Source organism: Sceloporus occidentalis, unplaced genomic scaffold (genome assembly GCF_023333645.1).
Source record: "Sceloporus occidentalis isolate IW3139 unplaced genomic scaffold, rSceOcc1.0.p SCAF_108, whole genome shotgun sequence".
Classification (NCBI taxonomy): Eukaryota; Metazoa; Chordata; class Lepidosauria; order Squamata; family Phrynosomatidae; genus Sceloporus; species Sceloporus occidentalis.
The window spans coordinates 276,297-420,475 of NW_028317088.1; the positions used below are offsets into that span (position 1 = coordinate 276,297).

A 144,179-nucleotide genomic window follows, 5' to 3' on the forward strand; every position below is an offset into this window, starting at 1 on the left:
TACAGATTTACACTATAACAAAGGGGAGGTAGAATAAGGTCAGTCGTATAATAAGTACAGTAGTCAAGAAGTACAATATACATTACCCCACAGAAGCAAGGGGAGCTTGAACTAACTCTAAGCCACATCCTAGACAAAGTATGTGATGGGAAATTTAGCAAAGGTGCAATTTTATAAAATGATCTTGATTCATCGTATCTAAGTGTTCCTGTTATCCTGGATGCCCATAGAAATGCTTCTATTACCTTTCAAAACTTTCATGGTCAAATTTACCTTCATTAAAGTCTTTCATAGTTCATAACATAGTTGCATAGTTCATAAGGTTGAAAAAAGACCCATCAAGTTCAACCTATATACATATTGTGTCCCTAATGTGTTGATCCAGAGGAAGGCAAAAAACCCTTATGAAGCAGATGCCAATTGCCCCATACCAGGGGGAAAATTCCTTCCCGACTCTAAATATGGCAATCAGAATAAATCCCTGGATCAACGTTCTGTCCCTATTATTAATCTAATATCCATAACTTGTAATATTATTGCTTTCAAGAAACACGTCCAGGCTCCTTTTGAACTCTTTTATTGAGTTTACCATTACCACTTCCTCTGGCAGAGAGTTCCATAATCTCACCGCTCTTACTGTAAAGAACCCACGTCTGTGCTCCAGCCGTAGAGGATGTCCCCTTGTTATAGATACAGTCCTGGGAGTTATCTCTGTACTGCCCCCTTATATATTTATACATAGTTATTAAGTCCCCCCTAAGCCGTCTTTTTTCCAAACTAAATAACCCCAATTCTGATAATCTTTCTGGGTACTGTAGTCCTCCCATTCCCCTTATTACTCTGGTTGCCCGTCTTTGAACCCTCTCCAGCTCCACTATATCTTTCTTGTACACTGGTGCCCAGTACTGTACACAGTATTCCATGTGTGGTCTGACTAGTGACTTGTACAGTGGTAGAATTATTTCCTTGTCGTGGGCATCTATGCCCCTTTTGATGCACCCCATGATTTTATTTGCCTTAGCAGCAGCTGCCTGACACTGGTCGCTACAGGTAAATTTACTGTTAACTAAAACTCCTAAGTCCTTTTCCATGTCAGTCGTCCCCAGTGTTTTCCCATTTAATACATATTCCCAGCCTGGATTTTTCTTCCCCATGTGCATAACCTTACATTTATCTGTGTTGAACCTCATCTGCCACATCCCAGCCCAAGCCTCCAACCTATGCAGATCCATTTGTAATCGTGCGCTGTCCTCTATTGTGTTAACCACGTTACAGAGCTTGGTATCGTCTGCAAAGATTGATACTTTACTACACAATCCCTCTACAAGGTCATTAATAAATATATTAAAAAGAATAGGACCCAAAAGTGACCCCTGTGGTACCCCACTAGCAACAGTCACCCACTCAGAGTATGTATCATTAATAACCACCCTCTGTTTCCTATCCCTGAGCCAGTTACTTACCCGCATACACACATTCTCCCCCAGCCCAAGCATTCTCATTTTATGTACCAGCCTTTTATGTGGCACCGTATCAAATGCTTTGGAAAAATCAAGATATACGACATCCAGCGATTCACCCCGATCCAGTCTTGAGCTCACCTCCTCATAAAAGCTGATCAGGTTAGTTTGGCAGGACCGATCCCTTGTAAACCCAATGCTGATATGGAGTCATACATTTATTTTCATTGCTCTAAAATAGCATCTCTTAGGAAACCCTCAAACAGTTTACACACAACAGAAGTTAAACTAACAGGCCTATAATACCCCGGGTCACTTTTTGAATATTGGCACAACATTTGCTATGCGCCAGTCCTGGGGAACAGACCCTGTCACTATAGAGTCCTTGAATATTAGAAATAGGGGTCTGTCTATTACATTACTTAACTCCCTTAGAACGCGGGGGTGAATGCCATCTGGACCTGGTGATTTGTCTATTTTGATTTTTTTTAGGCGGCACTGCACTTCTTCCTGGGTTAGACAGGCGACATGTACTGGGGCAGTTATCTCATCCTGCTGTATATTACCTGGCATTTCATTTTCCTCTGTGAATACAGCAGAGAAGAATATATTTAATAGATTAGCTTTTTCCTGATCCCCGTCTATAACTTCTCCCTCATTACTTTTTAAGGGGCCAACGCTTTCATTTTTAACCTTTTTACTATTTATATAGGTGAAGAACATTTTGGGGTTTGTTTTACTCTCTTTGGCAATGAGTCTTTCTGTCTCCAATTTTGCTGCTTTTATCTGATTTTTACATATTTTTTTTTTTCCCGATAGCTTTTTAGTGCTTCCTCACTGCCTTCCTGTTTTAGTAGCTTAAATGCCTTTTTTGCCATTTATTGCCCCCTTTACATTTTTATTTATCCACATTGGTTTTCTCTTGTTCCTGACTCTTTTATTCCCATACGGTATGTACCTTTCACAGTGAGAATTGAAGATATTCTTAAAAATCTCCCATTGAGTGTCTGTACTCTTGTTTTTGAGGACATTTTCCCAATTTACAGTGTTAAGGGCTTCTCTTAGTTGATCAAACTTTGCCTTCCTAAAGTTCATAGTTCTTGTGGCTCCTCTAAGAGTTCCCTTATTGAAGGACAAGTTATAATGTATCATATTGTGATCACTATTTCCTAGATGTCCCCTGACCTGCACATTAGTTACTCTGTCAGATCTGTTGGTTAATATTAATTCCAGTAGGGCGCCCCCTCTGGTCGGGTCCTGTACCATTTGGGACAGATAATTATCCTTACTTATAGTCAGAAACCGGTTTCCTTTATGAGATTCACAGGTCTCGGTTTCCCAGTTTGTCGGGATAGTTAAAGTCCCCCATAATAACCACCTCATTGTGATTAGCTGCCTTGTTTATTTGCTTTAATAATTGATCTTCTGCTGCTTCCATTATATTTGGTGGCTTATAGCAAACCCCGATCAGTATTTTATTCTTTTTCTTTCCATATATTTCTACCCATAATGACTCCACATTATCATTTCCCTCACATATATTCTCCCGCAGTGTGGCCTTTAGGCTGGGCTTTACATAAAGGCAAACTCCTCCCCCTTTTCGTTTTTTTCGATCCTTCCTGAATAGACTATACCCCTGTATGTTAACCGCCCAGTCATAGCTATCATCCAACCATGTCTCTGTTATACCCACTATGTCATACTTTTCTTCAGACATTATTAACTCCGGTGCGTCAGTTTTATTGGTCAGACTTCTGGCATTAGTAAGCATACAATTTAGAGGTGTATGTTTTTTTTCCCCATGAAGCCTATCCCTATTAACTATTCTAACCCCTCCCTCCGCTCCACCCCCAGGTACATTTATAAGCCCCAGCTCTCTATTGTGAATGCTCAATAACTTTGAGACACAGATTCTTCCCAAAAGAGTTGAATAAGCAGATTTTATTGCTCGTGCACACGAGGGAGTGTCATCAGCCAGACTACTCTCTCCTCAATGAAAACAACACATGTCTTATATACCTTTTACAAACAAGACAGCTACGTGCTAAAATCTGTCTACGTGGCAAATAATCAGTGTCCTGAAATATACACACAGAAAGATACAGAAAACCATTCATCCTATTATGGTCAGTTTATGGCAAAGACCATGTTTGCAGCTGAGATAATCAATCACTTCTGACCCCCCTCATTGTGGTCCTTGAATAGACTTGGTCAGTTTCTTTTAGCTTACTTGGAGCAAGAAATAGCCAACCACCTGTCCACTCTTAACCTTTCATTGCACATAGAGTCACACAGAAAAGGACACTCAGGGTTAACATAAAAATATCTGCTGAGAAGCTGAAGGCACATATTCAATATTCACACTATCTACACTATCTTCCCCTTCTATATTGTAGTTTCCCTCCCCCCCTTTCCCTAGTTTAAACACTCCTCCACCCTTCTGGCCATCTTCTCCCCTAGCACAGCTGCACCCTCCCCATTGAGGTGCAGCCCGTGCCTACCGTAGAGCCTGTATCCGACCGAGAAGTCGGCCCAGTTCTCCATGAACCCAAACCCCTCCTTCCTACACCAGCTTCTGAGCCACTTGTTTAGCTCCCTAATCTCCCGCTGCCTCTCTGGTGTGGCACGTGGTACAGGTAATATTTCAGAAAATACTAACTTGGAGGTCCTTGCCTTAAGCTTGCTACCTAAGTCCCTGAAATCATTTTTAAGGACACTCCGCCTACCTCTCACTTTGTCATTGGTGCCAATGTGCACCATGAATGCTGGATCTTCCCCAGCCCCTCCCGGTAATCTGTCAGATGACCTAGTTTCTTTAACTTCAGTCTTTGCAATCACCGCTCAGCGCATAAATTCGATGAACTGGGGAGTCAAGTTGCCATTTTTGCCCAGTCCGAGAGCTATTATTTGGTGTTAAATGTCTTCCGAGTTGCTTAGTGTGATGGAAGCCTCCATCACTGGGACCACTGGAGAGGCCTGACCGCCAGCCTCCTCCCTATTGACTATGGGCCCTGGGTTTGTAAAGGCTTCTGTGGCTACCCCCAGCAGTATCATCTCATCACTGGCTGAGGGGATTATCTCCAGCAGACAGCCAGGATCTGCCACCAGGGAGTGACCACCATTGTTTCAGTTTAATGTTGTATAAATCATTCCCCCCCCCCCATTGTATTGTTAATCTCGTTACTGCCCTTGTTATCTCTGGCAGGCAGATTAAGGGGGGGCGGTTTGTGTCCCAATATCTTGTTTTTATGTTAATGTGTGTTTTACTGGATATATCCAGCTCTGTGTGTCCAAAATAAATCAGTCTTCGTTTTGTTTTACCCTATACTGAGTTTCGGCTAGTGACTGGGGAACCAGGGAAAGTGTGTTGTCCCAGGCTAAGGGAGCACAAGACAGCGGAGGTAGTCGGTTGGACTAGCCAGCTCCGTGACATTGGTGGCAAGCGGCGGGATTTCCACCTTCGGTCGCCTTGACGAGGACATGGATGTGGTATCAGAATTCCAGGGGCTACTGCGGGTCATCCTCTCCTGCTACACCACTACCCTGCCTACAGAATAATACCAGAATCTGAGGCAAGTGGTTCGACGGTCACTATGGCAGAGGGCTGTTATATGCCGGGGTCAGTGTCTTCCAAGCTCCGAACAAAAGATTAGAGACCAGCGGGAACTACGGATGTCATTCCTGGGACAGCAACCCCAGGAGCAATGGGTATCCGAATTGGACAAGCTGGTCCAACAGGAGGTAGAGCTGGAAGATCACTATAGGGCTCTGCAGTGGTATACAGAGCAAGCATATTGGGGAACTGCGAAAGAATGTTCTCCAGAGGGCTATGACTTTGGTGGCCCCGGATTATTATGGGATAGTCTTCAGGAGGATCCGGACTTTGGAAGTACAGTGGAGTGGCGGATTGAGGACATCCGGGATTTCAGGGAGTGGGACCTCCCAGATGCACTAGGACTTAAAGGTGATTTAGACTTTTTAATTACACAGGAGTGGGAACTGGAGAAGGTGTATAAAAAACTGTTTGACCGCGTTCAACAGAATGCCCCAGTGTCCAGGGATTTTGTGTATGTTATTGAGTGGTCATCTGAGGATGTTGATCCAGGCGGTGTGGATGGGACTGCGGTCTCCACCCCTGAGTCACAGGGATACTGGGCAGCTAATCCAGATCCGATACCAGAGCTATGTGACTTTACACCACAACCGGACCCAGAGATTGTGGATCTAATTGATTTTACATCTGAGGATGTTGGTCCGGGAGGGCTTGCAATTGGCTTCTCTTCCCAGGGAAAGGAAGAAAGTTTTCTGGGGGTAGTGGATGGGACTGCGGTCTCCACAAGCACCCACCCAGCTGAAGAGCTGGCAACAGGGCAGAGCACTGCTGGCTTCTGCCCCACACCTTCAATGGCTACAGGGATCCAGGGAGATGCGGCAGCCGGCCCATCTCCCCAGTGGCAGCTCACATGTCCGGGAGCGGAGGAACCGGTCCTCCCTCCCCAGCGGCAGGCCGACCCACAAGATTCCCTAACCCCAGCTGAAGCGCTGGCAACCGGACAGAGCATCGCTGGCCTCTGCCCAGCACCTACCAAAGCGGCAGGAATTCAGGGAGGAATGCGGCGGCCGACCCGCCTCCCCGGCAGAAGCAGGGAGGTGGAACAGCCGGTCCATCTCCCCAGCGGCAGAACCTAATTCCGGGACCGGATCAACCTGACCTCCCTCCTCAACGGCAGCAGGAGCACCAGGGAGGGGATGCAGGAGGCATCCCTCCCCAGCAGCAGCAGGAGCACCAATTTTGGGAGGTAATTGATGGGCCAAATAAACTGACTGACTACGGAGTCAACCCGTTTGGGGTCTCATCCTGTGTCAGTCCAATTCGAAGGGGGGAGAATTGTGACGGAAGCCTCCATCACTGGGACCACTGGAGAAGCCTGACTGCCAGCCTCCTCCCTATTGACTATGGGCCCTGGGTTTGTAAAGGCTTCTATGGCTACCGCCAGCAGTATCATCTCATCACTGGCTGAGGGGATTATCTCCAGCAGACAGCCAGGATCTGGCACCAGGGAGTGACCACCATTCTTTCAGTTTAATGCATAAATCAGTCTCCCCCCTATTGTATTGTTAATCTCGTTACTGCCCCTGTTGTCTCTGGGAGGCAGATTAAGGGGGCGGTTTGTGTCCCAATATCTTGTTTTATGTTAATGTGCATTTAGCTGGATATATCCAGCTCTGTGTGTGAGAAATAAATCAGTCTTCGTTTGGTTTTACCCTACACTGAGTCTCGGCGAGTGACTGGGGAACCGGGGAAAGTGTGTTGTCCCAGGCTAAGGGAGCACAAGTCAGCGGAGGTAGTCGGTCAGACTAGCCAGCTCTGTGACACTTAGCATTAGGCATTGTTTTTCTTTCAGATCCATGGCAGGTGGAAATATGGATTGTCCCTTGACGAAAACATGAAAACTCACCCTCTGCTGCGACCCTGTCTGAAAAGGCAGGTAGAGATCCTTAGACCACCCGATCTACATTAAACAATAGAAATTGTTTTATCTTTGAATATTTAATAAACGTTATTGCACCACATGTGAGTTGGGCTCATCCCAGCAAAGAGTATAATGTATAAAATGCTAGATCAGTAACATCCAGCACACCGGAGAGAAAACACAAATAATATATAACAAAAAAAGGGAAAGTGATCCAAGCAGCTGCGATCTAAGGCTGCACACAAAAATAACAAACCTCTGGCAGCGGCAGGATTGTCTTGGTTTGGTCGGTGGGGAAATTCCCGAATTAGAAGCATCTAGGAAGCATCTATTGTTAGTGTATCAATAGGCAGTGGAAATTGGGTAAAGGAAGCTTGTATTACAGGCCAAGCACTCTGCTTAACCCTCTAAGGGCTGGAATACAATGCAATCCAATAGGAAGAGAGGCGGTAGAGGAAGACACCGATCAACACACGGACACAGAAATGGTAAAAGTCACTTGAATCAGACAGGTGTAATTTATCTTCATGCGCGAGGCTCCGTACTTGCGTTTCTTGGAAATGTTAGCTCAGGGGCAAGCTTGGCTGTGAGCAGATGGTTTGCGAAGGCTGCGCGGCCGCATGCTTAGATCCGATCACGATGAGATGTGACAGGTCTTTAGGTTTGGAGAGCGTTTTTAATGCAACTCGGCACTTTCACCAAAGCACTGCACTTGTATGCCTCTCAGGTACAAACTTATATATTTCACCCAGGCAAATTCAGATCAATATACCATGCAGCCGTTATACTATATTTTATCTGATGTTTCCATTCTTCTACAGCAGTAATGTTATCCCTTGCTATATGAATGTTCTCTTTTAATTCTTCGGAAATGTGTTATTGTAGTGTTGACGTAAGTGCATTATGAATGGGCAAGCCCCAGAGAACTGCTTGTGTAAGATAATGTGACTTTCTGCCTAGCCAAGAGTAATGTGTAATGTTGTAATAAACGTCTGGATAGCCATACCTCAGGAAGAGATTCATCATCTAGTCAGGGCAACTAGAAACAACTGATACGTAATGTGTAGCCCAGCATCTTCTAACTGGAAAACAGCAGCATAGTTAGTATTGTGGAATTGGTGTGTGTGGTGGCGTTAACTTTATAGAACGGGAAGTTCCAGTAGAGAGAGCGAGAGAGAGAGAGACTACGAGATGGGCAAGAGAGAGACACTACGAGATGGACAAGAGGCAAAAGAGAGACACTACGAGATGGACAAGAGGTAAAAGAGAGACACTACGAGATGGACAAGAGGTAAAAGAGAGACACTACGAGATGGACAAGAGGCAAAAGAGAGACACTACGAGATGGACAAGAGGCAAAAGAGAGACACTACGAGATGGACAAGAGGTAAAAGAGAGACACTACGAGATGGACAAGAGGTAAAAGAGACACTACGAGATGGACAAGAGGCAAAAGAGAGACACTACGAGATGGACAAGAGGCAAAAGAGAGACACTACGAGATGGACAAGAGGCAAAAGAGAGACACTACGAGATGGACAAGAGGCAAAAGAGAGACACTACGAGATGGACAAGAGGCAAAAGAGAGACACTACGAGATGGACAAGAGGCAAAAGAGAGACACTACGAGATGGACAAGAGGCAAAAGAGAGACACTACGAGATGGACAAGAGGCAAAAGAGAGACACTACGAGATGGACAAGAGGCAAAAGAGAGACACTACGAGATGGACAAGCGGTAAAAGAGAGACACTACGAGATGGACAAGAGGTAAAAGAGAGACACTACGAGATGGACAAGAGGTAAAAGAGAGACACTACGAGATGGACAAGAGGCAAAAGAGAGACACTACGAGATGGACAAGAGGTAAAAGAGAGACACTACGAGATGGACAAGAGGCAAAAGAGAGACACTACGAGATGGACAAGAGGCAAAAGAGAGACACTACGAGATGGACAAGAGGCAAAAGAGAGACACTACGAGATGGACAAGAGGTAAAAGAGAGACACTACGAGATGGACAAGAGGCAAAAGAGAGACACTACGAGATGGACAAGAGGCAAAAGAGAGACACTACGAGATGGACAAGAGGCAAAAGAGAGACACTACGAGATGGACAAGCGGTAAAAGAGAGACAAAAAGGCAAAGCGCGTGTCGTGCTATGAAGTCTTCTTTCCTTCTTTGGACCTCCCCAGTGCATGGTAGGAGTTCTGCGAGAGGTAACTGCATGATACTGCAGGCGGACAGTATGAGCGCAGCATAGAGCCAAGAGAATAACCCCTGAAAAGCAGTATTTACAGTGAGAAGCGTGGCAGAGACGGGAGGAACCTGGACAAACACCAAAAAGAACCCGCAGGCTGAGACATCCGCGGCCCGCAGCTTAATATGACTGGGTTTGTTCTGTGTATAAAGAAGGAGTCATTTATATGATAATCCAGGGCCTGACAAATTGGTTTTAAATCTAGGAGCCAGCTAAAAAAGTTAGGAGCCAGGATGTTGTTTTGCCCTACACTCACACTTTGCCCCAGCACCCACGGTCTCACACTTTACCCCAGCCCTTACTTTGCCCCAGCACTCAGTCTCACACTTTTGCCCAGCACTCAGTCTCACACTTTTGCCCTGCACTCAGTCTCACACTTTTGCCCTGCACTCAGTCTCACACTTTTGCCCTGCACTCAGTCTCACACTTTTGCCCAGCACTCAGTCTCACACTTTTGCCCAGCACTCAGTCTCACACTTTTGCCCTGCACTCAGTCTCACACTTTTGCCCTGCACTCAGTCTCACACTTTTTCCCCAGCACTCACACTTTGCCCCAGCACTCAGTCTCACACTTTTGCCCTGCACTCAGTCTCACACTTTGCCCCAGCACTCAGCAATCACAGTCCTGCCCAGACATACCCAGGTTCCAGCATGTACTGGCTGACTTGGCATGATAGGAGTACATGCTGAAACCTGGCTTGCTCATTCATATACTCATTCATGCACCCTCCTTCACCCCCCTACCTGCACTGCAGATCTCTCACACGCAAACCTCCATAGGGGCCCCGCCGCTTCTCTCTCTGTCTCTCTGCACGAATTTCTCTTGTCCCGCCCACTGGGAGGAGGAATGGAGCAGTCATGTGACGTGAGATGAATTCATGTGACTCCTCTGGCTTCCTGCTTCCTGTGGCCGGCACAAGAGACCCTGCTTGCACAGTAAGACGCACAGTTAAGCAGCGCGGCCCCTGCGGGGATGATTTTCGGCCGTTTTGTAGTCTTATTTCGGCATTTTGCCGAAGATGTGTTTCGCCACCGGTTTGGCTCACCAACACCTAGGCGCCAGGACAAAATTATCAGTCGCCATGGCGACCTGCGCCTGTATAAATAATAAATGCCTTCCTGAGTATTGTAAAGTTAATTTGAGATGTTGTGCAGGGCAGCTAAACCCCTTCACCTGTAATAATACCAACATAGCCGTCTCTACGACAGACTGATGTATCAGCGGCTGGGGTTCGGTGCTGAATGTATGGAGACGTGTGCCGTCTCTGTGTTTGCTCCGCCGGGTAACGTAGCTTTTTGTTACACGGGTACCTTAACCGCAGAGCAAACACTTTCCTGACAGACATGTCTGTGAGCGCATCTTATTCCCAGCCACCGAAATGCGCGTCTCGTTTGTTTCCATGGCGCGAAGAAGCTAATATAATTCTGGGAATAGAGAGAATATTAAACCAAGTGCAGCGATAAGATTAGCCGCGAGGTAACAACGTAACAGCAACCTCGGCCAAATCGCACCATTCTGTGGGGCTTAACAGCAGGGACAGCAGAAGCGCGTTTAACAGGTTCAGGTTAGGGGTTCCTGGGGGTCAGGCGTATAAAAGTCATTGTCACGTAGTATGAAATGTAGCGATGTCACCTCGTGACGGTCGCTTTCTGTGAATCATTAATGTACTCGGGAATGGCAGGGAAGTCGGTCTGCCCCGGGTGCCACTCTCTCTCCTTACCTTCTCCGCCGGCCGCTTCCATGCAGCTCCCCTTCTTCTCTTGCCTCTTCTGTCTTCTTTCGCTTCTCTGCGTTATCGCCTGCGCTGACCAGGTCTCCAGGAGTACTACTGCAAAAGGGTGCACACCGTGTGGACAGCCTGTGAGTGAGAGTGTATGAGTGTGAGTGAGAGTGAGCGAGGGTGCCAAACACTGTAGGTGCGCCTGTTAGTTGAATGGTTATGTTTGGAGAGAATATGGGTGTCACAAATGTGCTGTTATTTGTAGAAAATACCCCTAAGAAGATAAAAAAGCCACATTGTCTACATGAGATAAAGGGAAATGTGGGGCTGTAAATGGTAATATTAATCATTTATTACCAGCAAAACCAATTAAAATATCACCCCTGCTATTATGATAGGTTTCACTAATGTCAACTACGTTCTAGACAGTACTAGAGTGGAATAGAATGCTAATCAACTAGATAAACACTTTCTCTAGCGAATAAAATAAGACCGCAAATAAATGCAATGTTTACGCCTTGTAATGTTTGTCGTTTGTGATTAACAAATGCAGGGAAAACTGGTAAAAAGCTGTAGGGAATGCAGAGCCCGGGAGGGAGATGCCAGCGGAGCATTAGGTGAGTGACAGTAAGAGCAGATAAAGAAGCCTCCGTGACCGACACGGGAGAGAGCGGCTCTGGAAGACTTCCATGAGTGGAACGCGAGAGCGCGCATCATGCCCACAACCGACATGAACTTTCATATAGAGCAGGGGTGGGCAATTAATTTTCCCATGGGGCCACATGAGAAATTGGAATGGTTTTAGAGGGCCAGACCTCTACAAACTACAAACTCCGAAGCCTTGTCCATTTTGTTAACTTATGTGCTGTTTAATAAAGTTATTCAAGCCTACGTCATTGGTAGAGGTGCTTGAATAAGTAAGGCCTGAATAACTATTAGCACAGCACAGAAGTGAACAAAATGAACAAGGCTTCGGAGTGCATACCGTATTTTTCGCTCTATAAGACGCACCTGCTGATAAGACGCACCTAGATTTTAGAGGAGAAAAAAAAGGAAAAAATATTTTGAGCTAAAAAATGGGCTAAAATATTTATTACAATAACTGAATAAGCTATGAACACAGTAAGACACACGCAGTAAGACACACACAGACACAGTAAGACACACACAGACACAGTAAGACACACACAGACACAGTAAGACACACACAGACACAGTGAGACACACACAGACACAGTAAGACACACACAGACACAGTGAGACACACACAGACACAGTGAGATACACACAGACACAGTGAGACACACACAGACACAGTGAGACACACACAGACACAGTAAGACACACACAGACACAGTAAGACACACACAGACACAGTGAGACACACACAGACACAGTAAGACACACACAGACACAGTGAGACACACACAGACACAGTAAGACACACACAGACACAGTAAGACACACACAGACACAGTGAGACACACACAGACACAGTAAGATACACACACACACAGTAAGACACACACACACACACACACAGTAAGACCTCCCTCCCTAACCCCCCCTTCTCAGTATCTCCCCTCTAACTCCCTAACCCCCCCTTCTCAGGATCTCCCCCCCCCGCCCCGGTCACTTACCTTAAACTCCTGTGTTGGAAGCGTGAGGCGTTTGTCTCGGGTGCCGGCGCTTCACTGCTGATCGCCGGCGTCTGACGTCATATGCCGGCGCCCAGCGTAAAGCGCCGGCACCCGAGACAAACGCTTCCAACACAGGAGTTTAAGGTAAGTGACCGGGGCGGGGGGGGACACCGGACTCATTGGTGAGTCACCAGGACACTCTTTGCGGGCCGGTCCGAGCTATTCAGCGGGCCGGATGTGGCCCGCGGGCCGTGCTTTGCCCAGGTCTGATATAGAGAGTCACGCTACAGCTGCCAGTCACACGTCAGACTTTCACAATCTTCAAATGAGTGACAAAAACATATATATATATATACTGTATATATTATTATTATTATATAGCACTGCAGAACGAAAGTATCCAGATAAATCGCAATGGAGACAGAAATTGCATTGGGGCCTGCCCTTTATTAGCTTACGTTTGACAGATGCCTTTGCTTTTGTGTACGCTATATACACTTGTATACACTGTAATGTACTATATCATCCAAAATACAAGACATCACAATGATTGCTAGGCTGTAAAAGGGCATCCTTTCTCCTGGTACATAGGGGATCAAGCGATTATTAACAAATCCGCAGAGCAAAGCTGGCCTGCGTTACAGAAATAATAAAATATATAATATAATATTTTAAATTTTTTTTTTTAGAAAACATGTATTTATCTATTTGTGCTTTTGGCATTGCAGTAAAATATTTAGTCACGTTTGTAAAGTATAACCACAGAGATCTTCACCTGAAGACTTCATTTCCTACAAATTCATGCTCCGTTCCTATACATCGGCCCTCCATCTCTCTAAACAAACACATTTCATTTCATTAATCGCCTCTTTCCCATAACCCTAAACGTCTATTCTCCACATTTAACCCTCTTCTCAGGCCCACAGCACCTCCCTTGCCCTCCAACTGCACTTTACGTTATATGCCGTGTGCACTTATATTGTTGTTAGCTCCTGGTTAGGGGCTGTAATATGATTGCTTACTACAAACGAATGTGATGTTGGAGCTCTAGGACACGCGTGTTTGAGTGAAATGACATGGTTACTCTCGTTTTATCCTGTAAACTCTGTTTGTAATGGCCTCATTGCTCACGCCAACGATCAGAATTGAACTGTGACATTTCGTAGCCGCGACCTTCCAAAAAGCCCAGTTTCATTCAGCGGATATTTCTAGAACCGGCGCAGAGTAGAAGCGTCTAACGACTCTAAAGACCCGCTGGTCATTTATCTCTGTCTTTCAATAGGAGAAGGAGATTTATCGGCGGCCTGTCAGGGAGTCGGCGACAGGCTGGAGCGTGGAACGTACGAAGGAAGGAGAAGCCCTGGCACCGCACAGGGAAAATGAGAAGCTGCGCAGCATGTCCCAGGCCAGCCAGGTATACGAGCGATCAGATGTATGTTACAAGCAGAATCATATCCCAGGTTACACTCAGGGTGGCCGAGTCACAGGTACGCCTTCTAACTGGACTCCACATTCTCCATCAGTGACTAACCAATGGTGTGCTTATATATATATATTAAAGGGGGCTGGCTTGGGTGGAATTTAAGAAGTAGGCATATTGGTTTTTAGCCTACATAATCTCAGATTTCACATTTCAATTGCAGTAATTACATGCAGACAGGGCTACAAGCCAATTCTAAATTCTGTTTTATGGGTGGTAACGGGTATCTTAGCCACAGCCTGCAAGATTAGACTTGTAACGGACTGGGCTTGTATAGATCAAACCAAAGATCACTAGCCAACGGTGAATGTAATAACTGAGGAGAAAGTGAATGCATTCATCTGAAAACTGGAGATGTACTATGTAGGTCTCGCGCAGTCCATCGAGTTGACCTGTGCTTTGATTGTTTATGATTGGAACATTCTGTCTGATCTATGTTTTGCAGGGAAATGGTTACACTCCTGTCCCAGTCGATCTGAGCAATGTTGTCCTTTCCAGAGAGCTCCAGGTTTGTGTCCCCGTTATAGTTTATTTCTTTTCTCCAAAGCGATGTTGCCCATCTGATGTGGCCATTACTCCCTGCTGAACTCTGTATTCAGGATGGCCGTATGCCTATCCCAGGGGTAGGCAATCTTTGGCTCTCCAGATGTTGTGAACTACATTTCCCTTGATGCTTTGCCAGCATTATGACTGTAAGAGCATTATGGGAGATGTAGTCCACAACATCAGGAGAGCCAAAGATTGCCTACCCCTACCGCACTGGCCAGAAAGTTGTTCCAGTCATCTACCACCCTCTTAGTGAAATCCGGTTACTTAGTGAATGAGGTTGAAAAAAAGTAATCTGCTGATAAAAGGTAACGTCTATGGCGGAACAGATTTCATTGGCATTGCCGTAAATAATCAACTCAGTGCGGTGATCGGGGAAAGTCACCCAAAATATCACATGACGGACAATAATGGCCGCCTCCAGGTCTGCAGATGAAGGTTCCAAAGTTTAATGGAACAAAACCAGATGAAACGTTTGTTTTTGTGTTAATGGCGACCGCCATCACGGTGTATGCTGGATTTTATATTGCCATTGTGAAAATCAGACTAAACATTTCATCACATCTAACCATCCTCTAGCTTTAGACTATGGCCTCCGTCTGCCACTACTCTTCTTCAGAGCTATACATGTTGAGATCCATTTTCGTAGAATTCCTAGACAAATCAGAGTTGATGTCAGAACATGTTTCGGGGCTTCACAATATATGTATGTATGATTAATTGTCAAATATATATTTGGATGTATGGATGATAGCCCCCAAAAAACCAATTGGATTTGATGCAGGATGACTTGGGTTTGGGAGAACACTGTGGCCAGTGACCTCTAATAAGGCGGCGCTTCTCGTTATGTTTGAAAACTGAGATTAAATCTTCATGATTGGAATGTTTTCCTCCGTGAAGGTTATTTGTCAAAGTTATCTGACATCAAAAGTGAGACAAAATGATTGTACATAAAGAGATTTCTGTATCTTGGAGCCTTACTGGATGTTTCCCAAAATGATTAAGGAAAGCGGTCGTTCGCTCTGCACAATGTTTTTTTTAAGGCTGTACTGGCCTGTTTTTTGATCTATGCAGCAATTAAAAGAAATATTTAGCTTTGGTCGGTTGTCTCTGCTTCCACCGCTTTTGCAGGGAATGGTTGAGGTGACGGCTGAAAATGATCATAAGATTTGGGCCAAAAAGAAGAAACTAGAATTGGAGAGCAAAGGTAAGATATACGTTTGTTTAAATGGTGCCTGGTTTTCAGAATAAGGGAGCAATCGTGTCCTCCGTTCTAACAGTACTTAATGTGAAACGTAACTACTCTTTATTGAAGGCTCCGCTTTGCGTTTATTAGTGAATGTGGCTTTGCTGTACACATAGGAGCACCCAATACCGAAAATGATCATTTACAGAAAGGGAAAACCAATGCAAATAATCGGTTGGATGAATGAATTGTTGGTTGTCGGTGTGCAGGCGGAGGGAGCCGTCCATTACTTGTGCCGTACGACACCCTAACAGCCAAAGAGAAGTCTCGAGATCGGGAGAAAGCTCAATTCCTGCAATAATATCCAGGTCCAGATGCCGCATTTAGCGTTCTGTAACATCGCGACTTTTCTGTTCATATATTCATTTTATTATTATGCATGAAATAAGATGCACATATTATTATCTTTGCTTAATACATCTTTTTATAATATTGGTTGCAGGGGATTAAAGGACCTGAAGAAGGTTCTGCATTATGTTGACTCTGCACAGGGGTTCATTGCTCACTTAGGTAAGATGTGCCTAGTTGACCTGGTTTGGCATGGTTTGGCATGGTGTCCGCCGTGTATATTGAGTGAAAGCATTGGGCAGGGATTTTAGATCTGATATCTGAAATACAGTAATAATGCTTTTATTACATTATGTTCATTTCAATCATACGGCTCTTCTTAGGTCCTGTACCGAGGACTTACAATAAATATTATTGTCTAACATTTCTATTTAAAATGTACCGTAACAGCGGAAAAAGCCAAAAATCTCCCCACGAGCAAGAAATCACGGTTTTGAAACATTCATAAATGTTTTCCCCTTGTTACGGTTGTTTGGAACGATACATGAGATATTAATAACGATATATTGACCCTTGCTGCTTGAACTTTCACTGCCTATGGGCTTGAATACATCTGGAATGGTCATACCATATTTTGTAACAGAGGCTCAAAAATTGTTCACATCATTTATGAAATGGTTCATACCGTAGCCCTCCTTGTTTACATCCTTGGTTATCGATAGAGTGAAGATGGATGAAACTCTGTTTTCCTTTCGTTTGCTCATACCAGGCGATGTTTGTCAGCATCCAGGTAAATCCAGCGTCCTCTTTTTTCCCGTTCTAGGTTCTCCTTCCTCTCGTTGACCAGAACTTCAAGAATCACTGTCTGTACTTCCTCCCCGACCAAAACCCTGAGCAGCAGCGGCTATGCATCCAACAAAGAAGAAGAGATGGTGGCGAGGTAGGTGGCAATCATGTGGTTTCTAGATGTATAAAAAGGGAAACCATCATCTCTTTTAAGGTTTTTAAACATAATTCGTAAGAGAAATAAGCAGAATAAACCTGATAGAAGAGTAGTTAGAAGGTTAAAGTCCCAACAGAGATGTTGCTTTCCCATGGCCTTTATTATAGCTCAGCGTGTTCTATAACACAAAGGAATCTATCACATCATGGTGATCAGTGGCGGAACTACCGGGGTCGCAGGGGTCGCCACTGCGACCGGGGCCTGGAGTTCTGCCAGTCAGGGGGGCCCAAGGGGTGCCGAGCGGTTGCTGAAAACGACTGCTCGGCAACTCTTGGGCCCCCTTGACTGACAGAAATCCAGGATGCCTCTGCTCCCCGCCGCCGCCTGCCTCAGCGCTGCCCAGAGTGCAGTGTTGGGAGCGTGAGGCGTTTGTCTCGGGTGCCGGTGCTCAGCAGTGAAGCGCCGGCACCCGAGACAAACGCCTCACGCTCCCAACACAGGAGTTGACGGTAAGTGACCTACAAAGGGGGGGTAGTGAGGGAGAGGGTAGATCGTGAGAAGGGGGGGTAGGGAGGGAGAGGGTAGATTGTGAGAAAGGGGGGGGGGTAGATTGTGAGAAGGGGGGTTAGGGAGGGAGAGGGTAGATTGTGAGGGGGGGGAGGGAGAGGGTAGATTGTGAGAAAGGGGGGGGAGGGAGAGGGTAGATTGTGAGAAAGGGGGGGTATCGAGGGAGAGGGTAGATTGTGAGAAGGGGGGTAGGGAGGGAGAGGGGAGATTGTGAGAAGGGGGGGTAGGGAGGGACAGGGGAGATAGTGAGAAAGGGATAGATGGGTTGGGGGGGGCCCTTAACAGAGTCTCGCACCGGGGGCCTGAGGTTTCTAGTTACGCCCCTGATGGTGATGTCACCTAAATTAGCTGTGATGGGTTTCTGGATCGTGTACTTGGAATGTAAAAATGATTTGAATGGTCAGGCCAGATGAGCTGAATGGTACTTCGCTGCCATCAAGTTCTGTGTTTCTATCTTAATTGTCAACCTCTGAGTGCTAGGAAGTGACAGGAGAGTAAGCCAGTTTACATGTATGTCAAATAATGTCACCAAATCGATATGTATCGCACGTGCCGCGTTAGTATGCCACCGAGAACAGCCGTTTAAACTGATTGAGTGTTGTGATTATTCTCTCCGTGAAGTCACTTCTTCGCTTGGATGGTAAGCAGTGTGGCGCACAAGGACCTGTGTAGACAGCATAAAGCTGCTCAGCACCATGTGTGTTGGAAAGCTGGACATGACTGTTCTTTTACGTTCTGTTTCTCGTCGCTTCTTGACTGTTAACTAATCATTTAATGTTGATCTTTTTTTTTAGTTGCATTTAATGATTTGTATGTAAAGAAAGTATTGCTTTGCTGAGAAGGTGGTGGATGAGTGGAATTACCTTCCTGCCAGAAACATACAGGCTCGCCTCTTGATTTCAGATCCTGTAGGGTCATAACAATAAACTCCTGGGCCCAGCTGGTGAGACCCCCTGGTTTTGTAAATGCTTCCCTACTGCCCCCCCCCCATACACCTCGTTATAAGCAGCTGGGAGCCCTTCTTGTATATTCGCACAGAGAGTGCCGTTTGTTGGAGTCAGCGCTGGGTCTGGCTGGCTTGAGTACCGGCGCACGGCTGAGCAGGGGATGCTTTCGATGAGTTGCCTCTCCAGCGTGGCAATAGCTGGGTGGGTAACTAAAAAGAGCAAAAATATAAGTGAGGATTTTGGTGAATCCCTCAATGCAGATAAAATGTAAAACATTAGGCGACACTCAGCTGTGGGACGCATTACATACGTTGGCCGTCACCCGAGCACTGTTTGACATAGATGGCTATTTGTTATGTCTCAACATGCAGTATTGTTAATGTCGCTAAATGTCACGCTTCGGGTTGGCTTATTGTCTAAAACTATAAAAAGGAGCTGGGAAGGACAGCTGCTTCCAGATTTCCCATTATAGGGAAGGTCCATTATATCCAAGCGATGGCCTTTGTTAGCAGAAAACCTTTAGATGATGAGACTGCTTTTGATGATCAGAGGTATAAAGCTATTGAAGAGAATATCCGGTTTGTTGCTGAGACTCTATAATAAAACCGAAGAACCTTTGTAGCAGAGACTTTTACAATGGAAGCTATAATCATACTTTTTCTTAAGAGAACCCGTTGGAGTCGGAGGGCTTCTTCTGATTTTCTTTTTCTTCTGTCGGAGAAATAAGTCTCAGTTGTATCGAAATTGTCAGGATCTCCGGAGAACAAATGTCCCAAATAGAAAGTCACCGTGAAGCCAGGCTCTGCGAGAAAAGCCGAGGGTCCCACCTTTAGTCCCTCTGGTATTCTGATATTGGAAGAGTTGGAGGAAACAACACCCAAGCATTACAGGGCATGGGGGGGGGGCTTCTGGGAATCGAAGCACAGCGTTTAATTAAAATATCGTAAAACTGTGTCCCTTCAGGACAGAGCCGTACATAACTGTCGGGGGGTGGGGGTATTTAACGGCCTGATGGATTCATCTACCAGGTATACACGGGGGGGCTTAACATGGCTTGTAAAGCAGTCTATAACCCACTGCATATCAAAGAATTTTAGGTTCTTCTAGCAAAAACCATTTATTTTTGATAGAAATCTCCTTATTTTCCTTTCCTAACCTGCAGCCTTTTGTTCTCTTTCCTTTTTTCCCGCTCTCTTTTTTTCCTTCTTTACTCCGGCCTGTTCTGCACACTGGCAGCCCTTGTCAGACATAAGATCGACGTAAAAGAAGGTCAGGAGAGAGTCTGTAACGCTGGAGTCTGCGGTAGTAAAGCAAACGCGGTGACATTCATGCGCATTGTTCTGTGTGGTGATGACGAATGAGGAGCATATTATCTGTGGCCCCCGCTGATCAGAATTTCATTGAGTCTTTTGTGGATCGCATGTTATGAGACCCAAGCGCGCGTTGCTTCGGCGGACTCGTTCTGTCCTTTTAAATCCTCTGCGAAGCCGGAAACAAAGTCGTTAAACGATTAAACCTCTTACAGACTGCAATGCGGGATGGTGTGTGCCGCGTTCTCAGCAACACCTGACCTCTACAGTATACATCATTGCGTGGCCAGCTATTAGAATATTATATATATTGTGCTCTTAAATAAAAATGTATTAAATATTTGGCATCCAACAAGGTCAAAGCCATTAGTTCACGTTTTATGACTTACTGTCACCTGCATGAAACTCTGAGAAATCTCACCAACTACTATATTTCATGAATGTCTACACCTTGTTTGAATTTGTTTATTTGTAGCGTTTTGTGGGTTTTTTTTAATGTTGCTGTTCCACTTAGACAAGACATTTTAGCAAATGCAGATATGTCATTTCCATGTTTTTCATGTTTCCTATGTTTTTTCCATTTGAAAGTTTCATCCTATAAAAGAAGAAACTTTGAAGAAACCTTTTTCAGTGGCAGGAACCTATCAGTGCCTGTTTTTGTGTCACATGACAAGAGTTTCCAACAAACTGTATAAATGAGGTCACATTTGACATATTATTTCCGTGGCAGGTTTGGACACTATTACCAATGACGTCTGTAATGCTGCTTGTAGCTAAACACGTCAGCCGGTGGAACAGCACCTTTAGTGTTTTAGCGTACAATATTTGGTGCAATTTTAAAAGAACCTTCCGCTGCTTGCAATATGGCGATAAGGCCGTTTTTACACCAGAATGACTCTTTATAAATAACCCCCATTATGATATCGGTGAATCAAATCAATTGTGACAACCCAACAAGTCAATCAGTGAGGTATCCGACTATATTTATTTGAGCATCAGCGTTGATTGTTGGGGAAAGGTTGCTTTGAACCGTTTCAGGACAGCATGTACTCGTGTGACGTTGTTTTCAGGCGGCCGTGATATAACCGTGAAATTCCATGATAAGATTTCTTTCTTCTCTTCTTTTTGTTCACTATAGGCAGTGACTCTTCCACCATGGTGAGCGGTGTGCACATTCTCGCTCAGACGCTCGACACACGGTATGCTTTTAGGAGGAAAAAAACCATTTCCCCTTTTTCTTGTTTGTTTGTTACTCTCTTTGCGTCACATTATGAAACTCTACTTGATACAGGTTTCTACTCTGAAACACCAGGTGGTACCTCATCCAGCAATAGATATTTCTTATTAAATTGTTCAGGACAGTTGCATTTTTAGTTTTTGAGACAGCTCTTGGATATCCAACTAGTTTTCTCTTAATTTCTTATGTATGCTGGATAACCCCCCCCCCCCCCCCCCCCACAGGCTACTATATTTGAATGTAGTCTGTGGTTGAATTTAGCAAGCTACAATTCATTCTTGTATACAATACATTCTCGCTTGAGTATGTGTGTGTCTGTATAATAATCTTTTCATGTAGTTTATCGTAAATCTGAAATTGTTTGGTTAAAATGAAACGGAATCCAAATCCCGTATTGGTGATGCGGTGGGTTTCCAGGGGGTAGATATATACTGTTTTGGAGATGTCACACGGTTCCGTTGAGTGTTTCGTTTCTCTTATGTAATTAGCGCAGTGATGAGGTCCGGCTCGGAGTCGGTGCGTTCTTTGAGAATGCCGCTGAAGACTTGGGGAAAACGTTGGAGAATCTGAAGCTGGTGAAATTCAGCCACTCCAGGACACAAATGAAAGGCCTTTCCCAGAATATTAACTACACCGCCGTGGCTCTCCTGCCAGTCCTGGCTTCCATCTTTGAGCACGTGGCTCGCCATCGGTTTGGGGAGGATTTACTCTGTACGTCCACTTTCTATTATTTGTCACCATCACTAAATATACATTGACCGTATTCCCCTATTTCATGGTGGTTGTGAGGTTGTAAGACGTCTGAACCTCGCTACACATTATTAAAAATTCTATCGATGGTTCCCAAGCCGCATAGGTTTGACTTAATACCTGAAAGGAAGTGTTCTTTTTTTCCCCCTGACATGACTGCCCCTCACGTACTAAACCCCATGTTTCCAAAGCCTCCTTTTGCCCTAAGGAGACAACCTGTCTAGCCTGGCTAGCTGGACAACAGCACGGACCGGTTGGTGCTGGGTTCGTACGCTCAATGGCGCCGGTGCATTAATATACAGATCCATATTTCGTACTGATGTATCGGCTATTTATTCTCTCTCTACCCTTCCTACTTCTAGTGGACGACGGGCAAGTTTCCTGCTACAGAATCCTGCGCAGCCTTTACTCCCTCGGGAGCGGAAAGAACATCTATGTTGAAAGGTACTTCCCCAAAAATACCGTGCATCCATGATTCATTGCGCGATGGGTACAACAGCGATGGGTACGTGCCGCTGCCGGGAGAAACTATCCGGGCCGTGTGCCAAGACAGAAGCCAAATGGTCGATTCACTTGCCCCATATCTTTTACCCTAAGCATTCTGCTCTTTTGGTCTGATCTGATGTTAGCGTATGTGGGTTCAAAGTCTTTTAGACAAAGGATTGAAACAGAGAGAGGTCAGGCGGATGGAGACAAAAGGCAGAGGAGAGTTCATGGATTCCTGCATGTGCGCAGGTTGAGTTAACAATAAGTACCGGAATCCAGCGCGTCATCGATGAAGGGGGCTATACTTGGGCTAAAGAGTATACAGCGCCTGCGCGCGTGTTTATGTGTAGGGCAAAGTTTAAACTGTACTTTAGGATTAAAAAGCCTTGGGAGGGCCGTTTTGAGATATCGGCCCTCTGGAGCCTCCCGTGAGCGGTGCGATTTTATTCTGAGATTCAGAACTCTAAGCCACAAACACCCTTTAACAATGTTTGAATGTGACTGTAATGTGTGTTTGGGACCCGGCAGCTACGAGCCATCTGTGTTCTTTCTCCCCACAGGCAACGTCCAGCCCTGGGAGAGTGTGTGGCCGCGCAGGCTGGGGCTATACCCGGAGCTTTCCACAACGACTCGCTGTCTGTTTACAGCACCGAGACCCCCCGGGAGAGAGCGAGTGCGTATCTGTGCTGCTGCGATGCCTTTCCTTCCCGGCTTCCGGTGTTTTGAGGACATTTGTTACACAACTCTGGTATTACTAATAAAGTCCCGTTGGCAGGCCCTTAAAGCAGTGCATTTTAATATTGAAGCAGTGATATGAGATACTGGACGTTGATCAGGAAGGCTTTAAGAAGAACAATCGGGCTCTCTTGGCACCCAAAGTATCCTCACGTAGGGTTAGCGCTCACATTTGAGAGGGTCTACAGGTCCAGAGGCCTAATACAGCCAGCCATGGATTCATTAGCAATCTTCGGATCCAGGTTTGCGTATTGATGAAGCGATGCCACTAGACATGGCCATGTCAAAAACATGCAAAGAAACAACACTGCACAACTTATACAATATCCACTCAACAATATCCAACCAATTCATTTCCCACAGAGAATGGCAGGCCCAGTCTGTATTCCGTGTTTAGTATTTGTTTTCTGATGAGGATCGGTCTAATTCGCCGTTCTGTAGTTCTAGGAATGCCAGATACAGCGGAGGAGATGTGTCGGGAAATGCCACACTTGGAGGGACCGATGAAAGAGATTAACGATCTGGCAGAGGTACACCGAGATGCCCCGTGTCACTGAGGTTATACTCCCCGCGCTGTGCAATTATTTGTCCTACTGGGGGGAGCGGGGAACAGAAAACGTGCCAGAGAACGGCCGGCCTTGCTGTACGCACGTGACATCAGGACACCGGAGCGTGATCCTCGGCAACATCCTTAAGATCATTAACAACAACCTGGGAATCGCTGAGGCATCGTGGAGGAAAGAATTGCGGGTGAGCCTGCGCACAACTTTCTTTCTGTTTGCAATTAGTTAAACATCTTAAACTAGAACATGAGTTTGCGAGGTTTCATAGAGAGACAAATCCCGTAGCCGACATGGTTGAGATGCATCATATCACTGATTATCTATCTTGGCATATTCACATTACATCCAGTAACGTTATAGTCCAAGAGATTGTGCCATTGGAATCATGTCATGGCTTTACCGATCCAAGCACTGGCTTTCCAAGGTTTTAGGCTTTGATGTGGCTCAGTGCTTGACACCATCGGTGGTCCTCTGATCCCCTCTTACAGTGAAGACAATGAGGAATAGTTTTCAAAGAAACAGTTACTCAAGTGAACGTTGGGGGGGACATATCACCGTTTTTATAAAGTACCAGTGTTAATTCCTCCATTAGCACCCCGATAAGTATGTGAGCATATGCCTTGTCCCCCTTAGACGAACTTGTGCCTTGGATTGAAGCTCTTCATGTGCAGAATAGAAATCCTGGAACCATTTCGAAAAATGTTCCCCCATTCTTCCAGATCATGTGACTCTCATCATCATGTGATCATGTGACTAATCTTTAATGTCGGTGCACTCGTTCGCAGTCTATGCCCAGCCGATTATCAGCAAGGCTCGGCCCATTTCATTCCAACCCTGGAGAAACTGAAGAAGAAAGCAATCAAGATTGGACAGGAGGAGCAACAACTGAAAGCAGACAGCAAGTCCGACACTCGGGAGGCACAACTGCTGATTGTGGACGCAGGGATCTGTATGCCTTCTACCCAACGCTTACCCGATATGTGGCAATAACGGGTGCGTGGAGGGGCTCTCCTCGATGCGACACAAATACTTTATGCGCTGAAGATCTTTTCTTATTACAGTTCTCTGTCTTCTATAACTCAGGTCCAACTGGCTGAAAAAGCCAGATCCAGATCCAGAGGAGCTCCTCCGGACGGTGGCCGAAGCGTTCGTTCTGTGGTGCCAGTCGCGTGTAAGGAATCTTTGATTACGTTTGTCTTACACGGACAGTGGGCTGGGCGAGCTCATATATATATATGTAAATGCGCTTTTCAACATGACTGCAGCACAGATTGAAGGTTTGAGGGTAGCATTACATGGCCATGCTTAACCACTTTTTATTAGAACTTCAAGAGAGAAGAACAGAATTTTGTGATTCAGAACGAAATCAATAACAGGGAACAAGAGCGAGATGTCAAAGGAAAATTTGTTTGAGGTGCTCTATAGATGTGTATAATATGACGTGTCTGCGCAGGGTATTGGTCATGTACATGTGCATACATTACATCTGACGTATATAAGCCTCCCAGTTCCCTTTCATATACATTTTATATATAAATATATATATGGATTCTTCAAAGAGCCTTTTATTCAAACTAAAATGTTGCACGGATGAGTAGATTACATTTGAATTATTATCATTTTGTCATTTTCATTAAATGCCAGAATTAGCCTAAAATACAAATACCCAAGGGCGATGCCCTATGCCAAACAGTTATAAGCTGCCGTTGAGCCGGATACAATGCACGGTATTAGTATAATGGGACTGAATGAATACAACTTGAATAGCCATTTGTGTTCCATACTCGGTATGACACATGTTGGTACATGCACAAAATCTTTCATCACCAAGACATTTTATTACAAAGGATACTGACGAGGATCTTGCTACTGAATGCAGAAACATCGCACTTTATGTCTGAACTTTAGCTAAACAAATCCAGTAAGCGTTGGCCAACGTCAAAGGGCAAGCCCTAAGTAGGACATCTAGCTCATGGTTTAGAAGATTTGGAAACGGGGAACCAAGTATGTATTGTGAATAGTCCAGCTACCCAGCTAACAAGCCAAAGGACACAGGTGTAACAGACCATGGTCACCGTAGGTCCTCTTTACTGTTGCTGTTCACTTGGCTTCAAAGCACCTCACAAAAGACTAAGGCGTAAATGGTTCGTTTTCCGTCTGTTTACTTACTGTCTCCTGCATTTTCTTTCACGCAGCCCATGCAAGTGAAGGTACAGCATGTGTGACCTGTGTGTAATAGCTGGCCTGGCTCATCCATTCCTATGTTCCATCAGTCCTAGCAGCGGCGTCACCAAGGGTCCATTGCAATTTCCGCAGATGCGGTTATTATTGAATATCCATGGACTTTCTCTTTAGAAAATGAAAAAACTCACAACAGGAGCCATCTTTGGGCCTAGCAAACTTTTTGGGAGCAATTTCCATTTCTACCAGCCGAGCCCTAGTGCTAACTGCACACCATCTAGCCTTAGGGTTCTTCTAGTTCTTCTCTAGAATTACCATGTTTTTATGCAAGAACCTTTTTTTATAAAGCAAGTGTTACAGGATGATATTTAAGTGTTTTTTGTAATTCATTTTAGAAATTTGTTTTGCATGCGTTCAGAATCAATTCTATATCCGGATCAACCAGAGGAAGCAATGTGATCTTTAGTGCTGCGTCATGTCATTGCGCTATGAATGTTATTTCCGAACCTTATGCTGTTCATTACAACTTGTGGGATTGGCACTGGACGAAGGGACGTTATTTCATTGTTCTGCTGTCCTTATACGCCAGGAAGGTGTTTTGGTCCATTCAAAAACCAAAAAGCCCTTGTGACGCCACTGATGTAGCGGTACCGTGTCGCACAATCGTAGACCGATTCATGGATTGCTGTTGTAGAAATTTGTTGAAGGCGCTACTGTAAGCAAAGCTTTGATGCCCAACGAGCCTAATTCTATACCAGCTGGCGGTTTTCATGGATAAGTATTATACAAGGTTAATCAGAGAGGTATCTCCAACCATGTAAGTGGATGTTCTTTAGTCTGTATGCAGCTCCGTCCTCTCCTATAGTATTGCTCATGGCTGTGTTAAACCTATAGCCACCTTTACCGTGTCCAACACCCTACTGAGTTCTTATTGTACTCATCATTGCTATATGTAAACCAGCTGTATAGAGATTCAGCCCTGCCTAAAACATATGAGAACAGACCATTAGATGTCCGGAGCGGCCCTAACAGAAAAGATCCCACCGAGGGGCCGTCAGTGCCATCTGCAGCCTATTAACACCTGACTATGCTGGGATTACCCCAAGGCTCGTCCTAAAACGATGATCGCTGATAACGTGGATTGCAGGGTCTCGGCTGCTTCACCTGCAGACGCGATGTCCGTGACAGACGAGGGCTTCCCCCAAGCCGTGCGTGTGTCGCTCAGAGCTGTGACTTGCTGTCTTAAAGCAACAGTCCCTCTGCGTTTTACATTTGAGTCTCTAGGCCTTTTGCTTGTGATTTTTGTCTCCGCCGTGTAGGACCGTAGCTTGTCTTGGCCATTAATTTATTAAAAATATCTATAATTGTCTGTGTCACAGCCAAAGCCAGTCTGCATATTGTGTGCTTTCAGGGAACGCACAGCCTTTTCCATGAGTACTTCCAGCGTGATATGTTCAGTATGTAATATGTTTCACCCGGTGTCAAATCCGTAGCTCCATCGAGTCTCCGGTCTCTATTGTGTATCGTCACGTTTGTATTGAGAGCGCTGATGTGATTGCAGGCTGTATTTTCTGTAAAAAAACGTGGGTTACGCAGAAAATTCTATAAATGTCCATATGATTGATCCAAAATGATTGCCCAGGACAGAGATCTTTTTCTTAGGGATGTTGTTAGTGTCATAAGTAAAATGTTTGTAGTGTTTAAGCGCGGTGGGTTGTTTGGGATGAGGAGGCTCGGTTTGACGTTCGCAGGTTTGCCGCCACGTCTGCGTAACGGTGAGTGATTGATCCACGCGGTCAGTGATGTCCTGCAGATGTCATCAGCTACACCAAGTGTTCTCTCTACACTAAATAGTCATGCCAAGGAGCAGCTTCGGCCTTTTAAATGCCACGGCTGCTGTAAGGCACATTTTAGAACGTCTATCGGTGCCTTGCTATGCGTTTTTTACATCCGTGCTGAGAAGTTAAGTTGGGTGTTATGGTTGAAGGAGGGATAAATGACTTTGTGACAGAAGAGCGTGGCGAGGAAGTAGAATTAAATGCGGGAGTTATTTCAGGTTTACCAAAACCTTTTTGTCGGCGTCTGATGTCGTTCTTCTCGTCCGCGTGTCACTTGACGCTAACCACCCTTTAATGATGTCACTCTTCCAGTCTGGAGGTCAAGACCAGGAGCGGAAAAGAACAAAGCGTCGCGGTGACCTTTACTCTATACAGACCTCGCTAATCGCGGCAGCCCTGAAGAAGATGCTGCCGATTGGTTTGAATGTGGGCACGCCAGGGGACCAGGAGCTCATCTCATTGGCCAAGAGCAGATACAGCCTTGTAAGCCGGCCACACAGACAGATCGGATTCTCTTTAGTCATAGCCGTGCTAATAATGTATATCCTAAAAATGCACACGAGCTCTGCTTTCCCAGCGTGTATCGTCCTAAAACGTGAACTGAGTAATAATGAGGCGCTCTAAATAAATAATTTAAACCATGAAGAAAATCCATCTCTTCATCTTTAATTAGGTCCCCTCGAGGTTCAGAAGTTTCCAAGCGATCTGAATTTGTACATTGGATTTAGTCCCTACGCTTGTGCGCCATATTTAACCAGCAGTATTACGGCGTATGGGAGGTATTTAAGTAAAGGCAGTGAAACCAAGTGATTTGTCGCCTGTCGCCGATCCTGTTAAATGCTCCTGAAATGTCATTAGCCTGTTTGATGCGTTCAAAGATTGTTTTACAAGTATATATATTTTTACAGAAAGACACGGATGAAGAAGTGAAGGAACATCTTCACCTACGGGAAAAGGTAAAGTCTCTAGAGTAAAGTCAATTGGTGATTCTGTATGGGGAAGATTTATAAGATTTTAAATCTGTGTTCCTAAACATTTACGCACCCTCCTCAACCCACATGTTCCCGCGTTCACAGCGAGCTTCCTATTCCTACTAGGAACTTTCCTTGCTAGGTAACCTAAGGCTTCTCAAGATTAGCTTAAGATGTACGGAGGTTAGTTAGTTCAAACTAATGAAGTATGGCAATTATTTTGGCCAGTAAAACTGACTTCTGAGGGAGTTTGCTTATTCCCGTCGTAAGACATGAGGATAGCGCTCCAGAGAACTTGTGAGAAGCCTCACAGTAGCCTCACTCCCATGTGACGGCCCCGTCCCTTCACTCCGCGTCCCTTCACTCCGCGTCCCCCCATTGTCAGCACTTCTTTAGTGGCGTATGAGGAACCTCTTGCTGAGACTGTATTTGTAGGGTTGGCTCTTTGGCTGCCAAGCCGTGTTCAGATTAACTTCTCTGTCCAGCTTCATGTACTCCCTGCTGCTCACACGCTCTTTTGGCCGATGCCTGCCGCTCCTGTAAGTTTGTGGTCATTGTTTCTGGGTTTCATTTCCCGTTTTGCCCTTGTTTCTTTGGCATCTCTACCAGATCACGTTTGTAGCGTTAGACGATTGGACGTTAGTCTGGGTTATCGCGCCTGGCAATGTTCATTATGAATCTGCAGCAATGATTAAACCCTTTCTAATCATTTATTACATAATCTCCTTATTAAGCAGGGATTGGAGCCCGAGCTGCATGGTATTGGAGCACTTCTCTCTTTGCCAGCTCAGCTTTCCTTTTTTTAGCGCACATCTGGGTCCAATTAATTTACTGTTCCTTGTTCTGATGTACCGTATATTCCAGCGTATAAGACGACCCCCAACTTTTCCACTTAAAAAACTCCCTCGAACGAACCGTGCCAACAGCCATCGTTATTTTAGGCATTTAATCCATTCCTCCAATTCACTCCTCATAAAAAAAAAAGTGTCGCTGTCCAGCTGGTAGCCCCCGGAGGTGTTTGTAAGACTACGATCCTGTCCAAAAGCCCAATATGTTTAGTGGTATTATTACATGGGTAACTAATAACCCCCAGCCAGTGACTCCCCTTCTGGACAGCGGACACGCGGCACTGATCTGGAGCACCGGCGTGCTGGCTGAGGGGCACGTCCAAAACCCACGTGACTGTATTATGGGCGCGTGCCGCGATCAGTCTCCGCACCCGACGCATTTCGCTTGGCCGATAGTGTGGCGCGCGCGTCTCCTACCTCATGTTTTTGCCATCCGCAGGCCTAGGGGGATGTGGGATCTGGGTTACTGAGACGTGCGAAAAGTCATGTAGGATTTTCAGACCTGAGCCCTTTAGTAAATATCCCTGTCGATATCGTTTCCGGTTTGCCCGTCAGCTTTATCGCCGCGGAAAAACGATTAGCGCTTTGTCGCTTTTCTGTGCCCTTTCACATTGTGATCCGAGCGTTCCATCCACTGGCTTAAGTGACCATGGATATGAAGTCTCGGGGAAGAGATGTGAAGTAAGTCCCAGCTGAGCGCCAGCTGAATTTACTGTACCGAAGCGTCTGTCAATTAAACAACCCCCAAATAACAACCTTCCGTCGTAGAGGGAGAATAGAAACGCCGATACGTTCCTGGGGAACGGCCCAGTGGGGGGGGATGCTTTCACTGATGTGTCTGTGATCGTGCGCATGCGCTCGCCTCTTCCTCCCTTTTGGTTCCTTTGATCTGCCAAATGTAATTGTTGTCTGCCTGTGATAATGTATTGCGGGACTTTACATCCGCACAGTGATTTGGGTCACATTGTGCCGCGATAATCACTTAGAGAATGTGTTGTTCGAACAAATGCTTTAAGTACCAAACGTCATGTTCCTCTGGGAGGGGGAGGGGAGGCAAGTAACGTCACCCACCCCAGTCTCCTTCTACGTTTAGTTTGTCGCGGGCAGCGTCTCTCTCCGTTTATCTGTTATACATCAAACAGCGCATCAAAGTGCGGTGTTGTTATTCCAAACGATTTACCCGTTAAATGGAATTCTGCAACGAAAGCTTATCGGTAACGCTGCCGCCCAGCATCGGCAACATTATTAACAATGCCAGACTTTATGGAAATCAATAGGGGAATGAAGAATCCATCTAAGTGGGGATTCCAGGTCAGTGAAACTCTTAGAAGCACGCATTTACATAGTAAAGAGTTATCCTCGTTTATGTATCATTGTTATATGTAACATTTATGACATAACTGACCCGTTGTGATACATTATTGCAGCGCGTGGTATTCAACCGCTCGTGTTTCCAGGGCCCGACTGCCCGACCTGGATATCGGGAAACTTCCCAGTAGGCCGGCGGTGCCTCATATATATATAACAACGACAACAACAACTATACGGTGTCTTTGTCAGCGCACGCTGTGCGAATGAAACTAATGAGCATCTGAATAATAAATGGCGGTGTTATGTAACATGCGAGGTTTCTGCTTACGCGGACATTTGTCTTATGTAAAGTGTTAGAGTAGGTGCATATGAATCTATGTGAGTCAGGAGCAGGCAGGCTTCATATATCCATGGGGAGGCAGAGTCTCTAGCGGTGAGATAATCTACAGAGCATACAAAGATCACATCGCCGTGACTCCTGTATCGTGTGTAAGTAAGTATGCAGTGTTGCAGTTGTGTGTGTGTGTGTGTGTGTGTGTCTGTGTCTATATATACACACACACACACACACACACACACATATGTATGTATAGTAGTAGTACATGGTGCTGCACATCGTTCTGAGCAGGAGGGCCGGGATGTGACATTATAAGCTGGCGTTGGTCACGGAGGACAGCACAGTCCATTACTGACACCAGCCAAGGACAACCTGTTTCCCGAGTTTCCAAGTTGTTTACAAAGGCGACAGTAGTAAATCTGCCGAGATATAGCCAATGTTTCCTCGAACCCCCTAAGCTGCTCCCCTTCAAATTCTCTCCTGTTTATGGGCGATATAGTTCCATCCCTAGCAAACCATAACGGTGATCCATTCCAAATCTGATGTGTTCACCTTAAGCGTAAGAAAAATAATGTGTTTTAATATTTTTGTTAGAATATAACTGATATCTTAAATATAAGGTTGCTGGCAGTTGTGCACCCCCAAACTCGTCAGGACATTGGCTCCAGGGATATGTGGCAAACATCATGGTTACTGTGGACCTTCACAGTAGGCCTTTTGAATATTCGCAGCCGGCTCCCGCTAATGTGGACCTTCACAACATCCTTTCGAATATTCACAGTAGCCCTTTCACATATTCGTAGTCGGCTCCAGTTATTGTGGACTTATGGCCAATGGAAACATGGCAATGGACAACTGAGCAATTTCCATATCTTAACAATGGCCCTTGATTGGATGAACTGGATAACTAAAGACAGAGATAGGCAGAGTCCATAACTTAGTATTGGCCAGAAATACTCTATAAGAACAAAAACCTCAGACCAGAAAGAAGAGGGGGAGAACAAAGTCAAAAGGAAGGTCCAGGAGAGAGAACAAGGATAAAAGGCTACCTATCCCAAGGACTGATTGGTTCCCAAGAAAGAAACTCCAGATCGTGCTGCGTGCAGAGGATCCTTGGGGGTGTACTTAGATTGCCGGCGTCCTTTCAAGTCAAGATATCATTGGGACGTTGGTGGTAACTATATCGTTTTCCGGTTATATTTTGTATGGTGTCTTCCTCCTTTGTTAATCGGAGTAAGGATTAGTGCTGTCATCATTATATATCGCAGTATTGTGGTAATTAGTCTGGTTAAGAGGTGTTAATATTACGATAATGTAGTAGTGAGGTTTGTCAGTGTTACTCGTGTTTGCTTTTAGTTGTTGTATTGTAACTTGAGACCATTAATTGCTGTAGTTGAATTTTCCTATTAATATACTCTTAAAATACATATTGTTGTGTGCGTGTGTTTCTGTTGGTTGAATTAATGGTCGAATTCTCCTCAGAAAGAGTTTTCCTTTATTTAGATCATGCGCATAATCGAGACAAGGCACACAACACACAAAAGTCGAAGCGTCGTCTGATTACATGTTTGGATTACGTGGTTTATATAACCTCTTATCTACTTCTAATAGCATGCCTCGTTCTGATTGGTTACTTTTCAAGCAGGTTACGCCTCTTTAAACTGCATAATTAAGGATGGCCTAGACTTGACCCTTTGCACATATATATATATATATAATAACATAGAGTAGACGTGTTGGCGTGAACTCGTGCATATATCATAGACTAGATATTCCCTGCTTTCTTATGTCTTTGTCAGCAATAATATTTACGATAACAGAAGCATTTTTCTAACAGTTTCTTTGCCACCTGTCCCCAAAAGAACGAAAGAATAAATATTTGGGTACAAATAGTTATATTTCTTACATAAGAAGGACCTTGAAAAGTCAACAAGCGTTGTGTGCAGCTTTTGTTTGTTTGCTTATTTAGGTGATCAACAAATATGGCGAGTTGTACGGGGCAGAGCGAATCGCTGCACTTCTGGGTCTGGATAAGAAACGCTCGTGATTTTAGCCCGGTGGAAAAGACCCAACCCGAAGAAGGATCCCTCGTGTCATGGTGCGTAAATTATTGGTATCTGTAGGTCAAACAATATGAAAGACAATATCCGTTCGTTTGAAGGGTAAGCGCGGAAGGCGGGCTCGGACGACGCGTGCCGAATGCAGTACAAAGGCTGGAGCGTCTTCGTAATTTGCAGGGATCAGGCGCGGTTACAGCGTTTGCATAGTATTGACCTCGAGGTGACTTTGTGAAAGAAATCTCCATAAAATGTAAAGTCCAAGATCTCGGCGGAGGCTAAAGGAGTCTTCCTTGGCCGCTGCAATGTATGTCAAAGTTAGCAGGGATATTAATCCTATGTCCGTACGCAGGACACATCGCTCGTTCTGCAGCTGTATTTGTAACGCATTCGAGAGGACCGGGCCGGATAAGTGGAGGTAATCGTACGGTTGCTTGCGTTGTATTTTGCATTTAGCGCCGGGAGACCCGCTGCCTTCATTTCATGGGACTAAGGGACAGGCCTGGCATAGAACCCAAATGGGAAAATACCGAGCTATCTCCAGGCGGGTAACTTACTTACAGGGAAAGATGTTCAATTCAGTACTCGAGGGCCACAGACTCCTCACGTTTTCTGTCTCGTCTCTCTGAATAACAGCAGACTGTCTCGTGCAGGTTGAGCTCCATCGATATGAAGTCTCCCATCTGGAAGCTCGGAGTCGTCTTCACAGACAACGTATGTATTGAAACTGGTGGGGGGTGGGGGGGAGGGTTACACGAGTTGAGTTGCCAACTGCAAAAGCAATGGGTTTGTTTGACACCAAACATTTCTTTCAGTCTTTCGTTGATCTCGCCCGGTGCACGACCATGTCTATCATCGGGCACTCCAACAATTTCTTCTTTGCCGCTCATCTCCTGGACATTGCGATGGGATTCCAGACCCTGAGAACCATTTTGTCTTCTGTTACGCATAATGGAAAACAAGCGAGTGTAAAACAAGATGTTTGTGGCAGCCACGTTGGCGATTGATCTCCTTTTACCTAATTCTAATTCTGTCGTGACCACGGCCCTAGAAAACACGACAGGAGGTCCGAGCGAGCCGGAGCCCCTAGCAAACCAACAAACAAACACACACGCTCGTATTACTCAGACGGCTGCATGAAGCACGAGTCGTTTTGCAGTTCCGACCGCCTAAGCCAGGCGTGCTCGCGAATAGCCGTAACGTGCGTGCCATAAGTGTGAAGTCGTAACATGTACAAGCTGTCTGCAAAGGATTCCCGATAATAGCCGCAGATCAGGCGGTAATGATCACGGCGCGCACAGCTCCTCGTACTAGAGTCCGATGCGAGGTTTGATGCCGGACGCCGTCCAGGTATGTTCTCCCGCCTCGCGGGCAAAGCATTGACGGCCTTCTGTAAAGCACGGCCATCGATTCCAAATGCTTTGAATGCTAGCAAAGTGTATTTAGTTTGAATTTAGATCCAGTCAAATGTTGATACTGTTGATCACCAGCTTGGTTCTATAGGCATTTGAGATGCAGCTCTCTCTCCTGGATCTCCTCATATCTGTCAGCTTCTCTGGTGAGACATCATCGCCCCTTCCACTCTCAAGGTTCAGTCCTTGGCCCCCTGCTGTTTTTTCTTTATATTTCATCTCTTGGCAAACCAATCGAGTCATTTGGCCTCTAGTATCATCGATATGCAGACTTACCTGTCTTCTCCCGATCTCTCTACATCGTCTCGTGTTACCAATTGCTTGTCTGCTATTTCTTCATGGATGTCACAACGCTACCTGAAAAGTAATCTTTCTAAAAGTGAACTCGTTATCTTCCCTCTTTCCGTGTCCCCTCCACTACCTGAATTGTGTATCAAAATTAACAACACGACTATCTCTCCTACTAATCAGGCCCGATGCCTTGGGGTCATCCTCAGGGCTTGCCCTACCGTGGAACAGAGCGGGTCAATTGGGCAGGGCGACAATTTTGAAGAGGCCCCAAGCGCATTATTTATGATTGTTTTTGTTTGTTTAAGTGGAGGAGAGAGAGGTGCGCCGAGTGGTTTTTGCCCATCTCTCTCCTCTGCGAGCCCTCTAGCTCGTTGCCGGCTTGTAATGCTGAGTGCTGGAAAATGATGTCATTTGGGGCTCTCAGCGGTAAAGCAGTGCGCACCGCGGCAGAGCAGGGAGACTAGCCGCAGGACTGCTGAAAGGTAAGTGCAAAGGGGGGGGTAGATAATAGGGGGGGGGTGGATAATAGGGAGGGAGGGAGAGGAAGGGTAGATAATGACCCCTGGTGTGGGGGCAGCTTTCAACTTTGCCTCAGGTGGCGTTATGTCTTGGGCTGGCCTTGGTCATCCTTGACTCAAACCTTTCCTTTGTTCCTCATATTCAGTCCCTTGTCAGATCCTGCACCTAAGAAACATCTCTCGCATGTGCCCATTCCTCACCCAAGAATCCACAAAAAGTCTGGTTCATTCACTCATCGTCATTTCCCGTCTCGATTAGTGTCACACTCTTCTGGTTGGCTTTGCACTGTGTCGACTCTCTCTCTTCTACAGTATGTCCTAAATGGCGCTGCTAGGCTTATGTTCTTTGCACGTTGCTCCTTTTCTGCTTCCCCTTCTGCGAAACCCTTGACTGGCTCCCAATGACCTTTAGAATGACATTTCAAGTCCTGGTACTGACCCTCCATAATACTGCCTCCCCATACATGTGTGTCCTCATAAGCAAATACTCTCCTACTCGATCCTTATGTTCTCCCCATGGGCTAAGGCTCTCCTCCTCACTTATCACCTCTTCCTTTTCCCGTCTACAAGATTTGATTTATCTGCCCCCCTGTCTCTGGAATCTACTTCCAGTGGAACCTTCAGCTTTCACCCTCCCTCCCAACATTCATGAAACATCTGAAAACCCACTTGTTTGGAGAAGCCGCACTACCTCTGACCCTTTCTCTGTGCCTGATGCTTGTTTCCTCAGGATTGTAAGCTTGCGAGCTGGGCGCTCTCCGCTAGGGGACTGCACTGGGAAAAACAACTTGCGGCCTTTCTTCCTGGTGTTGCGGTCAGGCGCTGTACCTGCGGGTCTTGGTAACCCTGCGCAGTCCCGCAAAGGCTGCCTTCGTGTTGCTCCCTCACAGCGTCTCTACTCTTAAATGGCCCAGGAAGCCAGCGGAGTCACGGTATGTGATGTCACTTCCCGTGACTCTGCTGGGTTCCTGGGCGGATCAAGAAAAGAGATGTTGTGAGGGAGCAACGTGAAGGCAGCCTTGTGGGACTGTGTGGGAAATCTGTGGTTGTGGTAAGGGGGTGGGTGGGGTTGGCCACATTAGTGGCGGGAGCGGGTGGGATTGGTCACACACATGTTGCGGGAGCGGCGCGCACACACATTGTGTGAGTGGGTGGAATTGGACCCAAAATCAGTGGGCTTCAAAAACCAGTCCTGTGTGGGGCTCTCTCGCTCTCCACGTAATGTATCGGTTTGTCTTAGTCTGTCGATTCCAGTCTTGTTCTAGCCCTTGAATTTCTGTATTGTATGGAGTGCTGTGTAAACTGTTTGTTAGTGCTATCTATCTATCTATCTATGTAATAATTATTATTTCCTCATTCACTCGCCCTTCTTCCCGGCGGAATGCTACGCCCGCTCTCTCCCTTTCCCTCCTCTGCCGTGTTTGTTGTAGCTTCCTCATGAATTATTGAAACCGAACAGCTGCTTGAAACACTCACGACGCGGACTGTTCGTTGTAGTCACAAGAAGTGGCCGTCTCTCGTCTGCTGACGTGTTTTCTTTATGTGCTTTTCACAGATTAAACTGCAAAATTTGTGTCATTTCTGTTAGCAAAAGGAGAAAAATGCTGTCTGATTTTCCTTTCCCTCAGAAAAAATGTCAAGATGACAGCGTTGTAGTAAGAGGAACGAATGCATGAAACCCATAAGAAGTGTTAGAAAAGAGATGATGTACACTGCAGGCATTGCTGCTCTACACCCCCCCCCCCTTCCCTATACACCCCGGCTAGCGTACCTATTAATATGATTACCTGATTGATAAGGTCCCTGAGTGTGCGTGCGTGTGTCATATGCGTTTGTTATTGCTCTATATAATATTGTGTTTGTTTGTATATGTCTCTTATGTTTGTTTTCCTATACTGCCTTATATGAAGTGACTGAGATTTAATCAAATATCATAGAAATACTTGATGTATTGAATGCTGTATCCTAGCAAAGCGCAAGTAGCAGTCCTGGCTGTCTTCTCTGCGGTGGGTCGAATTTATTTGAAGGGGTGGATTAAGATGCCCTCATAGCTTCCTCATTTGGAACGGCTGACTTACATTCACAGTTAAGACGAGCAGATATTGGAAGAGTTATCATTGGCACGCAGCGTGATGATGGAAAGCAGAGATTTGGCTCGGCCTGGCTGCCTTCGGATGCAGTGTAAGAAGCCGAGGGCCGGTTGTACGTCTTGTACCCGACTGAAGTGCAGCTCAGCGCTTACTTACTTACAGCGATGACTTTTCTCTTGCAGCCGGTACTTACGGTGGGACTTGTAGCTGTTTGTTGTTGTGTGTCTATCTTGACACGGTGGTGGCCTTCAACTTTTTCCGTAAGTTCTCTAACAAAAGCGAGGATGAGGACGATCCAGATATGAAGCGCGATGACACGATGATGACGGTAAGGGCACCAAACTGCACTTGTGGCAAATATGCACCCGACAAACAAATGCTGGGTGAGTTGAGCTGAAATGACAACGAATCTCTAGCTTATTTTGTGGGAAGAAAAGGCGCGTTACACACGGAACGGTAACGTAAACAAACGAGCGACGACTTGGAGTATGTGGAACGGAACAAATGGCGGAGTCACGGCGGTTGAAAGTGGCCTTTGCAGCGAAAGTAGGGTGCGTCATTTATCAACTTCTTCTTGCAGTGTTATCTTTTCCACATGTGTGTGGGGGTGAGAGCCGGAGGTGGCATCGGAGATGAGATCGAAGACCCCGCAGGGGATCCGTATGAAATGTACCGCATCGTGTTTGACGACGTCACTTTCTTCTTCTTCTTTGTAATCGTCATCCTTTTGGCCATTATTCAAGGTGCGTCCAATGCCTGCGTTCCCCTTATTCATGCCATAGTTCCTTCCTTATGAACCGATAGCTGCTATGTTCCTATGTTCCAGGCAAGGTCTCCTGACATATGCTCAGCTTTAGCCGGTGCTTCCGCACCTTACCCAGAAGTGGAGGTTTAAGCTCCCCACCATGGTGAATTTTTATCTCTAACTAACTTACTTCAATGTGATGTTATTAGGTGTAGTCTGTTTTGTCGTACTTCCCAAATGTGTAACCTTAGAGTAAAGTCTAGTTAATTGAGCGTTTGTGAACCTGATCCTCACTAAAGGATGTAATAGTGTATTTGCTTGATTATAAGGTGATGTTTTTCTCAGAGCAAGTGCTCAGAAAAATACCCCTCGTCTGAAAAGTGGGGTCGTCTTATAATCGGGCCTGAAATAGGTCTTTCTATGAGACTAAGATCCAGATCCCTGCAGCGCTGCAGGGGACCTGGATCTTTCTGTCTAATACCCTCCTCCCAACTTACGGGTGCTTCTGAGTCCCCCGTGTGTTGTGTGGGCAGTGTGTAAATCGCGTAGACAACATCCGCTGGAAGGAGGGGCGGTTAGCAGCGGGGGTTGTCCGCGTCCATCGGCGTAGACCTTCCCAGGCTGTTAGTGAGGAGAGTTCCTGGCACCGGGGGACTCTGATCTCTGACAGTTGGGGGAGGTGATGAATGCAGACAACCCCCGCTGCTAACCGCACCTCCTTCCAGCTGCAGCGGAAGTTGTCTACGCGAATTGCATAGAGCTCTACAGGCTGCCTGAACAACACACTGTGGAAGCACTGGTAAATTGGGGGGGGGGGGGGGTTAGTGTTAATCCTCTATATGCCCCTGTGCCTCCAGAAAAGCCTTCTAACCCTATATGTCACTCTGGCATTTAGGGGGTTAAAAGGCATATAATGGGGCAGAGTGGTGTATAGAGGGTTAAAAGGCATTTCTGGAGGCAGAGTGGCATTAATGGGGGTTAAAAGGCATTCCACAAAGCACTCTGCCTCCAGAAATGCCTTATGCCCCCCATTTAACGCTCCCTCCCTCTTCCAAACTTACCGGAGTTTCTGAGTCCCCCGGTGCTTAGTCCGGCCAGCGTGTAGAGCTCTACATGATTGAGCAGAGGTTTTCTACGTGAATTGCATAGAGCTCTACACGCTGGCCGGCCTAAGCAGCGGAGACTCAGAAGCAACGGTAATTTGGGGGGGGGGGGGGTAACACAGGAGGATCCAGGTCCCCTGCATCGTGATCTGGAGTTTAGTCTCATAATCAGACCTATATGAGCTCTGATTATAAGACGACCCTGATTATAAGCTGAGGGGTATTTTTCAGAGCATTTGCGCTGGTAAAACCCCCTTGTCTTATAATGGAGCAAATACGGTATAGTTTTTATTAAAAACAAAAGAGTTTGCATAGTTTACATGAATGAACATTTTCTGGTCAAACTTGTTTCCTATAGGTTTGTCTGTCTTATATTTTTGCTTTATCTCTTGTTCCTAGATTAATATTCTGATTTCGGGGGGGGGGGGGGGTTGTGTTAAAATTGGGCAAATATGGTAATTCCTAGATTGGTGATGCAAGGCCAAATGTTTTTTTTTTATAGGCTGTTTGTTTGTTGTTTTATATATAGAAAGTGTTATTGCTACAAGTGGTTGCATCACTGTAGTAAGTAAAGCAATAGTTTAGTGTAAGTAAGTAAGAAGTAAAAGTAAGTCAGTCCTAACTAAATAACAAACAAACAAACAAATAAACATACCTTGCATTGTTAGCTATTGTGTCATATTAATGTCTCGATGTTTGGAATGGCCCAATCAATCAATCAAATGAAATTGGTTGCTATAGTTCATGTGTGTATGTTGATGTGTTTTCATTGGCAATCCCATGTTCATGTTCATTTGTTTTGTGTGTGTTTTGTTCTAACAAACAAACAAAAGCAGGTGTGATCATTGATGCCTTTGGAGAATTGAGAGGAGATCAACAACAAGAGCAAGTCTGAGAAGATATGGAGGTATGACTTTGAAATAGTAGCTTCAAGGGACGGGCCACTTGGCCATATAGCCTTAAGGTAGGGGATTGTTTGATTCATGCTTTTCATTGAACATAATACAGCGACATAGCTGAGGATGGGTTGTGTGACCAAATAGATGTAGATTTTGGAATTCCTTTGTGCATTTTAGGATAGAAAACGGTAGGTATGGTCAGATAAAACAAACAAACACACATGTCTTGAAGGTGTGTATGGGGGCTGGAGTATAACTTGAATAGTTAGTTGATCTAACTAACTAACTAAGTGAGAGTTAGTTATATTCTATGACTTTGACTCTGCTCAAGATGGGAAGGTGATCACATGTAAGTGATATATGTCTGTCTGTCTATCTGGTGGCCGATGTGTCAGCATTTATGATATGCTGTATTTGGATCATTGACTGTATTTATTAATGAATGTCGTCATATCATGATATGTGTTGTGTAGTGTAGTGTGGTGTTAACGGACTGCAGTGACATGGTGCACACACATACAGAGATGCACTCATTGTGTTTGTTGTAATGTAGCAGCGGACGCTATTGGCGCACTGGGCGGCTGTAGCTGGGGAGGTCCCACTGTCCAGGGTGCTGAATGGTCTGCTGTAATATTTATTTATTTATCCAGCTGTAATGGAGATATAAGCAGGAGAGAGGCAGCCACGTTGATTGATTGATAGATAGATAATTTGCTACCTGGAAACAGTTGATGGATTCGAGGAATATGTGCATGTGTGTGTGTGTGTGCGCGTGTGTGTGTCTGGGTATGTTGAGGAAGATGCATAGTAAGAGATCCTGGTAGTTAACTCGTCTTCCCACTCCCGTATTCAGGATGTCACCCGTGCCGCTCCCCTCCTGTGGAATCCCCTTCCCCGTTGAGTCAGACTTTCTGCCTCGTACACAACTTTTCAAAAGCTCTCTGAAAAGCCACTTGTTGAGGGAAGCGTACAACGTTGCTTGACACTACTCCCAACCATCATCATCCTAATTACAGCCGTCGGAACCAACGGCTTCAACGCATTAGAAGCAGATCAACTCATCCTCACCCGAGCTGTCCTCTCCTATCGTCTCACTCCCCTCAACCACCGGCTAGATTGTAAGCTCCCGAGAGCAGGGCCCTCTTCTCCTTTGCACCGGTGTGGTATTGTATGTGTTGTTATTGTGTTTGTTTATAAATTGTTCTAATGAATGTAACAAACAGCGCTGCGGAATCGGCCGGCGCTTTATAAATTAATGTAATTGTAATGTAATGTAGATGCTGACTGACATATGTATTGTGACTGACAGGCAGACACTTTTATTATATATACCCAGACAGACAGACAGACACCAATGGTCAGGCAGACACACAGTAAGAAAGATTCACAGTTGGTTAGTTAGCTGTTAATATTTTATTGATTGATTGATTGTGTGCTTGCAGGTTCTGTAGAGCTGTTGTGGTCAGAAAAGCAATGTAGAAATACATACAGACATACATACAATAACCAAGTGCCGCAAAGGGCTCTGCTCTTGTCGGCTTGCAATCCAGTCGGAGGGGGGAAGTGAGAGAATAGGAGAGGACGGCTTGGATGGGGACGAGTTGATGTGCTTCCGATGATGTGTCGAAGCTGTTGATTGATGGCTTGATGAGGATTATGATGGTCGGTAGTACTGGGAAGGAATGTTGGACGCTTCCTTGAGCAGGTGGGTTGTCAGAGAGGGGTTGTGTTGTTGACGGTTGAGTACGAGGCGGAATGTAAATATGTAATTTAAATGGACACCATTTTATATTACATATACTTGTTGTTGTAGACGCTTTTGCCAACGTAGATGAGTCTTGTTAATGATTTCTTTCTCATACTTACGTAACGAGATAACAACATATGTTTACCTGTCTGGATGCTGGGAAGACATTAACTCTGTGTAAATGAGAACTTTTTACCTTGGTCTGTGTTTGTTTGATGTGGATCAGTCGCACCCGCTATATGCTGAGTGTGACATTTCCCTTTGTGAATGGTTTTGTAGCAGTCCACCTGAAATAGTATTTACACCGCTCGCGACAATGAATAAATTGAGAAGTGACTGAGAACGAACGCCTTGCGTGTGTCTGAATGATTTACCTCTCCCAGATATCTGCGCTGCCGCTCTGAAGGTTCAGCAGATTTACTCAATGGCTCCCGGGAGGCTTTTGGCTCAGGAGAGGCGTCCCCCGTTTCCGCGGTAAGTGAGTAAGTCTGAGGGAACGGGGGCAGGGATGAAATAATCTAGGTGCAGTGTTGAGGGTGGATTGAATTGGTGGAAGGTAGGAGAGTGACTGGATGTGAGGAATGAAGGTGTGAGCAGAGGGTGAATGTGAGGAGGTGAAGTGAACGTGGACTGCTGATGGGATGGTGGAGTGGTTACCAACAACAACAACGGTAATGGAGATGATAGAATGATGTGTGGCGGGGGCGGATGGTGGGATTACCGGGAGTGTGGGTTTTAGAGGAGTTGAGCTACGGGCAATGTGAGGTGATTTGCGATAGACGGGAGGTTAGTGGAGGTAGGTGAGGGGTGGGTGTTGAGACGGACACGCAGGTATTGGGAACGTATCGGAGGGTGTAGGCTTACCTGTGTGGGTTGTGGGGTGGGGGGAATGCTGCTAGGGTTGCTGGGTGCCTTACTTGCTGGGTGCCCCCCTCCTGTGGTTGCCCTCCTGTTGTTTAACTCCTGTTTTAACTCGCCACTTCAAAAGATGCCTCTTCCAAAACGAGGACACTTCCATGGAATGGAGTGACAGATAGCTAGATAGATAGATAGATAGAGTTAGGTGTATGTGTGGGGTGCTGCTAGGGTTGCAGTGGCCTTACTTGCTGCTTGCTTCTTCTTGTTGCAGGTTGATGGTTGGTACCCCCCCTCCTGTGGTTTCCCTGCTGCTGTCCATGTAGGAACGTGGCACGTGGCTGTGCTCATGTGTTTTTTTGGCAGCAAAACTTTATAAGGTTCATTGACTCCGGCCCCATTAGTCCACTGCAGGTCATTCCTTCAGCGTCTCCTCTTTTATGAGGGGCTCAGAGTAATCGGCCCCCAGGGATTTTGTTGGGCAGTTCGATCGATGGGATTCACGTCTCCCTCCGGAATCTGCATTGGAAAGTCTTGTAGTAGTTAATCGGGTAAAAGGTAAAATGCCGACATGGATCCTTGTCTGGTGGACGATTGGCAAATCAATTAGATCTGAGGTTCGGTTCTTACTGGCTTTTCTTGTATTTATCATGACCAGATCACTTCTGATGTTCTTCAGTGAGGGGCACTACATTTTGTCTCTTAAAATCTGTTATTTGTGAGTTTGACATTTTTAATGGTAGCGTTATGAAACATTACAAAGCATGGGCTCCTGTTACCATGGAAATGCAGATATAACGCTTACCCTGTTACGTCATTTCCAAGTCACACGCGTGTTCCTCTAGATGAGGAGGAAAATCTAGAGTGTCCCCCCTTCACTGTATGAAGTTCATCTGATAGAATACAGAACCTCGTAATGGGAGTCGGATCAGGGCAGGCCACGCAGCCCCGGGGAATCCGCTTGGTATAACACTGAACATACTAAGGAGCACGCGGAGCCGGCTGTGCGGTGCGGATCTGCGGATTGCGTTTCCATGATAACGAATCCCGTGTACGAGAAACGACCCATTCCTTGCCGTGCCGGTTTTAATCGGGAGACACGTTTATCCCAATTGTACTTGGTATGATAGCGAGGAATGATACGGGGACGTTTGCCCGAAACGCCGTAACCCGCGTACAGGGAGGTTTTCTTGAAAGGGGGGTTAATGATTCCTTTCATACGTCGTGCCATTGGGTCTGAGTCACAGAGACGGCTCTGCTGTTAGTGTCACTCGTTTAGGGACGCGTTTCCATCAGATAAAGCGCACCAATCCCACCACAATCCCCCGGCGTGGAAATATATGTCGCAGAGTTGCCCTGCAGCCAGAGGAGCTCATTAGCTCGTTCCGCGGGATGTTAATTAGCAGTCAGTTACATGCCGGCTGCCCCATCGCAGAGTCCCTCGTTAGCCGCCAAGGTCTGAGGCGGGAATCCCTCGCCCGATTAGCACGACGTCACTTGGGATGTGGGAACAGCCGAGTGTTTGTGCGTTACTCGTGTTTGTGAAATAGAATAATTGTGGAATACAGATCTCCGCGTCGTTCTGTGTCGTTCTCTTAGATTCTTTGAGTGTTTGTGTTTACGTCTGTGAGCTCCTTCTCTATATCCTCGTTTGCGGGTGTATCGTTTGATCCTCGGTTCCTGCGCTGTTCCCCTTTCCCCGTTGTCATCGTTGACACGTCTTTCCACCAATCTTTTCTCTACATTCCCAACAACTATTTCATCAGGAACATAATCCCAAGTAATAAAACGGTGTTCAAATAGTCACATGTTGGGTTTGGGTGTAATTTGAAGGTTATTGTGTTTATATATATATGCGTGTGGCCATGTATATGTATAGGTATATGTGTATATAATGTCCCCACGTGATGTGGCATATCTGTGCACACCAGTGCTTAGGTATCTCACAATCCTTCTCCAGCTTAGATTTGGTGGGAAAATCCTCGAGCCCCGGCCAACGCTAGTCAGAGATGTTGAAGATGGGCCGGCAGCAATGCTAATTGAATAGTTTGTGTGGAAATGTAACGGCGCCGATCTGTCTCTAGTGAAGAAGTCCCTACCTTGTGATTGCGGGCAGCAGAAATTGCCAAAGAGCAAGAGGACGACCTGAAGGCCGAATCCGAGAAGGCTGAGTGCGTTTCTGTTGTTTGCTCTGAATGCTGATTACGAATTAGATAAAGGAGAATTACATTAAACGGACCAACACGCTTTGAACTTCATGAACTTGCTATCAAAGCATCCGTCTCCCAGAGTACTTCCAGGAACAGAAAGAGCTGATGGAAAATAAGCAACGCAGCACTTTTTAGTTAAGAGCGCAATACGGGCCAGGTGCCGTTATGTAGTGGATTCTGTGGCCAAGTACACTGGGGTACACTGGGGATGGATACATTAGGGAAGGAGGTCCCTGGCCTGAGGAGCTTACAGTCTAAGTCAGATTATACTTAGATTCTGTAAAAAGCATAATTCTTGCAATGAATCCATTTAGCTTTATCGCTTTTGAGCGTCCTTAACACGTTAATGAAAAGCCGGAACAGGAAGGCTTTTCAATCTGTTGTATTGAGGCGCAGAACAATATTATACCGTGTAACGCTGGCACGACGTGTAATAGTGGGACATCTGCTTCACTAACGCCTGGGAAGCCATCTGTTGGCTATCCGGTCTCTGAATTATATCGGCACTTCTGCCTGTATTACGTTTTGCGCGACTTAACGACGCCTTGGCACGGATGACTACAATAGGTAGTAATGTGTTTGACCAGCTTGGGTCCACCTGTTAGCCAAAGCCATTGTACTCTGTCCATCAGCACCTAATCGTCCAATTATTTTCTCAGCATGGAAGACGGCGAGAAAATGGACAAAGCTAAGGCAGAGGAAGAGTCTGAATTCCTTGAAAGCAAGGAGGGTCAAATTGAGAAGAGAAGACGCAGCCAGAAGAAAGAGGAGCCGGAAGCATGAATGGCCAACTTCCTGGCCGGCTTGGAGATCTAGCAAACTGAGATGCTGGTAAGAGATTCTGAGAATATTCTTCATCAGGCGAGACAGCTGCCAGCTGGGCCTGGTTCTTTGTTGTGCTTCACTTTTGTGTAGTCCATTCCTAAAATTCTGAGCGTTAATGAAGCATTATTTTGAGGTGTAACTCAGGCTTTGCCCACCACTGACAACCCTCTAAATGGGGCTCCAACATCACAGCAAGTGCCTACACGCTGTGCTTTGCGCTTGGATGGGTCCCGGCTACCAAGCCTTTTTATCAACTTCAAAGAGTGACTTTGCACAGTTTCACTAAAGGTTCAAATCCAACGTCTGCGTCGTAAGAATCTGTCCCGGCGAGTTCCCTGCTGGCTCAGGCCAAGCCAAAACTGTCGTGAAGTTCAATAATAGTCTACACATCCGGGGACTTTTATCCGTCCCCCCCCCACCTCAAGCTCACGTGACGTTTTCAGATTCATTTCCGATCAATTCCTGCACGGAAGCCGAAACGCCTCCTTTATCTCAGGTGACGCTTTAGCGTTTGTCTTCTTCCGTACAGGGCACTTTCATGAGCCCGTTTCTAGTTGCCATTCATTTAGAGGAAACAAGATTGCAAACGTTGGTCCTGGTGTCGAATGATGGGACCTTACCCCGACCATAACGTTTACTATCTAAAATGTAGAAATGCGTCTTGCGAGTCTTGCCCGCGTGGCTTTGAGCGTCCAAAGCTGATTCAGAGTAAAGAATGAAAGGACGAGCCCAGCGGAACATCTGCCTCTGAGCTTTATCTGAGCTCCACGACTACCGATCCTCAGAAGACAGAGCCCCTCGCTTTGTGACCCCCTGCCTAATCCAGACGACGGCCCATTTCTCCCATTACATTTCATTGGTATTTGTGATTAGCAGCCCAGTTTGGGTAGACGTGGCCAACATATATGTCTCGTACTATTCCAATTGCCCCCATAAAGCCACGTATGTCCGATTTCGTGTGATCTGCTACGGTTTAGTAATCAAATATATATCGCAGGCGGTTAATTCCGGCGCGTACAATAGAACGCCAGAAACGTAATGTCTGACCCTTTATTCTTTATTTCCGAACTACCTGGCCCGGCCTTTCTGCAATCTCAGATTTCTGGCCCTGTTTGTTGCTTTTGCCATTAACTTCATGCTGTTGTTCTACAAGGCGAAGCCCTCGCTAGAATACGGTCTCTTTAATGTTTCTCTGGTCGTCGGTCACAGTGTGGCAGGAATAGAATGTTTTGTGACGTTCTTTTCCTGTGCGAAGTTTCTTTGAAGACCAACGTTTCAGTGGCCGTTCCCCAGACCGGCTTTTATCGTCTCTTTGACGCAGCAGCTCCTCGCCGCTTTCCCCTGTACGCATTGGGCTCTCGTATGGACAGCACAGTCCATTACTGACACCAGCCAAGGACAACCTGTTTCCCGAGTTTCCAAGTTGTTTACAAAGGCGACAGTAGTAAATCTGCCGAGATATAGCCAATGTTTCCTCGAACCCCCTAAGCTGCTCCCCTTGAAATTCTCTCCTGTTTATGGGCGATATAGTTGCAGCCCTAGCAAACCATAACAGTGATCCATTCCAAATCTGATGTGTTCACCTTAAGGAGGACCTTGAAAAGTCAACAAGCGTTGTGTGCAGCTTTTGTTTGTTTGCTTATTTAGGTGATCAACAAATATGGCGCCTTGTACGGGGCAGAGCGAATCGCTGCACTTCTGGGTCTGTATGAGAAACGCTCGCGATTTTAGCCCGGTGGAAAAGACCCAACCCGAAGAAGGATCCCTCGTGTCATGGTGCGTAAATTATTGGTATCTGTAGGCCAAACAATATGAAAAGATGTAATAAAGTGTTGCGCCTATAATTGTAAGAGTGACAGTAAATATAATGTGCAATATACCGTATTTGCTCGATTCTAAGACGAGGTTTTTTCCAGAGCAAATGCTTGGAAAAAGACCACTCGTCTTATAATCGACGTCGTCTTCTAATCAGACCTCGATTAGGTTGCCATGCTGCTTACTGGGCTTTGGTCGCGAGCAGCGCCTCTGCTATTAGCAGCAGGAGAACAGGAAGCTAGCACAGTCCTCACATAACTCTGCCTCCCCCCTCCTTCCTCTGGGGGGTGGGGCCAGAGAAGTCGCTCGCACAGCCGGGCCCCCCGCAGAAGTCTGCGAGTGAGAGATCTGCAGTTCAGGTAAGGGGGTGGGGGAGGGTTTTTGTGATTTTCTTAAGACACGGAGGCTTCGTATTATGCTGTTCTCTTCCTTTATTCCCAACAGCAGCAAAGAGATCTAAAACAAGGAAAACAAATAACAACCAATAAGCAGCTAGTGCCTGTAATAACATCACGCCTATTCCCATAATGCTCCTCTTTCTTTGCTGCTCCCTCAGACAGCTAAGTCCAATTATTTGCTCTCCGTATATTGTACTGGATATTTGTTCTCCTTATATTGTTTTGGATATTTCCTTGCTTTCTTTTCAGCTCCTTGTTTTGTGTCTTTTAGTATATTTCAGTACATATTATTTCTATGTCTTATTTTCTCTAGATATTTTTTTTCTCTCTCTATCTGTATTTTTTCCGTTCTGTGGGGATTGTTGTGTATTTATCCCTCTTCTGTGTGTTCATTTTGCCTTATTTGCCCGTGTTTCACTTACCGGCGTCTCTCTGGAGGTGCTGATGCTGCTTTCTACCCGTTTGTGGGGTTCTCTTCTATACCGTCGCGCCCTTGTTGTTTTTGCGGCCTCTGAGGCGGCCGCGCATGCGGCGGCCATCTTTTTTGTCTTACGGCGGGTCCTTTGCGGCTCGTTTTAGGTGTCCTCATTATTGCCGGTCGTAACCGTTTTTTTCTCTGTACGCGGCGGCCATTTTTATGGGCGTTTTCGCGGTTTTTTGGTCACAGCGGTTCTTGTGTTTTCTGCTCTGCCTCTACTCTGTTTTTTTCTGTTCCTTTTAAGGGTTATTTCACCCTTAATTGTTCCTTGCAGGTATTAATATTTCTTACTGCTGGTCATGCAGAATTTTGGTAATGATCTCGCTGCTGGGGCTAATGTTTCCCCTCTTCTGTCCCTGCTAGAGATTTAGTTAGGGATGATAATTTTGGTTTCCTCTGAGGAATTCCAATTAATGATGGACATTACTATGTCCAGGTCTATCAATCAAGCTTTAGTTCAAGCTGTGGGGGCTATGTCATCGTCCATTTCACAGTCTGTTGCTCAGGCTCAAGGTCCCGGCCTGGTTCAGCCTGGAGTTAGTACCGCCGGTCATTCCGAATCTAGGTCAGCAGGGCGGAAGGCCTCTGCTAAAACCAAGCGTTTATCTCCCTCGCTGCATGACGTCAGGGTTCCCCCTGTTATTGCGGACGGTCCCCAGACTGGTCGCAGATGGCGCGTATGCACTCTGATCGGGCTAAATCGGTCAGGAAATGGAAAAGGGCGCGTGCCCTAGTTGAGTCCTCTGAATCAGAGGCCAGCGATGGTGAGGATGTTCAATCTATGGATTCCTAGAAGGATCCTGTGGAGGGTGCGGACTCGGATGGGTCTGATGTTTCCCCTAAAATTCTGGATGCACTTCCTAAAGTGACCGATAGTAAACAGGCCTCGGGTGTTAAAGGTGTACAGTTTCAGGGTCGTCTTCTGGATCCTCTAGGTTTGCCACTATTTGATCTAGCTGATCTCCGTCATCGTCGTTCTGCGGAGTGGGAGCCCCCTGTACATATCGCCAATTATGTGGCGTCTCGTGTTAGGACTCCTTTATCTAAGGAGGCCAGGAACAACTTGAGAGCCGAACGTCCACGGCCGCTAGTTCCCGATGGGGGTTTGTAAGACTCCTGAGGTAGAGCCACAGATTGTGTGTTTGGTTTCTGGGCAAGACTGGGTGGAAATCCAGGAAGGGTCTTGAATTTTCTCTAAAGAATTGCCAAGACAGAGTTTTGGGTTCACTGGGTCCTGTCACCAAATGATACGAGATGTTGGAGGCCGTTCAATTGAGCGATCAACCTCTAGATTTTGAGACTGCTTTAGGGTGGATTCAGCGTTTGATCTGCCTTGCGGGGAACGCTAATTCCTCCCTAGCTATTGAACGGAGGAAGGCCGTCCTCCTCAAGATTGAGCCTAAGCTGGTCAACATGGCTGATAATGAACCTGGCCCCTCGGCCAAAGGCCTGTTGTTTGGTGATTCTTTTATTAAGAATCTGGGGTCCTTTGTGAAGACTTTCACAGAGCTCAATGAAGCGTGTTTTTACGCCTAAGGTTTTTGGAGGGGCCGTCTGTCCGGCCGTGGATTTCGCGGGTCATTCCGCCAGCATCGAGGCTCCTTCACCAGTAGAGCGGCATATGCGGAACCCAAGTCTACTCCGTTCTTCCCTTCCAGAGGGCGACCATGGCAGTGTCGCGATTCCAGAGGAACTTTTCCTGGCAAGAGACCCTACGGTGAGTACCTGGTTTCAGCCTTTAGCTCCGGTTTGGCATGTTGGGACTCGAGATGTTTTGGGTGCTCGAAACTGTACGGGCTTATCGTTTGGAATGGGTAACCATTCCTTTTCAGGTGGCTCCCGCGAGACCTTTCGTGTTTCCAGCAAAAGATCAAGAAATGATCTCTGCGGAGGTGGCAGAAATGATGGCAAAAGGGGCCATTCAGGAGATTCCAAAGAAAGGCGGTGAATTCCTTCCTAGTGTATCATCACTTCAAGATGGAAGGTATCCATTGTCTTCGATTGGATGGTCAAGTTGGATGTCAAGGATGCTTGTTTTTCAATTCCCATAGCCCTCGAGGACAGGGATTATCTTCAGTTCGCACGGCACGGGAAGAGGCGGAGGTTCACTTGCCCTCCTGTTCGGCCTATCATCCGCCCCATGGTGTTTTACCGAGGTTCTAAAACCGGTGGTATCGTTCCTACGAAGTCGGGGGTGTGTGCGTCTCATCATCTACCTCGACGATGTCCTCGTCGTGTCTCGGTCAGAGGCACTTCTCGAGATTCATCTCGGTTGGACGGTATCCTTACTACAAAACCTGGGCTTTCTAATCAATTGGGAGAAATCCATCCTGGATCCTTCTCAATCCATCGAGTTCCTGGGATTTCGTGTCCATGCGGTTCTACAGACGTTACATCTCCCTCTTCTGAAGGTCGTGGCTGTCCAGAAAGAGATTTGGAGGATTCTACGTTTTCCCACTGATTTCTCTGCGCCATCTAGCTCGCATGCTTGGGACTTCTCTCCTCTTCCATTCAGGCCATCCTCCCAGGGCCGCTACATTGCAGAGCGCTACGACGAGTGAAGACGGCTCATCTGAGGCAAGGCCTCTCTTTCGAGACCAAGATAGCTCTGGATGCGGAGGCCAAGGAGGAATTGACGTGGTGGCTTCTGCATATGGAAGCGTGGAACGGGAGAGCGATATGCGGAGCAGTACCGGACTGGATCATAGAGTCAGACGCAAGCTTACGCGGTTGGGGCGCGCGCTGCGGGAACGTCTCTACAGGTGGGCGATGGTCTCCAGACGAATCTTGGAATTGCTGGCGGCTTTGTTGGCGGTTCGCAGCCTATCTATCTCCCAATCAAGCTTTGATTGTTCTATCCTGCCCGGGATGGACAACATCACAGCGGTTCGTTACATCAACCATCGAGAGCCTTGGCAGTCCTGGCACGGGATTTTTGGACCTATTGCCTTCGCAACGACATCTCTTTAGTGGGCCGGAGATATTCCCGGCCTCTCCCGATACCACGGCAGATTGGAACTCCAGATATCTCTGAGGTGCGAGCGATTGGCGTCTTCATCCGGATGCGTTCTATCGGATAAACGACCTTTGGGGTCGCTCAGCTGCCTCGGTTCATCAGTTGGAGACCGGATCCGGACGCCCTAGCTACGGATGCCTTTCTCCGAGATTGGTCCCAGGGCAGGCGTTATGCCTTCCCGCCATTCAATACGATTGCCAGAACCCTTCTCCAGCTCCGGAGCCCAGGGGACGCATCTCGGATTGATCACCCCGTTTTGGCAGTCTCGAGCGCGGTTCCCTCGGTTTGTTTGAGATGTCCGTGGACATGCCTCGGATGCTCCCGGACCGTCCGGAGGGGAACTTGCACGGTTTGGTGTGTTCGGGGCACACTTTGTTTGATGGTTTGGCTGCTTTCCGGGGACCATGGTCTTTCCCTGGAGTTCCGCAATCGACTCTCCGTCTTATGGCGAATGCCTGGGCGCCTGGTACCCCAAGAGCTTCTCGCTCTGCGTGGGATTCCTGGTCTAAGTGGTGCATGGGAAGGCACGCGGATCCCGTATCTGGTCCTCGAGTTCTTTACTATGCTGTTTGAAGAAGGGAAAGCTTATCGTACAGCCAACGTATATAGATCGGCCATTTTGCCTGGCCATGTGTTTTTCGAGGGTGTTCCCATTGGTCGTCATCCTCTTGTCTGTCGACTTCTTAAGGGTATTTGTTTTTCTCGCCCTCCTGCTTTGCGCTATGCTTGCTTCTGGGATGTCAATTTGGTCTTGGATTTCTTGGATCGGTGGGGGTCCTAATGAGGACTTCTCTTTGAAGCAGTTGTCGGCTAAATTGGTCACCTTACTTTGTCTGATATCTTGCAAACGGTTTTCTGATGTCGGAGCTTTGGATTTTACCGCTCCTTCTTTTGTACCGGAGGGTGTGCGGTTTGCTATGTATTTCTCGCCGTACCCAGACTTCTATTTCATTGGTTTTTGATCCGGCTTTTCCCCGATCGGCCCCGGCTTTGTCCGGTGCGGTGCCTCCGTGCTTATGAGGAACGTACTGCTCCCTTCAGGAGCGTCGGTGTTGCGCCTTTATTCTTACCATTGCCTTGGCCTCATCTTCCGGTCTCTACTGTTTCTCTTGCTCGCTGGGTCACGTGGCTACCAGCCCAGGCGGCTATCGATGTTGACCGTTTTTGCGCCTCATTCTGTCTGAGGTGCTATGGCTTCTAAAGCTTCCTCCTTAGGGTGTCGCTTGGAGGATATCACGAAGGTGGCCGACTGGTCATCTGAGTCTACATTCCGTAATGTCTATTTTCGACCCGTTCAGCACTTGGCTTTACGTGCAGTTCATGAGCTTTGAACCAGCATAATATGAAGCCTCCGTGTCTTAACCAAATTACCAGATTTTACTATTACATGACGTAAAGTCTTGATTTTATTAAATTAAATAAAAAAAGCGAGTATTATTCCCTCCCTCCCGTACCCTTGTTTTTTCGAGGGGGATTTGTGTTTTCCATCATGTGGCGAGATGATTATTGCCTTTATTTCGGTGTGTGTTATTATTTGATCTTTATATGTTGTCTGATCGTGCATCTGTACTGTTGTATATAACCTGACGTCTGCTTTCGGGCCCGTTTCACCGTATATCTTTCCATTTTTCCCGCTTGAAGCGCTCTTCTGGAGGTTCTCCTGTTCCGGTTGCGACGTTTAGTGGATGTGCAGTTTGAGTTTTCGGTCTTCGGGATCTTCGGTTCCAGCAAGAAAGAGTAGAGAAACAGTAGAGACCGGAAGATGAGGCCAAAGCAATGGTAAGAATAAAGGCGCAACACCGACGCTCCTGAAGGGAGCGGTACGTTCCATTATTACAGGCACTAGCTGTTTATTGGTTGTTGTTAGATCTATCTATCTATGTATACCCCCTATATGCCACTCTGCCCCATGATATGCCTTTTAGAGTGGCATATAGGGGGTTAAAAGGCATATCATGGGGCAGAGGGGCATATGGGGGCAGTGTGGCAAGCCTGGGGGCAGATGTGCATACCTAGGGGGGGGGGGGCAGGTTGGCAAATAAAAGGAACTAAAACAAAATATATTTTTCTCAATCATAGCTTTTATTAAATATGAAAAACTAGTTTACATGAATTAATATTTACTAGTAAAACCTTTCCTATAGGGTTTTCTTATATTCAGGCTCTTTTTTTTCTCCTAAATTAATATTTTGATTCCGGGGGGGGGGGGGGTCGTCTTATAATCGAGCAAATACGGTAAATAAATTAAAACAAACAATACTTATATTGATTTTCCAATCTCCATTTGTTGTGTCAGAATCATGTATCAATATCAAAAATTAACTTTTTAATTTTAATATATATGTATATGTATATATATATATATAAACAATATTTGTATATGATTATTTAATTATACAATATTTAGCGCCCGATCACTATTATTATTATCACTATCAAACAATCTGAAAGACAATATCCGTTCGTTTGAAGGGTAAGCGCGGAAGGCGGGCACGGACGACGCGTCCCGAATGCGGTACAAAGGCTGGCGCGTCTTTGTAATTTGCAGGGATCAGGCGCGGTTACAGCGTTTGCATAGTATTGACCTCGAGGTGACTTTGTGAAAGAAATCTCCATAAAATGTAAAGTCCAAGATCTCGGCGGAGGATAAAGGAGTCTTCCTTGGCCGCCGCAATGTATGTCAAAGTTAGCAGGGATATTAATCCTATGTACGTACGCAGGACACATCGCTCGTTCTGCAGCTGTATTTGTAACGCATTCGAGAGGACCGGGCCGGATAAGTGGAGGTAATCGTACGGTTGCTTGCGTTGTATTTCGCATTTAGCGCCGGGAGACCCGCTGCCTTCATTTCATGGGACTAAGGGACAGGCCTGGCATAGAACCCAAATGGGAAAATACCGAGCTATCTCCAGGCGGGTAACTTACTTACAGGGAAAGATGTTCGATTCAGTACTCGAGGGCCACAGACTCCTCACGTTTTCTGTCTCGTCTCTCTGAATAACAGCAGACTGTCTCGTGCAGGTTGAGCTCCATCGATATGAAGTCTCCCATCTGGAAGCTCGGAGTCGTCTTCACAGACAACGTATGTATTGAAACTGGTGGGGGGTGGGGGGGAGGGTTACACGAGTTGAGTTGCCAACTGCAAAAGCAATGGGTTTGTTTGACACCAAACATTTCTTTCAGTCTTTCGTTGATCTCGCCCGGTGCACGGCCATGTCTATCCTCGGGCACTCCAACAATTTCTTCTTTGCCGCTCATCTCCTGGACATTGCGATGGGATTCCAGACCCTGAGAACCATTTTGTCTTCTGTTACGCATAATGGAAAACAAGTGAGTGTAAAACAAGGTGTTTGTGGCAGCCACGTTGGCGATTGGTCTCCTTTTACCTAATTCTAATTCTGTCGTGACCACGGCCCTAGAAAACACGACAGGAGGTCCGAGCGAGCCGGAGCCCCTAGCAAACCAACAAACAAACACACACGCTCGTATTACTCAGACGGCTGCATGAAGCACGAGTCGTTTTGCAGTTCCGACCGCCTAAGCCAGGCGTGCTCGCGAATAGCCGTAACGTGCGTGCCATAAGTGTGAAGTCGTAACATGTACAAGCTGTCTGCAAAGGATTCCCGATAATCGCCGCAGATCAGGCGGTAATGATCACGGCGCGCACAGCTCCTCGTACTAGAGTCCGATGCGAGGTTTGATGCCGGACGCCGTCCGGGTATGTTCTCCCGCCTTGCGGGCAAAGCATTGACGGCCTTCTGTAAAGCACGGCCATCGATTCCAAATGCTGGGAATGCTAGCAAAGTGTATTTAGTTTGAATTTAGATCCAGTCAAATGTTGATACTGTTGATCACCAGCTTGGTTCTATAGGCATTTGAGATGCAGCTCTCTCCTGGGTCTCCTCATATCTGTCAGCTTCTCTGGCGAGACATCATCGGCCCTTCCACTCTCAAGGTTCAGTCCTTGGCCCTCTGCTGTTTTTTCTTTATATTTCATCTCTTGGCAAAGCAATCGAGTCATTTGGCCTCTAGTATCATCGATATGCAGACTTACCTGTCTTCTCCCGATCTCTCGACATCTCTCGTGTCTCGTGTTACCAATTGCTTGTCTGCTATTTCTTCATGGATGTCACAACGCTACCTGAAAAGTAATCTTTCTAAAAGTGAACTCGTTATCTTCCCTCTTTCCGTGTCCCCTCCACTACCTGAATTGTGTCTAAAAATTAACAACACGACTATGTCTCCTACTAATCAGGCCCGATGCCTTGGGGTCATCCTCAGGGCTTGCCCTACCGTGGAACAGAGCGGGTCAATTGGGCAGGGCGGCAATTTTGAAGAGGCCCCAAGCGCGTTATTTATGATTGTTTTTGTTTGTTTAAGTGGAGGAGAGAGAGGTGCGCCGAGTGGTTTTTGCCCATGTCTCTCCTCTGCGAGCCCTCTAGCTCGTTGCCGGCTTGTAATGCTGAGTGCTGGAAAATGACGTCATTTCGGGCTCTCAGCGGTAAAGCAGTGCGCACCGCGGCAGAGCAGGGAGACTCGCCGCAGGACTGCTGAAAGGTAAGTGCAAAGAGGGAGGGGGGTGGATAATAGGGAGGGAGGGAGAGTTAGGGTAGATAATGACCCCTGGTGTGGGGGGGGGGGGGCAGCTTTCAACTTTGCCTCAGGTGGCGTTATGTCTTGGGCTGGCCTTGGTCATCCTTGACTCTAACCTTTCCTTTGTTCCTCGTATTCAGTCCCTTGTCAGATCCTGCTGCTTGCACCTAAGAAACATCTCTCGCATGTGCCCATTCCTCACCCAAGAGGCCACAAAAAGTCTGGTTCATTCACTCATCGTCATTTCCCGTCTCGATTAGTGTCACACTCTTCTGGTTGGCTTTGCACTGTGTCGACTCTCTCTCTTCTACGGTATGTCCTAAATGGCGCTGCTAGGCTTATGTTCTTTGCACGTTGCTCCTTTTCTGCTTCCCCTTTTCTGCGAAGCCCTTGACTGGCTCCCAATGACCTTTAGAATGACATTTCAAGTCCTGGTACTGACCCTCCATAATACTGCCTGCCCATACATGTGTGTCCTCATAAGCAAATACTCTCTTACTCGATCCTTATGTTCTCCCCATGGGCTAAGGCTCTCCTCCTCACTTATCACCTCTTCCTTTTCCTGTCTACAAGATTTGATTTATCTGCCCCCGTGTCTCTGGAATCTACTTCCAGTGGAACCTTCAGCTTTCACCCTCCCTCCCAACATTCATGAAACATCTGAAAACCCACTTGTTTGGAGAAGCCGCCCTACCTCTGACCCTTTCTCTGTGCCTGATGCTTGTTTCCTCAGGATTGTAAGCTTGCGAGCTGGGCGCTCTCCGCTAGGGGACTGCACTGGGAAAAAACAACTTGCGGCCTTTCTTCCTGGTGTTGCGGTCAGGCGCTGTACCTGCGGGTCTTGGTAACCTTGCGCGGTCCCGCAAAGGCTGCCTTCGTGTTGCTCCCTCACAGCGTCTCTACTCTTGCTTGGGCCAGGAAGCCAGCGGAGTCGCGTGATGTGATGTCACTTTCCGTGACTCTGCTGGGTTCCTGGGCGGATCAAGAAATGAGAATGTCCTGTGAAATTAGCACAGGGCTGCATGTGGTTGTCGGGGACCATAAATTGTGTGAAAGGGTTAAATCACAGGGGTCAGGCAAAGGACAACAGGCGCCGCTTAGTTTTGGCTGCCTTTTTTGTGTTGTTGTGCTAGTGAGCAGCTCGCGCCGCTTAGTTTGCCCGCCTTTGTCGCGCTATAGTTTGGGCGTGATTCCAGGCTATAAAAGGTGCTTATTTCGCTACCCGGGCTAGCGTTAATCGACTGCACTGACCTTTGAGTCTGGTGAGCGGGGGGTTTTTTCGGCAAAGCCTCGGGAGCAGCAGCTGAATTGTCTTCGCGAGCGAGCCGGGAGAAGAGGCTTCGAAGAATGGTTGCAGACTTGCATTTCTTTGGCTCCGCTTACAGATGAAATGGATCCTGCCGTTGTTCCCGTTGAAGCTGGAGACGTCGCGGAGGAGGAGTCGATGGCTGGGGAAGATGGCGCTTCTACTTCTCGCATGTTCCCGATGTCGCGAGAAGGTATCCTGCCATCGCGGGAGCAAGAAGAAGTCGCGGGTACGTCATTTCAACGCGCGGAACGTGGAAGAAGATCAAGCAGAAGCTCGGCAGCTCAGTGTACTCGAGTGTCTAGGGCTGTTAGAGGTAAACAGCCCTGCAGGAGAAGAAAACACCAACAGAGAGGAGAGGGAGAGGACTGTCAGAGTCAGCGGGACTCCGGATGCAGGCGCCGTTGTGGGTGAGTGGCCAAGAGGGGAGATGGAAAAATGAAATGCGGTGGTGGGTTCATTAGTTAGTCTGCTTAAAGAATGGCAGGGCCCTAATCCAGCTCAAGCTTGGGGGGGGCTGGCTAACGTTAGTCAGACAAATGTTGTTAATGAAATTACTATTAAGGAGTCTCCATCTTGTGAGATGTCACCTCCTGGGCTTTCATTTATCTAAAGCGTTAAAAGAGAAAATATGGAACAATGAGTGTATTGATATTCTGTCGCTGCTTCCAGCATCTAAAGAGTTGTTTTTGGTTAAGCGGGAGAAAGAGGATGACAGGAGAAGACCTATCCCTAGGTCTTTTAACAATTGGCCTCAGGCCTTTTTGTATTTACTCCAGCGTGTACTGTGAGTGGTAATTATAATTGTTTTATTATTCTGAATAGAGATGAATGTTGTCTTCTTCGTATAGAATAGCCTGTTTCTGGGAAATAAATAATATATTGCATTATTGTATATGACGGCTTGTGAGACTGCAGCTTATAACCCGTGATAATAACAATAATGAAAAGGTACTTTTACCTGTAGATGAAGTTTGACATTATTTGCATCTATTAGGAATTTCACTAAATACTCTTAGACATTATTAAATTATTTTAAATTGTCATATTAGTTAAACTAATATAAGAGAGTTAGTGATCTTTTTATTACCGCCCTGATTATGATTTTTGGTTGCTGAGTGGGATGGAAATTAATGCTGTGTTAGACTCACAAAGTATTAATTCATATTGATAACTTTCGATAATATACCGTATTTGGATATACTGCAATTTGACGTGTTTTAAGAACTTTATATTTTGTATTCTGCACTGTGTGACCCATATGTAAATTTAATAAATTGCCTTCACAATAAATAATATTTTTTGATTGATTATCGTGGCGATATATATATCTAATTTGAATCCTAATTTTCGGCGATCTGAAAGGATTTAGGATCGGAGATAAAATATAGGGTATGTCCTTAAATTAATATTGTGGATGTGGTACTGCAATCTTTGGTAGCGTCGTTATTTTGCGTGTGTGATAAAATATTGGTTTTTACCGATTTTGTCTCATTAATATCCCTAACAGCATCGTTTGAATATGCTTTGTTTTGGGTTGGGCTTTGCGGTAAAGGTGCTTACTCGGCGAAGGTGGCCATTGAGTGTGCGTTTAGATTGTTGCCAATCCATCCAGCGTGTTTTAGTTGTTTTGGTTTTCAGTTTGAGGGTAAATATTGTTTCGAGAAATGTTTACCAATGGGCTGTTCCATGTCATGTTTTTATTTCGAGGCATTTTCCAGTTTTTCTGAATGGTTAGTTAAAATGGTTTCTGGTTGTAGTTCTGTAGTGCGTTATTTAGCAGATTTTTTGTATCTAGGTGGAAAAAGTTCTGATGATTGTAATAGCGTGTTGTACAAATCTTTTCTTGAGATTGGCGAATTTTTGGGTATTCCATTAGCTAAGGGTAAGACTGTTTTACCCACAACATCCCTTCCGTTTTTGGGCATTGATATTGATACGGTAAAAATGGACTTTGCTTTGCCGTCAGATAAAGCGTGTAAATGAAGAGTTCTTATTGATGAGTTTTTATTGGCCAAGAAAGCGAGAGTTAAAAAGTTTCAGTGTCTGTTAGGTCAGCTCAAGTTTGCGGGCAGAATTATGGCTATGGGTAGAGTTTTTTCGCGGCATATGGCGAGAAGTAGAGCCGGTAAAAAGTTAGGTTACCATAGGGTAAGGGTCAATCGACAAATTAAGGAGGATCTGAAAGTGTGGAAACTTTTCCTTCAAAGCTTGAATGGTTCTACAGTATGGCAGAGTGATTTTGGAGTTGTATAAGGACGCTGCCGGTTTGGTAGGTTTTGGTTTATATTGGCAAGTAGAATGGGCTGCTGAGAGGTGGCCATTCTCTTGGAATTGGGCAAAGAAAGGAATTTGATTGAGCTGCGATAATATGGGTGTTGTTTGAGTTATAAATACGTTAAGAGCTAAATCCATACCAGTTATTAACTAACTGACTCAGACATTGAGTGTTTTTATGCTTAAAGCATAATATACGGTTGAAAGCTAACCATATTAAGGGGATTGCTAATGGAATTGCTGATGCCTTGTCCCGACTTGATTTTAAGGCGTTCAGGCGTTTGGCGCCCATGGCGGACAAGGAGGGCTTAGCCGTTCCGGGCGAGGTTTGGCATCTAACGTCGCCGAGTTACGTCATGACCCATGCGATTCTCTTTCCAAGGCTACTTGGGCTAATTCTTCTAAGGCTTGGAGGGAATGGAGTATTTTTATGAATGAGAAAGGGTGAAATGAGTTTGACAGTAATATAGAGAAAACTTTAGAGTTTGTGTTAATGTTGATTAACAAGGGTTTTTCATGTAGCTGGATTGATTGTTATCTCTTAGGAGTTTCTTTTTTCATGAAGCTAGCAGGGAATCTTTAACCGAGCAGATCTTAAAAGGTTTTGGCAGAAAGCATAGAAAGCTGGATGATAGAAGCCCAATTTCTTTTGGTTTACTGCAACAGTCGGTCGGTGTGGTGCACGAGAATTGCCAGGATGAGTACGAAGCCCTGTTATTTAGAACAGCGTATCTTATAGCGTTTTCTGGTGCCTTTCGTGTCTGCGAATTGGTGGCAGCAAATACAAAAACGTGGTTGTGGTGTTTGTTTTGAAGATGTTTTTTGTGATGATAAACTGTTGATTTATTTAAGATCATCCAAAACGGATACATTGGGCAAAGGCTGCTGGATTAAACGGAATAAGGTAGCCAATTGTGAAATGTGTCCGGTAAGAGCGGCCTAGTTTTTTAACAGCGGAAGGGCAGATTTTAACGGTAAGTGGTGAATACGTAGGTCAGGTTTACCTTTGACCCAGTTTGAGTTTGGAAAAACTTTACGAAATTGTTTGATTAGCCTAGGGTTGGGTTCTGAAAAGATTTCTTTGCATTCGTCCATTTGGTGTAGGCGCAGCTACGGAAGCAGCATTACCGGGGCCGGATAATTGTATCAATCATTAAAAGGTTGGGTCGGTGGGACTCTGAGCGTTTGAAAGTTATATATTAGGCCTCGTTTGATGTAATACTTATGCTACTGCGTTAATGCAATTTCTTTACAGGTGAACGTCCAATAGTGGTTTGGATAATCGGACGCTCTTTTGTTTACCGGGCGCATCGAAGAGCTGCTGAACGACGCTATGGAGAAAAGATTGGTTTCGACTCGGAGAAAACCGTTATATATTGGATAGGTATATAAGGGGGTTTAAGCATATCTGAATTAAGAGTTAATGTTGAGGGGTTTTATTCAGATTTTGCCATGGCCAGATGTTTTGATAATTCATTGTGGGGGGAAACGGTATAGGTAGGGTTAAATCTGTGCAACTATTGATGGGGGATTAAAGATATTCTGGAGCTGTTAAAATCGAGATTTGCGGGTACTACGTTGGCACGGTCGGAAATTGTCCCACGTTTGATCTGGTTGCAGCACGAGAGTTTAAGAGCCTTGGAAAGGCTAAGGCGGCAATTAAACAGATCTGTAGAAAAGTCCGTGTTATCGGAAGGGGGTTTAAGTTTTAGGCACTCGGATGTGGAAGGAGGCTGTGAAGGCCTGTACAGACTGGATGGGGTGCATTTATCTAACATTGGTTGTGATATTTTTAATTCTGATCTTCAGAGTATGGTCGAGAAGGCTGTGGTTTTTGTGGAAAGGGCCACAAACGGGTTTTATGTATCCATTTGTGGCGGTTGGGGGGGGGGGGGGCGTTTGTTCAGTGTCGGGCTGACGGGCCGTTGGGGCAGTTGGCCTTGATGAAAAATATTTTCTAGCTCTGTGGTTTGGACCGAGAGTTGCGGTTTATTCTAGTTTTTGATGCAAAGTTGTTTTTGATAGTTTACGGTTGGAAATTTGTTATAAGCTAAATGAAAGACTGGGGCCTTTGTTTATCCCAAAAACGGTCTCCGTTGTATTTATTATGTATCATTCGTTTGGTTATAAACTTTACACCATACAACCGCAAGAGATGTTGCGAGGGAGCAACGTGAAGGCAGCCTTGTGGGACTGCGTGGGAAATCTGCGGTTGAGGTAAGGGTGGGTGGGTGGGGTTGGCCACATTAGTGGAGGGAGCGGGTGGGATTGGTCACACACATGTTGCGGGAGCGGCGCGCACACACATTGTGTGAGCGGGTGGAATTGGACCCAAAATCAGTGGGCTTCAAAAACCAGTCCTGTGTGGGGCTCTCTCGCTCTCCACGTAATGTATCGGTTTGTCTTAGTCTGTCGATTCCAGTCTTGTTCTAGCCCTTGAATTTCTGTATTGTATGGAGTGCTGTGTAAACTGTTTGTTAGTGCTATCTATCTATCTAAAAAATTTAATTGCACCTCCCCCAACACATTAATTTGGTTTTGGTAGCAGTATAAACTGCTTTGTGTGTCCACTATGTAGGAGGTGAGAGTAGGTTCTCACCCTATCGAGAGTGTGCCTTGACGTGGCGGGTGAGCTTCATTATGCTTTGGCCAATTCATATAACCAAAACCTCTCATTTATATAATGTTTATATATTTGTTGCCAACTTTATTAGGGTGAGAAGCGCAGACAGTATTTTGTTTTTTGTATACATTGTACAGCCAACACACTGTATTTGCAGCATGCTCACACTGTTTGGTAGGCCTCATATTATACATTTGTATTATTTGAGCCTGAGACTAGCTTAGCGCACCGACATTTTTTCTTTTCCCAGTTTGCACATATTTGAGGTTGTTGGCTCCTCATTAGTCTGGTTGCAGCTTGCTGTCCAGGGGTTAAATGGGAGGAGGTTTAATTGCACCTCCCCCAACACATTAATTTGGTTTTGGTAGCAGTATAAACTGCTTTGTGTGCCCACAATGTAGGAGGTGAGAGTAGGTTCTCACCCTATTGAGAGTGTGCCTTGACGTGGCGGGTGAGCTTAATTATGCTTTGGCCAATTCATATAACCAAAACCTCTCATTTATATAATGTTTATATATTTGTTGCCAACTTTATTAGGGTGAGAAGCGCAGACAGTATTTTGTTTTTTGTATACATTGTACAGCCAACACACTGTATTTGCAGCATGCTCACACTGTTTGGTAGGCCTCATATTATACATTTGTATTATTTGAGCCTGAGACTAGCTTAGCGCACCGACATTTTTTCTTTTCCCTATCTATCTATCTATCTATCTATGTAATAATTATTATTTCCTCATTCACTCGCCCTTCTTCCCGGCGGAATGCTACGCCCGCTCTCTCCTTTTCCCTCCTCTGCCGTGTTTGTTGTAGCTTCCTCATGAATTATTGAAACCGAACAGCTGCTTGAAACACTCACGACGCGGACTGTTCGTTGTAGTCACAAGAAGTGGCCGTCTCTCGTCTGCTGACGTGTTTTCTTTATGTGCTTTTCACAGATTAAACTGCAAAATTTGTGTCATTTCTGTTAGCAAAAGGAGAAAAACGCTGTCTGATTTTCCTTTCCCTCAGAAATATTGTCAAGATGACAGCGTTGTAGTAAGAGGAACGAATGCATGAAACCCATAAGAAGTGTTTGTTAGAGAAGAGATGATGTACACTGCAGGCATTGCTGCTCTACCCCCACCCCCCCCCTTCCCTATACACCCCGGCTAGCGTACCTATTAATATGATTACCTGATTGATAAGGTCCCTGAGTGTGCGTGCGTGTGTCATATGCGTTTGTTATTGCTCTATATAATATTGTGTTTGTTTGTATATGTCTATTATGTTAGTTTTCCTATACTGCCTTATACGAAGTGACCGAGATTTAATCAAATGTCATAGAAATACTTCTTGATGTATTGAATGCTGTATCCTAGCAAAGCGCAAGTAGCAGTCCTGGCTGTCTTCTCTGCGGTGGGTCGAATTTATTTGAAGGGGTGGATTAAGATGCCCTCATAGCTTCCTCATTTGGAACGGCTGACTTACATTCACAGTTAAGACGAGCAGATATTGGAAGAGTTATCATTGGCACGCAGCGTGATGACGGAAAGCAGAGATTCGGCTCGGCCTGGCCGCCTTCGGGTGCAGCGTAAGAAGCCGAGGGCCGGTTGTACGTCTTGTACCCGACTGAAGCGCAGCTCAGCGCTTACTTACTAACAGCGATGACTTTTCTCTTGCAGCCGGTACTTACGGTGGGACTTGTAGCTGTTTGTTGTTGTGTGTCTATGTTGACACGGTGGTGGCCTTCAACTTTTTCCGTAAGTTCTCTAACAAAAGCGAGGATGAGGACGATCCAGATATGAAGCGCGATGACACGATGACGACGGTAAGGGCACCAAACTGCACTTGTGGCAAATATGCACCCGACAAGCAAATGCTGGGTGAGTTGAGCTGAAATGACAACGAATCTCTAGCTTATTTTGTGGGAAGAAAAGGCGCGTTACACACGGAACGGTAACGTAAACAAACGAGCGACGACTTGGAGTATGTGGAACGGAACAAATGGCGGAGTCACGGCGGTGGAAACTGGCCTTTGCAGCGAAAGTAGGGTGCGTCATTTATCAACTTTTTCTTACAGCGTTCTCATCTTTTCCACATGCGTGTGGGGGGGTGAGAGCCGGAGGTGGCATCGGAGATGAGATGGAAGAGCCCGCAGGGGATCCGTATGACGTCACTTTCTTCTTCTTCTTCTTTGTAATCGTCATCCTTTTGGCCGTTATTCAAGGTGCGTCCAATGCCTGCGTTCCCCTTATTCATGCCATAGTTGCTTCCTTATGAACCGATAGCTGCTATGTTCCTATGTTCCAGGCAAGGTCTAATGACATATGCTCAGCTTTAGCTGGTGCTTCCGCACCTTTCTCAGACGTGGAGGTTTAAGCTCCCCACCATGGTGAATTGTCATGTCTAACTAACTAACTAAATTCAATGTGATGTTATTAGGTGTAGTCTGTTTTGTCATACTTCCCAAATGTGTAACCTTAGAGTAAAGTCTAGTTAATTGAGCGTTTGTGAACCTGATCCTCACTAAAGGATGTAATAGTGTATTTGCTTGATTATAAGGTGATGTTTTTCTCAGAGCAAGTGCTCAGAAAAATACCCCTCGTCTGAAAAGTGGGGTCGTCTTATAATCGGGCCTGAAATAGGTCTTTCTATGAGACTAAGATCCAGATCCCTGCAGCGCTGCAGGGGACCTGGATCTTTCTGTCTAATACCCTCCTCCCAACTTACGGGTGCTTCTGAGTCCCCCGTGTGTTGTGTGGGCAGTGTGTAAATCGCGTAGACAACATCCGCTGGAAGGAGGGGCGGTTAGCAGCGGGGGTTGTCCGCGTCCATCGGCGTAGACCTTCCCAGGCTGTTAGTGAGGAGAGTTCCTGGCACCGGGGGACTCTGATCTCTGACAGTTGGGGGAGGTGATGAATGCAGACAACCCCCGCTGCTAACCGCACCTCCTTCCAGCTGCAGCGGAAGTTGTCTACGCGAATTGCATAGAGCTCTACAGGCTGCCTGAACAACACACTGTGGAAGCACTGGTAAATTGGGGGGGGGGGGTTAGTGTTAATCCTCTATATGCCCCTGTGCCTCCAGAAAAGCCTTCTAACCCTATATGTCACTCTGGCATTTAGGGGGTTAGAAGGCATATAATGGGGCAGAGTGGTGTATAGAGGGTTAAAAGGCATTTCTGGAGGCAGAGTGGCATTAATGGGGTTAAAAGGCATTCCACAAAGCACTCTGCCTCCAGAAATGCCTTATGCCCCCCATTTAACGCTCCCTCCCTCTTCCAAACTTACCGGAGTTTCTGAGTCCCCCGGTGCTTAGTCCGGCCAGCGTGTAGAGCTCTACATGATTGAGCGGAGGTTTTCTACGTGAATTGCGTAGAGCTCTACACGCTGGCCGGCCTAAGCAGCGGAGACTCAGAAGCAACGGTAATTTGGGGGGGGGGGGGGGTAACACAGGAGGATCCAGGTCCCCTGCATCGTGATCTGGAGTTTAGTCTCATAATCAGACCTATATGAGCTCTGATTATAAGACGACCCTGATTATAAGCTGAGGGGTATTTTTCAGAGCATTTGCGCTGGTAAAACCCCCTTGTCTTATAATGGAGCAAATACGGTATAGTTTTTATTAAAAACAAAAGAGTTTGCATCGTTTACATGAATGAACATTTTCTGGTCAAACTTGTTTCCTATAGGTTTGTCTGTCTTATATTTTGGCTTTATCTCTTGTTCCTATATTAATATTCAGATTTTGGGGGGGTTGTGTTAAAATTGGGCAAATATGGTAATTCCTAGATTGGTGATGCAAGGCCAAATGTTTTTCTTTTATAGGCTGTTTGTTTGTTGTTTTATATATAGAAAGTGTTATTGCTACAAGTGGTTGCATCACTGTAGTAAGTAAAGCAATAGTTTAGTGTAAGTAAGTAAGAAGTAAAAGTAAGTCAGTCCTAACTAAATAACAAACAAACAAACAAATAAACATACCTTGCATTGTTAGCTATTGTGTCTTATTAATGTCTCGATGTTTGGAATGGCCCAATCAATCAATCAAATGAAATTGGTTGCTATAGTTCATGTGTGTATGTTGATGTGTTTTCATTGGCAATCCCATGTTCATGTTCATTTGTTTTGTGTGTGTTTTGTTCTAACAAACAAACAAAAGCAGGTGTGATCATTGATGCCTTTGGAGAATTGAGAGGAGATCAACAACAAGAGCAAGTCTGAGAAGATATGGAGGTATGACTTTGAAATCGTAGCTTCAAGGGACGGGCCACTTGGCCATATAGCCTTAAGGTAGGGGATTGTTTGATTCATGCTTTTCATTGAACATAATACAGCGACATAGCTGAGGATGGGTTGTGTGACCAAATAGATGTAGATTTTGGAATTCCTTTGTGCATTTTAGGATAGAAAACGGTAGGTATGGTCAGATAAAACAAACAAACACACATGTCTTGAAGGTGTGTATGGGGGCTGGAGTATAACTTGAATAGTTAGTTGATCTAACTAACTAACTAAGTGAGAGTTAGTTATATTCTATGACTTTGACTCTGCTCAAGATGGGAAGGTGATCACATGTAAGTGATATATGTCTGTCTGTCTATCTGGTGGCCGATGTGTCAGCATTTATGATATGCTGTATTTGGATCATTGACTGTATTTATTAATGAATGTCGTCATATCATGATATGTGTTGTGTAGTGTAGTGTGGTGTTAACGGACTGCAGTGACATGGTGCACACACATACAGAGATGCACTCATTGTGTTTGTTGTAATGTAGCAGCGGACGCTATTGGCGCACTGGGCGGCTGTAGCTGGGGAGGTCCCACTGTCCAGGGTGCTGAATGGTCTGCTGTAATATTTATTTATTTATCCCGCTGTAATGGAGATATAAGCAGGAGAGAGGCAGCCACGTTGATTGATTGATAGATAGATAATTTGCTACCTGGAAACAGTTGATGATGGATTCAAGGAATATGGATGGATGTATGTATGTGTGTGTGTGTGTGTGTGTGTGTGTCTGTCTGTCTGTCTGGGGATGTTGAGGAAGACCTCTTCCCACTGTCGTATTCAGGATGTCACCCGTGCCGCTCCCCTCCTGTGGAATCCCCTTCCCCGTTGAGTCAGACTTTCTGCCTCGTACACAACTTTTCAAAAGCTCTCTGAAAAGCCACTTGTTGAGGGAAGCGTACAACGTTGCTTGACACTACTCCCAACCATCATCATCCTAATTACAGCCGTCGGAACCAACGGCTTCAACGCATTAGAAGCAGATCAACTCATCCTCACCCGAGCTGTCCTCTCCTATCGTCTCACTCCCCTCAACCACCGGCTAGATTGTAAGCTCCCGAGAGCAGGGCCCTCTTCTCCTTTGCACCGGTGTGGTATTGTATGTGTTGTTATTGTGTTTGTTTATAAATTGTTCTAATGAATGTAACAAACAGCGCTGCGGAATCGGCCGGCGCTTTATAAATTAATGTAATTGTAATGTAATGTAGATGCTGACTGACATATGTATTGTGACTGACAGGCAGACACTTTTATTATATATACCCAGACAGACAGACAGACACCAATGGTCAGGCAGACACACAGTAAGAAAGATTCACAGTTGGTTAGTTAGCTGTTAATATTTTATTGATTGATTGATTGATAGTGTGCTTGCAGGTTCTGTAGAGCTGTTGTGGTCAGAAAAGCAATGTAGAAAAACATACAGACATACATACATACATACAATAACCAAGTGCCGCAAAGGGCTCTGCTCTTGTCAGTTTGCAATCCAGTCGGAGGGGGAAGTGTGAGAATAGGAGAGGACGGCTTGGATGGGGACGAGTTGATCCGGTTCCGAGGATGTGTCGAAGCTGTCGATTGATGGCTTGATGAGGATTATGATGGTCGGTAGTACAGGGAAGGAATGTCGGACGCTTCCTCGAGCAGGTGGGTTGTCAGAGAGGGGTTGTGTTGTTGACGGTTGAGTACGAGGCGGAATGTAAATATGAAATTTAAATGGACACCATTTTATATGACATACACATGTTGTCGTACACGCTTTTGCCAACGTAGACGAGTCTTGTTGTTATTGATTTCTTTCTCATACCTATGTAACGAGATAACAAGATATGTTTACCTGTCTGGATGCTGGGAAGACATTAACTCTGTGTAGATGCGAACCCTTTTACCTTGGTCTGTGTCTGTTTGTTTGATGTGGATCAGTCGCACCCGCTATATGCTGAGTGTGACATTTCCCTTTGTGAATGGTTTTGTAGCGGTCCACCTGAAATAGTATTTACACCGCTCGCGACAATGAATAAATTGAGAAGTGACTGATAACGAACGCCTTGCGTGCGTCTGAATGATTGATTTCTCCCAGATATCTGCGCTGCTGCTCCGAAGGGTCTGCAGGTTTACTCAATAGCTCCTGGGAGGCTTTTGGCTCAGGAGAGGCGTCCCCCGTATGAGGAGGGGGGTCCAACATTTCCACGGTAAGTGAGCGAGTGTGAGGGAACGGGGGCAGGGATGACATAATCTCGGTGCAGTGTTGAGGGTGGATTGAATCGGTGGAAGGTAGGAGAGCGACTGGATGTGAGGAACGAAGGTGTGAGCAGAGGGTGAATGTGAGGGGGTGCGGTGCGATAGGCGGACGGTTTGTGGGCCTACCTGTGTTGGGGGCCCCCTGCCGCCCCCCTTCCTCCCCACTAACTCCACACCAACTCCACTTTGCCTCGACTCCACTTAGACACCGCAGCTCCACGACCGAGCAAGCTCGTACCGAGCCGGGCCCGCGCAGATATGGGGCCGGGGCCTCCGCCCCATTGGCCGGGGAGGGCGACGAGCGACCGCACGCAGGTGGTGGACGCGTGGCACCTGGCCCATCAATAACACCGTTGGAGCACCACACCCGACACAGTTAAAGGGACTGCGCGCCCTCCCATACACCCACAGGTTTGTTTGTTTCTCGAATCTTCCTTCCAGACTAAATGCTTCATCCGTGGCATCGGAAAGGACTACCGTAATACCACGCCTCATGGCTTTAAAAGCCACGCATTCCAGGAACACAACTCGGCCGATGACCTTTGCGCTTCCTAAAACTAATCAATCAATGGAGCCAATTCACCAAATGTGTCCCTTTGTCGTGTCTCCACCTAACAACTACTAAATCAATAAATGACATGTGGTGTCCGAAATAATAATACTACGAATTATGACGACATCACGTGCTAAACACCAACTCAGTGTGTTTCTGTTGTCGCTGAAGTCAATCAATCAAATCAATACGTATATCACACAACAACTTACTTACCTACTTACTTACAACCTCTTCCTCCACATCATCATCACATGGCGGTGGTTGTGAAATAATAGAGAAATAAAAGCAGTTTGGTTTTATTTAATTGTATGCTCATTTCCATAGGATATCATCATCATCATACATACCTAGTATAACTGGTATTTATTAGGTGAACAAACAAACAACTCCTATATAACATGTTGAGAGTCAGTCAATCAATCAATCGGCAGTGTCATCATTACATAGTTGACTACTTGAGCTTGTAAATAGATAGACAGACAGAAACACAAGGCAGGTGCGCATGACTACAATCTCAACATTGCACACACACCTCTAACCAACTAAGTCAACTAGAGGCATTCATCTACGCCGACCTGTCCAAACAAACAAAGACACGGACAAGAACATCATTGGACAGGCAATCAATCATCTGTAAATGTCTCATGGACTCACCTCGCATCTCACTCATTCGCTCCCCTCTTTCCTTCCATAGCCATGAAACCATACTGCCCGCGCCATCCTCCCCTAAGAGGATAGAGATTATCATCTGTCAACTAAACAAGAAACAAACGGCAATCAAGATGACAAAATCCACATAGACGACACTACCCACCTGTTTCTTTCAATTCACGACCACCTTTCCATTGTCACAGTTGTCGCTGTCCATCAGCCAATAATGTGTGCAGCCCATGCACTGCAATCTTATTCAGTGCTCAAAGGGAATATCGGCGTCATCTTTAGCTGTCAAATTATTCAAACCTTCCCACTCGCCTCAAAAACTCCTCAACCCTACTCCTTCCTTCTACACTTTCACTACACCAAACAGACCCCGAAAAAAGAAACCTATCTACCTATCTGTCTGTCTGTCTATCTGATGACAAACAACATGAAACATTTCCTTACGCGTAGATGATAATCCATCGCTACCTCCTAGACTGCAGACACACGGTCCTTCCCAAAAGCTCATGAACCGCTAGCTGTACTCATCAATCCACACGACATCTTATCTCACAATTTACCACACTCCACAGTTTACATAAACATCATCATCATCCTCTCTCCATTTGTGTGTTTATCATTAATCAGGATGAAACGGAACATACCGGACAGGTACGTACACATTCATCGAGTCATTACATTCCTACAATAACAATGAAACCTAAGAACAAGAGTATCATCTATCAATCATTCATGACAATGTCAGTGATTGTGTTACCCCTCTGCATGTACATATCTACACGTGACGATGCATAATGTTTGTTAGTTTGTTTGAGTCGGTGTGTAAGTGTACGCTGTTTGTTTGTTAGAGTGAATCCATGTTACAAAAGCTTTGCATGTTGTCGTTAGTACATGCATATATTCCACTTACTTACTTACCCTTTGTGTTATTGCACCGAGGCATCATTAACCATAGCAGCGCCTACCCCTGATCTGCTCCCTCCTCTTTTGCCATAAAGAATATATCCTCATTCTGAACATTTCACATAACCTTGACATTTCACTCAGCAACTACACTCTGCTCAACCCCTAGAGGTTCGTGTTCAACCAAATCTGTTCATCAAATCCCACTTGCTCATAGATTAACTCGATGATAGGGGATCGATTCTTTCACGGACGCGTCCAGCTCGCCACTCATATCCTTTCTAGGAAGCCTACGTAGGGAAGATGTACCAGGAACGTAGCTGGGACTTCTTCCCTGCCGGTGATTGTTTCCGCAAACAATACAAACAAACACCGGCTCGGATGACACCCAAAGCCAAAACTCCTCTGATCCCCTGGGACACGACGACTACTGGACACACGCGCTACCCTACCGGATCGCAAGCTGCTGCTCATCTGGATCACAGTCCTTTCCTTCAATCGAGGATGTCCTAACTAATGTGCAATTACATCTCTGATCAAACACAAATCACTACACTACCGTACACAATCAACCGTAGCGCCATATACTGATAAACCATCACACCGTATCTGAATGAATCTAGAAAAGACCCAGACCCGCACGTTTACAAACAACCGCTTTCCCCCGCTGCAACACCCACCATGCCATCCATCAGTCACATAAACACAGACCTCGCTATTCAAGAGCCACCGTCGGCTGCCCCAGTACAACAAATACACAGTGTTTGTTAACGACGTTTTGACAGACCCGAACTCAATCGATTAAGTGCCTTAACCGTCTGTAGACGTATGCAACGTGTGTTTGTTTGTTTGATTCTTTGGTCATTTGACCGGTAGTCTATTAGAATGACTAAAAGTTGTGCCGTTCATTGTCTTCTTACTGTACGAAATGAAAAACCGCATTGGGTTGCTATTTCGTTTGTCTTTTAATGACAGCCGATTGATGACTGCTGGAATGTATCTTAAACAACTATCTGGAATTCTCTGAAAATGAAATCTTAGGCCAAATTCAAGCACTGCTTTCTGCTCATCGGTAAGCGCTGTAAGTGGTAAGAAGCTGCTAACATCTTTATGCAATAAACAGTCACCCGTCTGAGCTCGGTGTCTTACCGCGCACATACTAAACGGTCACGAGAAGCACGCCTTTACTCTCGCAACTGACGCTAAACGCAATCGTACGTTTACTTCCCTACCTAGCGCAGGACATTCCCTCTGACAATACATACTCTTAACGACGCTCTGTGCCCGATATCGCAGCGGGGACGGCTCCCTTTCGGCGCTCCACTTCAACGTCCTTCCCGGCGGTGCGACCACACATCGCCGTGTGCAATTAGCACGTCTCACGCTGTCCAACCGGTCTTCCGAGATCTTCTTCGGTCGGCTCTGTCTGCTTCTCATCGGCAGCTGAACCGACATCTTCCATAACGTCGGCGTCTGCAAAAAAGGTGACGGAAGACTATTATCGAGAGCTTGCTTCAAGTAGCCACAAACAACCGTTTTCCACCAATATCTCACAGACAACATTTGACTCTAGACTTACTTTCAATCATCGGTTTAGTCCTCCGCTCAAAGCAGGCCCAGTCGATCGACGCGTCGCTAGCATCTTTACCTGCCGTCTGTCTCCGTTTTAAAAGGAGCCGACGCTCTACGGCCAACGGGTAGTTTCGCAAACAAACACGGGTGGAGCTGACTGCGTCTCGTCTATGGCAAGCCCACCAAGTGTTTGTTTGTTTATTTGCTGGTGTTTGAAAGTCTTCCCGTACCACGATACGTCGATGCGGTGCTTGAGAATTCCGGAGGGAATTGGATAAAAACTACAACTGTTCAGGCGCCTGTAAAGATCGAGCCTTGTTAAACGAAGCAGACACCAAAGCACGCGTGTGTCAAAAGCTGCCTTCGGTACAAACAAACTAACACACAAACATCTTAGGAAAGGACAATCACCGGGTTCACCACGCAAGTACACATTCAATGCATGGACCTCGAGAGCTGCGGGGCATTCCTCCCTTAGCGCATAGAGGCATTCAAAAAACACACCGGGCAAAGACTCAATGTACGTCGCAGACTTTTTCACTTACCGGGTCCTTCGGGGGTCGCCTGCAGGTCATTCTCCTCACGTTCTGCTCCCACAGTGGGTTGGCCGCTCGCCTCAGCTGTGAGCGGCGCTTCCGGACCCAGCAGAAATTCCAGATCCTCGTCGAGTGCGGACAAAGCGGGATCCTGGATGGTTGTCGCACCCCCCCCCCCCCCCCGGGATCTCTGCCCGGGTTCAGCAGGGGAAGTGACTCTTCTTGCGTGGAGCCCACAGATGCCCCTTTAGCTACTTGACTAGCGATAGTTGTCTTTACCTTCAACTGAGGAACCTCTTCCTAGAGACAAGAAAAGACAAAAGCATCCAGTTCAACTCGACACGCACAGAGCGCCAGAAAGCCTAAAACTACAAGCAATCGCGCACCTAAACTACTACCAATCCAACCGAAATCATAGATTAGACTCTACAAAGAAGCGTGGAATGTTCTTGAAATATTCGGAATTAGCATTACATACATTGCATCGTATAAACGAGAATGTCGCTGAGAATAAGAATAACTTCTACAAATCAGCTCCATACCCTTTGCTGCGCTCCATAGCAAGCGGAGGTGGCGTTTCCTCTATAACCGCATCGGGAACGATTCAGTCGAACCCCTCCGGCAAATCCAAACGCAGGCGGAAATATCGCAGACCGCAAACTATCGCGATGGATATATATATCACGATACAACAGATTCCATTCGGCACGGATCGAGTTTCCGCAGAGCGTGTTCTTCTTTCCGATACTGCTGCTTTAACTCCGCTCCATACCTATTGCGCCATCGCAAAAAGGTCCGTTTCCTTTCTTTGGCCTACGTTACAGCATCATTACAAATATCTCATCTACAGACGCCAGACAAAACCAAAAGGCTTGCCGTTCCCTCGGAAATCTCAGGGTGACGCCACAACCGCAAGAGATTTTGGGTAGGCGCGTGCAAACAAACAACCTCGACAACGATCGCCTTTTGCCTCTAGATCCACTTTATGCACGGATCCCTTGAAAGTCATTGCCCGCTGTACAGCACAGCCCTCGGGAAGAGACGCAATAGCCATTTCACCGCTCGTTGACGTCTCTTTCGTCAGCATGAGGTTGTCTGCAGGGGAGGGCTGGCAGCCTGGGGGGGGGGGGGGGGGGCAAGTCTAGTCAAGTGGCCCGTTGTCGCGCCACCAAATCACCAAACCATCCGTGCCCATCTTTTCCTGATTTTCTAACGCGTATTGATGTAATGTGACGGGACTAGGAATAAGAGAAACATATGTTTAAAACATTAAACAAAACAGCTATTCTTTGGAACAAAATCAAATTTAAATATAGACAAATTGGACCCTAGGCATTTCCTTGGGCCCCTGCCTAAAATTATCCCCAGAGTCCCTTTGTCCCTCATTCACTAAGCCACACCTCTGTTTTACTTACTCCCTGTAGTTCAGGTAGAGATCGCATAAACAACACCTGAAAAGAAACAGCACGTGCATGTATAGATCAACTGAATAAGAAAGACAAACCCTGAATTTGCAGGCATACATACATAAAGAATGTAGGGAAACATAGCAGAGCAACATAACACACAAACCCACCTTTGCACATGCAGATCAACTGGAAATCACATAACAGCTAAAACCCCCTGTATTACAGGCATACATCACAGGATGCACACCCCCAAAGCCAGCCCCGGTGTCCACACTGCCCACATAGAACCCGACCAGCACCGAGATAACACAGTCCACAGTGAGCAACTTTGTCCCCGACAGCCCAGCATTAGCCAATTTTGTCCCTGTGTCGGAACAAGCTCTGCCACGCCGACACCCAGACACACACACACCAGGACAGACTCTGCCACACTGACACCCAAACACACAGACACCAGAACAGGCTCTGCCACACCTACACTCAAGACACTGACACCCACATCCAAAATGCTTTCCACACTGGTTTGCTGTAGGGCTGCAACAACTAATCGAATTTCATTATCGTTTAGTTGAATCGATTTTTATCGATTATTAAATGAGGGGTTTTTTTTCAGAGCAAACGCTCTGAAAAATCCCCCTCATTATATAATCCGTTTAGTCTGACTCACACCGGCAGCTCCTACTTACCAGTCCCTCCCTGTAATCACTGTGACAACTGGCCCCGCCCCCTTCCTTCTCCCAGAAGGCCACAACCACATGGCTGTGACACTCATCTAACTGTAAGTATAAAATTAATTTTTGGGCTGCTGAAAGTTAGGGGAGGTGGGAGTTAATTTAGGGGCAGTTATGGTTAATGGGGTGTTTAGGGTTAATTTAGGGGATGCTGTGGTTGATGGGGTCTTTAGGGTTAATTTAGGGGCAGTTATGGTTAATGGGTTGTTTAGGGTTAATTTAATGATGAGGACTGAGGGTTAATTTTATTAATTTATTAAAGTTAACTTAAGGTGCAGTTAAAGATAAAGGGGGGCAAACTAGAGGGAATCTAAATCCTGGGGGCAGTGAAGATTAACCCACTACTTATTTATAAAAGTATAGTCTCTGACTCTATGAGGGGACTATAAGATATCTGGGAGGCATAAGGCATATCTGGGGAGGACGGAGTGACATATCTGGGGGTATAAGGCATATAGGGTATATAAGGCATATGTGGGGAGGGCAGTGTGCCGTGTCTGGGGAGGACAGAGTGGCGTATCAGGGTGTATAAGGCAGATCTGGGGCCACAGTGGCATATCTGGGGGTAGAGTGGAGTGACTTATCTGGGGGTAGAGTGGCATGTCTGGGGAGGATGGAGTGGTGTATCGGGGTATAAGGTGTATCAGGCACAGTGGCATATGTGGGAGGCAGCGTGGAGTGGGATATGTGGGAGGCAGCGTGGAGTGGTATATGTGGGGGCAGAGTGGAGTGACATGTGTGGGAGGCACCGTGCAGTGGCATATGTGGGAGGCAGCGTGCAGTGGCATATGTGGGAGGCAGCGTGGAGTGGCATATGTGGGAGGCAGAGTGGAGTGACATATGTGGGAGGCAGTGTGGAGTGGCATATCTGGGAGGCAGCGTGGAGTGGCATATGTGGGAGGCAGCGTGGCATATGTGGGAGGCAGAGTGGAGTGGCATATGTGGGAGGCAGAGTGGAGTGACATGTGGGAGGCAGCGTGGAGCGGCACATGTGGGAGGCAGCGTGGAGTGGCATATGTGGGAGGCAGCGTGGAGTGACATATGTGGGAGGCAGCGTGGAGTGGTATATGTGGGAGGCAGAGTGGCATATGTGGGGGGGGGGGGGCAGCGTGGAGTGGCATATGTGGGAGGCAGCGTGCAGTGGCACATGTGGGAGGCAGCGTGGAGTGGCACATGTGGGAGGCAACGTGGCAAGCCTGGGCTCAAACGTGCATAAATTGGGGGGGGCTGGTTGCGAAATAAAGGCAAGAAATGAATGTTATCAAAGTTTTTTTATTATGCTGTTTGTATTTAATATAATTTGTTTATTACATTATTTTAAATAAATGAAAAATTGACATTCATTTTTTTTTTTCTCCGATTAATCAAAAAAATAATCGGCCAACTAATCGATTATGAAAATAATCGTTAGTTGCAGCCCTAGTTTGCTATTTGTTTGTTTTTCCCCTTGTGTATTGATACCCCAGCCAGCCCCCCCCCCTTTTGTTTTAATGTATTTCCCCCACACCCTTGCCCCATGTGGATTTGTGCCCTCAGCCAGCCCCTTTTGTTCATTATGCCCCAACACCCTTGTGTATTGATTTATTTCATGTCCCCAGCCAGCCCCCCCTCCCTTGTGTATTGATGCCCCCCTTTGCATTGTTAATGACTGACCCATGTATATTGAATCCAGACACCCACCCCCCACCTTTGTGTATTGATTTATGTGGTACCCCAACCACCCTGTTGTGTGCTTATACCCCCTAGCCACCCCCATTTCGCATTTAATAGTGTTGTCCCGATGCAGCCCCCCCCCCCCCCTGTGAATATGGCTTCCCTTCCGCCTATTACCCCAACTATTTTTCTTTAATACTTACATTTTTTTGGCTGCCATCCTTCACTGCTGCTGTCCCCCAACGTGCTCTTCTACCTGTCACGAGGAGCTGTTCCGTGTGACTCCGCCCCCTCGAGCGGCCCCCATCACATTGACGATGTGACGTGCCGCTCGAGGGGGCAGAGTCACACGGAACAAGACACTGGGTGGCACTGTGCAGGCACGCTCGCCGCTTAATGATTTTAAAGCGGCCAGCGTGTCACAGCCGCATCGGCTGCAATGGCATCTCGGTGCGCCGGTCACCGAATCATCGACCACTTCAATGGCGGCGCCGTTTTAAGGTAGATTCAGGGCGGCCTGGGGGGCAAGCCTCAAGTATTAAGCCAGTATCACAACCTCACGCTGACGAGTCCCATTAAGGACGAAACGGCCGTCCACGAGCGGCGATCTGGCTGCTGCATCTCTTCCCGAGTTTTGTCTACAAGATGTCCTGTACGGCGGCAACTACTTTCAAGGGATCGTTGTTGACCTTATTGGCGTGCGCCTACCCAGAATCCCTTGCGGTTGTGACAGCACCATGAGATTTCTGCGGTTCATTTTTAATTAATAAGGAATCCACATACCCCCTAGATTTTACTGGAACGGTTTTTCTATGACCCGCCATAACTCATGCCATGGTCTTTCTTTGGTAAAAATACACAAAGCGTGCAGGCTACTAACGGAAAACATCGATTCTAATACCCCCGCCGTTCGGCCCTGGCCCCATGGTGATGAAAGGGTTAGCAACGTGTGGTACTTTTATGCAGAGACAGGAGTATGCAGGTGCGGCCACACAATTCATCAAACTGCCTCGAGCTTCGCATGGCACGTGCTAATAAAAATGCTTTTATTCTAATCAAATAACAAACACTGCATATTCTTCAATTCAGTGTCTGGAGACCGGTGGAGATTCACAAATGGATTATTGTCAAAAGAGATCAGCTTTGCGGTAATCTAATCTCGCAGGCGTTTGTGCTACGATGAATATTATGCTCTCCTAATCGAGGAAAGAAGGCATTACCTGGACCGGGTCGGCATCCGCATCCAGGCGGACGTACGGCGGCAGCTCCTGCAGGGTCTTCTGCAGCGCTCTGGAATCCAGAAAGAAAGCCAGAACCTACAGAAAGGACACACGTAAAGACAAATACATGTTATTATTTCCCCCCGCCATACAGCCGGCTATATGACATGCAATAAAACGGGTCATTATTTCACTAAGCATACATAGTAGGGCTGCAACTAACGATTATTTTTAGTAGAGCGGGGAATAATGCGTTGGCTTCACGTCTTCTAGAGCGGGGAATAATGCGCCGGCTTCACGTCCTCTAGAGCGGGGAATAATGCGCCGGCTTCACGTCATCTAGAGCGGGGAATAATGCGTTGGCTTCACGTCTTCTAGAGCGGGGAATAATGCGCCGGCTTCACGTCCTCTAGAGCGGGGAATAATGTGCCGGCTTCACGTCCTCTAGAGCGGGGAATAATGCGCCGGCTTCACGTCCTCTAGAGCGGGGAATAATGCGCCGGCTTCACGTCCTCTAGAGCGGGGAATAATGTGCCGGCTTCACGTCCTCTAGAGCGGAGAATTATTTGCTATCGGTCCACTTAAAACGCGTCCACTTACACAACGCAAGCTCCACGTCCAAGCAAGCTCGTTCAAAGTCAGCCCCACACAGATATAGCAGTGTTGCCGCCACACGATTGGTCAGACAAGGCAACGAGCGATCGCACACAGGTGGTGGACGCGTCGCACCTGGACTATCACAGGCACCCGACCCACCAATCAAACACTATGGTCCATTGGATCTCCACACCCGACACAGTTAAAGGGACTGCGCGCTCTCCCATACACCCACAGGTTTGTTTGTTTCTCGAATCTTCCTTCCAGGCTAAATGCTTCATCCGTGGCATCGGAAAGGACTACCGTAATACCATGGCTTTAAAACCCACGCATTACAGGAACACAACTCGGCCAATGACTTCTACGGTATACTACACCTTTGCGCTTCCTAAAACTAATCAATGGAGCCAATTCTCCAAATGTGTCCCTTTGTCGTGTCTCCACCTAACTAACTACTAAATCAATAAATGACATGTGGTGTCCGAAATAATAATACTACAAATTATGACGACATCACGTGCTAAACACCAACTCAGTGTGTTTCTGTTGTCACTGAAGTCAATCAATCAATCAAATCAATACGTATATCACATAACAACTTACTTACTTACTTACTTACTTACAACCTCTTCCTCCACATCATCATCACATGGCGGTGGTTGTGAAATAATAGAGAAATAAAAGCAGTTTGGTTTTATTTAATTGTATGCTCATTTCCATAGGATATCATCATCATCATCATCATCATACATACCTAGTATAACTGGTATTTATTAGGTGAACAAACAAACAACTCCTATATAACATGTTGAGAGTCAGTCAATCAATCAATCAATCAATCGGCAGTGTCTTCATTACATAGTTGACTACTTGAGCTTGTAAATAGATAGACAGACAGAAACACAAGGCAGGTGCGCATGACTACAATCTCAACATTGCACACACACCTCTAACCAACTAAGTCAACTAGAGGCATTCATCTACGCCGACCTGTCCAAACAAACAAAGACACGGACAAGAACATCATTGGACAGGCAATCAATCATCTGTAAATGTCTCATGGACTCACCTCGCATCTCACTCATTCGCTCCCTCTTTCCTTCCATAGCCATGAAACCATACTGCCCGCGCCATCCTCCCCTAAGAGGATAGAGATTATCATCTGTCAACTAAACAAGAAACAAACGGCAATCAAGATGACAAAATCCACATAGACGACACTACCCACCTGTTTCTTTCAATGCACGACCACCTTTCCATTGTCACAGTTGTCGCTGTCCATCAGCCAATAACGTGTGCAGCCCATGCACTGCAATCTTATTCAGTGCTCAAAGGGAATATCTGCATCATCTTTAGCTGTCAAATTATTCAAACCTTCCCACTCGCCTCAAAAACTCCTCAAACCTACTCCTTCCTTCTACACTTTCACTAAACCAAACAGACCCCAAAAAAGGAAACCTGTCTGTCTATCTGTCTGTCTATTTGATGACAAACAACATGAAACATTTCCTTACGCGTAGATGATAATCCATCGCTACCTCCTAGACTGCAGACACACAGTCCTTCCCAAAAGCTCATGAACCGCTAGCTGTACTCATCAATCCACACGACATCTTATCTCACAATTTACCACACTCCACAGTTTACATAAACATCATCATCATCCTCTCTCCATTTGTGTGTTTATCATTAATAAGGATGAAACGGAACATACCGGACAGGTACGTACACATTCATCGAGTCATTACATTCCTACAATAACAATGAAACCTAAGAACAAGAGTATCATCTATCAATCATTCATGACAATGTCATTGATTGTGTAACCCCTCTGCATGTACATATCTACACGTGACGATGCATAATGTTTGTCAGTTGCTTTGAGTCGGTGTGTAAGTGTATGCTGTTTGTATGTTACAGTGAATCCATGTTACAAAAGCTTTGCATGTTGTCGTTACTACATGCATATATTCCACTTACTTACTTACCCTTTGTGTTATTGCACCGAGGCATCATGAACCATAGCAGCGCCTACCCCTGATCTGCTCCCTCCTCTTTTGCCATAAAGAATATATCCTCATTCTGAACATTTCACATAACCTTGACATTTCACTCAGCAACTACACTCTGCTCAACCGCTAGAGGTTCGGGTTCAACCAAATCTGTTCATCAAATCCCACTTGCTCATAGATTAACTCGATGATAGGGGATCGATTCTTTCACGGACGCATCCAGCTCGCCACTCATATCCTTTCTAGGAAGCCTACGTACGGAAGATGTACCAGGAACGTAGCTGGGACTTCTTCCCTGCCGGTGATTGTTTCCGCAAACAATACAAACTAGGGCTGAAACAACGAATCGATAAAATCGATAATAATCGATAACGGAAATCGTTGTCGACGATTTCCGTTATCGATTAATCGAGCGATCGATTAGTTGTTGGAGCGCTCGGCTCCTTTTACTTACCTCCGCGAGCGTTCCCCGCTTCCGCTGCACTCTCCGCCTTCTTTTTGTTGCGTGTGGCTCCTTTCGCACAGAGCGGTTCGCGGGGGTGGGGGTGGGGTTTCAGGGGATGCAGGGCAGAGTGGGGGTGGGGGGGCAGGGCAGGAGACTGGGTGCAGGGCAGAGTGGGGATGGGGGTGCAGGGCAGAGTTGGAGACTGGGTGCAGGGCAGAGTTGGAGACTGGGTGCAGGGCAGAGTTGGAGACTGGGTGCAGGGGCACAGTGCAAAGTGCTGGGTGCAAAGTGCCAGGGCTGGGGCAAAGTGCTGAGTGCTTGGTGCAAAGTGCTGGGTGCAAAGTGCCAGGGCTGGGTGCAAAGTGCCAGGGCTGGGTGCAAAGTTCTGGGTGCAAAGTGCCAGGGCTGGGGCAAAGTGCCGGGTGCAAAGTGCCAGGGGTGGGGCAAAGTGCTGGGTGCAAAGTGCCAGGTCTGGGGCAAAGTTTCTTGAACAGTAATAGTCCACCTCTTTTCAGAATGTTTGGGGTTATTTTGTTTCATAAATATTGTGTTTGGGTTTTTGTACTTTGAACATATTGTTTTTTTATTACATCATAACAAAATAAGAATGTTAATGTAAATTTTACGTTCATTAAATTTTAAATAAACAAAACATTTTTTTTGGCATATTGTTTTTTATCCGATTAATCGAAAAAATCATCGCCCAACTAATCGATTATTAAAATAATCGTTAGTTGCAGCCCTAATACAAACAAACACCGGCTCGGATGACAGAGTCACCCAAAGCCAAAACTCCTCTGATCCCCTGGGAGACGACAACTACTGGACACACACGCTACCCTACCGGATCGCAAGCTGCTGCTGCTGCTGCTCATCTGGATCACAGTCCTTTCCTTCAATCGAGGATGTCCTAACTAATGTGCAATTACATCTCTGATCAAAGACAAATCACTACAGTAGATCATCAATCAACCAACCAATGCACCACCATACACAATCAACCATAGCGCCATGTATTGATAAACCATCACACCGTATCTGAATGAATCTAGAAAAGACCCAGACCCACACGTTTACAAACAACCGCTTTCCCCGCTGCAACACCCACCATGCCATCCATCAGTCACATAAACACAGACCTCGCTATTCAAGAGCCACCGTCGGCTGCCCCAGTATAACAAATACACAGTGTTTGTTAACAACATTTTGACAGACCCGAACTCAATCGATTAAGTGCCTTAACCGTCTGTAGACGTATGCAACGTGTGTTTGTTTGTTTGATTCTTTGGTCATTTGACCGGTAGTCTATTAGAATGACTAAAAGTTGTGCCGTTCATTGTCTTCTTACTGTACGAAATGAAAAACCGCATTGGATTGCTATTTCGTTTGTCTTTTAATGACAGCTGATTGATGATTGCTGGAATGTATCTTAAACAACTATCTACAATTCTCTGAAAGTCAAATCTTATGCCACATTCAAGCACTGCTTTCTGCTCCTTGCTGAGTGCTGTAGCGATGCTGCTAACTTCTTTACGCATTTCTCTTCAAATACAATAAACAGTCGCCCGTCTGAGCTCGGTGTCTTACCGCGCACATACAAAACGGTCGAGAGAAGCGCGCCTCTATTCTCGCAAGTGACGCAAAACACACAATCGTCGTACATTTTACTTCCCTACCTAGCGCAGGACATTCCCTCTGACAATACATACTCTTAACGACGGCCTGTGCCCGATATCGCAGCGGGGACGGCTCCCTTTCCACGCTCGGATTAAACGTCCTTCCCGGCGGTGCGACGACACATCGCCGTGTGCAATTAGCACGTCTCACGCTGTCCAATCGGTCTTCTGCTCTGTCTGCTTCTCATCAGCAACTGAACCTGCAAAAAATAGGGACGGATGAGTATCGTCGAGAGCTTGCTTCGAGTAGCCACTAAACATCCACAAACAAACAAACAACCGTTTTCAAAGAATATCTCACGGACAACATTTGACTCTAGATTTACTTTCAACCATCGGTTTAGTCCTCGGCTCAAAGCAGGCCCAGTCGATCGACGCGTCGCTAGCATCTTTACCTGCCGTCTCTCTCCGTTTTAAAAGGAGCCGACGCTCTACGGCCAACGGGTAGTTTCGCAAACAAACACAGATGGAGCTGACTGACTGCGTCTCATCTATGACAAGCCCACCAAGAGTTTGTTTCTTTGTTTGCTGGTGTTTGAGAGCCACATTCTCAAATTTTTTGTTTCTTCCCGTACGACAAACCTTCCTGGGAGTAGAGCTTTAGCGGTCGATCCGGTGCTTGAGAATTCTGGAGGAAATTGGATAACAACTACAACTGTTCAGGCAGCTGTAAAGATCCAGCCCTGTTTCATGAAAGAGACAGCAAAGCGTGCGTTTAAAAAGCTGCCTTCGGCACAAACAAACAACACGCGCATCTTATGACAGCACAATAACCGGGTTCACCACGCAAGTACTTTGTAAGCGCCGTAGTACACATTCGATGCATGGGGTATTCTTTGATCGCTTTCTTGCGTAAACCCCCCCGCTGGAGCTGGCTGTGAGCGCCCCGCACGTCACCAGTCGCAAACAGGAGATTTGTTCTCTGGAGCGTAGAGGCATTACAAAAAAAAGACCGGGCAAAGACCCAATGTACGTCGCAAACGCTTTCACTTACCGAGGCCTTCGGGTGTCGCCTGCCGGTCATTCTCCTCACATTCTGCTCCCACAGTGGGCTGACCGCTTGCCTCTGCTGTGAGCGGAGCTTCCAGACCCAGCACAAATTCCAGATCCTCGTTGAGTGCGGACAAAGCGGGATGCTGGGTGGTTGTCGCCCCCCCCCCCCCCCGTGATCTTTGCCCGGGTTCAGCAACGAAAGTGACTCTTGCGTGGAGCCCACAGATGATGCCCCTTTATCTACCTGACTAGCGATAGTTGGAGCTAAGCTTCAAGAGCTCTTTACCTTCAACTGAGGGACTTCTTGAGGAACCTCTTCCTAGAGACGAGAGAAAAAAGATCAAACCATCCGGCAGAAAGCATCGACATAAACACCTCCAATGTTAACAGCATGTCTTACGGCCGCTTTAAGAGTCACAGCCGCATCGGCTGCAATGGCATCTCGGTGTGCCGACACACCGCGGACGCTCCGGGCATTAAAGACGGCCCTGGCGTGGCCCAATCGGCCACTTAAATGGGCGGCGGCGCGGCCGTTTTAATGTAGATTCATGGGGGGCCGGGGGGGGGGCAACCAGCCTGCCCCTAGTTATCTGGTGTCTGTAGATGAGTGTTTAATAATAATGCTTCTACTACCCCTTAATTTTAAGCGGAAGGGTTTTCCATCACCTTTATCTCCCACCATACCTCATGTAATGGTATTTCATGGATACCCCCAGTATCGCAACCTCACGCTGACGAGTTCCATTAAGGACGAAACGGCTGTCTACGAGCAGCGATCTGGCTACTGCATCTCTTCCCGAGTTTTGTCTAAAAGATGTCCTGTGCGACGGCAACTACTTTCAAGGGATCTGGGTATAACAACATGTAAATAGAGGCAAAAGGTGATCATTGTTGACCTTATTGGCACGCGCCGACCAAAAAATCCCTTGCGGTTGTGACAGCACCATGAGATTTCAGAGGAAACAACAAGCCTTCGGGCTTGTCTGCTGTCTGCAGATGAGTGTTTCTTTAAGAATGAATCTACATACCCCCTATATTTAACAGGAAGGGTTTTCCCATCACCTTTACCCGCCATAACTCGTGCCACGGTCTTTCTTTGGCAAATATACACAACCCTCATAATTGTTTTGCCGATCTGTGCGGGCTAGAAACTGAAAACATTGATTCTAATAACCCCGCCGTTCGGCCCTAGCCCCCTGGTGCTGAAAGGGTCAGTAACGTCTTGTACCTGTATGCAGGTGAGGGCACACAATTCATCAAACTGCCTCGAGCTTCACAGCGCACATGCTAATAAAAATGCTTTTATTCTAATCAAATAACAAACACTGCATATTCTTCAATTAAGTGTCTGGAGACCGGTGGAGATTCAAACATTGATTATTATAAAAAGAGATCAGCTTTGCGGTAATCTAATCTCGCAGGCGTTTGTGCTAGAATGAATATTATGCTCTCCTAATCGAGGAAAGAAGGCATTACCTGGACCAGGTCGGCATCCACATCCAGGCGGACGTACAGCGGCAGCTCCTGCAGGGTCTTCAGCGACGCTCAGGAATCCCGAAATACAGGCGGAACCTACAGAAAGGACACACGTACAGACAAATACATGTTATTATTTCCGCACAATAGTAGCTGATACAACAAAGAAACGCCGTGGGGAGGCAAGGCAGCCCTAGAGTGCAAAGCCTCAAAGGGGGTAAGAGGTCTCTAATACGGTGACGTTTCTGTGGAATGGAAGCAACATAATCTCGCAAATGCAGATACTGTAGAACCTGAAGAGCGGTAGGGGCAACCCCAGGGAAAAGGCTAGAAATGGGCCGGAGCGTATGACCCTGCATAAAGGAACTCGGCGTGGGAGAATCATGCGATCCCAGACACACCCGGGGGAAAGTCCGGATTATCACAAAGTGGAGTCTTGGGCGAAGGGTAAGTCAGCAGCCGGCACTTGCGAGAGACAGCGTGTAGCACCCGCAAGATGGCTAGTACAAAAGGATTACCCTCCACCTGCCTCCGGGATCGGTACCAAACAAGCAAACGCCTCCAAATGCACCCACAACTTAGGAGAAGAGCGATATGTCCAGTCCAAAGACCGCACGAGATGACAAGCAAAATAATAAGTACGGAGGCGAGGCAAGCCCAGACCACCCTTCACCTTAGGTCTCTGCAATAACGCCATGGCCAATCTAGGGGATTTCTTGGCCCAGATAAAGGATAGGAACATCAAACGCACCGTCAAACTATAGGCAAGGCCTGCAAAAGAAATAATATGCGGGGAAGAACGTAAATTTTAATGGCATTAACCCTACCAACCCAAGAGACAACCAAGGACCCCATGTGCGAAGGTCCCTGCGAATCTCATCAAGCAGCGGGGGGAAATTCAACCCATACAAAAGAGATAAGTCCGCAGTCAACCAGATCCCCGGATGACGCAATGCTTGAGCGCACCAAGGGAAGGGAAAGGAGGAGGTCGAGGAGGTCACCTCCGCTCGAGGCAAGGAAATATTTAATCTCTCACATTTTGCTAAATTATTTTTTCAATTAGAGAGACAACCATAGAGCCGAAATTCCTCGAGGAGCGCGGGTAGCGAAACGTGGGGAGACGTAAGTGCAAATAGCAAATCATCCGCAAAACCAACCGTTTTGTGCTGTAAACCTGCACATACCACCCCTGAAATATCCGGGTTAGTACGCACCGCCTCCAAAAAGGGTTCCAGGGAAAGGACAAAGAGTAGCGGGGAGAGCGGACAGCCCTGCCTAGTGCCCTTGGAGATAGGGAACGAGGGGGAGAGAGCACCATTAATGCGAACCCTGGCAGAGGGCCTAGAGTAGAAAGCAGACACCCAGCCCATCATATGAGGACCAAGACCCACCTCCCAAAGCACAGCGAGCATAAACGTCCAGTCAAGCCGGTCAAAAGCTTTCTCGGCATCTGTACTAAACAATATAGACCTGGCCCCTGAACGCCCAGCTAAGCGGATAAGATTCCATGCACGGATAGTCCCATCCCTGCATTCCCTACCAGGCACAAAGCCCGACTGATCAGGATGAATCCGAGCCGGGAGAAATCGACCCAAACGCAAAGCCAAAATCGTGGAGAATAACTTTATATCTACATTCAACAGGGAGATAGGCCTGTAGTTACCGCAGAGATCAGCATCACTCCCCTCCTTCGGGATCACAGCTATCGTAGCCGCCAAAGTATGGGGATGGAAGCATTCCCCCCTTCAAAATAGAATTAAACACAGAGACCAATTGGGGACCCAAAACATCAAAACACTTTTTAGAATAGGCCAGAGAGAGACCGTCTGCACTCGGACACTTACCGGGTTTAGAAAGCTTAATCGCCCTAGACAATTCGTCCAGAGAAATCGGAACCTCCAACTGCGCAGAATCCAAAGTGGGCAGACGACGGGGTAAGTATCGGGATAAATATTGAGCAATAGCCAATCTACGAGTCTCCGTATCCCCAGAGGAGTCGTGTGTAGGGGGAGCGATTGTAGAGGTTAGAATAGAAGGCCACAAATTCATGCGCGATTTCCGACGGAACGAATACTGGGTATATAGGAAAGTTGTCTCCTCTTGTGTAAAGCGCGGGCTAAATACTTCACCGGCTTGTTCCCGTGTTCATAAAATAGGACCTTAAAACAAACGAAAGATCTCTGAGCCTGGCCATCGAGGATAGCAGCGAGTTCCGTACGAAGCGCAAGTAAACGCGTAAAGTCAGCAGCCACCATCGTGTCCTTAGGAACCCTCTCCAACCTCTCTATCTGCAGATATAATGCGTTAAGCTTTTGAGCATGGGCTCTTTTCTTAGCAGCCCCCAATCTAATAAACTGACCACAGACAACACATTTATGTGCTTCCCAAATAGTAGAAAGAGGCAGATCTGGAGTCACATTGGACTAAAAAAGAGTTGCGTAAGGTCTCGGCAGTATCCTCCGAGGCAAGGGCATCATTAAGCAGAGACTCGTTCAGCCTCCGAGAGCTCTGGGTTGGTCGAGACGGGGGGGGGGATTAAAGTGTCAAGGACAGGAGAGCATGGTCAGACCACGTAATGGCTCCATAGCGAGCAGCAATCAGGAGAGGGAGATTATAGTGAGTAATAAACAAACAGTCAATGCGAGAATACCTGTTGTGCGGAATAGAATAAAAACTAACATCTTTGTCAGAAGGATGAAGGGCCCTCCAACAAACCACCGATTGCTCAGACGTCAGCAAAGAGCGTTTAAGATTTAAGACATGAGAGGGGGGTCTGAGACACCCCCGTGGACGTATCCAAACGAGGAGACAGAGCTACATTGAGATCCCCACCGAAAATTAACAGCCCCTCCTGAAATCGCCGCAAGGCTCAAAATCTTTTAGAAAGCCACAAGTGCTGCCCAGTATTAGGGATGTACCAGGCATCGGCAAGCTTACCGAAATGAGTCTCCTGAATAAACGCTATAGAAGCACGTTGACGCTTTCAATCCCTAAGCAGAATTGAACGTTTCTCAGGGACATTAAGCCCCTTGGCATTGATCGATTAGTCATAGCGCAGGATGAAATCAATGGGAGGTAAATCGTCCCCCAAAGCGCGAGTCAGGATCTCCCAGGTAAAGGGAGAAGGGAAAAGGAAGAGGAAAAGGAGAGAGAAACACAGCAACAAAAAAGGGGGGGGGGGAAACAGACCCCAGGAGAGGAAGAATAAAACAAAGAAAGTGGTAGGCACAAAGCAACCTACAACCACACAGACAGACAAATAAACAAACAGGGAGGGGAGGGCAGAGGGGGGGGGGAGACAAACACCAGGATAGGAAGACAAAGACAATGAAAGGTAGGAGGTACAACTAAACAAACAAACAAATATACAGGGATGGGGGGGGGGGAGAAACAATCCCCACCCTCCAAATGAATACCTAGGGCGTCAGCTGGAAGAGGCTACACTGGAAGGCCCAGAAACAGCAGGACCACAGCGCTCCACCAGCAACGCACGACGCCTACGGTAAAAGGCAGAGTGACAACCGAAAAAAGAATCCAGCAAAAAACAACACAAAAACTAAAAAAGTAACCAAAGACAACATGAGACCAACCATCGATCCCCGGTATACAAGATAGCGCATCGCAGTATCAACGCAAAAAGAACAGCCCCACCCCCAAACGCAACAAATGATGTCCCTCGGTGACCCCTAGGTCTCAGAGCTCTGTGAGCCCGATCCAAAGAGACCACAGCCTCGGGAGGTCTCCCCAAGAGGCTGTTAAACAGGCGGGCCACAAGACCCCCAACATCCTCAGGTGTATGGGTAGTCTCCTCCGGAAGACCCCGAATGCGCACATTGTGGCGTCGGCCCCTGTTGTCGAGGTCCTCAAACCTCCTCCGATATTCGGCCAGATAAAAGGCATGGTGGGCAGAAGAGGACTCCAGGGCAGATGTTCTCTGAGCCTGGTGAGCAGAATCTGCCTCCCGGAGCGCAAGGCGACGGTCCAGCCCATCCAGGTCGGCCCCGAATGCCCGCCACGGCGTCGGTCACGGTTTGTTTCGGTTCCGACAGCAACTTGCTAAAGTCCTCGCGCCATGGAGCCGATGAAAAGAGCTGTCAAACATCCGCAGAACGGGTAGGCACACCAGGCACTCCCGTAGCTATATCCTCCTGCCTATCCTCGGAATCGCGGGAACCCGCGGGCGAAGGCGCCTCGTGGTCGTCAGGGGCCTGCAAGGCCAACACCGCTGGGGTGCGAAAATACTCTCGAAGGGATGCCGCCGAGGACATGGCACCCTCCCCAGGCCCCGGCGGGGTGGAGGACTGTCGTCTGTTACGCACCATAAGTGCAAGTGATAGCGATTAAGTGCTAATAATACCGGAGGACCGACGGAGCTCAGGTCTCAAGCAGCCGTCTTCTCCAACAGTTGCCCACGCCCCCGGTGTCTACAGCTTTCATATTGAGGGAGTGCACGTGGGGGGACAGAGACCACAGGAAGGGGGGGGGGGTTATAAAACACTACATATACACTAATATATATATATATATATGCATTACACACCCATTCTTAAATACATAATATGTACTTATCTCTTTTATTTAGCATTCTTTAATATTAGACCCTGCTGCCATAATTTAGAGATATTATATTAGATAAATATTGGACCCTAACCAAGCATTTGCTTGGACCCCGTTCCACACTCCCTAGCATGCAATCACTCCCTCCACTACCACACCACTACCACACCAAAACAAGATTAAAACAATTTGCCACACTGACTGCAGATCAGGGGAAGACTGTGAGAGTCGGTAGTCTTCCCTCCTTCTGACTGTCCCCTCATTCACTAAACCATACTTACTCCCTGTAGTTCAGATATAGATCAAAGAACGCATGAAAACAGCACATGCAACTGAATAAGACATAAAAACCCTGTATTTGCCGGTATACATAAATAACGTATGGAAACATAACATCGCAGGTATAGATCTATAGAACACACAAACCCAGCATTCCAGGTGTAGATCGACTGGAAATCGCATGTAAACTCTGCACTGAAGGTATCGATCAAATAAACAACACATGACAAAAGCAACCCAGGTATTGGTCAACTCAATACACCGTACAAATCCTGTATTTGTAGGTGTACATAAATAATGTATGGAAACATAGCATAACAGATCAATATTAACAACATCACACAAAATATACAGTTTGGCAGGTATAGATCATTTGGAATTCACATAAAATCTCTGCATTAAAAAGTACAGATAACCCCCCCCCCCCCCCTTCTAAACTACAGACATAGATACAGGTTGCACACCCCAAAGCCAACCCTGGCATCCACACTTCCCACATAGAACCTGACCGGCACCCAAACAGGCCAGAATGAGTCAACAGTGTCCCCAAACATCAGAGTGTATACCATCTTTGTCCCATAAACACCCTGCCTAGGCCATCTTGGTCCCCAATGCTTAAACACCCTGCTTATTACACTTGGGCACCAGGGGGCTCTTCGTGTTCGTCTTCGGCAAAAAAAAAAAATTCCGATTCCGCGAATATTCGCCTGGTCCTGTCTTCTCTTCGGGCGAATATTCGCGGACATTCGTCGTGTTCGGGTTTTCTTCGTTTTCCCCGGTTAAGGGGTTAAAACGGGGTTAAAGCCGCTCTCGCGCCAGGAGTTTAAATGTCCGTATGAGCAACTCTATCGGTCGTCAGCAGGGGGCTCGTCTGACATTGGTTGATGGCAGACGAGCCCCCTGCTAGCGACCAATAGGGTCGCTCGTTCAGACTGTTAAACTCCTGGTGCTGTAATTGTTCGGCAGATCCCGCTGGTCTCCCTGTTCTATCATTTATTAACTGACAGAACAGGGACACCAGTGGGATCTGCCGGGTAAGTTGCAGCATTGGGATTTTAAAAGTCTGTACGAGCGACTCGGTTGGTCGCTCGTACAGACTTTTAGGGTCCTGGTGCTGCAACTTACCCGGCACATCCCACTGGTCTCCCTGTTGTATCAGTTAAATGTCCGTACGAGCGACCAATAAAGTCATTCGTACGGACATTTAACTGACAGAACAGGGAGACCAGTGGGATGTGCCGGGTAAGTTGCAGCATTGGGGTTTTAAAAGTCTGCACGAGCCACTCTGTTGGTCGCTTGTGCAGACTTTTAATACCCCAATGCTGCAACTTACCCGGCACATCCCACTGGTCTCCCTCCCTGTTCAATTAATTAAATGTCCGTACGAGCGAACAATAAAGTCGCTCGTACGGACATTTAACTAATTGAACAGGGAGGGAGACCAGTGGCATCGGCAGGGTAAGTTGCAGCATTGAGGTTTTAAAACCCCAATGCTGCAACTTGCCCTGCAGATGCCACTGGTCTTTAACTAATTGAACAGGGAGGGAGACCAGTGGCATCTGCAGGGTAAGTTGCAGCATTGGGGGTTTAAAACCCCAATGCTGCAACTTACCCGGCACATCCCACTGGTCTCCCTCCCTGTTTAATTAATTAAATGTCCGTACGAGCGAACAATAAAGTCGCTCTTACGGACATTTAACTAATTGAACAGGGAGGGAGACCAGTGGCATCAGCAGGGTAAGTTGCAGCATCGGGGTTTTAAAACCCCAATGCTGCAACTTACCCGGCACATCCCACTGGTCTCCCTCCCTGTTCAATTAGTTAAAGACCGGTGGCATCGGCAGGGCAAGTTGCAGCATTGGGGTTTTAAAACCTCAATGCTGCAACTTACCCTGCCGATGCCACTGGTCTCCCTCCCTGTTCAATTAGTTAGTCTGTGCCGGGTTAAATGTCCCTACGAGCGACCAATAAAGTCGCTCGTACGGACATTTAACTAATTGAACAGGGAGGGAGACCAGTGGCATCTGCAGGGTAAGTTGCAGCATTGGGGTTTTAAAACCCCAATGCTGCAACTTACCCGGCACATCCCACTGGTCTCCCTCCCTGTTCAATTAGTTAAAGACCGGTGGCATCTGCAGGACAAGTTGCAGCATTGGGGTTTTAAAACCTCAATGCTGCAACTTACCCAGCAGATCCCACTGGTCTCCCTCCCTGTTCAATTAGTTAGGGGTTAAGTTTATTTTTTAAAGGGTTAAGGGGCCATGCAAGTGAGCCTATTGGTCGCTTGCAAGGCCCTTTAACCTATGGATTTCCGCTCCCGTTAACCCCTTCGATGCTGTGTTAGATAACGCAGCGTCGAAGGGGTTAACGGGAGCGGAAATCCATAGGTTTGCTGGCGGGGGTTACAAAGACCGTGCGAGTGAGCCTATTGGTCGCCTGCAGGGTCTTCCTCTGGCATCAACCAATTGGTTGATGCCAGAGGAGGTCCCTGTAGGCGACCAATAGGCTCATTCGCACTGCCCTGTAACCCGTGACGGCGAACCTGCGGATTTCCACTTCCGGGAACTGCCGCGATGCCGCAAAGACAATGTAAGTTAGAAGAGGGGGGGGGGGGGGGAAATGGTAGACAAAGACAAAGACAATCACAAAGATCTTCATGGTGTGTGTCTTCGTCTTCGCCTACGTTTTACCGCCGCCGTCTCTTCGGAACGAACACGAAAACGCACTCTTCTTGTTCGTTTCCATGTTCGCACAAAGACGAATGCACAAGTCTACTGCTTATACCATCTTTGCCTTTTTGACAAATCAATTATACACCTATGATTCACACAAACACTTTTACAGTCACTCACTAATTCACCTTCATTTACACAATCATTTATTCATTCACTCTTTCACACCAACCTTTTACACATATTCATTAATGCATTCTCAAACATTCATTCTCTCACTTATTCACACAATCCATCCACACATTAATCCATTAACACTCTCTCTCATTCGGACTCTTTATTTCAGTATTCTTGCTACCCTCCTTTCTCCCCATCTCCCTCCCTTCTCCCTATCTACCACTTCTCCCTCGCTTCTGCCCTATCGACCCCTTCCTCACTATGTACCCTCCCCCTATCTCCCCTCTCCACCATTTGAAATTCACTTACCTTGTAGAAGTCCTGAAGTGAGATCAACAGGCCTCTATCTCCCTGCTCTGCCGCGGTGCACGCTGATTCACTGCTGACTGCCGGAATATGACGTCATATACAGGCGCTCAGCATGAAACGCTACCACAGAGACAGAGGCGAGTGACAGGCGCCAAGCGGTTGCTGAACACACATATTCCTGACCAACCACTCGCCGCCTCTCTCTCCACTCCGGCTGCGCAAAAAAGAAATAAAAACGGTGTTTCCGGGGCCTCACCTACGCCACTGCGTATATCACACTCATTCCCCAAACATTCTCTAATCCTCCTTCCTGCAATCATCTGATTCTGCACATTTACAAAACCCACATTTTCTCTCAAAACAACTTTAGACACCTGAAGTCTATTCCAATCAAAAAAACAAAGTGTAAGAGAGAAAAGGTTACAGACAGATACACTTTAAAAAAAATAAATAAATAAACAGTTTAATTCAACATTTTGGAGACGCAGTGGCACCCAGTTTTCTATGATATCCTAGCGATGCCTGTGAACGGGAGGAGCAATTTGAACAACATATTTGAGGAAAGCATTAATTCTCATTGCCCAGAAATAATTAGACGCCTTGCAACTCATTGGGGTAACCCCAACATTAAAGATAATACTCCCCCTCCCCCCCACGTTCACAAAACAAAACCTTACAAGTCAGCAGTTAACGTACATTGCTGGGACTGGTGTTGTGAAACCTCAACACGCAAACTCATAAAGCTTCACTCGACGTTATGGGTGAGCTTCTTCTGCAAGACGGGCCAGTTTCTCTAATCAATGGGTGAGATCCATTGACTGTCACCTCATTCCCTTACCTATGCGCTAATACTATCACTGCGCAATCCTTCTTGCAAGAGAAATGCACCGGGGTTGGATTGTTATAGTGGATACCTAAGAACCTGCAGGTCCTTCATAGTCCATGCAAACCTACGGTAAGTCTATAGAAAACAGCACAAAAAGGGATTATATGAGCCAATCGTATATTGATTCATAGCTGCAGAATTACATTACAGGTTCCAGAAATTCATTAGGACAGGAGCCCGTTAATATTGCTTTATAGAGAACGATAAACGTCTCACAGGTACTACGCTTCTTCGGGACGAGGAAGTTGCTGGATGGCTCAGTGATTACTTCGCAACAATCGACAACCAGAAAACATTCTTTTTATCATCACATTATTTGTATTAAAATGACAGAAAGCAAAAGTGTCAAAAGGCCCTAATAAACGAAATACATTTGAGACATAATGGAATCCAAACAAACAAACATTTGCTACTGCAAACATTTTGAGATGAAAAAGTTCCATTTGATTCAGTGATCACATCATTATTCTTCACGATATTCTTGAAAGAAACTTTTAGTACTTTATTAATTCATGTAAACTATTGTTTCAGCTATGATTGTGACAACATTTTTGCTTTGATTTCCTTTTATTTGCCAACCTGCTCCCCCTTTTATGCGCATCTGCCCCATGCTTGCAACTATGCCCCCAAAATGCCTTATACCCCCCAATTTGCCTTATAGCCTCCTATATGCCACTCTGCCCCATGATATGCCTTTTAACCCCCTTTATGCCACTCTGCCTCCAGAAACGCCTTATACCCCCTATATGCCAGGGGCATATCATGGGACATAGTGGCATATAGGGGGTTAAAAGGCATTTCTAGAGGCAGGGTGGCATAAAGGGGGTTAAAAGGCATATCATGGGGCACTCTGCCTCCACAAAAGCCTCATACCCCCCATATAACTTCTATATATAAATTCTCCCCCCTTCGAATTGGACTGACACAGGATGAGACCCCAAACGGGTTGACTCCGTAGTCAGTCACTTTATTTGGCCCATCGATGCCCTACCCAAATTGGTGCTCCTGCTGCTGCTGGGGAAATGGGCCGGCTGCGCCATCTCCCGGGTACCGCTGGGGAGGGATGCCGCCTGCATCCCCTCCCTGGTGCTCCTGCTGCCGTTGAGGAGGGAGGTCAGGTTAATCCGGTCCCGGAATTAGGTTCTGCCGCTGGGGAGATGGACCGGCTGTTCCACCTCCCTGCTTCTGCTGGGGAGGCGGGTCGGCCGCTGTATTCCTCCCTGATTTTCTGCCGCTTTGGTAGGTGCTGGGCAGAGGCCAGCGACGCTCTGTCCGGTTGCCAGCGCTTCAGCTGGGGTTAGGGAATCTTGTGGGTCGGCCTGCCGCTGGGGAGGGAGGACCGGTTCCTCCGCTCCCGGACATCTGAGCTGCCGCATCTCCCTGGATCCCTGTAGCCATTGAAGGTGTAGGGCACAAGCCAACAGCGCTCTGCCCTGTTGCTAGCTCTTCAGCTGGGTGGGTGCTAGTGGAGACCGCAGTCCCATCCACTATCCCCCCCAGAAAACTTTCTTCCTTTCCCTGGGAAGAGAAGCCAATTGCAAGCCCTCCAGGACCAACATCCTCAGATGTAAACTCAATTAGATCCACAATCTCTGGATCCGGTTGTCACATAGCTCTGGTATCGGATCTGGATTAGCTGCCCGGTATCCCTGTGACTCAGGGGTGGACACCGCAGTCCCATCCACCCCGCCTGGATCGACATCCTCAGATGACCGCTCGATAACATCCACAAAATCCCTGGACACTGGGGCATTCTGTTGAACGCGGTCAAACAGTTTTTTAGACGCCTTCTCCAGTTCCCACTCCTGTGTAGTTAAAAAGTCTAAATCACCTTTAAGTCCTAGTGCATCTGGGAGGTCCCACTCCCTGAAATCCCAGATGTCCTCAATCCGCCACTCCGCTGTACTTCCAAAGTCCGGACCCTCCGGAAGACTATCCCATAATAATCCCGGGCCCCCAAAGTCATGGCCCTCCGGAGAACATTCTTTCGCAGCTCCCCAATATGCTTGTTCTGTATACCACTGCAGAGCCCTATAGTGATCTTCCAGCTCTACCTCCTGTTGGACCAGCTTGTCCCATTCGGATACCCATTGCTCCTGGGGTTGCTCTCCCAGGAATGACATCCGTAGTTCCCGCTGGTCTCTAATCATTTGTTCGGAGCTTGGAAGACACTGACCCCGGCATATAACAGCCCTCTGCCGTAGTGACCGTCGAACCAGTCGCCTCAGATTCTGGTATTGTTCTGTTGGCAGAGTAGTGGTGTAGCAGGAGAGGATGGCCCGCAGCAGCCCCTGGAATTCTGAGACCACATCCGTGTCCTCGTCAAGGCGACCGAAGTCTGCCATCCTGTCGGTCGATCCCTGTAGAAAGTAATTGTCCCTCAGACTAAGAAGAAATCCCACCGCTGCCACCAATGTCACGGAGCTGGCTAGTCCGACCGACTACCTCCGCTGTCTTGTGCTCCCTTAGCCCGGGACACCGCACTTTCCCCGGTTCCCCAGTCACTCGCAGAGGCTCAGTGTAGGGTAAAAATAAACAAAGACTCATTTATTTCTCACACACAGAGCTGAATATATCCAGCAAAACACACATTAACATAATACAAGAAATTGGGACACCAACCGCCCCCTTAATCCGCCTCCCACAGACAACAGGGGCAGTAACGGGATTAACCGTACAATAGGTGGGGGGGGGGAGACCGATTTATACAACATTAAACCAAAACAATGGTGCTCACTCCCTGATGGCAGATCCTGGCTGTCTGCCGGAGATAATCCCCCTCAGCCGGTGATGACATGAAACTGCTGGGGGTAGCCACAGAAGCCTTTACAAACCCAGGGCCCATAGTCGATAGGGAGGAGGCCGCCAGTCAGGCCTCTCCAGTGGTCCCAGTGATGGAGGCTTCCGTCACACTATCCATCTGTAAATGTCTCATGGACTCACCTCGCATGTCACTCATTCGCTCCCTCTTTCCTTCCATAGCCAAGAAACCATACTGCCCACAACATCCTGCCCTAAGAGGATAGATATTATTATCTGTAAACTAACCAACAAACATGTCACTCGGCAATCAAGATGACAACACAAAATCCACATAGACGACACTACCTACCTGCTTCTTTCAATTCACGACCACCTTTCCATTGTCACAGTTGTCGCTGTCCATCAGCCAATAATGTGTGCAGCCCATGTACTGCAATCTTATTCAGTGCTCAAAGGGAATATCGGCGTCATCTTTAGCTGTCAAATTATTCAAACCTTCCCACTCGCCTCAAAAACTCCTCAAACCTACTCCTTCCTTCTACACTTTCACTAAACCAGACAGACCCCGAAAAAAGAAACCTATCATCTCAAATGTCTGTCAGAGGACAAACAAACAACATACAAATTTTCCTTTGCAGATAATCCATCGCTACCTCCTACACTGCAGACAAACACACAGTCCTTCCCAAAAGCTCAGTAACCGCTAGCAGTGCTCATCAATCCACACACCATCTTATGTCACAATTTACCAGACTCAACAGTTTACGTCATCATCATCATCTCTCCATATCTGCGTTGTTAGTAACAAGAGTATCTATCAATAATTCATATCAATGCGATTGATTGATTGATTGTGTTACTCCGCATGTACATATCTATACGTGACGATGCGTGATGTTTGTTTGACTCAGTGTCTAAGCGTACGCTGTTTGTTTTGTTTATTACAGTTAATCCATGTTAGAAAGGTTTGCATGTTTGTTGTTAGTACATGCATATATTCGACTTACTTACCGTTTAGGTTATTGCACCGAGGCATCATTAACCATAGCAGCGCCTACCCCTGATCTGCTCCCTCCTCCTCTTTTGCCATAAATAATAGATCCTCATTCTGCACATTTCAGATAACCTTCACATTTCACTTAGCAACTACACTCTGCTCAACCACTACTTGTTCATAGATTAACTCGATGATAGGTTATCGATTCTTTCACGGACGCATCGATCTCGCCACTCATATCCTTTCTAGGAATCCTACGTACGGAAGATGTACCAGGAACGCTGCTGGGACTTCTTCCCTGCCGGTGATTGTTTCCGCAAACAATACAAAGACCGCATTGGATGACAGAGGAGTCACCCAAAGCCAAAACTCCTCAGATCCCTTGGGAGACGACTACTGGACAAACACTACCCTACGAGATCGCAAGCTGCTGCTGCTCATCTGGATCAGAGTCCTTTCCTTCAATCAAGGATGTCCTAACTAATGTGCAATTACATCTCTGATCAAACGCAAATCACTACACAATCAACCATGGTGCCATGTATCGAGTCGTCGCTGATAAACCATTACACCGTATCTGAAGGAATCTAGAAGAGACCTACAGCCACACGTTTACACCAACACCCAGTATGCCATCCATCAATCAGTCACATAAACACAGAGCTCACTATTCAAGAGCCACCATTGGCTGCCCCAGAACACAAAGGCTAATGGACACCCATCTGAAATGCACAATACCTATTGTCACACACACACACACACACACACACACACACACACTACTGAGGCATCCGTTCGACTCACAGACAGAGGAAAACTGACTCGGCCGCCACTTAAGAGTGGATCTCGTGTCTGGAGCAGCATGCATAGGATTTCCCCCGTCTTTTTCTTTGTATTTCTATCTTTTAAAGAAAGAGTTGCCATTGACTTTTGACGACATCACTTGTAAGAACCTTACGCTAGTCACAGACTCCACATTTATGGACGTTCATGGTGTCTGTCTCTAAAAACATTGCGCTCGCTACCCTGAAAGAATAGGATCTGTCGTTACAACGGCTACAGCCTTAGGTGTTTGTTGTTAGCAAAAACAAACACCAAACTGTACACAGCCATGGTTTACACTTCCAAACTGTACACGTTGTTTGTTTACCTTTGTAAGATACTAGAGTCTAATCAAGGTGAATTGATAGAAGAAATAATAGAAATAGTTGTTGTCGTTTGTTTGTTTCTGCCATTCTCAGGCAGTTGATGATATGGGTAGCAGAGGCATCATTATTAAACAGATCTCATCTACAGACAGACACCAGACAAGCCCAAAAAGCTTGTTGTTCCCTCACAAATCTCATGGCGACGCCACAACTACAAGGATTCTGGGTAGACGCATGCAAACGAGGTCAACAATGATCAACTTTTGCCTCCGTATCCACTTTATACACAGATCCCTTGAAAGTCATTGCCCGCTGTACGGGACAGCCTTTAGACAAAACTCGGAAAGAGGTGCAACAGCCAGATCGCCGCTCTTGGACAGCTGTTTCATGCTTTTTAACGGGAGGTCGTCATACTGGCTTCATACTCGAGGCTGGGAGGTCAACAAAAACAACCATAACATCAGAAGTTATGGTGGTTAAAGCTGATGATGGAAAACCCTGCCGCTAAAATCCCTTTGTGGTTGTGGCAGCGCCATGAGATTTCCGAGAGGAAAATAAGCCTTTCGGCTTGTCTGGTGTCTGTAAACGAGTGTTTGTTTGTTTAATATTGCTTCTACGTAACCCCTTAATGTTAAGTGGAACGGGTTCCCATCATCACCTTTACCTCCCACCATAAATAACTTCTATACAAGCAGTTGAAGGAAAAAGAGATAACAAAAAGGAGAAACGTTGTTTTTAACATTTTGACAGACCCAAACTCAATCGATTAAGTGCCTTAACCGTCTGTAGACGTATGCAACATGTGTTTGTTTGATTCTTTGGTCATTTTACCGGTACTCTATTAGAATGACTAAAAGTTGGCCTGTTCATTGTCTTCTTACTGTACGAAATGAAAAACCGCATTGGGTTGCTATTTCGTTTTTCTTTTAATGACAGCTGATTGATGACTGCTGGAATGTATCTTAAACAACTATCTCGAATTCTCTGAAAATGAAATCTTAGGCCAAATTCAAGCACTGCTTTCTGCTCATCAGTAAGTGCTGTAAGTGGTAAGAAGCTGCTAACTTCTTTATGCATTTCTCTTCAAATACAATAAAGTGCCCGTCGCAATAAACAGTCAACCGTCTGACCTCGGTGTCTTACCGCGCACATACTAAACGGTCACGAGAAGCACGCCTTTACTCTCGCAACTGACGCTAAACGCAATCGTACGTTTACTTCCCTACCTAGCGCAGGACATTCCCTCTGACATACATACTCTTAACAACGGTCTGTGCCCAATATCGCAGCGGGGACGGCTCCCTTTCGGCGCTCGACTTCAACGTCCTTCCCGGCGGTGCGACGACACATCGCCGTGTGCAATTTGCACGTCTCACGCTGTCCAACCAGTCTTCCGAGATCTTCTTCAGTCAGCTCTGTCTGCTTCTCATCGGCAGCTGAACCGACATCTTCCATAACGTCGGCGTCTGCAAAAAAGGTGACGGAAGAGTATTATCGAGAGCTTGCTTCAAGTAGCCACAAACAACCATTTTCCACCAATATCTCATAGACAACATTTTACTCTAGATTTACTTTCAATCATCAGTTTAGTCCTCCGCTCAAAGCAGGCCCAGTCGATCGACGCGTCGCTAGCATCTTTACCTGTCGTCTGTCTCCGTTTTAAAAGGAGCCGACGCTCTACGGTCAGCCTGTAGTTTCGCAAACAAACACAGATGGAGCTGACTGCGTCTCATCTATGACAAGCCCACCAAGTGTTTGTTTGTTTATTTGCTGGTGTTTGAAAGTCTTCCCGTACCACGATACGTCGATGCAGTGCTTGAGAATTCTGGAGGAAATTGGGTAACAACTGTTCAGGCACCTGTAAAGATCCAGCCTTGTTTAATGAAGCAGACACCAAAGCACGCGTGTGTCAAAAGCTGCCTTCGGTACAAACAAACTAACACACAAACATCGTAGGAAAGGACAATCACCGGGTTCACCACGCAAGTACACATTCAATGCATGTACCTCGAGAGCTGCGGGGCATCCCTCCCTTAGCGCATAGAGGCATTCAAAAAACACACCAGGCAAAGACTCAATGTACGTCGCAGACTTTTTCACTTACCGGGTCCTTCGGGTGTCGCCTGCAGGTCATTCTCCTCACATTCTGCTCCCACAGTGGGTTGGCCGCTCGCCTCAGCTGTGAGCGGCGCTTCCGGACGCAGCCGAAATTCCAGATCCTCGTCGAGTGCAGACAAAGTGGGATCCTGGGTGGTTGTCGCCCCCCCGTGATCTTTGCCCGGGTTCAACAGGGGAAGTGACTCTTCTTGCGTGGAGCCCACAGATGCCCCTTTAGCTACTTGACTAGCGATAGTTGTCGGAGCTAAGCTTGAAGAGCTCTTTACCTTCAACTGAGGAACTTCTTGAGGAACCTCTTCCTAGAGACAAGAAAAGACAAAAGCATCCAGTTCAACTCGACACGCACAGAGCGCCAGAAAGCCTAAAACTAGAAGCAATCGCGCACCTAAAGTACTACCAATCCAACCAAAATCATAGATTAGACTCTACAAAGAAGCGTGGAATGTTCTTGAAATATTCAGAATTAGCATTACATACATTGCATCGTATAAACGAGAATGTCGCTGAGAATAAGAATAACTTCTACAAATCAGCTCAATACCCTTTGCTGTGCTCCATAGCAAGCGGAGGTGTCGTTTCCTCTATAACCGCATCGGGAACGATTCAGTCGAAACCCCGGCAAATCCAAACGCAGGCGGTAATATCGCAGACCAGAAACTATCGCGATGGATATATATCACGATACAACAGATTCCATTCGGCACGGATCGAGTTTCCGCAGAGCGTGTTCTTCTTTCCGATACTGCTGCTTTAACTACGCTCCATACCTATTGCGCCATCGCAAAAAGGTACGTTTCCTTTCTTTGGCCTACGTTACAGCATCATTACAAATATCTCATCTAAAGACGCCAGACAAGCCAGAAGGCTTGCCATTCCCTCGGAAATCTCAGGGTGACGCCACAACCGCAAGAGATTTTGGGTAGGCGCATGCAAACAAACAACCTCGAGAACGATCACCTTTTGCCTCTAGATCCACTTTATGCACGGATCCCTTGAAAGTCATTGCCCGCTGTACAGCACAGCCCTCGGGAAGAGACGCAATAGCCATTTCACCGCTCGTTGACGGCTCTTTCGTCAGCATGAGGTTGTCTGCAGGGGAGGGCTGGCAGCCTAAAGCCTGGGGGGGGGGGCAAGTCTAGTCAAGTGGCCCGTTGTCGCGCCACCAAATCACCACACCATCCGTGCCCATCTTTTCCTGATTTTCTAACGCGTATTGATGTAATGTGACGGGACTAGGAATAAGAGAAACATATGTTTAAAACATTAAACAAAACAGCTATTCTTTGGAACAAAATCAAATTTAAATATAGAACAATTGGACCCTAGGCATTTCCTTGGGCCCCTGCCTATAATTATCCCCAGAGTCCCTTTGTCCCTCATTCACTAAGCCACACCTCTGTTTTACTTACTCCCTGTAGTTCAGCTAGAGATCACATAAACAACACCTGAAAAAAAACAGCACGTGCATGTATAGATCAACTGAATAAGAAAGACAAACCCTGAATTTGCAGGCATACATACATAAAGAATGTAGGGAAACATAGCAGAGCAACATAACACACAAACCCACCTTTGCACATACAGATCAACTGGAAATCACATAACAGCTAAAACCCCCTAAATTACAGGCATCGATCACAGGATGCACACTCCCAAAGCCAGCCCCGGTGTCCACACTGCCCACATAGAACCCGACCAGCACCGAGATAACACAGTCCACAGTGAGCAACTTTGTCCCCGACAGCCCAGCATTAGCCAATTTTGTCCCTGTGTCGGAACAAGCTCTGCCACACCGACACCCAGACACACACACACCAGGACAGGCTCTGCAACACTGACACCCAAACACATACACACCATGACAGGCCCTGCCACACAGACAGCCAAACACACAGACACCAGAACAGGCTCTGCCACACCTACACTCAAGACACTGACACCCACATCCAAAATGCTTTCCACACTGGTTTGCTGTTTGTTTGTTTTTCCCCTTGTGTATTCATGCCCCAGCCAGCCCCCCCCCTTTTGTTTTAATGTATTTCCCCCACACCCTTGCCCCATGTGGATTTGTGCCCTCAGCCAGCCCCCTTTGTTCATTATGCCCCAACACCCTTGTGTATTGATTTATTTGATGTCCCCAGCCAGCCCCCCCTCCCTTGTGTATTGATGCCCCCCTTTGCACTGTTAATGACCGACCCAGACACCCACCCCCCACCTTTGTGTATTGATTTATGTGGTACCCCAACCACCCTGTTGTGTGCTTATACCCCCTAGCCACCCCCATTTCGCATTTAATAGTGTTGTCCCGATGCAGCCCCCCCCCTGTGAATATGGCTTCCCTTCCGCCTATTACCCCAACTATTTTTTTTAATACTTACATTTTTTGGCTGCCATCCTTCACTGCTGCTGTCCCCCAACGTGCTCTTCTACCTGTCGCGAGGAGCTGTTCCGTGTGACTCCGCCCCCTCGAGCAGCCCATCACATTGACGATGTGACGTGCCGCTCGAGGGGGCGGAGTCACACGGAACAAGACACTGGGCGGCACTGTGCAGGCACACTGGCCGCTTAATGATTTTAAAGCGCCCAGCGTGTCTTACGGCCACTTTAAGAGTCACAGCCGCGTCGGCTGCAATGGCATCTCGGTGCGCCGGCACACCGCGGATGCTCCGGCCATTAAAGACGGCCCTGGCGTGGCCCGAATCATCGACCACTTCAGTGGCGGCGCCGTTTTAAGGTACATTCAGGGCGGCCTGGGGAGCAATTGCCCCCCAGCCCGCCCCTGGTTGTCTGGTGTCTATAGATGAGTGTTTAAAATGCTTCTACTACCCCTTAATTTTAAGCGGAAGCGTTTTCCATCACCTTTATCTCCCACCATAACTTATGTAATGGTATTTCATGGATACCCCCAAGCCTCAAGTATTAAGCCAGCATCACAACCTCACGCCGACGAGTCCCATTAAGGACGAAACGGCCGTCCACGAGCGGCGATCTGACTACTGCATCTCTTCCCGAGTTTTGTCTACAAGATGTCCTGTACGGCAGCAATTACTTTCAAGGGATCTGTGTATTACAACATTTAAATAGAGGCAAAAGGTGATCGTTGTCGACCTTAATGGCATACGCCTACCCAGAATCCCTTGCGGTTGTGACAGCACCATGAGATTTCTGCGGTTAATTTTTAATTAATAATGAATCCACATACCCCCTAGATTTTAATGGAACGGTTTTTCTATGACCTTTACCCGCCATAACTCAGACAGGAGTATGCAGGTGCGGCCACACAATTCATCAAACTGCCTCGAGCTTCGCATGGCACGTGCTAATAAAAATGCTTTTATTCTAATCAAATAACAAACACTGCATATTCTTCAATTCAGTGTCTGGAGACCGGAGGAGATTCACAAATGGATTATTGTCAAAAGAGATCAGCTTTGCGGTCATCTAATCTCGCAGGCGTTTGTGCTAGAATGAATATTATGCTCTCCTCATCGAGGAAAGAAGGCATTACCTGGACCAGGTCGGCATCCACATCCAGGCGGACGTACAGCGGCAGCTCCTGCAGGGTCTTCAGCGACGCTCAGGAATCCCGAAATACAGGCGGAACCTACAGAAAGGACACACGTAAAGACAAATACATGTTATTATTTCCCCCTGCCATACAGCCGGCTATATGACATGCTATAAAAGGGGTCATTATTTCATCAGCATAATGTCACATATATCCATTGGCGTCTACAGCTTTCATATTGAGGGAGTGCACATGGTCCACAGGAAGGGGGGGGGGGGGTTATAAAACACTACATATACACTAATATATATATATATATATATATATATATATATATATATATATATATATATATATATATATACACACACACATACACATATACACACTATATATATATATTTTTTTGTTATCAATTCTCAGTTTATTGAAACAAGAATAAAGACAATACAATCGCCACAGGTATAAAATACAGTACAAAATGCACATAGGAGTGGCAAAATGAGCATGACAAGTAGTAACATATCCATCAGGCACAGCATTAAATACCATAGCAAACGGGCGTACTGGCAATAGAGAATACGCATATATAGCAAAAATCCTTGCAAGTGGTAACTGACTGACAAGGCAGGGTATGTCACAGTTGGAGAAACTGAGAGGCGAACAGAACATAACCAAACTGAAACGTACTGAGAAACAAAGAACGTCAGAATAAAACAAAAGAATGGACGTATAACGGGGAAGAAAGAAGTACCGTGTTGTGCATTGGTGTAGCTGGATATAAAGCACATACGACTGGAGTAGACTAAAAGATAAAAATTTATTAAAAAAGAAAAATTAGACACAGCGTGGAACCAAGGAAAAGCTAGACAGATTCTAAAGCCGGTGGGGGGCCAGGGAGACCCGGCAGAGCCGTCTGAAAGGTGGGCGACCCAAGGAAGTCCTGCCATGGCAGCCACTTCAGACCGTTCGTATAACCAGCCCCCCTAGATGACATCACCAAGTCCTCCATGTGACATAAAAAATTAACATAAGACAGCCACGCAGAGATCGGGGGAGTGATGGATTGTTTCCAAAACCTAGGGATAGTAGCCCTGGCGGCATTAAGAAGCTGAATAGTAAGGGACCGTTTGTAGGAACCCAGGCTCGACCGCGTATGATGAAGGAGAGCAATCCCAGGGGTGAGCTGAAGATCAGGATCGACTATCGCCCGAAGCACCGCTTCAACCGCCGCCCAAAGTGGCCGCACCAGGGGGCAGTCCCACCAAATATGAAGGTAAGAACCGATACCCAAACCACAACGCCAGCATTGCGGGGGAACCTGGGGCAGGAAGTGGTGGAGCTCCGCTGGAACCCTATACCACCTGGTAAGCAATTTGTAAGACGTTTCCTGAAGTTTAGAGGAAATGGCTCCCTTATGTGCGAGAAGAATGATTTTGGCCCGTTCCTCAGCATCGAGGGAGAGGCCCAGGTCCCTCTCCCACAGGCCAAGAAAGTATGGCTTGGGAACGTTGCAACACGTACAGATTATACATAGTGGACAAGAGGTGGGCATGGCGAGCCCTATCATCACAGACAATCTCAAAGGGGGTATATGGAGTCGCACATTCATATACAGGGGATAACGCCCGCAAGAAATGTTTGACTTGATGGTACAGAAAAGTAAGGCTAAAAGGTACCGGAGCAATCCGGGACAAGGCGGAGAGCGGCGGGAGCGTACCATCCCGGAATAAGTGGTGAAGCCGGAGGATCCTTACACCGTCAGGTAGCAAGTGACTAATGATACTGTCGCCCAAACCCGGAGGGAAGGCCGGATTAGAGGAGATGGGATAAAAATGACCCGGGGACCCCAACCAACCCAATCGCTTCAGATGAATCTGGAGCACTCTAGGCGTGGGGAGCAAGGTCGGGTGATTACGTATCAATGGGCGACGGTGAAGGTCCGCCAACCAAGGAACGGCCGAGATATCCGCCCCAAAGGAGGAATCCTCAATTTGCACCCATTGCTTAGGAGCGTAGGCCGCCCACTCCACCACCCTGCGCGCACGTGAGGCAATCCAATACCCCTCGACATCTGGGAGACCCAAGCCGCCACGTTCCGTCGGCCTCGTGAGATAATTAAAGCCAAGTCTGGGGGGGCGGCCAGACCACGCATACTTGGTGAGAACTCGACGCCACGCCCTAAGATAGGGTCTAGGTAGGTAAACAGGGAACGACTGAACCAAATACAAAAATCTCGGGAGGATGTTCATCTTCAGAACACCCACCCTACCAAACCAGGAAATATGCGGGAAAGACCAGCGTCTGAGGTCAGTAATGACCGAAGACAACAGTGGGACAAAGTTAACCCTAACCAGGGTCGAGAGGTCCGCCGGAATGCGAACACCGAGGTAAGTCAGGTACTTGTCAACCCAACAAAAGGGAAATAAAGATTGGATAGAAGCCTTCAGGGATGAGGGCACATGAGACCCCAGGATTTCGGACTTTTGAATATTAATCTTATACTGGGAAAACGTATGAAACCTTTGAAGCTCGACCGTGACATGCGAAAGGGACGTAAGCGGATCAGAAAGCAAGCAGAGCATATCATCTGCGTAGATAGAAAGCTTATATTCTATCCCCGCCACTGTAAGGCCAGAGACATTTCGATTCGAACGGAGAGCATTCGCGAGGGGCTCCAACATTAAAATAAATAATAAGGGAGATAGGGGACAACCCTGTCTCGTGCCGTTGGCCAACAGAAAGCGTTCAGATAAAACACCATTGACCTTCACACAAGCCGAAGGTAAGGTATAGAGGGCCTGCACCAGATGTATAAAGTGAGAACCCAACCCCAACCGCTCCAGAACCCGAAACAGGAAGGCCCACGAGACCCTATCGAAGGCCTTCTCCGCATCAAAGGAAACTAGGAGGAAGGGAGTCCGCCTATGCTGAGCCTGTGCCAGTAGGTCCAATACCTTGATCGTATTATCCCTAGCCTCTCTCCCGGGGACAAATCCCACCTGGTCGCCATGCATCGAGGCCGGGATGAGCGAGGAGAGCCGTAGGGCCAGAACCTTCGCAAGCAACTTAAGGTCATTATTAATTAATGAAATCGGGCGATAGCTGCCACATATTTCGGTGTCTTTGCCAGGTTTTGGTATAACTGTGATGTGGGCCACATTAGAGTGGGGATCAAGAGAGCCTCCAGTAGCGAGTGAGTTAAAAAGGGTGACCATATGCGGTCCCAGAACTGAGAAGAACTTCTTATAATAGAGGAGGGTAAGCCCATCTGGGCCCGGGCTTTTTCCCTGAGGGGAGGAGTTAAGGGCCCTTTACAGCTCCACTAAAGTGATAGGGGAATTAAGGCTGTCCCTGTCCGCGCTCGAAATGCGCTTATGGAAATGTTTAGTCAGATACGCATCCATGAGCGACGCAATATGAGTATCAGGATCACGCCCTTGGGAGATATTATAAAGCTCCCGGTAATATTGCGCAAAACAGGCAGCTATATCCTTAGAGGTGTGATGCAAGGATCCGTTGGCGTCCCTAATCTTGGAAAATAAACGTAGCTACCCTCTTGGCACGGAGCGCACGAGCAAGCAATTTCCCCGGCTTGTCGCCCATTTCATAAAAATGCCCCCTGGCGAGGAGGTAGTTCCTGCGCAGCTTAGCGTCTAAAAGGGTTGCAAGTCGGGACCTTAGCGCCCGGAGCTGCTCCAAAATCTCTGCAGATAACGAAAGCTTATGTTGAAGCTCAAGTTCCGCTATGCCACGAGATAAAGAGGAGAGCTCGGCCTGGTTAAGTCTCTTGAGCTGCGTGCCTAGTCGGATAAGGTGTCCCCTAATAACAGCTTTATGGGCCTCCCAGATCGTCGAGATAGGGGTGTCTAGGAAAGAGTTTTCCTCAAAATAATGTTTCAGGTGAGACATGAGGTCTGCGACAAACGCAGGAGTGTCGATCAAGTTTTCGTTAAGGCGCCAACACCAAACCCTAGGGGGGAGCAAGGGGAGACGTAAGGTAAGGTGCACTGGAGCATGGTCACTGAGGGTCTGGGACCCAATATCAGCGGATTGGAGATAGGAGAGGTGATGGTGTGAAAGAAAGAGGGCATCGATACGCGTATACCTGTTATGGGGGGGAGAGAAAAAGGTGTAATCCCGCACAGAGGGATGAAGGACCCGCCATGTATCCACCAACCGATTGAGGAGAAGCATACGTTTAACACGCTTAATTTTAACAAATGGAATGTGGGAAGTCCCCGCAGAACAGTCGAGCCTGGGATCCAGGACCACGTTGGGGTCACCCCCATAGACGGCAACGCCCTCCTGAAAGTCCGCCAATTTAGAGAGAAATTCCACCAAGAAGGGGACTTGATCCTTGTTAGGAGCATAGACTGTAGCTAGCGAGATTTTATGTACTCCCAAAAAACCCTTAAGAGAGAGACTTGTGTAGTAATATCGCCACGCCCTTAGTTTTAGATTGAGGGGAACTGGAAAAGAACGCGGATTGGAAATATCTATCCTGTAATTTAGGCTCTTTAGAGCGTATAAAATGCGTCTCTTGCAAAAAGGCGATTTTGGTACGGAAGGAGTGCAAAACATGAAGTAATCTAGATCTCTGCTGTGGCTTGTTTAATCCCCTCACATTGAGGGAGGTGCATTTAACAAGAGTGTCAGACATAAATACCCAGCATATGTGAGAAGAGTAACAGTAAGCAAGGTACTAATACGTCCTTAAAGAGGAACAAACAAAAACAAACCAGTATCAAAAAAAAGAAACCAAATAGGGCGAACATGTGCCCGATGTAATCACATCGAATCATGAGCCAAGGGACCATGCTAGTGGTCAAAACCCGAGGACCCTGTCCCTGAGGGCAAGGCGGGTAGGCTCTGATGGGGGAATGCATGTGAAAGGTAGTGTAAGTGTGTAAGAGAAGAAAGAATATAGAGAGAGTGTGAAGAGATGCAGGAGCATCCTCTCCGTAAAGGAAAATTAAAGAAAAGAAAACCACGAAGGAGAGACAGTAGCTAGAAACATGGGCGGGAGTGTATGCGTGTGAAGGTGAAGACCAAAGGACCTTACCCCTGACTAGAAAACAAGTGAAAGGCACCCCGGACACTAGCATGGGAGAGTGCAGAACCTCACGGAGAGAGGGAGTCTCAAGGTAAGTGTAGGAAACCACCAAGGCCATAACGTGTGTGCGTGTAAGTGTGGAGGGAGAGACCCGGGAAGAGCCCAATCGTACGTGGAAAAAATTAACCAAGCGTACAAAAGTGGCACTGGGGAAAAGACACCACAACAGTACCAGGACATGTGAACTCCGTACACAGAAGAGCACCAGGGCGAAGGCAATAAAAGCACTACAGTGGCGTAAATACAAATCAGAACAACCAAAAACAGTAAGAAAAGAAAATAAATTATTTAAAGCATAAGAAAACGTGTAGATGAGTGCATCAACGTCCCGGCGACGGACAAACAGTTCCCCTCCAGAGTAAAGGCACAGGTGAGGTAAGTAAACGTGTCCCGAGGCACTCATACCTGGAGCCAGAGAAAGGAAAGCGAGGTGCCATAGACATAGCAGGGCGTCCAGAAAGGCACATAGCCGGGGACGACGAGACAAAGGAGATGCAAAGATGTCCGGCGCTGCAGAACCATGACCAGGAGTCGCGGTATCGTGTCCAGGAATCAGCCAAGAGCAGGAACGCGGTAGTCATTCGGTCAGAGTTGAAAGAGGTATCTAGGCATTTGGCAGCTTCTGCCTTTTGGTGCGACGCGGTCTCGGAGACCAATCTTTAGTGGGATCCCGAAGCGGAGCTAGGGCCGGGAAAGTAGCCTCCCAATCCGGGATGGATAGGTGCGGCAGGCCAAGGTCCTGCAAAAATTGGGGAACATCTGATGCCTGGCGTATCGTGAAGATGTCACCGTCCCGACGAGCAATGAGGGCGAAGGGGAAACCCCATTGATACGAAATAGAGGCCTCCCTAAGGGCAGCGGTAAGGGGTTTCAAAATGCGGCGAGTCTGCAGGGTAGTTAGCGAGCGGTCCGGATAAATAGAGATGGAATTACCATCCCAAGACAGGCTCGCCCGTTGTCTGCAGGCCCGCAGGATATTTTCTTTCAACGGGTAATCCTGGAGACGGCAAATCATGTCTCTCGGTGGACCGGCTGCGTCGCCTCTGGATCTCAAGGCTCTGTGTGCCCTGTCGAAGAGGATCTGTGAGTCGGCAGGCCTCTGCAGGGCGTCATTAAAAATAGTTTGAAGTGTAGTAGAGATGTCCGGCTGAAGTACCGATTCCGGGACTCCTCGCACCCGAAGATTGTTCCTCCGGCCACGGTTGTCGAGGTCCTCAAACTTGCGTGCTAGGAGTCGGAGCATGGAGGTCTGGTCGGACATTTGGGATGAGAGAGAATCCACAGTAGTAGCTATCTGCACATTGTCTTGTTCGACAGCAGCCACGCGGTCACCTAGCTGGTGAACATCCGATTTGATTTCAGCCAGTGCATCGCGGATACCCTGTGTAGCTTGCTCAATTAAAGGCACCATTTCTGCCCTCGTAGGCAGGAGCCGAAGCGCATCCTGCAGTGTGGGTTGATCGTGAAGTGGCGGGTCTGCACCGGGATCCTCGCCACCGTCACCATGTGAACTGGCGGGAGACGGTGCCATCTTGGCAAACGAGTCCCGGGAGTCTTGGTCTTGAGTGGCGTGAAAAAACGCCCCGATGGCTTTAAAACCCACACATTACAGGAACACAACTCGGCCAATGACTTGTAAGTATACTACACCTTTGTGCTTCCTAAAACTAATCAATGGAGCCAATTCTCCAAATGTTTCCCTTTGTCGTGTCTCCACCTAACTAACTCTATTTCTGCAAGACATCTACTAAATAAATATGATGTGTCAGAAATAATAATACTTTTAATTATGACATCACATGCTAAACACCAGCTCAGTGTGTTTCTGTTGTCACTGAAGTAAATCAAATCAATACATATATCACATAACTTACAAGCTCTTCCTCCACATCATCATCATCGCATGTTGTTGTTGTTTGTTATGAAATAAAGAAATAAAAGCAGTTTGCTTTACTTAATTGTATGCTCATTTCCATGGGATATCATCATCATCATCATCATCATCATACATACCTAGTATAACTGGTATTTATTAGGTGAACAAACAACTCCTATATAACAACAACAACATGTTGAAAGTCAATCAATCAATCGGCAGTGTCTTCATTACATAGTTAATTACGTGAGCTTGTAAATAGATAGATAGAAACACAAGGCAGGTGCGCATGACTACAATCTCAACATTGCACACACACCTCTAACTAACTAACTAACTAACTAACTAACCAACTAAGTCAACTAGAGGCATTCATCTACGCTGACCTGTCCAAACAAAGACACGGAGAAGAACATCATTGTACAGGCAATCAATCAATCATCTGTAAATGTCTCATGGACTCACCTCACATCTCACTCATTCGCTCCCTCTTTCCTTCCATAGCCATGAAACCATACTGCCCGCGCCATCCTCCCCTAAGAGGATAGAGATTATCATCTGTCAACTAACCAACAAACAAACAGCAATCAAGATGACAAAATCCACATAGACGACACTACCCACCTGTTTCTTTCAATTCACGACCACCTTTCCATTGTCACAGTTGTCGCTGTCCATCAGCCAATAATGTGTGCAGCCCATGTACTGCAATCTTATTCAGTGCTCAAAGGGAATATCTGCGTCATCTTTAGCTGTCAAATTATTCAAACCTTCCCACTCGGCTCAAAAAATCAAACCTACTCCTTCCTTCTACGCTTTCACTAAACCAAACAGACCCCGAAAAAGGAAACCTATCTATCTATCTGTCTGTCTGTCTATCTCAAATGTCTATCTATTTGATGACAAACAACATGAAACTTTTCCTTACACGTAGATGATAATCCATCGCTACCTCCTAGACTGCAGACACACAGTCCTTCCCAAAAGCTCATGAACCGCTAGCTGTACTCATCAATCCACACGACATCTTATCTCACAATTTACCACACTCCACAGTTTACATAAACATCATCATCATCCTCTCTCCATTTGTGTGTTTTCCAGGTTCTTTCTAATGTATATCATTAATAAGGATGAAACGGAACATACCGGACAGGTACGTACACATTCATCGAGTCATTACATTTCTACAATAACAATGAAACCTAAGAACAAGAGTATCATCTATCAATCATTCATAACAATGTCATTGATTGTGTTACTCCTCTGCATGTAGATATCTATACGTGACGATGCATAATGTTTGTCAGTTTGTTTGAGTCGGTGTGTAAGTGTATGCTGTTTGTTTGTTAGAGTGAATCCATGTTACAGAAGCTTTGCATGTTGTCGTTAGTACATGCATATATTCCACTTACTTACCCTTTGTGTTATTGCACCGAGGCATCATTAACCATAGCAGAGCCTACCCCTGATCTGCTCCCTCCTCCTCTTTTGCCATAAACAATATATCCTCATTCTGAACATTTCACATAACCTTGACATTTCCCTTAGCAACTACACTCTGCTCAACCGCTAGAGGTTCAAGTTCATCAAATCCCACTTGCTCATAGATTAACTCGATGATAGGGGATCGATTCTTTCACGGACGCATCCAGCTCGCCACTCATATCCTTTCTAGGAAGCCTACGTACGGAAGATGTACCAGGAACGTAGCTGGGACTTCTTCCCTGCCGGTGATTGTTTCAGCAAACAATACAAACAAACACCGGCTCGGATGACAGAGTCACCCAAAGCCAAAACTCCGATCCCCTGGGAGACGACAACTACTGGACACACACGCTACCCTACCAGATCGCAAGCTGCTGCTGCTCATCTGGATCAGAGTCCTTTCCTTCAATCGAGGATGTCCTAACTAATGTGCAATTACATCTCTGATCAAACACAAACCACTACAGTAGATCATCAATCAACCAACCAATGCACCACCATACACAATCAACCATAGCGCCATGTATTGATAAACCATTACACCGTATCTGAATGAATCTAGAAAAGACCTAGACCCACACGTTTACAAACAACCGCTTTCCCCGCTGCAACACCCACCATGCCATCCATCAGTCACATAAACACAGACCTCGCTATTCAAGAGCCACCATCGGCTGCCCCAGTATAACAAATACACAATGTTTGTTAACAACATTTTGACAGACCCGAACTCAGGCCAGGGTAGGAGACTGAGTGCAGGGCAGAGTGGGGGTGGGGATGCAGGGCAGGGTGTGAGTGTGGGGGCAGGGCAGGAGACTGGGTGCAGGGCAGAGTGGGGGTGGGGATGCAGGGTGTGAGTGTGGGTGCAGGGCAGGGTGGGGATGCAGGGCAGGGTGTGAGAGTGGGTGCAGGGTGTGAGTGTGGGGGCAGGGCAGAATGTGGGGGCAGGGCTGGGTGCAGGGCAGAGTTGGAGACTGGGTGCAGGGGCACAGTGCAAAGTGCTGGGTGCAAATTGCCAGGGCTGGGTGCAAAGTGCCAGGGCTGGGTGCAAAGTGTCAGGGCTGGGGAAAAGTTTCTTGAACAGTAATAGTCCACCTCTTTTCAGAATGTTTGGGGTTATTTTGTTTCATAAATATTGTGTTTGGGTTCTTGTACTTTGAAAATATTGTTTTTTATTACATCTGGGGAAAAGTGCTGAGTGCTGGGTGCAAAGTGCCAGGGCTGGGTGCAAAGTGCTGGGTGCAAAGTGCCAGGGCTGGGTGCAAAGTGCTGGGTGCAAAATGCCAGGGCTGGGGCAAAGTGCTGGGTGCAAAGTGCCAGGGCTGGGTGCAAAGTGCTGGGTGCAATGTGCAAAGTGCTGGGTGCAAAGTGCCAGGGCTGGGGCAAAGTGCTGGGTGCAAAGTGCTGGGTGCAAAGTGCTGAGTGCTGGGTGCAACGTGCTGGGTGCAAAGTGCTGGGTGCAAAGTGCCAGGGCTGGGGCAAAGTTTCTTGAACAGTAATAGTCCACCTCTTTTCAGAATGTTTGGGGTTATTTTGTTTCATAAATATTGTGTTTGGGTTCTTGTACTTTGAAAATATTGTTTTTTATTACATCATAACAAAATAAGAATGTTAATGTAAATTTTAAGTTGTTTTTTAACATCCAGTTCATTAAATTATTTTAAATAAACGAAAAATGTGCATATTGTTTTTTTTATCCGATGAATCGATTAATCGAAAAAATAATCGGCCAACTAATCGATTATGAAAATAATCGTTAGTTGCAGCCCTAATGTGATATAACGTTGGTGTACATATGTGTTATGTAATATGATATAATGTGTGTGTGTGTGTGTATATGTGCATTATGTTATGTGATATGCACCTTGATATATGATGTGATTGGAGATAACATGGGTGTATTTGTACGTTCGGATATGTAATGTGATATAACGTGTGTATTTGTGCATTGTTGTGTAACAGGATATAACATGGGTGTATATGCGTGTTATGTAATTGGAGATAACGTGGGTGTATTTGTGTGTTAGGATATGTAATGGGGTATAACGTGTGTATATGCGCGTTATGTAATATGATACGTGTGTGTATATGTGCATTATGTTATGTGATATGCACGTTATGTAATGTGATATAACATGGCTGTATATGCACATTATGTGATTGGAGATAACGTGGGTGTATATGCGCGTTGATATGTAATGTGATATAACGTGGGTGTATATGCGCGTTGATATGTAATGTGATATAACGTGGGTGTATATGCACGTTACGTAATGGGATATAACGTGGGTGTATATGCGCGTTATGTAAATCTGAAGAAGGGACTTCTGAAGATTTGTGCCTCTGCTTCTCAGTCCCTGATCATGTAGCCCTTGGGGAGGAATCGAATGGGTTTGTCGCCTGCTCCCTTATTGCCTGATGATGGTTTGTGTGGAGTTTGTGGCATATGAGGGGTTAATACTGATAAATGGTGTAACACAGTACATGCATACGCCCTCGGGAAGCTTTACCGTCTGTCTCTGGCGCGGTGTCACACGCAGCAGATACCGGCTGGGGAGGAATTATAACATGGGGTCCCTGTGTGTCCAGGCGGATTTTAGGGATTCTGGCCATCGGCTGGAAAACTCTGCTTCCTAAAACAAAAGAGAATTCATTGAGATGGGGTAATTCTTCATCGTTCTCCAAGTAAAAAGTCGTCTGCGTTACCCAATAATGGGGCTTACTTACCCCGGGGGTCCCTGCGTAGGGAGTAGGAAGCTGACACCCGGAATAGGAGGTCCCATTTAGCATAAGTCATCTGGTTTACAGGTGATTTAATAATTCCTCCCCATACACTCCGGAAACCTCCGCGTCCCGACAGGAAAGATACTCTGGAAACCTCCGCGTCCCGACAGGAAAGGTACTCCGGAAACCTCTGCGTCGTCCCGATGGGTGAGTTACTCCAGAAATCTCCGCGTCCCGATGGGTGAGTTACTCCGGAAACCTCTGCGTCGCCCCGATGGGTGAGTTACTCCGGAAACCTCCGCGTCCCGTTGGGTGAGTTACTCCAGAAACCTCCGCGCTCCGATGGGTGAGTTACTCTAGAAACCTCCGCGCCCCGATGGGTGAGTTACTCCAGAAACCTCCCCGCCCCAATGGGTGAGTTACTCCAGAAAACTCCGCGCCCCAATGGGTGAGTTACTCCAGAAACCTCCGCGTTGCCCCGATGGGTGAGTTACTACGTAAACTTCCGCGTCGCGCCGACGGGAAAGATACTTCAGAAACCTCCGCGTCCCAATGGGAGAGTTACTCCGGAAACCTCCGCGCCCCGATGGGTGAGTTACTCCGGAAACCTCCGCTTCGCCCCGATGGGTGAGTTACTCCGGAAACCTCCGCTTCGCCCCGATGGGAGAGTTACTCCGGAAACCTCCGCTTCGCCCCGATGGGTGAGTTACTCCGGAAAGCTCTCATGTGGTGTTAAACTCAGGAGCGGGCGGCTCATCTGTCCCCCGAATTATTTGAAACACTCGCTTTGTCCATCTGTAGGCAAAAGGCATACAAAGGGTTAATATGTTTCATGGGAATAGCTTTTTATCGTTTCAACGATGACATCATATTATATCAGCAATTTCTGTATATTTCCAAATAAGACGATATTTATCATTTTAGTCGCATCTTTTACAAATAGTCATAAAATCCATTACTCCTCACGGAACCCAGTAAGCGAGAAACTACCTTATTAATTATTATTAGTAGTAGTAGTAATAGTATTTATTAATTATTATTTATAATTATTATTATTCTCTTTTACATTCTGTGGCTTTTATACGATTGGCTCTGCGCTCCTATATCCAGTATATCCGCCCAAAAAACGTACTTAATATGCTCCATCATAACGGGTTATGAAACGGGGATGTATGTATATGGTGTACGTGGCATATGTATATAGGGATATATATGTTTGTATATGGTGTAGGTATATGATGCACGTGTGTGGTATATGCATGTATATGATGAATGTATAGGTGGATGTGCGTGATATGTGTATATGAGGATGTATATGTTTGTATATGGATTTGTGTGTATGGGCCTATGGAGATACACGTATTTGTTTTTCTTGACGTAATAGTAATGAATATTTCTACATATATTATATTTATTACGTATGTCATATACTATGTAGTGATGTTTGGAGATCTGATAATAAATGTGTGTTTTTGCTGCTGTAACAATGCTGTGTATGAAAGCTTTATTTTTTCCCTTTTTTATGCACTTAACAAGTAATAATAATAATGGTTCTCGATGAGGTAGAACGAGGCCTGTGATGTCTTTTTGTTATTGTCCGGGGTATTTTCTCTTCATATTGGATCCGGTTAATATATTCTTATTGTAAATTAATTAATTATTTTCATGTACCGGAGACAATTCAATAACCGCAGATCAGTCCAGATTGGCATATAATTTATAACTCATTTCTAATGTATTTTCTGCGGCTTCAAAGTTTATTGTGAGTTACTATAGTCAGAAATCACCCCAAGTCCCTACGCATTACCGGCTACAGGGGGTATTAAGCAGCAAGTGGAGTAATCACCATAGCAACCAATACACCATTCCTACCAATTGCTGCTCTACTACATACTGCGCCGGAATCGCTCCTTATAAAGAACCCGGTTTTGCTTTTTTATATTCCACAAACAGCCCGACGGCTGCTGGATTTATAGTTTGAGACCAGCTGGCTTTTTGGTCTCCTCTGCAGCTCTCTCTGGGGACGCATCCGAGATCACTCGTCATTATTGTTATTATTATTATTCTGTATAATAATAAGCGGTTTGTTATATTATTAAGCTGTATATTTTCCCTGCAGTCTCTGGTGACTCTAGTAGATTGGCTCCTCTGTACCCTAGAAACCGCTCTAGAACCATTCTAGGTGGGGAGGACTCATCGACCTGTTATATTTAGGACTCTCGGTTGAGCCTGGTTCCAGGGCTTAAGCTCCCTTGGTCGGGGGAACCCTCTGTGCCTTTAGCCCCTGTCTGGGTTGGTGCTCTTCTGACCCATCAAGTTACCCCTGTGGGGGATGAAAGTCTCTCTCCTGTCGCTCACGGTGGTGGTAATGGGGGGGGGGGGGCAGATGGGAGGTGAACCGGAGCATCGCAGCTCCCCGTCTGTTGTCTATCCCTCTCTCGTGGCAGCTGTCCTGAGTAGCAGTAAGACGGGGCTGAGCCCTGAACGCCCTCTTAATGCGCGATCCGTACGTCTGGTTTGGGTTCCAAGCCTCGTTTTGGACGCATCATTTCACCGCTGTCGCGTTTTGACATGGATTTAATTGCTGGTCGGATAGGATACTGTTGTATTCTCTGCCTGTATTGCTTTTTCTGGGTGCTGCTACATCTTTGTATTATATCCACTCCTGATATTCCTGAACTGCTCTTTGTGGAGGAGAAGCCTAAAAAAGCTCCTATGAAACCCAAACATGTGCAATTCTCAGGATGTCACAAGTCCTAGGGGTTCCAGAAGGAAACTTTGCCCGGCCAGTGCGAAGTCTGTGGCTGGCACGGATCCTGCGGGGAGAAGGATTTATGGAGCTGGGAGATACATCCGAAGGGAAAGCTCTTTGCTTTTTCCTGCACTATACATGTTTCTGAAGATGTCGCTCCAAAGTGTGACACCCCCCCCCCCCTTAGTGAGTGAGGTCAACCTGAAAGGCGAATGAACCTGTCCAGGTCCAGACCGGGCATTTGTTTTCCTTTGATGGCTTTAATCAGGCTTGTGATGCACCTGAAGTGGATCCGGCAGTCATGGAAGTTTCAGAACAAGACCTCCTTGCCACTAGAAAATGGTTCTCATTTTTCTGATGATTTGGAGGAGAAGAAGACAGAAGTGGCTACCGAGAAGACTCCACCTCTGCTTTCAAACCAGGAATCTCCTCTACTTCGGTGGGCAGAGCTGTCAGACCTTGGCCATCACAGACTGAGGATAACATCGTTGCTAAGACTTCTGAAGAATTAATTATGAAGAGTATCGCTGCCTTCAAATTCGCCGTGGACTTTTTGTGTGATCCTTCTATCAAATCCATGAGTATGTCAGCCAGAGCTTCTGCTTTGCGTTGCTGTCAGAAGAGCTCTATGGTTAAATAGGCTACTTAATATCCCTTTCAGGGGCAGATCCATGTTTGGGGAAGATCTTGAATCCCAGTTAGAAAGACCTACAGGTGATTTTCTTTGAGGTATTCAATGCTAAACAGTGGTGAAAAGATTTAAGCTCTTCCATCCGCACCTTCCTAGTCCGCCCCAGGGATATGGCTCCAGGCACCCAAAGACTCACAGGGAGCCCCAGGATCCTAAGGGTTCGGCATGACGCCACCTGTATTCCAGTAGGAGGAAGGCTCAGGTTCTTCAAAGACAACTGGTTTTCAATTTCTCAAAATCCCTGGGTCAGAAGGCTACCTGTTAATATCAGACCAGACTGGTTTCTGATGTCTCCTCCTTCCCCAAGATCAGACCAGACGTTTTCAATCGTTTCAAAGACTTTCAGGCTATTATACCGATACCTGAGCTAGAGAAGAATTCAGGAATCTACTCTCCGGTTTTCCTGGCCCCAACAGCGGTTTCCTTCTTAAATTAGACCTCTGTTATTTCAGATTCAGGATGGATCAACGACTTCTTGGTCTACATAGGCCTTAAAGATGCTTATCTTGTTCCTATCCTCTTGTCTCATCAAAAGGTTCTTCGTATAGCGATTCCTAGAGAGGCAGAGACTTATTTCCAGTTTCAGGCTCATCCATTTGGCCTCACGTCGGCCTCCAAGGTTTTCACAAAGCTTTTGGCTGTGGTAGTGGCTGCATGGGGGAATTTGTCATTCCCTACCTAGATGGTTGGTTCAACCGAACCCATTCAGCATTCAGTCGCTGGTGATTCAAGTGCTTTCATCCCGAAAAACTTCCATAAAGACTTGTATGTCTTTGGCTGGAAAAATGGCTTCTGCAAGGTACACTGTTCCCTGGGCTCTGGCCCATTTAAGAACACTCTAGAATTATGTTTTGCATCGTTGGGACAGAAGCCTTTTTTCCCCTCAACTATCTCATTGCCCTTCCTCATCATGTCTGAGCCTCTTACCTGGTGGATACAGACAGGCATTTTATCTGTAGGAAGAAGGTGGTCCGTTTCAGACAAAGATTCTAAGTAACAACGCAAGTCTGAAGGTACGAGGAGCCGTCTTCCAAGAGGAGCTTGCGCAAGGCAGCTGGTCTCCTCTCCAACCCCTTCGCTCCAACTGTCTGGAACTTGTGGCAGTGGAGAACGCCCTTCGTCACCTGGGGGACCAAGTTAACGGGCAAGAGAGTCTTCGTACCCTCAGACTATAGGTCTGTAGTAGCCTACATCAACAAAGCCCAACTTTACATCCAAAGCCAAAAATCCTCCATCTGACAGCTTGAATGTTGAGCGGAAACATTTTTGGAATACAGGGTTTTCCGCTTCAGTTACCGAGACCCTTCTGTTAAACCGCAAGCATGTCGGGTCTCTGAGGTTAAAATCTGGAAGAGGTTCCATTCTTGGTGCAGCTCCAAAGGTTTGTCCGCTACTCCATGTCTTTCTAATTTCATTTTGGACTTTCTTCAGGAAGGTTTACAACCTTCTACCATTAAGGTCCGTATTTCAGCCATCAGCACCTTTTTGGGATATGAACCGGTCTCCCTGTCCGCAGTCAGATGATTTTCTAAAGCTCTAGTTTGGATTAGACCTCGTCCTGTTTCCAAGACAGTTCCTTGGGACCTCAATCTGGTGCTTTACAGTCTCCTGTTCCTCTTCAATCGTTATCTCCATCTTCTGTCCCTGAAGTCAGCATTTCTGGAATCCATCACCTCCGCCAGATGCCTGAGTGAGCGACAGACCCTGTCTGTTAGGAACCCTTTCTGTGATTATTCCTGGATAAGCGGGGCTTTCGTTACGTCCTTTCAGCTTTCCCCAGGAATCTGGACATTGGTTGACCGGCATTCTTTCCATCTCCTCAGGCGGGAGAGATTGCGCTTCGTTCCCTCGGAAGTCTCTGCGGCCATCTCAGGCCTTCTCTGTTATTTCCGAACGCTCTAGCGCTAGTTGGATTATTTCAGGGATCGGCATGTTGAGCCGCGGGGAAGTCTCCGGTATCCGGGTCACTCAACTCGTGAGGATTCTGCCTCATTTCCGGTAAATCTGCTGCCCGGGTTAATTACTTCTATTACCCCGCATCGTGCGCTCGTTGCGGTGTCCATGGAAGACGTTTCTGGTTCCCGACCCTTCGATGGTTTGTATATTTATCTATCGGGTCGTCGGGGGATGCAGGTTGGTTCCTACCGACAGCTTCTTTTCCCTGCTGGTCGCTGGTGACGCTTCTTCCCTCCCTTCTTCTGAGGGCTTAGTTTATGAGTCCTGTCTACTAGTATCGCCTGGGACCAGCAGGGAAAAGAATACCCACCAAAGCCCCCCCATTTATAGAAATGCCCCTTCCTTTGGTAAATAGTGACATCTGGGCTAGGAAGCCGTGCCATGCGTTCGCAACTAAAGGGATAAAAACCGCATCGCTTTAACCAAACGTCCTAAAACCAGAGACTTGGAAGAAGCTTTTCCAGCGTCTTGGGCCGCAGATTATCGCTCCAGTCTTTGGGTCAAATGATCGTGAATCGGCAACAAACTTCATTCCATGACTGATGTATCAGAGGGCTGGAGGACAGCCGGGTAACGTCTCCAGCAGACTGTCAGCTCTTTTACGCACAGCATGGCCTTTGGCGGTTATGCTAAGAAAATGTATATAATAAAGTATAATATATATAAATGTACATTACAGGAGCGGGGATGGAAAGGAGTCTCATGAAGCAGACATGCGCCAGAATCTCACGTGTCTTCTTCTTTCCTCGTAGGATTTGGTGAATACCGGGGTCAGCGCCCTGTTTTTCTTCATCGCCGCGGTAACGTTGGCCGCCATCAACCACAAGTCCAGCTCGGCGATCGCTGCAGCAGTAAGAGAATCTCTTTACTACCCTTTCCCAATCAAAGCCAAACTGTACTTTCAACCCTTTTGTTGCTGTGGCTCGGGTTGGTGACCCCGAGTGTCGGTATTATGATTAAATCTCGTAGCCACTAACCTCCTGCTTGTAGCCCGAGAGCCGCGTTACCCCGTCCGCGCAAAAAGAAAATAGCAACTTCCGCGGCAGAATAATCGCCTTTTATTGGCCAAACCTTCCCGAGAATCGACCTCCTTTATCAAATCAGAAGCAGCGCTGACCACGGAGTGTGTGGGTGAGATGCGGGCAGCAATGCGGGGGTTAAGGGGAATGATAGACGGGTAAGGTGCGGGGGTTACAGCGGTTTAGAGGGTCGGAAATTAGGGGGGGGGGGGGAGAGCGGCATTCTTAAAAATCTCGTCTATATCTTTAGGCGGACGAAGTGAAGTCTGTTACACGCGGAGAATCCAGACATTAGGATCAAATCACAGAAACGTCATACGAAGCTCCGGTAACGCGACTCGAACCCGCTGCACATGTTTAGGCTTCCTCGTGCATATTTAACAGGGCTTTCCCATAATAAATCAATAAGAAGAAATGGTTAAACTTACCCGTAAATAATCCTCGAGCCCCATACGTGTTCCTCCTGCCATGCATAGTTAACATGGGTTTCCCAAAAGCCATCTCATCTCATAATTCAGGTTTCCGGGCTCTGTACAGAGAGGCCAATACTAGCCAGGAAAACCCTGAATAAAAGCCATTCGGATGTATGATGCATGGGAAGCCGGCCAGGGTTGGCCCTGTGTCATGCATAATAAAAACTGCTGAGATGGCTTTTGAGGGGCCCCTGTTAACTATGCACGAGGAAGGGCCGACCCGAGCCGGCTTTCTCCGCAAGAGGTGCTGAGAACCTTGCCTCGTGTATAGTTGGTTAGTTAATGCGGGGCATGATGTGGGGCCAACCCTGGCCGGCTTCCCCCGCATCATACATCCGAATGGCTTTTATTCAGGCTTCAGGCTTTTCCTGGCTAGTATTGGCCTCGCTGTCCAGAGCCCGGAAACCTGAATTATGAATATTAAATATTAACGCTGCAGTTACCCCGGCTGGTGTTAGGCCCGAAACATGCAGTTTTAATATACATTATTTAATGCAGGAAACAAAGAACCCTGTAATTATTTCTGCATTTTTTTCCCTATACCAATTTTGGGTTATGAAAAATGCATGCTGCAGGGCTCCTTTTTTCAGAACGGCTAGAGCAGCAAAAGAACCCTGTAATTTTTTAGGCATTTTTGCTGAAAGCCAAATTTGAGTTCTTAAAAATGCATTCTGCAGGGTTCCTTTTTTTCAGCACCGCTACAGCAGCAAAAAAGAACCCTGTTATTTTTTAGGCATTTTTTTGAAATCCCAGGCCCCGCAGGCTGATTAGTTAAAAATGGATGATCTAGGGCTTCCTCGTGCATATTTAACAGGGCTTTCCCATAATAAATCAATAAGAAGAAATGGTTAAACTTACCCGTAAATAATCCTCGAGCCCCATACGTGCTCCTCCTGCCGTGTGTATGTTTAACACGCGTTATCTTTTAAAGGGTGCTGGGGGGGCTCATACTCGCTCTGTTTAGTGCTAACTCAGCGACTTGAAGCGCTTCATCTTATGGTAGACAGAAGAGAGCGGCGTTACTCGGGGGAGACGGGGACTTCAGGATCTTCCGCATCCAGACGATTGCAGTGAAGGATCAGTAAAGGATCAGTACTGTTCATGTTTCATCCGAGTCTGGATCAAATTCTTCATCTACAAGAGATAAAGAAAGAAATGGTGTCTCGTGTAACACGTCTGGGTATAAAACAAACCTTAACATGCAGGGATTGCAGAGCCAAGGGATACATTTCCACGCGCAATCCAGTGTCTGGGAACCTTAGGGGGAAGCTGCAGCTTCTCCGCTTTCACTGGCACCCCCAGGCGGTAAGTAGATCACGTGTCGGGAGATGCGGGGTATATGGGGGCACCACAGAAATGTAAAGGAAGCTCTCGGCTCCCGCGCGCATCCAATGGCTGTGATCAGGATGGATCGTTCAATGCATGGCTTCTAGCGGCCGTCTCTCTCTGGTTACTGGAACCCTCCGGACATCGTATCCCCTGTAATGTGTGTTTCCCAATGTAATATCCGGCAGAAGCCCCCCGGCCCTTCCCGCAGCTTCCTGGATGGGGTCTCTAATAACGGAACCACGGAGGGAGCGTCCACCTAAAGTATCTCCAAAGAGTAAGTGGCGGCATTTATTTCTTTAGAACCGGCAGCGGATCTTCTCAGCGTGTCTTCAGGGGAGTTCTATGTAACAGCTTTTATTCTTGTTATATTATAAGCAGTGTCCCGGCCCCCTGAGCGGCTGATTTCTGCGCCTCCGCCTCTCCTTTCTCGAGGAACTTGGTCTGGTCGCTGAAGATGGGGTAGAAATGAAAGGAGATGAAGCCGAGGATCAGGTGAAACTCTTCAGCGGTTGTAGTGCGGCTTCCCGGTGTTACCTTTTCTCCTTCCTTGCGGTTTCTATAGGATGGGATCCACGGTGTGATGATCTGATGCGGGGCGATGGCTTGGGGAGGGTGATGATGTGATGGCTTGGGGGGGGGGTGATGATGTGATGCGGGGCGATGGCTTGGGGGGGGGTGATGATGTGATGCGGGGCGATGGCTTGGGGGGGTGATGATGTGATGCGGGGCGATGGCTTGGGGGGGTGATGATGTGATGCGGGGCGATGATGTGATGCGGGGCGATGGCTTGAGGGGGGTGATGATGTGATGCAGGGCGATGGCTTGGGGGGGGTGATGATGTGATGCGGGGCGATGTTACAGATCTGCTTATCCAATGAAGTCTGTTCCTCGGTTGACTTTCATTTGTCTGTGTGTCCGGTGGGTTATTAAGACCGGGCCATTCTATTGTTTACGGCAGGCAGTGCAAGGAGTCGGGGCAGCTGTCTAGAACCTTTCCATTAGCGGAGAAGTCGCGCTGTTTTGGAAATGTCATTTAATGTGATATTTAATGGCTTCTCGGATTTCTCGTTAATCCGGGATATTTTGATGCGCCGCTTTCAGTGTCGGCGATATACGATACGGCGTATTTCTAGAATGACTGCCGGCAGCTTGGAGGCGTCACTCGGCACATTAGTGTCGTGTGGAAGGATGGATACACAGAAGGCCGCGGTGTATATCATGCAGGGCCGTCTCCGTTTGGCCGCCATACGGGGAGATACGCAGTAAGTACTCAAGACTTTCCGGATGCTTTGGGAGGAAAGTCGGCAGGTACACCCCAAAGCCGCCCCCCTTCATGCCCAGGACTTACAGTTTAGGTAAAAAATCCCCTGCCTGAGGTTTAGTTGGGTTTAATGATCCTCCGGGGCTCTGCGACCCTCAGAAAGCTGCGGCGGCTGATAAAAGCATTGCTTCTGGCTTTTAGTTTGTCCGCAGAAGTTCCTTATTTTAACCCCTTGAAGAACGGCCAGCCGGTCTGATCTCCGCTGTCTCCTCCCTGCAGCTCCCGGCTCTTCTCTCCTTCATCCGTATCGAGAGCATCATGGAGCGCTTCCCCTACGAGCGGCTCTACTTCTTTGAGTCGGTAAGCTGCAGCGCGTTGGTGGTGACCGGAGTTCTGCTCGTGATGTTCGGCCTTCGCCTTCACACCGAGGTGTCGCACGTCAGCCGGGGGGAGTTATTCTGTAACCTGCTGCCGGGGGAGTGCGTGTCGGGGTTAATGGAATCGCTAATGTCTCCTGAAAGTGTTCCACGCGTCTCTGTAATCCAGCATTTCTTCCAGATGCCGGCAGAAAATGCCCCGGGGAGGGACTCGTTGGCTGATTCAGGGGCTCGTCGCTCACTTTGCCGACTGCGTGTGAACCTGGCGTGCGCAAAACATTATCCTGCAGCCTCATGAGTAGAGAGGAAAGGGGTTCTCCGTCCCACGGGGGGCATTCCGAGGCTTACCTGTACAATGACTCGGCTTCAGTCTGTCCGCCGACGGCTTCCTGCTTCACTCCGGCCCCTCGGCAGAAGAGAAGCGTTCCTTTTAACTGTCTCTGAGGATGTAGCATTTATTATTACTAAAGACGGGACTCCAGAGAACCCCAGAAATCTAGAGCCGTCCCCGTCCCGCTAGCAGCTTTACATGCGGCTTACAGCTCCAGAGTCACATTTTATCTGCTTGCTGCATCTCTTGGGAATTATATTAGTGCCGCTCTGATGCCGTGCGTTTTGTGCTGCTCTTTTCAGTGAAAGGAACATTGGCTTCACGTCCTCTAGAGCTGGGAATAATGTGCCGGTTTCACGTCCTCTAGAGCTGGGAATAATGTGCCGGCTTCACGTCCTCTAGAGCGGGGAATAATGCGCCGGCTTCACGTCCTCTAGACCGGGGAATAATGTGCCGGCTTCACGTCCTCTAGAGCGGGGAATAATGTGCCGGCTTCACGTCCTCTAGAGCGGGGAATAATGTGCCGGCTTCACGTTCTCTAGACCGGGGAATAATGTGCCGGCTTCACGTCCTCTAGAGCGGGGAATAATGTGCCGGCTTCACGTCCTCTAGAGCGGGGAATAATGTGCCGGCTTCACGTCCTCTAGAGCGGAGAATAATGTGCCGGCTTCACGTCCTCTAGAGCGGAGAATAATGTGCCGGCTTCACGTTCTCTAGAGCGGGGAATAATGTGCTGGCTTCACGTCCTCTAGAGCGGGGAATAATGTGCCGGCTTCATGTCCTCTAGAGCGTGGAATAATGTGCCGGCTTCACGTCCTCTAGAGCGTGGAATAATGTGTTGGCTTCACGTCCTCTAGTAGTATACGGCTGCTGGATTTACAGTTTGAGAAAAGCTGGCTTTTTGGGCTCCTCTGCAGCTCTCTCTGGAGCCGCATCCCAGATCACTTGTCATCATTATTATTATTCTGTATAATAGGCGGTTGGTTATATTATTATTATTATTATTATTCTGTATAATAGGCGGTTGGTTATATTATTATTCTGTATAATAAGCGGTTGGTTATATTATTATTATTATTATTCTGTATAATAAGCGGTTGGTTATATTATTATTATTATTATTCTGTATAATATATTATTATTATTATTATTCTGCTTATATTATTTATTATTATTCCAGGCGTTTGCTTCCCTTTGAGGAATCAGATTGGTGATGCACCTGAAGTGGATTTGGAAGTCATGAAAATTCCAAGCGAGACCACCTTGCAGCTAGGAGACGGTTCTCGTTTATCTGACCGGATGGAGGAGAAGACAGAAGCAGATATCAAGAAGCCTCCGGGGTCTCCTCTGCTTCAGGGGGTAGAGCCGTCAGGTCTCGGCTGTCACAGATTGACGAGAACATCGTTGCTGAGGCTTCTAACAAAGAGATTCTCAAGAGCAGCCCTGCTGTCCAACTCGCCGCAGACTTTCTGTGACGCTTCTATCAAAGCCATAAGTATGTCTGCCAGGGCTTCTGCTTTCTGTTGCTGCCAGAAGAGCTCTATGGTTGAACGGGCCACTTAATTCCCTTTCAGGGGAAGACCTTGAATCCCAGTTAGAAAGAACTACAGGTGATTAGCAACGAATGCCCCAAAGAAACCCAGTGGAGAAAAGATTTCCGGTCCAGACACCCAAAGCCTCGCAGGGACCAAATCAGAGGCCATACCTTTGGAGAAGAAGGAAGCTCGGACAGACTCTCCCTTTCCAAAGTGCCCCAAGATCCTAACGGTTCTGTGAGACGCCACCGCTACTCCAGTAGGAGGAAGACTCAGATTCTCCGAAGACAACTGGTTTTCAATTACTCTGAATCCTTGGGTGTGTCAGATATTTTATGAGGGAAAACATGTATTCTATATATTCTGTATTATACATGAACCCAAAATGGAGTCAGAGCCATTTTATTTTACTTAATCATATAGCGATTATTTCTTTTTGCCCTTGTTCCCTCTATAATTGAGAACAAAGAAGTATTCATGTATATTGATGTTTCAGTATATATATGATCCAATTAACGTTATCTTCCATGAGAAAGTTAAGGAGTAGACACTACATATCCTTAGGAATGTAAATTGGAATGGGGGATACGTCGTAAGACCAGGGCCGGCCCAAGGCAAAATGCCGCCTGGGGCGAATTTTAAAATGCCGCCCCCCCTCCCCTTATCGTCCCTGACACCCCTCCCCCCCCGCCCTCTTGTACTTACCTTTCAGCAGTCCTGCGACGAGTCTCCCTGTTCGGTCTCGGTGCCGGCATGTAATGCTGAGCGCCGGAAATCTTCTGGCGCTCAGCATTACAAGCCGGCACCGAGAACGAACAGGGAGACTCACCGCAGAGGCAGGGCCGGACTGGGACTGAAAAGCAGCCCTGGAAAAATTTGGAGACCAGCCCCATATAGTTTATCTCACGGTGAAGCTCTTATACCCACACGCACCCCTTATACACACCCGAGTCACACTATGTGCCATTCTTTTTATCTCATTATTTGTCACTCTGCATCCAGAAATGCCTTATACCCCTATATGCCACTCTGGCATATAGGGGGTTAAAAGGCATATCATGGGACAGAGTGGCATATAGGGGGGTATAAGGCATTTCTGGAGGCAGAGTGGAATAAAGGGGGTTAAAAGGCATATCATGGGGCACTCTGCCTCCAGAAAAGCCTTATACCCCCCTATATGCCACTCTGCCTCCCTGATATGCCTCAACCCTCCTATATGCCACTCTGTCCCATGATATGCCTTCTAACCCCCTATATGCCACTCTGCCATATAGGAGGTTAAAAGGCATATCATGGGACATTTTTGTTTACTTTATATGGCAAGCCGATCCAGCTTGCCATATTAAATAAAAAATAATATATGCCACTCTGTCCCATGATATGCCTTCTAACCCCCAATATGCCACTCTGCCATATAGGGGGTTAAAAGGCATATCATGGGACAGAGTGGCATATAGGGGGTATAAGGCATTTCTGGAGGCAGAGTGGCATGAAGGGGGTTAAAAGGCATATCATGGGGCACTCTGCCTCCAGAAAAGCCTTATGCCCCCTATATGCCACTCTGCCTCCCCGATATGCTTTATACCCTCCTATATGCTCCTCTGCCCCATGATATACCTTTTTAACCCCCTTTATGCCACTCTGTCTCCAGATATGCCTTTTGACCCCCTATATGTCACTCTGCATCCAGAAATGCCTTATACCCCTATATGCCACTCTGGCATATAGGGGGTTAAAAGGCATATCATGGGACAGAGTGGCATATAGGGGGGTATAAGGCATTTCTGGAGGCAGAGTGGCATATAGGGGGGGACACTTACATACACACACGCCGATTTTTTTTGTTTTTAACAAATACAAAAAACATTATACAGTACAAAAAATACATTATTTTACTCACCTTCTACTTCTCTTGACTTCCTGGTAGCTGCACACTGTTCTCCTCTATGCTGACAGGATGTCACTGACCTGACATCCGGTGCTGCAGCAGTCTGAGTGCGAGGGGGCGGAGCTTCCACCTCACGCTGCTCCCATCACTATGCAGCCATCAGACTGCTGGGAATGTAATCTAAACGGCCGGTGCGTGCTGATGCTGCCGGCCGGAGCTACTTTAACACTTTTTTTTTAATTTATATGGTAAGCTGGATCGGCTTGCCATATAAAGTAAAAAAAAAAGTATTGAAGCAGAGGCGGCCGGCGGCATCAGCACGCATCGGCCGTTTAGATTACATTCCCAGCAATCTGATGGCCGCATAGTGATTGGAGCAGCGTGAGGGGGGAAAGGTCAGTGCGAGGGGGCGGAGCTTTCACCCCTCACGCTGCTCCCATCACTAGACGGCCATCGCACACGGCTGCTGGGTGCTGATGCCGGCAGCCGCATCAGCACCCAGCGGCCGCTTTGATTAGATTTCGGGCAGCCTGGGGGGCAATTGCCCCCCTGCCCAGCCCGCCCCTGGCACCGAGGGAGGCGTTCAATGCCATTTGCAGCCGCTCAGCGGCTGTCTTCATGGTTAGTCTGCCGGCCGCCCAGCCCACGGACCTTCCGGCCCACCGGGAAATTTCCCGGTATCCCGGTGGGCCGGTCCGGCCCTGCGCAGAGGAGAGAGAGAGGGGCGCCAAGCGGGTACTGACAGCTTGGTAAGCGAAAACCACTCGGTGCCCCTCTCTTTCGCTTTAAAAAAAAAAAAAAAGGGTTTGGGGCGGCGAAGTGCCGCCCGTTCAAAAGTGCCGCCTGGAGCGGTTGCCCCACTTGGCTCCATTGTCGGGCCGGCCCTGCGTAAGACCACCAAAACCTAATTTACTACCTAGGAGGTAACGTCTGGAGATATGGGTGACTACAAAGACCTGATTTACTACCTAGGAGGTAACATCTAAAGATAAGGGTGACCAAGGATAAATTCCAAACGCATATGTAATGGTCTTAAGTTATTTCTTAGACCAGAGCGTCTCTCGCAGGTAAATTAAGAAATTACAACGATGTAAATATGAGTAGAAGTCCTAATTATAATGGGTAAAACCCACCGTTATGATTGGAGAATTCCAATCAAGAGGTGGAGGCTATGATAATAAGCCCTGTCTTTAAAAGCTTATGTCTTGAATAATTGAGGGGACTCACCCTAGGACTCACCCTAGAACGCACCCTAAAAACCCACCTGGACTCACCCTGAAACAAAGGCACCCTGAAACAAATTGGACCCTGACAGACTCATTCACCAAATGTACCCCAGAGAATTGGAATCTTAAGATCCTGACACCATAATTTTACTCTTAGAGTTACTTTGAGTCCTAACCTATATAACTTTTAGAAAGTTATATTTCTTTCCACTTAAATTCTTGCCGCTGAACCTGGATTAACTTCTACAAGAACCAGTTGGACCACAGCAACAAGTGGTGGTAATTATAATTTTTATTATTCTGAATAGAAGTGAATTTTCTCTTCTTCATATAGAATTCCCTTTTTCTGGGAAATAGCAAGTATTTGGCATTATTGTATATGACGGCTTGTGAGACTGCAGCTTATAACCCATGATGATGACAATAATGTAAAAGGTATTTTTACCTGTAGATGAAGTTTGACATCATTTGCATCTATTAGGAACTTCACTAATACTCTTATTTTGTCATATTAGTTGAACTAATATATACAGAGTTAGTGATCTTTTTATTACTGCCCTGATTATTATTTTGGTTGCTGAGTGGGATGGAAATTAATTGTGTGTTAGACTCATAAAGTAGTAATTCATATTTCGATAATATACTATATTTGGAACTGATTCAATTTGACATGTTTTAAGAATTTTGTGTTTTATATCATGCACTGTGTGACTCATATAGATATTTTATAAATTGTGTTTACAATAAATAATATTTTTGATTGACTATCGTTGTGATATATATCTAATTTGAATTATAATTTTCAGCGATCTGAAAGAATTTAGGATCGGAGATAAAATATAGGGTATCTCCTTAAATTAATATTGTGGATGTGGTCCTACAATATTTGGTAGCGTCGTTATTTTGCGTGTGTGATAAAATATTGGTTTTACCTATTTTGTCTCATTAATATCCCTAACAGGTGGGAAGCATCAGAAGACCACCTGTTTCAGACCAGACCGGTTTCTGGTGTCTCCATCCCCGAGATCAGACAAGGCGCACCTTTCTTCTGTCCCCTATCAATCCAATCCAAGACTTTCAGGCCATTATACCCGTTCCTGAGCCAGAAAAGAAGCTTGGATTCTGCTCTTGGGTTTTCTTGGTCCCAAAAGCCAACAGTGGTTTCCGACTTATATTAGACCTCCGTTATTTCAGATTCAGGACAGGGATTATAAAGTCCGGACGCTTTATGCACCAACGACTTTATGGTCTCCACAGACCTAAAAGCTTCTTATCTGCATGCTCCTGCATGCTCCTGTCCGGGGGCAGCTTATTTCCAGTTTCAGGCTCCTCCGTGTGGCCCCCAAGGTTTTCCCAAAGCTTTTGGCTGTGGTATTGGCGCATTAGGGAATTTGCCGTTCCTTACCTAGAGGATCGGCTCATCCTGGCCCATTCAGCATTCAGTTGCTGGTGATTCAAGTGCTTTTCTTAGAAAGACCTCCATAAGGACTTGTATGTCTTCTGGAAAGTGCGCAGTTCCCTGGGCTCTGCCCCACTTAAGAACACTCTAGAATTATGTTCTGAATCGTTGGGTCAGAAGCCTTTTTTCGCTCAAATATCTCATTGCCTCTAACCTGGTGGACACAGACAGACACTTCATCGGTAGGAAGAAGGTGGTCCGTTCCAGACAAAGACTCTGACTACCAACGCAAGTCTGAAAGTACGAGGAGCCGTCTTCCAAGATGAGTCTCCAACCCCTTCCCTCAAACTGTCTAGAACTTTTGGCTGTGGAGAGCGCCCGTCGTCATCGGGGGGACAATAAGTTAACAGGCAAGAGAGTCTTGGTTCGCTCAGGCAATAGGTCTGTAGTAGCGACACCAACAAGCAAATAACACCAGAAGTCCGCTTCCACCAGAAGATTTCTTGCAAGCTGTTCCTTTGTCCAGAAGCTTGTTCCATCGCGTTTACCTCAGTCCGTGTCAAAGGAGCCTCCAACATTCAAGCGGATTTTATGAGCCGGATGCCAGTCTTTGCATGAGCTCCGAATCCGGAGATTTTCAGATCCATAGTACAGAATTGGGGCTTCCAGAGATAGACTTCATGGCCTCCTGACCCAATGCTCCATTCAGAACGTTATTCTCCCTCCACCTGGGACGTCTGCCTCGGGCGGTGGATGCCTTTTCTCACACCTGGAATTTCCGGCTCTTAAGTTGTCGCCCTTTCGTTCATCCCCAGGGTTCTGAAAAATATCAAGTGAGATCAGCTTCAGTTATCCTCGTAGATCCCGACTGGCCAAACAGGATCTTTATGCGGACTTGGTCTCCCCCCAGATCTCCTCTGCGTCTTCTTCAGCTTTACACCCAGAGCCAGAAATCTTCCATCTGACGGCTTGAAGGTTGAGCGGAAAGTTTTTTGGACTGCAGGGTTTTCAGTTCCCGAGACGGTTTGTTTTGCCCCAAACGTGTCGGCTTTCTGGGGTATAATCTGGAAAAGTTTCTGTTCTTTTTGCCGCTTCAAAGGTTTGTCCGCTACTTCATGTCTTTCTGATATAAAGACTTCAGCCGTCAGCAGCTTCTCGGGATACGAACTGCTCTCCCTCTCCGCAGTCTCTGTCCTGAGGCTCTAGTCTGGATTAGATCTCGTTCTGTTTCCAAAATGGTTGCTTGGGACCGTAATCCGGTGCTTTACAGTCTCATGTTCACAGCGTCTGAGCGTCTTCAATCCGTGTCTCCATCGTCTGTCCCTGAAGTCAGCGTTTTTGGAAGTCGTTGGTGAGCCGCAGACCCCGTCCGTCGGGAGCCCTTTTTGCGTTCCTTTCGCCAATTCCTGAATTTTCACCCAAAGTTCGGCTTTCCGCAAGAATCAGGACCTCGGATGGCCTTCATTCTTTCCATCTCCTCGTGGGAAGGGATTGCGCTGCATCCCCTGGATTTGATGTGGTGTCTTCATTAAGTAGAGCGAGCCCGGTCCTTCAGGAAGTCTTTGCCGCTGTCTCTCCGGCTTTTTCGGCTGTAAAGGGTTAAGTATTTCAGGTATCGGCTCCTGCAGATGCCTCATTTCTCCAGAACAGAGCAGTAAATCTGCCACCCGGGGTAGTCGCATTCTATTACTCGGCGTTGTGTCCGTGTTTCTGATCGCACCGTTTAGAAATCTGCCCCATTCCCCACCCGTTAATCATTTGGATATTTATCGGGTCACCGGGGGCTGCAGGTCGTTTCCTACCGAGAGCTTCTTCCCTTCCTTCATTATAATATTTCTGCATCTAATTTCCTTGTTTTGGGGTTTTTCTAGCAGTGAGGGCCGAGTTTAGGGTCCAGCGGTTTCCCCTCCAATACCCCCATTTATAGAAATGCCCCCTGGTGGGGTAGGAAGCTGTGCCCTGCATCTGTGACTACAGGAATATAAATATTGCTGCAGCAGCAGAGATGCAGTTTCTCTGTAAAGCCGTTATGACGAGGCGGCTCCGCGTGCAGCGCTGCAGATTATTCCTGCGGTTACCGCATAAACGGCAGAAAACCAGAGACCTGGAAGGAGCTTTTTCAGCGTCTCTGGCTGCAGATTATCGCGCCGGCCTTTGGGTCACGCTGTGAATCGGGTTTCATGCGCAGCAACAAAATTCATTCCAATACCGATGGAGGTCAGCTGGGGGGCATCTCCGGCAGACTGTCAGCTCTTGTGCTTCTACGCACAGCACGGCCCTCGGCAGTTCTGATTACACAATGTATAGAATGGGATGTGATGTATATAAAAGTACGTTACCGGAGCGGTGATGGGACGGAGTGTAATGTATAGAATGGGGTGTGATGTATATAAAAGTACGTTACCGGAGCGGTGATGGGACGGAGTGTAATGTATAGAATGGGGTGTGATATATATAAAAGTAGGTTTCGGGAGCGGTGATGGGACGGAGTGTAATGTATAGAATGGGGTATAATGTATATAAAAGTAAGTTACGGGAGCGGTGATGGGGCGGAGTGTGATGTATAGAATGGGGTATAATGTATATAAAAGTACGTTACCAGAGCGGTGATGGGGAGGAGTGTAATGTATAGAATGGGGTGTGATGTATCTAAAAGTACGTTACGGGAGCGGTGATGGGACGGAGTGTATAAAATGGGGTATAATGTATATAAAAGTACGTTACAGGAGTGGTGATGGGGCGGAGTTTAATGTATAGAATGGGGTGTGATGTATATAAAAGTACGTTATGGGAGCGGTCATTGGGCGGAGTATAATGTATAGAATGGGGTATAATGTATATAAAAGTACGTTACCGGAGCGGTGATGGGACGGAGTGTAATGTATAGAATGGGGTGTGATGTATATAAAACTAGGTTACGGGAGCGGTGATGGGTCGGAGTGTAATGTATAGAATGGGGTATAATGTATATAAAAGTACGTTACGGGAGCGGTGATGGGGAGGAGTGTAATGTATAGAATGGGGTATAATGTATATAAAAGTAGGTTACGGGAGCGGTGATGGGGCGGAGTGTAATGTATAGAATGGGGTGTGATGTATATAAAAGTACCTTACGGGAGCGGTGATGAGGCGGAGTGTGATGTATAGAATGGGGTATACTGTATATAAAAATAAGTTATGTATGGATAGAGAAGGGGAGAGATGTTTGGGGTATTTATGTAGATTATGTATGGATAGAGAAGGGGAGAGATATTTGGGTTATGTAGGTTATGTATGGATAGAGAAGGGGAGAGATGTTTGGGTTATGTAGGTTATGTATGGATAGAGAAGGGGAGAGATGTTTGGGTTATGTAGGTTATGTATGGATAGAGAAGGGGAGAGATGTTTGGGTTATGTAGGTTATGTATAGATAGAGAAGGGGAGAGATGTTTGGGTTATGTAGGGATAGAGAAGGGGAGTGATGTTTGGGTTATGTATGGATAGAGAAGGGGAGAGATGTTTGGCTTATGTAGGTTATGTATGGATAGAGAAGGGGAGTGATGTTTGGGTTATGTATGGATAGAGAAGGGGAGAGATGTTTGGTTTATGCAGGTTATGTATGGATAGAGAAGGGGAGAGATGTTTGGGTTATGTAGGTTATGTATGGATAGAGAAGGGGAGAGATGTTTGGGGTATTTATGTAGGTTATGTATGGATAGAGAAGGGGAGAGATGTTTGGGTTATTTATGTAGTTTATGTATGGATAGAGAAGGGGAGAGATGTTTGGGTTATGTAGGTTATGTATGGATAGAGAAGGGGAGAGATGTTTGGGTTATGTAGGTTATGTATGGATAGAGAAGGGGAGTGATGTTTGGGTTATTTATGTAGGTTATGTATGGATAGAGAAGGGGAGAGATGTTTGGGTTATGTAGGTTATGTATGGATAGAGAAGGGGAGAGATGTTTGGGTTATGTAGGTTATGTATGGATAGAGAAGGGGAGAGATGTTTGGGTTATGTATGGATAGAGAAGGGGAGAGATATTTGGGTTATGTAGGTTATGTATGGATAGAGAAGGGGAGAGATGTTTGGGTTATGTAGGTTATGTATGGATAGAGAAGGGGAGTGATGTTTGGGTTATGTATGGATAGAGAAGGGGAGAGATGTTTGGGTTGTGCAGGTTATGTATGGATAGAGAAGGGGAGAGATGTTTGGGTTATGTAGGTTATGTATGGATAGAGAAGGGGAGAGATGTTTGGGTTATGTAGGTTATGTATGGATAGAGAAGGGGAGAGATGTTTGGGTTATGTAGGGATAGAGAAGGGGAGTGATGTTTGGGTTATGTATGGATAGAGAAGGGGAGAGATGTTTGGGTTATGTAGGTTATGTATGGATAGAGAAGGGGAGTGATGTTTGGGTTATGTATGGATAGAGAAGGGGAGAGATGTTTGGTTTATGCAGGTTATGTATGGATAGAGAAGGGGAGAGATGTTTGGGTTATGTAGGTTATGTATGGATAGAGAAGGGGAGAGATGTTTGGGGTATTTATGTAGGTTATGTATGGATAGAGAAGGGGAGAGATGTTTGGGTTATTTATGTAGTTTATGTATGGATAGAGAAGGGGAGAGATGTTTGGGTTATGTAGGTTATGTATGGATAGAGAAGGGGAGAGATGTTTGGGTTATGTAGGTTATGTATGGATAGAGAAGGGGAGTGATGTTTGGGTTATTTATGTAGGTTATGTATGGATAGAGAAGGGGAGAGATGTTTGGGTTATGTAGGTTATGTATGGATAGAGAAGGGGAGAGATGTTTGGGTTATGTAGGTTATGTATGGATAGAGAAGGGGAGAGATGTTTGGGTTATGTATGGATAGAGAAGGGGAGAGATATTTGGGTTATGTAGGTTATGTATGGATAGAGAAGGGGAGAGATGTTTGGGTTATGTAGGTTATGTATGGATAGAGAAGGGGAGTGATGTTTGGGTTATGTATGGATAGAGAAGGGGAGAGATGTTTGGGTTGTGCAGGTTATGTATGGATAGAGAAGGGGAGAGATGTTTGGGTTATGTAGGTTATGTATGGATAGAGAAGGGGAGAGATGTTTGGGTTATGTAGGTTATGTATGGATAGAGAAGGGGAGAGATGTTTGGGGTATTTATGTAGGTTATGTATGGATAGAGAAGGGGAGAGATGTTTGGGTTATTTATGTAGGTTATGTATGGATAGAGAAGGGGAGAGATGTTTGGGTTATGTAGGTTATGTATGGATAGAGAAGGGGAGAGATGTTTGGGTTATGTAGGTTATGTATGGATAGAGAAGGGGAGAGATGTTTGGGTTATGTAGGTTATGTATGGATAGAGAAGGGGAGAGATGTTTGGGTTATGTAGGTTATGTATGGATAGAGAAGGGGAGTGATGTTTGGGTTATGTATGGATAGAGAAGGGGAGAGATGTTTGGGTTATGTAGGTTATGTATGGATAGAGAAGGGGAGAGATGTTTGGGTTATATAGGTTATGTATGGATAGAGAAGGGGAGAGATATTTGGGTTATGTAGGTTATGTATGGATAGAGAAGGGGAGAGATGTTTGGGTTATGTAGGTTATGTACGGATAGAGAAGGGGAGAGATGTTTGGGTTATGTATGGATAGAGAAGGGGAGAGATGTTTGGGTTATTTATGTAGGTTATGTATGGATAGAGAAGGGGAGAGATGTTTGGGTTATGTAGGTTATGTATGGATAGAGAAGGGGAGAGATGTTTGGGTTATGTAGGTTATGAATGGATAGAGAAGGGGAGAGATGTTTGGGTTACGCAGGTTATGTATGGATAGAGAAGGGGAGAGATGTTTGGGTTATATAGGTTATGTATGGATAGAGAAGGGGAGAGATGTTTGGGTTATGTAGGTTATGTATGGATAGAGAAGGGGAGTGATGTTTGGGTTATGTATGGATAGAGAAGGGGAGAGATGTTTGGTTTATGCAGGTTATGTATGGATAGAGAAGGGGAGAGATGTTTGGGTTATGTAGGTTATGTATGGATAGAGAAGGGGAGTGATGTTTGGGTTATGTATGGATAGAGAAGGGGAGAGATGTTTGGGTTGTGCAGGTTATGTATGGATAGAGAAGGGGAGAGATGTTTGGGTTATTTATGTAGTTTATGTATGGATAGAGAAGGGGAGAGATGTTTGGGTTATGTAGGTTATGTATGGATAGAGAAGGGGAGAGATGTTTGGGTTATGTAGGTTATGTATGGATAGAGAAGGGGAGTGATGTTTGGGTTATTTATGTAGGTTATGTATGGATAGAGAAGGGGAGAGATGTTTGGGTTATGTAGGTTATGTATGGATAGAGAAGGGGAGAGATGTTTGGGTTATGTAGGTTATGTATGGATAGAGAAGGGGAGAGATGTTTGGGTTATGTAGGTTATGTATGGATAGAGAAGGGGAGAGATGTTTGGGTTATGTAGGTTATGTATGGATAGAGAAGGGGAGTGATGTTTGGGTTATTTATGTAGGTTATGTATGGATAGAGAAGGGGAGAGATGTTTGGGTTATGTAGGTTATGTATGGATAGAGAAGGGGAGAGATGTTTGGGTTATGTAGGTTATGTATGGATAGAGAAGGGGAGAGATGTTTGGGTTATGTAGGTTATGTATGGATAGAGAAGGGGAGAGATGTTTGGGTTATGTAGGTTATGTATGGATAGAGAAGGGGAGAGATGTTTGGGTTATGTATGGATAGAGAAGGGGAGAGATGTTTGGGTTATGCAGGTTATGTATGGATAGAGAAGGGGAGAGATGTTTGGGTTATGTAGGTTATGTATGGATAGAGAAGGGGAGAGATGTTTGGGTTATTTATGTAGGTTATGTATGGATAGAGAAGGAGAGAGATGTTTGGGTTATTTATGTAGGTTATGTATGGATAGAGAAGGGGAGAGATATTTGGGTTATGTAGGTTATGTATGGATAGAGAAGGGGAGAGATGTTTGGGTTATGTCGGTTATGTATGGATAGAGAAGGGGAGAGATGTTTGGGTTATGTAGGTTATGTATGGATAGAGAAGGGGAGAGATGTTTGGGTTATGTAGGTTATGTATGGATAGAGAAGGGGAGAGATGTTTGGGTTATTTATGTAGGTTATGTATGGATAGAGAAGGGGAGAGATGTTTGGGTTATTTATGTAGGTTATGTATGGATAGACAAATGATTCTTTGTAACCTAATGTGCAAATCATAGAATTATTTGTGTTAGCAAGGACAAGATATCCGAAAATATAATCAGAACAAAGAGTAGCGAGTGCCAGGTATACTGCCCGTATTGTCTGAAGCGTAGTGTATGAAGTATATAGCTCGTATTCTTGGGAGTTGGCCACTCCCAGGGTTGTGGCTCCTGCAGTAAACACCACGAGGCCAATACACGTAAATTTATGTATAAAAGCAGCAGAGGATCCCGATTGGTCAGAAGCCTCGATTACCTGTATAGGAGTGCGCGCCTGTACGGTGTTGGTACTTTCCCGAGGAGGTTCTCTGACCGGTCGCCGGTGCTTCCCCAGCTGATGACTCCAGACAGATGACGTGCTAGCCTCTCGGTGATGTGAGGACATAATCGATTGTTCTGATCAGATCTGTGAATAATTGGTAAGATTGCGTTTATGCAGGAATATCATTATCTATCAATAAAACCATATTTATCCATTTATTAAACCCGAGTGACTTCTTTAAAGGCGTATCCGAACACATTGCCATTTGGCAATACAGACGTACATTCATTTCTAGAATTGGGGTAACTTTGGCACATACATGAAATGTATATAATACTGAACAGAGTGTAAGAGACAGTAAGAGCGTGTAAGAGAGTAACAGAGTGTAAGAGACCGCTACGGCCTTGGAATAGAGACTACCCGGTGGATTCCTGGGGTACTTCCCGGTACGCGAACAGGAGGTGCGGCGAGTACTTCTCCCGGTCCCGGTGAGCGGGAGCGAACGTCCCTCTCACATAACCCGTTCGTCTGGGGGTGTTAAGGGGCGCTTGTACACGGGCTTAATCCCGCACAAACTCCACAGCTGCTGGGTAATCTCAGCAGTAAATTGGGTCCCCTGGTCAGAAATCATCTCCCGGGGAAAACCTACCCTGGCGAAGACCGGTCGGGGTCCTACTAGGTCTACCGCTATCCGGCTGAAGGGCTAAGTCTTCCGCGTCTGTAACTGCAGAGGGTGATTCGGTCCGGTTAGGGGAATCTGTGTGTAAGAGAGCAAGAGAGACATTAGTAAATATATTAAGAATGTATTATATTAAATTGGGAATATATTACTTTATATCGGTTAATGTTATATTTTATTAGAATGAAAATATAATTTACTATATCAAGAAACTTATTAAACTGGGAATATAATACATATTATATTGGTTAAAATATTTGTGAATATATTATATTATATTGGTAAATATATTAGATTTTATTATTCAATATATTCCAAATATAAGAAAATATAGTCACCAATATATTAGTAAATATATTTTATTAGTGAAAATATTAGTAAATATATTAAGATAATATTATATAATATTGGAAATCTATTAGGAATACATTATATATGAAATCTATTACATTATTTTGGTTAATATAATCAATTAGTTAAAATATTAGTAAATATATTAGGATTATATTGTATAATATATTGGTGAATATATTAGCAATATTTTATATTAAATTAGGAATATATTACATTATATTTAGGGCCGCAACTAAAGATTATTTTCATAATCGATTATTTGGCCGATATTTTTTCGATTAATCGGATAAAAAAATGCTAATTTTTCTTTTATTTAAACTAATTAAGAAAAAAAACTAAAATTTACATTAACGTGTCATTAACACTTTCATCGCTTTATCACAATGGCATTTCTCTATTTACCTTCTTATTTTACTGACATAATAATAAAAGCTACAAGAACCCAAACACAGTGTTTCTCAAACTAGGTTTTAATACTTTAAAAAGTTATTAGTAAATATTAATTCATATGTAAACTATTTTTTCATATTTAAAAAAAAACTATGAGAAAAAAGCCTCTTGTTTATATTTTTTTTTATTTGCCAACCTGCCCCCCCCACCGTTATGCCTTATACCCCTTATATGCCAGTGATATGCAACTGAGCCCCCTAATATACCTTATACCCCCAGATATGCTACTCCGCCCCCCATAAATGCCCTACACCCCCTGCCACCCTGACATTCGTTATACTCCCTGATTCACCACTCTGCCTCCCCAGATATGCCTCTCTGAAATTCATTATCCTCCCCCCCCCCTCCCATACACCACTTTGCCTCTCTCCCTTCCGACTCACTGGTGCCTTGTGGGGGGTGAACCTCCGTTGCTGGCTGGCACTTTCACTGGAGCTTCATAGAAGCCCCAGCGGAAGTGAAGGGGAGTAGCAGAGGTTGTCTGTGCACATCTCACAGGCACCCACCAGCTGACAGAGAGGATGATCCTCTGCAGCGCTGCAGGAGACCTGGATTCTCCTCTCTGTCAGACGTGGGGGTCTGCACGATGTGCACAGACAACCTCCGTTACTCCCTTTTCACTTCCGCTGGGGCTTCTACGATGAAGGTCATGTGATGCTGGCGCTGGATCGTAGAAGCCCCAGTGGAAGTGGAGGGGCGGAGGTTGTCTGTGCGCATCGCACGGACACCCACTGGCTGACAGAGAGGGGATCTGGATTCTAGTGTTATAATCCGATCTCTGTTTGAGGTCGCATTATAGAAGGAGAGGAGTTTTTGAGAGCATTTGCTCTGAAAAAAAACTTTTTTTATAATCCATTCGACTAATCGATAATGAAAATATTTGACGACGATTTTAATTATCGATTTTATCAATTAGTTGTTGCAGCCCTAATTATATTGGTTAATATATTGGTAAAATATTAGGAATATTATATTACATTTATTTATAAGGCAGATTCCGCAGCGCTGTTACAGTCAGTATAACAATATAGAAACACATACAATAACACATAGAATAACGAACTGGTGCAAAGGAGAAGAGGGCCCTGCTCTTGTGAGCTTACAATCTAGTCGGTGGGTGAGACAATAGGAGAGGACAGCTTGGATGTGGACGAGTTCCAATGATGTGTTCAAGCTGCTTTCTGCAATGGTACTCGGTATGTCCTATGTCTTAGCTGTCCACTTATGAGGAGTCCACTTGGGAAGAGGCCACAGCAGCTACATTTCCAAGCAAAAAATATATTCTATTAAACTGGGAATATAAAACATTATATTGGTTAAAATATTAGTTAATATATTAGGGATATATGATATAATCGAAATCTATTACAATATATTGGTTAATATATTGTTAAAATATTATATTAGTTAAAATATTAGTAATATATTATATTAAATTGGGAATATATTATATTATTTTGCGTAATATATTTGTAAATATTACATTATATTAGTTAAAATATTAGTAAATATATTAGCTATATTTTATATTAAATTATGAATATATTGGTAAAATATTAATATAATATATTAAATTTGGAATATAAAACATATTGGTTAAAATATTAGTTAATATATTAGTAATATATTATATTGGTAAATATTAAATTTTATTTTTGAATATATTGGTAAATATATTAGGAATATTTTTTCTTATATTCTGAATATATTGTATTATATTGGTAAATATGTTTTATTAGTGAAATTATTAGTAAACATATGGATTATATAATATTGGAAATCTATTACATTATATTGGTTAATTTTTTTGGAATATTTTTATTAAATTGGGAATATTACATTATTTTGCTTAATATATTTGTAAATATTACATTGGAAACATTATATTGGATAATATATTGGTGAATATATATATATTCAATATTTTATATTAAATTAGGAATATATTACATTATATTGGTTAATATATTACGTTATATGGAATACATTATATTGGTCAATATATTAGGAATATATTATATATGAAATCTATTACATTATATTGGTTAATATATTTGGAATATTTTTATTAAATTGGGAATATATTACATTATATTGGTAAAATATTACATATGAAAACTATTACGTTATATTGGTTAATATATTAAATTATATTTATTATATTAGTAAATATATCAGGAATATAATATATTTGTTAATATATTGGTAAATGTATATTTAATTAGTTAAAATATTTATAAATATATTTGGAACATATTATATTTGAATTATTACATAATCTTATTTAATATATTAGTGAATATATTATTTAATATATTGGTAAATGATCCGTTTCGTTACATCCGTCTCGCCATCTTGAATGCGGCATGTGCATAAATACCCTTTATAAGGCAAGGTAATTTCCGCTGGTGCCACTAGAGGGTGTGAAGAGGAAGCAGAGGACGACGCATTAACGATGGACCCCGATCTGCCTCTTGTCTGCAGTGGTGGAGGGAGGTGCACCCCTTCTTCACAGCGGCTGAGTCTGTGAGTAAGAAGTGGGGGGTCTCTACCTTCTACACTTGCAGGTAACGATTATTTAATATATTGGTAAATATATTCGGAATATATTATATTTGGAATATTACATTATATTGGTTAATATATTGGTGAATATATTATATTCTTTAAAATCCTCAGAAAGCGTTGGACTGATGGTTGTGCCAATTCCTCAGTACGCGCGTCTGTTCGATTTCCTGTTGCTAACCCGGCCTGTTTCTTCGTTATTCCTGATCTCTGGTTCTCTGACCTCGGTTAGTTCTACGACATTCCTATTCTCTGGCACCATGAAATCAGACGAGGCGGCCATCTTCGAAAGCCGTGCCTTCATCTGTCTTGAGTATTTTGAGAGTTTTTACTCCAAGAACAATGTAGATCCAGTTTGGTCCTTTCCACAGGAAAAACATACTGGGTTTGAAATGCATAAAGTAGCCATTGGGGTCTATTCACTAATGGGGGGGCTGTGACTTCAATGCTTTCACTTCTTCATGGAGGAACCCAACAGTTTT

At 46.2% G+C, this 144,179-nt stretch overlaps 1 pseudogene; it reads left to right on the forward strand.

Moving 5' to 3' along the window:
* The first annotated feature begins 45,889 nt into the window (after positions 1-45,889).
* LOC149283226 (ryanodine receptor 3-like) lies at positions 45,890-98,328 on the forward strand (annotated as a pseudogene).
* The last annotated feature ends 45,851 nt before the right edge of the window (positions 98,329-144,179 follow it).